Here is a 144,179-nt window from a genome sequence, read left to right on the forward strand (position 1 = left end):
ATACACTTAATAAATTAGCAAGGTTTATCCTGCTAGTATCACCTGTGTGCCAGTGAATTTTCTTGGATCCGTTGGAAGTGGGGTAGCTGATTCCTCCATTGCTGTGCACCAGGTATCACTGTTCGAGAAGGCTAGGGTGTGTGAGTGCAACTTGATTACTTTCCAATGGGTTGGAAGGAGAGACACGTAGAGGCTGCTGGGGTTGTCTGATGGATTTAATAATTAATTATACAAAAATATCCTGTATGGTATTAAGCTACCCATTTCTCTTAGAACAGAGGTTTGTAATACATCTGATAACACACAGCTGGTTAACTACTACCACCAATTCTATGATAATTGCACATGGTTGATTTAACCAGCAGTAATGAAATGGCTACTCTGTCATGGATAACATTGTAAAAATGAAAGGCCAATGAAAGCAGTATTCACTGGGGGTACCAGTCACTATTTTAATCACTTCCCACCAATCCCTTGCAGAATTTGGGGATTGTGCAGCATCGCAAAATGCCCAGCATACTGCATGTACCAATTTCCAGTGTTACAATAGATAGAGCACATGTGCATAGTCCTAGACAGCTGCAAAGGACAACTGGAAAGCAGTGTTGAGCTGGGGGGGTCCGGGCCCACAGGGGCTGCCAAATCAGGGACCCCTGACCCCCTCCCCTCTGCCAACATCAGGGCTGCCGACCCCCCCTCGCCCGGCGCTCGCAGCTCTCCTCTATCCACCTCCCTCCCACCCTGCCACCTGCAGATATAAAATTAAACTCCAAATTAAATATGTGCATAAGTAGATAATAAAAATTCAAATAAAGCATTACCAGCAAAAATATACTGCAAAGTCCTCAAAATTAAAATGGTTTATTAAAGGAGACATATAGGCTAAAACCCTAATTTTGTAGGCAATTATGAGTAATATATGGGGGCACACTTACTAAGCTCGAGTGAAGTATTAGAACGAAAAAAACTTCGAATTTGGAAGGTTTTTTTTGGCTACTTCGACCATCGCATTGGCTACTTCGACCTTCGACTACGACTTTGAATAGAACTATTCAAACTAAAAATCGTTCGACTATTCGGTAAATCCTTCGACTTCGATATTCGAAGTCGAAGGATTTTACTTCGATGGTCGAATATCGAGGGTTAATTAACCCTCGATATTTGACCCTTAGTAAATGTGCCCCATGGTGTTGCTTTTACATAGTGCTAAAAATTAATATTACCTTTAAAAATATCCCCTTTATTAGAGCTCCCTATAGATAGGAGCTGGATGTGCCCTAAAGGTCCCTGCCATAAGCACAGTAGGAGGGGGACAGCCAATCACAGCCCTGCAGTCACACAAGCAAAGACAATAGTCTTAAGTTCCCTATCAGGTCATGCTAGCTGCTGATTGGCTCCTGTCCTACAGTGCAGTGAGCCACCGGCTCCCCTGCACAGCCTGGGAATTCAGGAAGCAGGAAATGGAAGAGAAGGGAGGGATTATTAGGGTCTTTGCAGAAATATTCAATAAATCAGCCTGAAACACTACTTTTTCAAGCACAATTCTTCTTTATCTAAATGAGTATCATGTACGTTCTTATTTTTTTTACACAAAATGTCTCCTTTAAGGGATCATATATAAAAATTCTGTGGATATTTATCCAAAGAAACCAGTAGCTGGTGAACATGTGTCCAGGAGCTCTATGAAACATTTGCCTGATAGTTTACAGTTCCAGATCTTTGCTGAATATTCTGCTTATCAGTTCTGACTCCTGTAATGCAAAAAGATAAAATTAAGGAGACAAATTTCTTTGTATGATATGTGCATCTGGTTCATGGACAATTTTTAACTATAACTAACTTAACTTTAACTATACTTTAATGCACGAGGTTTGCTCAGCAGCACCCTATTTGGGGGGCTTATCATTGGACCAGCCCCTTGCCTTTTCTTAACTTTCCTATGTATGAGAACATGGGGGGGGGGGCAAATACCTTGGGTGCCAAAGCTCCTTGGCCCTGTAGTGAGTTTTAATATGTAACCCATGTTCTGCCTGGGAGAGACTAATTATGATATTGGGAACATAACTACAATGAGCATTACAGCTCAGAATTGATTGATTGTTATTTGGGGGTTATTGTTCTTTTAGTTGGAGCACTCAGTAGCACTCTAAATACAGGTATGGGACCTGTTATCCAGAATGCTTGGGACCTGGGGTTTCCCAGATAAGAGGTATTTCCTTAATTTGGATCACCATATTTTAAGTCTACTAAAAATATTTTAAACATTAAATAAACAAAATAGGACTGTTTTGTCTCCAATAAGGATTTGTTTTATCTTAGTTAGTATCAAGCACGAGAGGAACCGCAGGTTCAGACAGGTGTATGTGCTTGGCTGAGGAGCCAATGGGGCGAAGATAACATCTGTGGGATTATGACTGAACGCCTCTAAGTCAGAATCCCCCCTAAACGTGACTATACCACAGCGCCGCGGAGCCTCTATCGGCCTAGGGACTGGAGCGCGCACAAAAGGGGGCCACCTCTCTCCCAAAACGCACCGCATGTTCGTGGGGAACCTGGTGCTAAATCATTCGTAGACAACCTTATTCTGGGTCAGGGTTTCATGCGTAGCAGAGCAGCTACCTCGCTGCGATCTATTGAAAGTCATCCCTTGAGCCAAGCTTTTGTAATGGGAAGTCTTTAAAATGCTGCTTAATAAATATACATGTCAGAATATTCCCCTTGTAAGCAAGGAACGTCGTTGCAAAGCAAAACCTTTTTGGTTCAAAAGAAGTGTTGGTGTTGAGGTGGGTAAGAAAAGTCATGCTTTTAAGGATTTCAAGTTAGCTGGGACAGCCGAATCATTTATAACGTACAAGGAGGCCATTTATAGCTATTAGGCAAGCTAAAATTGATATGGAAAAGGATATTGCAGCAAGCAGTAAAAAAAAAATCAAAAATTAGTTTTTAAATATGTTAATAGTAAAAAAAATTAAGCAGGAAGGGGTGGGACCTTTAATATCAGAGGGGGTCGGCTGGTTGATGAAAACAAACAAAAAGCACAGATTTGAATATACATTTTTGATCTGTCTACACAAATGAAGAACCAGTTAAAGATGGTTTCCTTCTTGATGGTCCCAGTTCTGTTTAACTAGTGATGCATGGTTCACACAGGAAGAAATTCAAAAGAGACTAGAACATGTTAAGATAAACAAAGGTCCGGGACCAGATGGTATTTATCCCAGGGTACTTAGCGAGCTTAGCTCTGTGATCGCCAAGCCTCTCTACTTAATTTTTCAGGATTCTTTGAGGTCTGGCATAGTGCCAAGAGACTGGCGAATTGCTAATGTGGTGCCGCTATTCAAAAAGGGATCCCGTTCACAGCTTTAAAGCTATAGGCCAGTTAGTCTGACGTCATTGGTAGGAAAGCTTTTCGAAGGGTTAATAAAGGATAAGATACTGGACTTCATAGCAAATCATAATACTATGAGTTTGTGCCAGCATGGTTTTATGCATAATAGATCTTGCCAGACTAACTTAATTTCTTTTTATGAGTAGGTAAGCAGGGACATCGATTCAGGGATGGCAGTGGATGTGATTTACTTTTAATAAAGGATAAGATACTGGACTTCATAGCAAATCATAATACTATGAGTTTGTGCCAGCATGGTTTTATGCATAATAGATCTTGCCAGACTAACTTAATTTCTTTTTATGAGTAGGTAAGCAGGGACATCGATTCAGGGATGGCAGTGGATGTGATTTACTTAAAGGAGAAGGAAAGGCTAAAATTAAGTAAGCTTTATTAGAAAGGTCTATATAAATACACCAGTAACCCCTCAAAGTAATGCTGCTCTGAGTCCTCTGTCAAAAGAAACACAGTATTTCTTTCCTTCTATTGTGTATACTTGGGCTTCTGTATCATACTTCCTGTTTTCAGCATAAACCTCCAGGGCAGGGCTTGAGCATGCTCAGTTAGCTCCTCACCCCCTCCCTCCTCCCATCCCTGCTGTAATCTGAGCTCAGAGCTGTAAGTGAGCAGGGAGAGACTCAGGCAGGAAGTGATGCCACACCAAGTTTAAATGGCAGCTTCTATCCTAAACAAAAAGAGACAGTGTCTACAGCTGTTTACTCCAGTATGGTAAAGCATTCTGCAGAATAAATATAGCATTCTGTCTTGCACTATTGTGGCCAATCTGTTGCCAATAAACTGTCTTGGAGCTTTCCTTCTCCTTTAAACTTTGCTAAAGCATTTGATAAAGTGCCACACAAAATATTACTGGTTAAATTAAGGAATGTTAGCCTGGAACATAGTATTTGTCCCTGGATAGAGAACTGGCTAAAAGATAGACTACAAAGAGTGGTGGTAAATGGTACATTTTCTAATTGGACCAGTGTTGTTAGTGCAGTACCGCAGGGCTCTGTACTAGGTCCCTTGCTTTTCAACTTGTTTATTAATGACCTGGAGATGGGCATTGAAAGTACTGTTTCTATTTTTGCAGATGATACTAAATTGTGCAGAACTATAGGTTCCATGTAGGATGCTGCCACTTTGCAGAGTATCTGAGTTGGGAAACCGGGCAGCAAACTGGAAAATGAGGTTCAATGTTGATAAATGCAAGGTTATGCACTTTGGCAAAAATAATATAAATGCAAGTTATACACTAAATGGTAGTGTGCTGGGAGTTTCCTTAAATGAGAAGGATCTTGGGGTTTTCGTAGATAACAAGTTGTTTAATTCTGGGCAGTGTCATTCTGTGGCTACTAAAGCAAATAAAGTTCTGTCTTGCAAAAAAAGGGCATTAAGGGATGAAAACATAATTATGCCTCTTTATAGGTCCCTGGTAAGGCCTTATCTGGAATATGCAGTGCAGTTTTGGACTCCAGTCCTTAAGAGAGATATAAATGAGCTGGAAAGAGTGCAAATAGGTGCAACTAAACTGGTTAGGGGGATGGAAGACTTAAATTATGAGGGTAGACTGTCAAGGTTGGGGTTTTCTCTGGAAAAAATGAGCTTGCAAGGGGACATGATTATACTTTACAAGTACATTAGAGGACATTATAGACAAATAGCAAGGGACCTTTTTAACCACAAAGAGGATCACCGTACCAGAGGCCACCCCTTCAGACTAGAGGAAAAGAACTTTCATTTGAAGCAACGTAAGGGGTTCTTCACAGTGAGGTCAGTGAGGTTGAGGAATGCACTGCTGGGTGATGTTGTGATGGCTGATTCTGTTAATGCCTTTAAGAGTGATTGGATGATTTCTTGGACAGACATAATATCAAAGGCTATTGTGATACTAAATTCTATATTTAGTATATATATGGGTATATATAATTTATGTATGAAGGGGGGTGTGTGTGTGTATGGATGCTAGGTTTTCATTAGGAGGGGTTGAACTTAATGGACTTTGTCTTTTTTAACCTGATTTAACTATGTAACTATGTAATTAAAAGGTGCTGTTTTAGTTTTACAGAGAAAAATTAAATGACCCAGACTGAAACTGCCCACATTGTTCACCTGTTCACACTTTATACAAAATGCTAATGGGGCATCAGTACTGTGTCACTGTATGTAGTACATTTTAAGGTGGCCATACACGGGCCAATAAAAGCTGCCGACAGACGGCAGCTTATTGGCCCGTGTATGGGGGCCCCCGACGGGCTTCCCCGATCGAGATCTGGCCGAAAGTCGGCCAGATCTCGATCGGATGGGACAGAAAATCCCGTCGGATCGCGGCCGCATCTGTTCGCTGTTCGTTTACCGAATGCTAGGATCCGATCGTTGGGCCCTAGGGCCCACGATCGGATCTGCCCGATATTGCCCACCTCAAGGTGGGCATATCGGAGGGAGATCCGCTCGTTTGGCGATGTCGCCATGTATGGCCACCTTTAGAGTGGTCCTGATAGATTTCCCAGTCTCCTACTTTGTTGTGCCTTCCCTATGCTCCTTGTGTGTGCCATACTTTGTCTGCCCCATGCTACCTGTGTGTGCCATACTCTGCCAGTCCTATGCTCCTTGGGTGTGCCATACTCTGCCCATCCTATGCTCCCTGGGTGTACCATACTTTGCCTGCCCTATTCTCTTTGGGTGTGCCATACTCTGGCTGTCCTATGCTCCTTGGGTGTGCCATACTTTGCCCACCCTATGCTCCATGTGTGTGCCATACTCTGGCTGTCCTATGCTCCTTGGGTGTGCCATACTTTGCCCACCCTTTGCTCCATGTGTGTGCCATACTCTGCCCACCCTATGCTCCCTGGGTTATCATACTATGCCCGCCCTATTCTCTTTGGGTGTGCCATACTCTGCCTGCCCTATGGTCCTTGGGTGTGCCATACTCTGGCTGCACTATGGTCCTTGGGTGTGCCATACTCTGCCTGTCCTATGCCCCTGTGTGCCATACTCTGTCCACCCTATACTCCCTGGGTGTGCCATACTTTGTCTGCCCTATTCTCTTTGAGTGTGCCATACTTCATAAAGTACTTGTTAAAGAAAAAATATGACAACCTTCCCCCAGCCTCAGAAAGAGGAAAATAAGGAGAGCATTCAACATTTAGATTGAACTGTGACAAGTCCAGTGGTGATTGGACTTAGTAGGATGGAGAAATAGTAGGATGGTAAATAATATTTCCATGGCTGAGACATAATTTATAGATTATGTGAATGATATCCGTGTACATACCAAAGGAAAAAAAGACAGTAAATTTGCAAGACATGCAGGAAATAGTCATTCAAGAAATAAAAAAGCGTGACAAAGTATATATATATATATATATATAAAATATTTATTTACCAGTGGAATAATGGAAAATGGGCAATGATTCTGTTTTATATATTTATAAACGAACAAGTAAAAATTGGCTAAAATATTATGTTAAAAATTTTTGTAAAATTAAAATACTGTTTTTTAGGAACTGTGTTATCCACACAATTCTTGTTATATTGTGAATTATGAATTGTTTCTCATTCATATCAGGGGGTGGATCAGTATTACATTTGTTTACCCAGGACTTTTGTAACCCATAACAACCAATCAGCACATAGCATCTACAGTACAACCACAGCTACTATTGCAGTTTATTATTCAATACATTTCAAATTTACAGATATAACTATTGTCATTAATACAATGATTAAATGGGATGGATCTTAATCTAGGGGACCCATCCTCAGGTTTTCCCCAAGAACAGGGCAATAGCAAGTGGCCAATTACCCTATTATGGTTTTTACGCTCTCAGCAACTGCTGATTCTCTGTCCTTATAACACACTATAGTTTTTGCACTGCAGATGCAGCTTCATACAAGCGCTTTATCAGCCATATACTGGGCCTCCAGCTGGTCACATTATACTGTGATTAAGTGGGAGTATGCAGTCATGCTTCCATTTTTTTGTGTGTGAGACTGAGAAGTCAGATGTGTGTATGTGACTGTGTAGTGAGTGGAGAGAGCATGACTGACTAGGCCAAAGGAACCAGTCAAAACATGAAAGCTATTGGTTCACATACCACTTCCTCTTGCATTTTACCATTGTTTCAATATTTTTATTTTTGCTGAAAACACCTACTTTACTAAAGAGCACCTCCTTAAGCAAATATATTTACTTAAGTACTATATACTTTTCTGCGATGGAAAAAAATACAGAATGGCATGCTAATTGAATCAGTTGGATTACTCACCTTGAGGGGTTACTATTTTATTGCAGCAGATGTTATGTTTCGGGTTGGTATATAATTAATAAAGTTGATATACATAATAATATTTTCATTTCTTTGTAATCTATAAACTAGAGTAATATTTTCATTTGTATTACATTTAAACATATTTTCATTCACGGTTACAGAAAAGAATGTAGGTGCAGGGGGCCAGATTGTGGCTCGAGGAGGTTGGCCAGAGGGCACTTTGTGTCAGTGGTGGGAGGCCCGTGGGTGGTGGTAGGCAGCGAGGCAGCAGCCCCGGTGGGTCCTGGGCCCCCCAGTCCGACACTGGAGGAATATTTATACAACTTCATGGTTAGAGTACTCCCAAACATGGCACCTTCCAGGTCCAGACTGAGAATTGAAATAGGCCCTGGCATTTCAGGTACAAAGAGGCCTAATCAGCCCACACAGAGGCCCAAACAGCCCCCCACCAGCAAACTAAATAGTGACTTTCTATGGCACCTTATAGCAGCCCCTCTGGCATTTGCCAGAACCCACAGGTTGCCAGTCCGAGCCTGGCACCTTCCTATGTCTAAATTGCAGCAGTTGTAACTCGATCATTAGAGGCAAGTATATAACTCATCCCTTAAATGGGCACAAAATATTTGTGAACCAATACTTCACTTGGCTGGTGTATGCCCTGAAATGTCCGTGTGGGATGGTTTATGTTGGCCAACCCGCCAGTAATGAGGGAACAAGAATAGGGGAGCACAAGAAGTCTATCAGTGCCTATTATCCCACTGAAAAAAAAACATATCCCGGCTGGTAGGCACATTTACAGGGCCAGACACAATGCTGGAAGTTTAAGATGGATGTTACTGGAACAGGTAAGAAGCCAGTAAGAGGTGGAGATAGAACCAAAATGTGAAGCAAAGTGGATCAAAGTGGGGACTGTGCACATTCCCAAAAAGGTGCACGCTCGTGCAAATAGTAGCACACAGTCTCTCTCTTTACAGGAGGAACAGAACGGTACCAGTGAGAAGTGTGGTGACAGGGGACCAGATTGGGGTAGGTGGCAGAGAAGGTATGTGCCTGGCGCCTCCCCAGCTTTGGACAGAGAAGGTACGTGCCTGGCGCCTCCCCAGCTTTGTGCCCTAGGCAAGTGCCTCTCCTGCCTACCCCTAGTTCTGGCCCTGAGTAGAACCACTAGGGATGAATGAGGCTTGGAGCTTAAAATGTTTATTGTAAAATATGTGAACACATATTTTTTACAGATCCAACTTCAGACCAATCCCTTGAATAATGGACTTTGTAACTAATATGGACTCATTCTCTCACAAAATTATCTAACATTACTAATATAGTATGATGTAATTATGGATATATGTCATAATAGTATCCTGATGTGTTTAGGCATTTTATAAAATATCCTCTGGCCACAAGAAGGAGCTGAGGACCTGGGTCACATGGCTAATATGGGGGGGGGGCTTGTTCAGCTTTATAAAGTCACTTTATGAGATTGTCTGTAACAGGCACCCGAGGAAGGACCCACAGTGGTCCATAACATGTAGTGCTATGTTTTATTGATAAAATTACCCAAAATTGCACCGAAAGGCTCTTCATTGGACTTAGGATCAAGTACAATGACCTGAGATGGCTGCCTACACCTCACGCCAATACTACAACTTTTTTTCTTTTTTAATTTAAATTTGTATTTATTTTCTATGACAGAGAAAAGAAAAAATAAAGGGGAAGAAAGGATTACAAGGAGTAAGTGACACTTAATTTGCTGCATCTCTATCATCCATGCCACTTGAGCCAATATTACAACTTTAAAAATACATTTATTGGTTCAAGAATAACATTTTATCTGGTAGAGTGAATTGTTTGTAATGTCACAGTTTTTTTTTTCCTCCTTGAAGCATAATTTAACAAATCAAATCGAAGGGGAACTATCGCGAAAATGAAAATTTAATATAAGCTTCCTCATACTGAAGTAAGAAACTTTCTAAATACAATCAATAAAAAATTCTGCATTGTTTCTGAGATAATCAAGTTTATATTCACTATCCCTCTCTCAGCATCTGTTTCTCTTCATTGTCTTCTTGCAGCAGTTGGTGTCAGATGAATGATCCAATATATCTTATAGGGGGGCTTCCTTTCCTAGCAGATGAATTCATTCAAATAACGGATTCCAGTACAAACAAAATCTAACAAAATAACTGTCTTTTGCACAAAAACTGCATGTAGACATGACGTCTGGTCATTTTAATATGAGCTCTAATAAATCTTCTAGGCAAAAGGAGCCCTCCATTAGATATATTGGATCTAACTGTCACCCAACTCCTGAATAAAGACAGAATGAGGAGAAACAGATGCTGAGAGAGGAATATTGAAGAGAAACGCGATTATTTCAGAAACAGTACAGAATTTTTAATTGATTATATTTAGAAAATTTCTTATTTTGGTATGCTGAAGCTAATATTAAATTTTCATTTTCGCGATAGTTCCCCTTTAAAGGTCTCTAAAAGGATACTTCTGGGAAAAAACTGTGACACATTCTGAAACTATGCAACAGTCATTTATGTACCCAGTGACTTGTGCTGACTCAAAGAGTCCTAAGACTCAAAGAGACCAAAAACAAATGTAAATTCTATGTTGAAGGAGTCTTCTTCCTCTTTAGGGTAGCCACCTGGCCGGTATTTTACCGGCCTGGCCGGTGAAAACTATGATTGATCCCAATATTATTAATTGGGAAGAAAGATAAATATATAGGAAGGCCAGTATTTTTTTCTGGAAAAGGTGGCAACCCTATTCCTCTTGGATCAACTCTTACCACTTAGGGTGGTGGCACACGTAGCATTCTGGAGAGATTAGTCGCCCAGTGACAAATCTTCTCTTCTTTGGGCAACTAATCTCCCAGAAATGCCTTCCAGCATGCTAGAATGTGAATCACCGTTGGGATGGCACTTGAATAGCTTTCTTGAGGCAACCAGAAAACAAAGTGATCTCATTCACATTCTTGCCGGCGGGAAGGCATTTCGGGGAGATTAGTCGCCCGAAGAAGAGATTTGTCGCTGGGCAACAAATCTCCCTGGAACGCTATGTGTGCCACCACCATAAATCTTGAATGCAAATGTCTTTATTTGTATTTTGTTACTGTATTTACCCTTTGGCTGTGCACAAATATTACTTAGAAGTAAGAATCTATATATATATATATATATATATATATATATATATATATATATATATATATATATATATATATATATATAAACATTCACAAAGTACCTGCACTCCTTCCAGGTTGGCGAGAGTGGGTGCTTGGTCAATCAAAGTATACAAAGTTCAAAGTGGACCAGCACACCAAATCTTCAATCAAAAAAAAATGTTTATTTCAACATCACTCTAGTGTCCAACGTTTCGGCCCACATTAGGGCCTTTATCAAGGATAAGTGCAAGTGATCATGTGCGGGTTAGTGTACTGCGGGAAAACCACCAGACAATTGAAAGAGCGTATTGCGATGCACAGGTCTAGCATAAGAGCAGCTCTTGACCCGGACAGATTACAAAGAATTAAGAGTAAAAAACAGGACATCTCACAGCAGCCTGTAGCTAAACATTGGGCTGAAGCAAGACACAGCCCCTCGGCATTCATATGTATGCCAATTGACCAGATTTCCAAAAAACCAAGAGGAGGTAATTATAATGACATGCTTCTGAAGAGAGAGGCATTCTGGATACACGAGCTAGACTGCGTGACACCAAAGGGCCTAAATGAGCAACTAATCCTTAATTGTTTCCTAACTTAAAAAAATCTTTTTCCCCAGTCTGAATGGACAGTGACAAGTAGAGACACGAAACATAATAGCAAAATAAAACAAAATAAAATAATAAAATGACAAATGAAACATGAGTAGCAACAATGTTTGTAACATTGATATACATTTCTTTCTTTTAGATGGTGTGTATAGCTCTACTGTGCTGAGACAAAGTAAGCAGTCCAATAAGAGACTAAAGTATTTCTTTGCAACATATTCTTTTATTGTTTTTAGCAATCTCTTTGACACACATTGTACACATATCACATACAATAGATTTTTTTAATCACATGTGATCGCATATGATCATGCGAAATTTCTCACAAAATGGAAATCACAGAAATCACTATAAAAAAAAAATGGTGAAATTGGTACAATGCTGACACCTAGAGACCAGATCTGGAATTAAAACACATTGTTCACTTGAATGTATTAAGACACTCATTTGCATTAATTGATTGTTAATGACGTCATCCTGACGCCCACTTTTTTTGTATTTAAATACTCACATGATCACTTGCACTTATCCTTGATAAAGGCCCTAATGTGGGCCGAAACGTTGGACACTAGAGTGATGTTATAATAAACCTCTTTTTTATTGAAGATTTGGTGTGCTGGTCCACTTTGAACTTTATATATATATATATATATATATATATATATATATATATATAAATTCTTACTTCTAAGTAATATTTGTGCACAGCCAAATATATATATATATATATATATATATATATATATATATATATATATATATATATATATAATATATATATCATGAGATGCAGCAAATTCAGTTAAAATCAAAACTATGGTTATGTTGTAGAACTTTGAGTGGGTCTGTTGTTTCATTCAATAGTTAAAAAGCTGATAAAAAGTTATCATGGTGTCATACCTCCCAACTGTCCCTTTTTCGGAGGGACAGTCCCTCTTTTGACAGCTCAACCCGCAGTCCCTCATTTGTACTGGATTTGTCCCTCTTTTCTCTGCACTGAACAGCCAGAAAAAGAAACACTTAATTGTTTCTTAATTGGCTTTTAGCAGAGAGCCCAGAACAGCTAACAGGTGCAAATAAGATACTTTGTAACAATTTTGAGACACAAAAACATAGTTTAGATAAGGAGAAATATTTTCAAACTTTCATAACGTGCCAAATTTTGTAAAACAAACATGGTAATTAGGGGGTGTGGCCACCGAAAGGGTGTGGTCAAAAATTGCTGCGCTACATGCAGAAAACATTTTTTTGCCCCTCTTTTTACTTCCAAAATGTTGGGAGGTATGTGGTGTGCCCTGGGCCTATGACTGGCAGGCCACCTGGCAACACTTGGAAGATGAGGTGGGTGTTTTTCTCACCACCACAAATAGCAGCAATGCCAGAATAGTCTGTATACTATGGCCTTTAGCTAGGACAGTAGATGTTGTTCCACACAGAACACGAACTTGTCTCTTCCCCATGCCTGAAGCCTCTATAGCCAAATAAGGAAGAATATAAAAAAGGATTGTAGACAAAATGGCACCCTATGACGAGTCTGTTTGACGCTGAGACCATGATCAACTTTAATGTAACCGTGAATCCTACAACATCAATATATATTACGAAGTAATTACAGCGTAAACCACGTGATCTTCTTCAAAAGGAGGAGAAAACAGGCTCTTTGCGAGAAATCGAAACCCTTTACGCAAAACGACAGCGCATGCGCCGCGAATAGTTTCGGCGGGCCGGAGCCAAAAGAGGCGGAGCAAAGAAACTTTATTTTTATCCAAAGACGCACTTCCGCTTTACAGTATAAGGCCGTGAAGCAAAGGACGGAGCTCGGAATATCTGAAGGATGGTGACCCAGGAACCGCCCCGGTGCTGCGGCTATTTCAATGTCCGCTCGGTGGTGTTGGGAGTGGCCGTGTATTATGTGTTTGTCAGCCTGCAGGCCTTGGTTTGGCAGACGGTGGCCGTGGTTAAATGCAGCGGGGGGTGCCCGGGGCCGTGGAGTTCGCCAGGGTCTGTGGCGGTGATTTACTCCCTTGGGCTGGTACTGCTTGTCCTCAGTCTGTGCCTACTCTATGGAGTTATACGCAGACGCCCCGGCCTCCTACTCCCGTTCCTGGCCTTTCAGATTATCGACTTCCTGGGGTCGCTGCTACTATTCTGTGGCCTGTTCATGCGCTTCCCTGCCGAGCTGAGGCTGATCAGCACCAGGCCTTACCTGGCTGGCATGGAGGAGAAGGAAAAGCCATCGGTAGTGGAGGATCTGGTTCTTGTAGTGTTCCTCTCCTTACTGATGCTCCTGCTCAAGTTATACCTGATCCGCTGCGTGCTCACCTATTACCGCTTCCTCCTCACACGCTCACCCCCGGCACAACCCGAAGACGATGGTTTGGCAGTGATCGTGGTACCTGGCGCTGAGAAGAACCCTCTGCTTCTGCCCACCTATGAGGAGGCGATAAAAATGCCAGCCAAGGATAGCCCCCCACCTCCCTACAGTCAGGACCCTCCCCCAGCACAGCCACAAGGCAAGGAGACCGAATAAAGTGCTGATCTTTTATAAGGAATGGATCATTAGATCAGGGATCCACTATTCACACCTTCAGTTGAGACTGCATGCTGATTTCAGATCTCCATGGGGTTGGGGGGTGAGTTCCAGTCTGTGCTGTATATTAAGGCTTGATCTAATGCAAATGTTCTTCAGCCAGGCCCATGTCCCTCCTGGCCAGCAGTTGTTGAACGTCCAGTCTAACCAGGAAAACCCTACACTTGTCATACAAGATACCCCTCCACAGCAAGTGGACACTGAAACTACCACATCTGGGATAAAATACAGTATTTACATCTCTACACCAAACTCTGCTCCGATTTCAGACCCCCCCTCACTCATTTCATGGCATAAAGCATGTCAACCCTTTTTCCGAGTATGGCCGTCTTTGCTAGTAATGTCCCTTTTGTGGCCAGTATGTCCCTCGGTTTGAGATAATCACAGGGTGGGTTTTGGACCAGGCTTGGACTGTGCAGCCATGGCGGTTGGAAGTATTCTATTGCTATTGTGACCTTTGTTCCTATCAAATGTTTATAAACTTCAAGGCAGTCTCCAAGATACAAGTTAATGGGAACCTGAGGGTTTCTCTGAAGAAATGCCCTGTCATGGCGTGTGTGTCTGTTTTTTGTTTTTCCCATTGGGCCAGCTGTGCCATTTGCTTAGAAGTATATTCTTTGCTAGTGGCAATCTGTTATTGAACAGCTCAGTGATTGGCATTTTGTGATAAAGCAGTTACAATCATAACTACAGATATAAGGACTTTGAGTTGTTTTTTCTTTTTGCCTTGCAGGACTGGAGGATTGTAGTAGTAAACTGTAATTCTCCGCCCTGCTCATAGATCACGTGGTAATAAGGATGTGTGACCGGGATTTCCGGCTCTTGTCAGTATGCAGAAGTGCAGTTAATGTGCTAGTTTCACTTTACTCATTTTACATCTATGAACATACCAAAAAAAACTATGAAAATGAGCAGGTTAGTGTAATGAGAAATGGGCTACTGAATAGGCAAGTGGAGGGCCCTCATCATTTACCGAAGGACAACACAACATCTTCTGTAGATCATACCACAATAAAAGTGTCTGTCAGTAAAGCAAAATGAGTAAGTAGCAATAATGTCATTGGAAAATAGTGTTCTTTAAATTACCATGGGAAAGCAAATACTGACTTCACACACTGTCTTAAGAGCACAACCTTGTTAAAGGGATGCTGCCAAATCACAAGACCCTTTAAATACATCACTAGCCTTACAGTTCAGTGAGCTGCCACACATAGGTGAAGTCATTTGCTGCTGTAGTGGCTTCAAAAAGTGACCTGTGATTGGCTACTGCTTTGGCAAGCTGTTGGCCAGACCTCAGCTTCACATATTTAATCATGGCCACAACAGTGTTCAATTGCAGGACAGTGGCTATATTTAAGAGATCCAGTGGAAAAATAGGTTGACATTGTTCAGATTAGTGCTGTAGTCTGCACCATGAATCCTGTTACGAGTTCACCCAGGAAAAAGCCTGCCAGAATTCAGTATGGAATGGGAATTTCTACAAAAAGGATGAAGGCTGGCAAGAGTTTGTATTTAAACGCAAACTATAGGGCCAGGAAAATCCTGATAATCATTTGTTCCTATGTAACCGTAAAAGTGAACATTTTAGTCACCAATTCACTTTGCACTTTACAAACAATTTCACACAGCATTTTGATCACTGTAAAGATGTAGAATACTTTACATCTCGTTAGAGATTATTGCACCTTGCATAGATGACCATCATCGAAAATTGCTGCAGTATGTGGGTCTGGGCCATAGGGTTACCATTTCACCCCTTTTAAGCAAACCACTGTGAATGCACGTGCTGCAAGTTGGATGCTTGACTGCACACAAATTCTTGAGCCATCCATGTGATATGCATGCCTACTTGTGATATGTGTATTCAATAAGTTTATTTTTTAGAGGGTTGAGATGGTGCCCCAAAGAATTAAGCTGGCCACAGATGCAAAGATCCGATTGTTCGAATCCTCGAGCAATCGGACTTCCCCATCTCCCGACCTGCCACTAACCATTCTGATCAAATAAAATAGAAAAGTACAGATCAGCGAATGTTCTGCCTCTGACAGCAATCGTACGAACGTTATGTCCGACAAAAACTAGTCTCCCATTGAATATCATCCGATATTCTTTTAACCTGTCCAAACGACCGATCTCTGCCGGACGAAAAATGTCGGGACTCTCCACACAAGGTCCGAAAATCGTACGAATCGAGGATTCGTACGATTTTCGGATCTTTGCGTCCATGGCCAGCTTTACTTACTGATATCTGTGAAAAGTGTTTCATGTGCAGTAGTGGGCGGAACAAGTTGCAACAATCATAAGCCTTATGCATCTATTCTGCAACAATAATCCAGATATTTCAGCAGGGGATAATTTTATAGGTTCAAGTCAGCTGTTAAAGGAAAAATATACCTCCCCTTTTTGATGTGTTCATTCTGTTGGGTTTATGAAGAGAATACACATAAATGCTATATGAACGTCCAGAAATAAAATGTATCTTTTTTTTTTTTTTGTACACAAACATACCTGATCCCACTGATTGAAGAAAAAAAAAAATCACTTAAAGGACCAGTAACACCAAAAAATGAAAGTGTTTTAAAGTAATGAAAATATAATGTAGTGTTGCCCTGCACTGGTAAAACTGATGTGTTTGCTTCAGAAGCACTACTATAGTTCATATAAACAAGCTGCTGAGTAGCAATGGCGGAAATTGAAAAAGGCTATATGGCACAGGATAAATAATGGATAACCGATAACACCATTATGTTCTACAGAGCTTATCTGATATCTGTTGTGTAACCTGAGCCTTTTTTACTTTGAATAGCTGCCCCCGTTGCTACACAGCACCTTATTTATATAAACAATAGTAGTGTTTCTGAAGCAAACACAACAGTTTTTCTAGTGCAGGGCAACACTGCATTATATTTTTATTACTTTAAAACAATTCAATTTTTTGATGTTACTGGTCCTTTAAGACACAATGTAATGTATCCATTTCCTTGTGTTGTTCCATTGTGAAGTTATGGATTTTGGGGTTGAAGTTCCTCTGCTTTCCAAAGAAGCTGTGTAACACCCACTATAGAAAGCTGAGGGACTTCAAGACCCAAATAATATCACTTCACAATGGAACAAGATAAGGGAGGTGTTGCATTAGGGCAGTGGACAATGGGAGGATTTGTGACTGGTCAACTGAAATCGCTGGCTGAAACCAACATATCACAAAGTTGCTGGAAGTTTCCTCCAGAGGTAGCTTGGGGTGACTGTGATATGTTTGTTTTACTGCTGGTGATTTCAGTTATTTCCAATGGAAATGCATTTTCTTGAGATTTGTTGCTCACAGTCATGCATGAATAATCACTGACAACAAATCTCCCCATCGGCCGCTGCCCTTATGTGTGAGGCTTTAGGGGGAGTGGAGACTGGCTTCCTGTGAACACAGATGAATATCATGAGTGTGTGGAAAAAAATTCAATTATATCTAGTAGTTCATATCTAGTATTTCAGAACCTTTGCTACATAAGCACAACGGAATAAGCTCATGTCAAAAAGGAGTGGGGTTATTTCCTTTTTTAGTGTGGTTTTGCACTTCCACATCTGAATTTCCTTTTCTCTCTGGAGAATGCTTTGTGCTCCTGAGAATGAAAGCAGACCAAAAGCAAATGGCTTTGGGGTTATTTTCACCACCTATTGCAGCTGGTTGGGAACATCTCAACATTTATATATACATTTATTTCCTTAAAAGGCAAGTAAATTGAAGAATGACGAGGAGGGGGATAAGGTTCTGTAAGACACCCCATGGCAACTGCAGTTGCTACTTAAAAGACAAGGAAAGCCATGTATATAAATATCTAATATGTCCTTTGTAGACGCTCCTTCTGAAATGCAACATCAGTAATCTCTAATACTGCCCCATAGGGCATGATTAAGGGTGGTGCATGTTGGAAGGGAACATATGTATATTTGCTTTTCTTGTCCTACAACTAACGAACGCTTGCCAACATTAATGTAATCACTCGACATTTTTCTCTTTACTTTTCCTTTAAGGGAAGTGGTATCCTTTAAACCAGAATACAAGTGGATAATCTGGTACCAACCAGTCTTACCAGTTGAGGTTGATTTGGAATCATTTCATGTGTTGTTTAAAAACTGCAGTGACAATGAGAAATATATCTAGGGCATGGCCTGCATTTTTCTTTTACTTAGTAGACTGGAATCACATTACCTTTTCTTCTTTAGGTTGTTTTTTTAGAATGAAGCATGTTACGAGTATTGGGCTGAATAGACCACTCACAATGCAGGTCTGTTTACTAGTTTGCAGATTATCTGTGAGTCTATTTTTTAAAAGACTATATTTTGTATTAATTATAGATGGAGAAATAAACCGGGTATAACCAATGAAATGATTTCTTTTTAGTTGAAAAGCGTAAATGCACGATTGCATTATTTACTTCAGGCTTGGGCAGGTTTAGCCCTCTCATTGGGAATAATTCCTGTGCCAAGGGGAGATTTGTCATCCTTTGGAAAATGAAACACTGCATATGTTTTCCCACTGCTGATTGGAATTATTGCTGCTGGGAAGGCATTATCCGGAGACTTATTGCCTGGAGTAGCACAGATTTAACTGTGGGCGACAAATCTCCCCATGATTTAACCCCCATCTGCCACCACTCTTATAGAAAACTGATACAGTATGATCTGCAGTTTCATCAGTTGCTCACTTACTGTTATAAACAACTTCCAGGAATGCTGGGTATTGTAGCTGGAGCAGCATGTTACTTCTAGGGTACCGACCTTATTACACAGTATTGTGCTTAAAGTAAAAGTACACCTATTTTGCAGACATCCTTTAGGCAACTTTACTACAATCCTTTCATACTTTTGGGATTGTCATTCTATTCTTTCTCTCCCAAACTGAAATGTACCCAGGTTGCCTGACAGCAGCATGAGAAGGTCTTGCCCTGTTTGACATCCGTCTGATTAATTGGTTTTCATTGTCCTGTTAAATAATCCAATAGCAATAAAGATATCTATTAGGGTGGTGGCAGACGGGGAGATTAGCTGCCCACCGTTAAATCTTTTCTACTTCGGGGTACTAATCTCCCCGAATTGCCTTCCCGCCAGCAAGAATACAAATCACCGATGGGATGACAAAAGAAATGCTTCTGAAATGGCTCACGAGGAAACTTGGGAAATCCAAAGCATTTCTTGTGCCATCCCACCTGCAATTCGTATTCTTGCCGACGGGAAGGCATTTCAAGGTGATAAGTCACCCGAAGTAGAGAAGTTTAATCGCTGGGCGACTAATCTCCCCGTCTGCCACCACCCCTAAGAATAAATGTATAAAGCTAATTTTCATATGAACTGCCTTTTGAAACAGTTTTTCCTCTACTCAATCTATGGGTTTTTATGGCACTCGCATGCCTGATTGTACTGGTGCTTTCAAGTAATTGTCAGAGTTAGCAATGGAGGATATATATTTTAATAAGGGAAAAGCAGCAAACATGCCTGAAGTAGCACATTTATGCATTTTTACAACTGGGTAGGACAATTGCAAAACACAATGTGCTTAAAGGGGTAGTTAACCCTTGAATTAACGTTTACTATAATGTAGATAGTGATATTCCAAGACCATTAGAAAAGGGTCTTCGTTATTCATTTCTTTGGAATTTTTAGCAAGTTCTAAATTACCGTAGCAACCAGGCAATGGTTTGAATGAGATGCTGGAAAATGAATTTAAAAAAAGCCTGAACAGAACAATTAACACAATTGTAGGCTCACACGTCAATATTTTCTTGGCTTCTGGGGTCAGTGACCCCCATTTGATGGTCTAGAAAGAGGCAAATAGTTAAACTGTACTGATTAAAGGACATTCTATAACATAGTAAAAGTTAACTTAGAGGTACCCCCCTCCCTTAACAGATCAGGCAATTGTAATTATTTCTTTTTATATTGATTTCAGAGCAGTGCTAAATGAGTCATTCATATGTTCATTCACTGTCAAACCAAAGCTTATTGTACCATATTTCAAACTTCTGTCTCTGTATTCTGAAGAAAGTGCAACATTAAAGAATCTCACAACCATCCGTGATCAATCTCTTGTTTGTTTTATTTCAAAACTTTAGCACCACCCTAATTGATGGTTTCTGCAGATCTCTGATCACCAAGTTACTCAAAATATTTTTTTATGTTCGAACAGGTATTGTAAAATGCTTGGGACTTTCTGTTTTCCCCATATAAGGGTAGGTCTTGCCGTAATGTTTAGAATGCAGAACATTTATAGGGAAACTAACTATACGGAGCATTATAGTTCTCTATACAAGTATCACAGAAAACAGATCATATTTAAAACATTCATACAAAGCCTTTTCAAGAAAGGCTAATAATATGAGTATAACTCCACATTGAATGAAGTTATTGAATTCCAATATGAGTATAACTCCACATTGAATGAAGTTATTGAATTCCAAACTATGAAGTTATCTGCTGGCTTCCAATCAAAATATACAGTATATATCTCTCCTATATTAGAAATACCCAATAGGATTGTTTTTTTTTCAGCAGTATGGATTTATGGCAGCTTAGTTACCATCAAGCATAAGGTTATTGACTTACTGTTAGAGAAAAATCAAATCAGTTTAAAGTAAAGAAATCTCTTTAATTCTCTGTAAAAAAAAAAGTATCCATTTGACCATATCCAAGTTTGAAGTAACCGCAGTTTTAAGGTGCCATTTTTTTTGCAAACCCCTGTCATCTGTTTTTTTTTTTTTTTAAAGTTTTATTTATTTCCAGAGCAAGTTCAACATACAGTGTACTGTAGTAACATACATCAATAAAAGCATTAGTGTTGGAACCCATTGCACTGAAAATGCGTTTTCATTGTTATTTTTCTTACAAAACCCTGGGAAAACAGTTACAGATGGGAAAGAGAGATACCCGGGAGGCAGGAAAGAAGAAGAGAGAAAGGAAGAGGAAAAGAAAGGCCCTAAAAAAACACAAAGGAAAGCAGAGAAGAAAAGGGGAGGAGTCATACCATTACTTTGCTATACAAACGATATACATTAATTCAGGTATACCCCTAAGCAGCTGAGGCAATCAGCAATAGCAAATAGTACAAGTGTTCCATATTAAGATGACTCCATGAGCCAGTCAAGCAAGGGTTGAGAAACATCTTGTTGCCTATTAGAATAAGATTCGTTTTGCAGGGTCCAGAGAGTCCAGACTGCATTGAATTTTGCAGGACATCCCCTGGCAAAATAAACTTGTTCCAGAATCGGCAAGGCCTGTTCCACCAAAGTAATCCAGAAGGCAAGAGAGGGTGGGAATTCCTCCTTCCATTTAATAGCAATAGCTTTCTTGGCATAGAAGAGCAAGAAGGTGAGCAATATAGTTTCTATACGAGAGGTAGTGGTATCCGATAGATAATTTAACAAGAGAATAGCAGGGTGAATCTCTATTGGGAGAGCCATTAGGTGAGAAATGTAGGTGGCAATCTCTGACCAGAATCCTTGGATGGACGGACAACTCCAGGCCAGATGGAAAAAGTCCGCATTGTAGCCTTTGCACCGGTTGCATTGATCAGGAAAGGTAGGGTTAATCCTGTGAAGGACATGTGGTGAGTAGTAGGCTCTGTGAATATACTTAAATTGTATAAGCCTGTCCCTGGCTCGGATTAAAGGTTGGATAGAGTCAGATAAAATAACCTCCCATTGCTCCTGCGTCAAGTCAGGAATGTTTGTAGTCCACTTTTGATACAGTTCCATCCTAGGAGGGTTGCCTCTGGGCCTAAGGCAGTTGTATATGGTAGAAAGAGGTTTATGCAGATTTTCCTTACGTATGACTTTTTCAAGCGGAGAGAGTTCAATAGTGAGGTCAAATGACTGAAATTGCTGAGCCAGAGCATGCCTCACTTGAAAGTATCTAAATAACATACTATTGGGGATCTCGAAATTGTCCTTAAGCTGTTGAAAGGATAATAACTGGTTATCAGCATACAAATCACCAATACATTTTATACCAAAGTGTGCCCAAATCTGGGGGTCAGGGATAGAGGTCAAATGTTGTAGGTTAGGGTTAAACCAAAGAGGAGTATACGGGGAAAAAACTTGAGTGGACCTCCCAAGTCTATGGGAACCTTTCTGCCAGGCTTTCACAGTATTATGGATCATTGGAGTAGGGTAAGACAGACCTGGAGGCCTACGATATATCAAGTGTCTGAGTCCTTCCAATGATCCAATCAAGTGCGCTTCTAGCAACGTAATAGGGTCTTCCGGCGTTGGATCAAGCCAACGAACCACTGATGTTAGTTGTGAAGCTAAGAAATACCCAAACATGTCAGGTGCAGCCAAGCCGCCCTCGTCCAGTGGGGAGGTCAAGACCTTATACGCTACCCTAGTAGGGCCTGGGGACCAATAGAGTCTAGTCAGGTGGCTTCGCAATTGTTTGAAGAACCGCATGGGAATCCAAATTGGAGACTGACGGAAAAGGTAGAGAAATTTAGGCAGAAACTTCATTTTGAAAAGATTTATTCGTCCTATTAAGGATAGTGGAAGTCGGAGCCATTTATCAATAGTGGTGATGAGATGGGACATTAAGGGGTCTAAATTGAGCTCTACAAATTTAGCTAATTGTGGGTGGATGTGAATGCCTAAATACTTGACTGCTTCTACACGGACCAAAGGGAGTGAGGGATCCATGTCAAGGAGCGCCCGAGGGTCCAATGCCATTATGGATGATTTCGTCCAATTAATTTTCAAACCGGAAAACTCGGTATGAAGGTTGATTAACTCCAGAGCCTTATGAAGTGAAGGGCCTGTATCATTGAGGTAAAGGAGCGTGTCATCCGCAAATAATGAAATTTTTTCCTGAAGTTTCCCTATCTCAAACCCCCGAATCTCCGCTGTTGCCCTAATCAAACATGCCAGGGGTTCCATGGCCAGCGCAAAAAGGCTTGGCGACAAGGGACAACCTTGGCGGGTACCTCTAGCTAGAATAAAGGGAGGCGAAAGTTCAAGGTTCGATAGGATGCTGGCGTTGGGCTGGGTATATAGGGCTTTAATCCAGGTTATAAAGATCTTACGGAACCCAAAGGTTTGCAAGGTTTGCCACAGATATTCCCATTCCACCGAGTCAAATGCCTTCTCGTTGTCCAAGAAGGCAATGGCTCTGGTACCCAGGTTCGTATGTGGGATTATAAGGTTGGTATACAGTCTACGGAGATTTAATTCTGCCGCTTTGTGAGGGATGAATCCCACTTGGTCAGGGGCTACTATAGAGGAGATCACAAAGTTTAGTCGCCGCGCCAGCACTTTGGCTAAAATTTTAGCATCTGAATTAATTAGGGAGATAGGCCTATAGGAAGAGTGCAGCTGGGGGTTCTTACCCGGTTTTAGGAGGAGTACTATTGTGGCATCACGAAACGAGAGAGGGAGAGACTCGGAATGGGAAGCCAAATTGAAAAGTTCCGTAAGAACTGGGGCTAGTTGTTTAGTATACGTACGATACCAGAGGTTCGGTATGCCATCAGGCCCAGGGGTTTTGCCGTGCGGTAAAGCCGCAATAGCGTCAACAACCTCCTGTTCCTGTATAGGGGTATCAAGTAGGGCTCTATGTTCTAATGAGAGTGTAGGTAAATCTAGGTTTTGTAAATAAGATGCTATTTCAGAGGACGTTTTCTGAAGTTTAGAGGAGTATAAATGCTGATAGTACTCTGCTAAACTATGGTTAATATCTAAGGGGTTGGTGATAACCTCGTTATCAGTTCGCAGGAGGGTATGGATGGCTGGCTTGCTACAATCTTCTCTTGCCAATAAGGCAAGCAGCTTGCCATTCTTATCCCCCTGTTCGTATAGAGTAAACTTCGAAAACAGGTGACTTTTCCTTGCACACTTCCATTGAACTTGAGCATATTGCCTCTGCGCTAGGACATGGAGTAGTTTAGTCTGTTCATTAGGGTCTCGGACATACCTCGCCTCAGCCTCCTTCAACGCGCCCTCAGCCTCCATCATACTGTTGTTGGCAGCTTTACGTACATGTGCAATCTTAGAGATATACTCGCCCCTAATGTATGCCTTCAAAGCGTCCCAAACCTGCGGTAATGCAGCTGTACCAATATTAACCTGAAGGAATTGAGTTATAGATTGTTCTACGGTAGTCTTAATGTCTGTATGGGAAATCCAGTAAGGATTTAACCTCCAGGTTTTTCTAGTAAGGGTCGAATGCAGTTGCCACGTGATTTGCAGTGGGGCATGATCCGAAATCCCTCTAGGAAGGAATTCTATTTTGGAAATTTTCGCAGACATATCGGGCGAGGCAAAGGCGAGGTCAATCCTTGACATGGCTCCCCTAGAATAACATGAAAACATACGTTCCCCTGGGTGACGAGCCCTCCAAATATCAACCAACCCAGCCACCTGGGCCCAGGCCTTTAGGCCCCCAGTGCCGGCCCTAGGGGCTGAGGCAGTGGTTAAACGGTCTAAAGCGGTATCCATGACTGCATTAAAGTCACCAACTACAAGCAACGGATCTGAGGGAAGGGAAGCAATAAGCGATATCAACTCGTACAGTAAGCAGTCATTAAATGGAGGAGGAAGGTAAACACATACAATAATATAGGGAAAACCTGCAAGCGATGCATGCAAAAGTGTAAATCTGCCTTCTGGATCATTACGGACATTTAACAGCTGAAAGGGTAAAGATCTATTTATTAACACAGAGGTGCCCCTAGAGTAGTTAGAATAGGCAGCACAGTAAGTATGGGCTAACCAAATTTTCTTGAGAGAGTTCGAGTTGGCAGACTTACTTATATGGGTTTCTTGGAGACATATGATGTGCGGGTTGTATTTTCTTAAAAATTTAAAAACCAGGGTTTTCTTTAGGGGAGAGTTCAACCCTCGTACATTCCAAGAGATAGCCGTGATTTCAGCCGCCATTTTTGGGTCTACCCAAAGCAATTGAGCTCCCCCCTGTAGGGCCAGGCAAGTAAGAGAAAGAAGGAGAAAGAGAAGTGAAGGGGAAGTAGAAGTAAGTGAAAGAAAGAGAAAGAGAGGTAAAAGAGAGGTAGGAGAGACAAATCCCAACACAACCCACCCTACATCCCCTAAATTCGGGGAGGTATGGATCCCTTAACAATAATACCAGGAGGGCGTACATGAGCCCGTATGGCGATATTAACAGAGGTACAACAGTAAACATAAACTTACAACCTAGTCAGTTGTACACCGACAAATTCCAAAATAATAGCAGTAGAGGGGACTCTGCATGGTGAGCTCCGTTAGCCCCAAACAGGGAAGTATATTCCAATAGTCCAATAATAAGGCCAGAATACCCGGCTCTCGAACCTTGTTGGTTAAATACAGCAGGCAACCAAAAGAAAGCAACTGATTCAGACGGCATTCAGGAGTATTTTAAAGCTAGTAACCAATGCCCAAACAAGTGGCAGGCCTATTTCCTGGAATCCAGCCACTGAGAGGCCTCAGTAGGCGATACAAAAAAGTGAGTCTTCCCATCCACCGCCACCCGCAATTTCGCGGGATACATCATGGCATATTGGAGGCCTGCTTCACGAAGATGTCGCTTGACTGCAGTGAATTGTTGCCGTTGTCTCCGAACCTCATTGGAGAAGTCAGGGTAGAGTGACACGATGGCATTTTCAAATTTTAGTTCCCCTTTGCGCCTGGCAGCCAGCAAGGCCGCGTCTCTATCTCTGAAGTTTAAGAACCTGGCTATCAGAGGACGTGGAGGAGCTCCCGGTGGCGGCGGTCTAGCAGGGATCCGATGAGCCCTTTCAATGACATAGGCCAGGGAGAAGACATCAGGGCCGCATACCTCCTTCAGCCAGCCCTCGAGGAATTTAGCGGCTTCAGGCCCCTCTGCTCTTTCAGGCATACCTATTATCCGGATGTTGTTCCTCCGGAGGCGATTCTCCAAATCATCCGATTTGGCCTCCGCCGCCTCGACCCTGCGTTGCAGTAGGCCCAATTGTTCAGGCAAGGGATGGCAGGTATCCTCTAGGTCACCCAACCGTCTCTCAGCCTCGGTGGTACGGTCCCTGACCTTCTGTAGGTCTTGGCGTAAAATAGCGAAATCCACCCGCAGCTCCTCAACCTTAGCCAGAGTTGCTGCGTGGCATGTTTGGATAGTAGATTGAAGTACATTGACTACCCCCGCCAATGTGAGGTTAGCTGCGTCAGCAGGTTCGTCAGGGCCTGGCAAGTGCGCAATTGACGGGGCAGTGGCAGGTATGGATGGTGCAGAGTCGCTTAGGCTGTTGGCCGTACTCACTGTTGGAGAGTCAGCGGAATCTGCAGGAAGCGGCAGTTTGGCGCGCTGGGCTTTAGGAGACGAAGGCCTACGCGGGTCCGCCATTGTAGAGGTTCGCTCCGAAGTGCGTAGGTGCGCTCTGATGTCGGAGGTTTCTGCCAGCCCTTGCTTCTTTTTACCCATAGATGCTAGGTAGAAGCAGTTAGGGTCGAGAGCAATGTTCTAGAGATTGGATTAAGCAGGATTATTACCGGATATCACAGGGGATCTAACGGAGCTAGCTCAGACACGTCTGCTCACATCGCCAGTCAGACACGCCCCCCCCCCCTGTCATCTGTTAATGCATATGGTTTACCTCAAACATAATGACGATAATGTGTAACCTGGCAGTCTTCCATGGTGTAAAATGCTGAAGGACATCTTAAAAATGCTTTTAGCTTGGGGACTGTGAAAAATGAGCGGTCACTATGATGAAAACAAATCGAAACCACTAACATTTTTATCATACAGTTTTGATATTTCAAAAAACGAAACAAACATGTTTTTCTAAAACAGCACTGTCATTGTGAATCACCAGCAACTTTTACTTGATCCAAAATGCTGATTGAAGCATGAGTCAGCGATGTAAAAAGCCCAACTGCATGGATGGTTGAGTTACAGTATTCACAGCGAGATAAAAAGTTAAAGGGGATCCAAAGCAAAAGCGTTTTTTACCCTTAAATTAACTTTTAGTATGATGTAGAGAGTGATATTCTGAGATAATTTGCAGTTGGTTTTCATGTTTTATTATTTGTGAGGTTTTTCTTTTTATTCAGCTGCCCTCTAGTTTTCAATTCCTGTGATCTGGTTGCTAGGGACAAATTACCACAGCAACCATGCATCAATTTGAATGATGGACTTGAATATGAATAGGAGAGGAACTAAATACAAAGATGGGTAATAACAATAAATACTGTACGTAGCCTTACAGAACATTTGTTTTTAGATAGGGTCAGTGACCCCCATTTGAAAGTTGGAAAGTCAGAGTCAAGAAGACAAATAATTCAAAAACTGTAAAAATGAAGGCTAATTGAACAGTTGCTTAGAATTAGCAATTCTCAAAGTTAACTTAAACGTGAACCACCCCTTTACGCTTGCCATACATGCCCACATTTGACCAATTTTAACCTGGGCTTGTTAAATGCACCATGTTGGCAAGTACATTGGCAGAGAACGACGTGAAGAGGAGCTGCAAGTATTCTTCATGTAGTTCCAACAATTTGGGCCAATGGAAGGTTGCCATACAGGAGAATCGCATCTATAGGTTTGGCCTGTGGGATGAAAGGTTGGATAACGTAGAGCCACTGAATATATATAATGCACAAGAGCCATGAGAATCCTATAAATTATATCCTAAACTGTGCTTAGTGATGTCATCAGTTATAATCTCGACTCAGTCATGTAAATTGTGTCACAGGACGCACTAAAATGTATTTATTATAATATAGCCTGTATTATTATAAAGATATTAGCAGTCACCTCAGAGTTCCATGACCTGTAGGGCCTTTGGCCTTGTGACTTATAATATCCTTATATAATACAATGGGGGGGGACATACTTCACTTTATTATATTCCAGATTACAAAACCTCAACTACAAAATGGGTGCATGCTTACAGTGACGCCAATTCTTTCACAGCTTTCTTAGTTTGCAGAGCAGTTTTGTGGAGCTCTGACTTGACCTTGCAAAGGAAGCGTCTTTGATTTTTAGGAAACAAGTCTGTTCCTGATACTGCCTGTACCAGCATTTGAGACTGATAACTGCTCAGCAGCACTGGCACAGGCATTTCTCTGCCGGGCCTAGAAACCTCCATGATCAACTAATCAGAGAGAAAATGTTATTCGTGCAACTCACTGTAGTAAATTTGCCTTAAAACAACCATTATTATTGCGTAAAGTTTTATTTTATTGCTGGAAAAATTGCTGTGTTTATGTTTGCACAAAGAAAGCAGTTTCCTGGTATTATAAGCAACTTTTTGGAAAGCAACAAATGCACTTGTGTGTATGGCAAGGGTTCTAGATAGAATAATCACAATCACAGCTACTAGAAGCAATTCTATCTGAAAAGCTCTTCGATGGCATGAAGGCCTGTGTACACTGCACAAAATGGACCATTGTTCAATAGCCCAGTACCAAAGCTGAAATTCTATATTTTCCTTCTTACCTGCCATGTAGATTTTATATAATAAGTTTTTTACTGAAAAAAAAAATTCTTGCAAGAGGTTCTGAAAAATTGTGATGTTCAACGCTAAAATCAACGGTCATTTGCATGCATGCCTTTAATTTCATGCTACCGTGTGACCCAATCATCAGCTACAGCACTCAGAGAGGAGGAGCCAGTAGCTACGATACCCTAGTCTTATATTCTGCTTAACAACATGAAGAAATGTATGCATTGGTAAACAGCTAGTAAGGCATCGGGCTTGTATAAATTAACCTACTACAGCCCTGTTTTATTATAATATCACTTCTTTGTAGTGCTCTTAATTGCATATCGCTGTTTTCCTGCTCAACGTATGGCTGATTATTGCAGGTAGGGCCCCATCAGGGGGTACTGCTTTACAGGGCCTGAAAGGGGCCCTGACTGTGCTGCACTTTTCAAAATAGCCGGGCCCCTCTTGACAGATCTGAAGCCACGCCGCCTCTCCTGAAGTCCCAAAGGGCAGAAATGTGGAAGTGCCAAACAGCCAAAGTCCCGAAAACAGCCAAAGTTGATGTCCTGACGCGCGAAAAGACCCAAAGTCACTAAAGAAGGCGAAGTTAAAGTCCTGAAGCCAAGAGTTCAATTCTACTGAACACCAATGAGAGGAGCCAGAACATGGATGCCAGCAACTCTGCTGGAAGAATCTGCGCCGAGGGGTAAGTATTTCCCAAGGGGGGGGGGTAGTTAGCCTGGGGGGGGTGGATGGAGGTCTACCTGGGGTGGGGTACGGGTTTTTTCCCCCCACAGGTTGAATTCTCCTTTAAGTGTCATATGTGGCCCATTCAATCCTAATTTGCAGCCCGTGCAAATTCTCTCACCCTTAAAGGGGTTGTTCATCTTTGAGTTAAACTTTTAGTATGATGTAGAGCAGTGCTGTCCAACTTCTGTGTTGTCGAGGGCCGAAATTTGGAAGCCAGTCTTGACCCGCCACTGATAGGCAGAGCAGGGCACGCACACACAGGCAGAGTAGGGGACACAGGCAGAGCAGGAGATAGTTTCCACTGATCAGGACCCCTCTAAGATGTACTACATACAGTGACTGCTGGCGCCCCATTAGCATTTTGTATAAAGTGTGAACAATGTGGGCAGTTTCAGTCTGGGTCTCAGGTGTGAACAGTACAGGCTTTTAGGGGTGTGAACAATAGAGGTGTCATAAGTGTGAACAATACAGGGGAATCACAGGTGTGAACAATGCAGGGGATAAAGCTGGCCATAAACACACAGATCCGATCGTACGAATCGAGGATTCGTACGATTTTCGGATCGTGTGTGGCGTGTGCCGACATCTTTCCCCCGGCGGAGATCGGTCGTTTGGTCAGGTTTGATTTTGACCCGACCGATCCCGCTGGAGCTCATGGCACATCGTAATCTGATCGTTCGGCCATACGGCCGAACAATCAGATTACCCCGATATAGCCATGCCTGTTCATGGCATATCGAGGAAAGATCCGCTCGTTTGGCAACATCGCAGTGATACGATTTAAATTTTACACATGGTAAGCAAACACAGCAGGGAAGTGGGGTGGCCACACAAGGGGGGGGGGTCGCGAGCCACAGGTTGGACAGCCCTGATGTAGAGAGTGATATTCTATGAGAAAATTTGCAATTGGTTTTCATTTTTTTTTTTATTATTTGTGGTTTTTGAGTTATTTAGCTTTTTATTCAGCAGCTCTCCAGTTTGTAATTTCAGCAATCTGGTTGCTGGGGGCAAATTCCCCTAGCAACCATGCATTGATTTGAATAATAGACTGGAATATGAATAGGAAAGGCCTGAATAGAAAGAGGAGTAATAAAAAGTAACAATAACAATACATTTGTAGCCTTACATAGCATTTGTTTTTAGATGACCCCCCCCCCATTTGAAAGCTTGAAAGAGTCAGAAGAGAAAAGGAAAATAGTGAAATAACTAAGGAATATAAATATATTATATATATTCTATAACATACTAAAAGTTAACATGAAGGTGAGCCACCCCTTTAAAAGGTACAGTTATCTTTTAACTCTTTTATATCACATATTGGTAATTTTATATTATTGAATAGCCAAATTATAACAGAGATTTTTGTCAATTTTATTTAGAATTGGGGTTAAAAATGCAGTTATTACCAACATCCTAAAATTCAATGCAGTTATAAAAATACAGATGTCTGTTATAAATGGGTTGAATTCAACCTCCCGTTATCCAGAAACCCGTTATCGTGAAAGCTCCAAATTATGGCATGACAATCTCCCAGACTATTCTATCCAAATTTTTAAAAAATTTCCTTTTTTTTCTGTAATGATAAAAAACAGTACCCAGCCAATTGGGTTTATTTAATGTTAACATGATTTTATAGTAGATTTTAAAGTATGAAGATCCAAATAAAGGAAAGATCCGTTATCTGGAAAACCTCTGGTCCCGGGCATTCTGGATAAGAAGAAAAGTCAGGAAAGCTCACCAAAGCCTAAACCAGAATCACAAAAGGCACAATCATGATACAGCACATCATATATGTGTCACTTGCATTTTAACCACAGTTTGCCTTTCCGTGACCATCTGTTGGTGAAATCTATAGTTAGACAAGAGACCACACTGTGTTTGAAAATAAATAAATGTCAAACCATATAAGAATTGACAATACCCTGTAATTTCTTTAGATCTAATAGAAAAATAGCTTATACCCCCTTGCAGTTAAGAGACAGGGTGTGCAAACATTGCAAATTCATTAAAGTTCCAATATATACAGTTATAAAGTTAGAAGTTAAATAATATGTTTGTATTTAGTCCCAGCATTATTAATCAGCAGTGCTACTTTGGTGACCCAAGGGCAGAAAAAAGGTGTAAGCTAAAAGTACCAAAGTGATCTAATGACAGTGATTTGTATTTATTGGGTGCTTGTTATGTATACATACTGTACTTGCTAGGTTCTGTTTTTAAATGCCATCTTTTCCAAGGCCAAATCAGGCCTAGAAGAGACAGATGCCTAAATTCTAATGTGAACCCCATAGTAACCTGCAGCCAGTCTGACCCTGCTGAAAAAAATAACTGTCAATTAGTTTACTTTGGTTCTGCAGCATGCACCCATCCAATGAGAACATTCCATTGAAAAAACAAAATCTCCTGAGCGGTGTCCAGAAACAGTATGTGGTTAGCAGTCTTTGGTAGGGTTAACTAAGCTTTGTAATCCAGCTCTGCATTCATCTTGTTATACATTATATAGATTGCTTCTATGGTTGTAGTGTAATTCACCAGGAACTTCCGGATCTTCTCTATGCATTCCTCTTCCTTTACAGCTTGTCCTTTGGAGAGGGCCTTAAGGAAGTCATCTTTGTATGGAGCTGCAATTAGTGCAGTCTGAAACAAAATATACAGAGGAAAAAACAGCCTTTGTATACAAATTCCAAAGTTTCTCTTCACAAAAAGTAAATACCATGTCCACTAAATGTTTATTATAAATAAATGTTTTAACTATATAGTACCTGTACAAAAATAATCAGTTTAGTGTACTAAACCAATGGAAATTTGACCAGACTGTGTCCTTTATAAATTACAAATTATTATGCAGTTCAATGGTTGTTAGACATAAGCAAGTTTGCAATATACATGTATTACAATTTTTCCACTGTTTAAGTTATGTGTATATGTATTGGTATGGAAAGCAGGGCTTGTCTGTCCCTTGCTATTCTCTGTTGATACAATGTTAGAGAAGGCAGATGATTAACACACCTGTATTTGCTGGGGAACTCACACTTTTGCAACACTTTTGTTTAATAAGTAAAAACAAATGCTGCTTTCAATATCAATGTTTTTACAAATAACTTTAAAAGCACTGATATTTGTTAATAAATATATGTTGAAAAGTTGCTTAGAATTAGGTTCTCTTATTAGGCAAATTTTTATTTTGGGGATGACTTGCCCTTTAAGTAGCCAGTGTAAAACATGTGGCAAGTTAACAGGGCCCTGGTAATCAAGGTCTTCAATTCTAAAACAAATGGCGTAATGTAATAAATGATCTTAAAAGAAATGGGTTACCAAGGTACTCTTTGCACTCAATTAGCCCATGGGCCAAACCTACAGAGAGCGTATCAGGGCCACACCCACACGATACAGCCACGATACTATGACTGATAGAATTTTTCATCAGCCCATGAACCATGTCTAACCTGCTTAATTCAGGAACCAAGTAGTATATTGGTTGGGTTTGCAGGCCACCATACACATACCAATAATTGTATGAAATATCGTTAAAGGGGACCAGTCACCCTAAAAAAATAATTCCAAATCCTATTTTATGATGTTAGTCAAGCAAAATAAATCCCACTTTCACTACATAAATTAAAATCTTTTTTTTTTTTTTTTAGTCTTGGAATTCACAATCACAGCAAGCAGACAGGGGCCATTTTGTAGACACTGTTATTAAGGCAAAGCTTTGCATCATGCCAAAATCTTGTTTATGCACCAGAATGGGGCACCGGATGCCTCTGCTAATGGCTGCACAATTAGACAGCGAGGAGGGAAAGGGGAATGTGAGGAGAGCAGTGGCATCTAGAATGTACACAATGGAAAGTAATTAGTTTCCCCGTCCCTATGCCTAAGGCATAGAGAAGGGGCAGGCAATGTACAAGTGACAGCTGACACTTACATTTGTTTAGAGCAGGTATGGATGATTTAATAAAAATTTTAATAATTACATTTAAATTTTTAATAATTTTGGTTTCAAGTTTCATTTGAAAATGACTTACAGTTTTGTGTCCTGGTGACAGGTCAACTTTAATATGTGTATGGCCAGCTTAAGTTTGCTACTTGTCTAAACCATAGTAACAAATCAGTAGGTAGACATGATTGGTTGCTATGGGTTACTAAATACACATACAAATTTTTTTTTTTATAACTTATTATTTTTAGACCAGCAAACTGCCATGTAGGTTTGTACCATCAGTTGCCATGCAGTGAAACTGGGAATCAATGCAATAAATTAAGCATTTACACTTCTATGTAAACTCATATTTAGGTCATAGGCATATAGGGCATTTTAAGAAGCTGGATCATCTTAGGGAGATTTGTGGTCATAAAAATGCTCTTCCCGGTCAAGACAATTTCAATCAAGGGAGTATTGCCAAGACTGCCAACTCCAATATTCCAGGCAAATACTTGCACAATGGTCCCAACTGTAGCAGTTTATCATGCACCTCAACAGTTACTCTGAGCCACATGGGACATAACTGTTCAGTAAATTTGCTTTTGAATCCAACCTGCATTGTAAGAATCAATTACAAACTCACTGAACAGTTACGTCCCATGTGCCCCACCCCCCTCAAGTCACTGATTGGTTACTGCCTGGTAACCAATCAGTGGAAAACAAGAGAGCTACAAAACAGGAAGTAGTGTTCTGGCTATTATGTTAGACATCCAGTCACTCCAGCCTTTATGCACTACATTTTTGGCTAACTAACTGCATTAGAAACATTTATTATTTTGTACCGCCTATCTATCTACCCAGTTTTTATATTTATACTGTACTGAAAAATATCCTTTAAGCCCTTAGACACCAGTGTGCACGCTCACCTGGAAAAACTTCTGTACAAGCCAGCCATGGTAATTTTTGAGCGCTATGTCATATGCCTTGGTTATGTTCACCTTGATAAGATTCGGGTTCTGGTCATCTCTTTCTCCGTCAGAAATACTCTGTAGCAGAACCTGAATAAACTTTAGGCCCCTGCAACAATGGAATAAAAAAATGCTTGTACCAAGGTCAAATAAATAAGTAAAAGAGAATTCGGACTATAGAATTAATTATACATATAGAGATTTATCAAATTATAAAAACTTTTAAATGGTGTGATTTTAAACCAGTGTGCTTTAGTGCTCTTACACACGGGCATTCCCCAACAAAAGCAGACTTTTCTGTGCCTCACCTTTTTAACCACATCAGTGCTAATGTTGCCCCAGCTTTTGGCCACTTTGGCCCATACAATTCCTTCTCTCCTTCCAGAATCATCTGCAGGGTCTTGAACTGGGTAGGGTTTGATTCATAGACTGAACGGATTTTCTGGCATTTAAAAAGAATACAAGTTACACACAGAGAAACAAAAAGGTTTTCTTAACAGAGTGGCAGAAGTACAACTCACAAATCTCATGCTCTCTCTTAGAAAAAATATACAACTGGCACACACTTATATTTAAGGGCAAATTGGCTCATTACTGAAAGAATGTAAGCAAAACAAATGGCTTTTAGCCTTTCACATGTAAACTAAAACTCTCACCATGTAACACAAATTTTGAGGAACTAGCTGAAGGATAGATTACAAGGAGTGGTGGTAAATTGAACATTTTCTAATTTGGCCAGTGTTTTTTATGGAATATTGCAGGGGTCTGTCCTTTGCTTTTTAACTTGTTTATGAATGACCTGGAGGTGGACATTGAAAGTACTGTTTCTATTTCTACTGATGATACTAAATTGTGCAGAACTATAAGTATCATGCAGGATGCCGCTACTTTCCAGAGTGATTTGACTAAATTGGAAAACTGGGCAGCAAACTGGTAAATGAGGTTCAATGTTGATAAATGCAAGGTCATGCACTTTGGCAAAAATAATATACACTAAATGGCAGTTTCTTTAACTGAGAAGGATCCTGGCAGTGTCATTCTGTGGCTACTAAAGCAAATAAGTACTAAAAAAGTGCATTAACTCAAGGGATGAAAACATAATGTTCCCTCTTTATAGGTCCCTGGTAAGGCCTCATCTGGAGTATGCAGTGCAGTTTTGGACTCCAGTCCTTAAGAGATATAAATGAGATGGAGAGAGTGCAGAGACTAAACTAAACTGGTTATGAGGATGAAAGATTTAAATTATGAAGGTAGACTGTCACAGTTGGGGTTGCGAGGGGACATGATTAATCTTTACAAGTACATTAGAGGGCATTATAGATAAATAGCAGTGAGGCTTTCTCTCCATAAAAAGAGTGTCTTAGATTATTTCTTGGACAAGCATAACATTATAGGCAATACTAGCATCTATAGTTAATATACATATTGGTATATATAGTTTCAGAGAGTGTATGGAGGGGTTGGGGTATGTATGTATGTATGTATGTATGTATGTATGTATGTATGTATGTATGTATATCGAGGATCATCTGGAGGAGTTGAAGTTGATGGACTTTGGGCTTTTTTTCACCCCAACTTCACTGCTTGCAAAATAAACCAATATTTTTTTTGTTTTTAAAGAAGGATTTAAGACATTATTAAATCACTACCATATCTAGTCAAATATGTTATATATTAAGGAAGGGAAAGAATTACTATTTTGTTACATTACCGTTATATTTCCTGTAATATCTGCCTTGATTGGAGAAAATATTGCAGATCCAAGGCAGTCTGAAACCAAAAAAAATAGTTATTTTAGGGCAACGAACCATTTATCTTCCGATTTCTGAGTAACACAAGTGGGAAATTATCATATATCAGATTATAGATGTTCCAATTCTTTTTAGTGGGAGTCTCTCAGACCGGACTGACCTGGCAGCTATATACAGACCTCCAATGGATTATTATAGCTTTTAGCCTTCACAAGGAAGGCTAAAGTTTTTTTGTTTTTTAATTTACCATCCCAAAGGTACAGCAGTGAAGCTCCTTCACTCAGTCTTTGTAACTTTCTGGTTGGGCAGAACGCATGGTTACACCTGTCAAATCTTACGAATATAAGTAAATCAAGCACTCCAGTTCAATGATTTAAATGAGAAGTTAAAAGCATGTCTTCCAACAGACCTGATCTAAAAAGGCAGATCTGTGCATCTGGGTTGGCAGCACCCATGTCTGATCATGTCACTTCCAGTCCCTTTGAATCAATCTTTATACAAGAGTAGCTGAACTAGAAGCCGTTCATATGTAATATACACCAGAAACAAAAAGCAACATGGCAGTTCTGCCTTTTTAGATCAAGTATGGAGGAAAAGGGCTTTCTTTGGAAGCCTGAAAGATACAGCTGGGTAGGGGGCTTCTGAAGGTGCCCTTTGCTTTAATGTGCAATTTACTTTTCCTATATTCTTCTACTTGTCCTATCTTTTATAACTCTGGACTGAAGGTTACACAAGAGATACATGTACCAGCTCATTTCCCTTTGTCTATTTAAAAACACTGCCATGTAATGATTACTAATGAGCTTGAATGCATAATGCAGGCTGCACTGGTTTCTATGCATCAATCTGTGAACAAGGGAACGAATTGCCAAATGCCAATCACGTCTGCAGCAGGTGAATGAGGGTATTAGGTTTAAAAGGTATAGGGTTGCCACAAACTAAACACTATTTATCAGAGCAGCAAGTTCCTTTATTAGTAGCCTGCTCCTTTATCGAGGACACTTGCTAAAAGAAAGCACCCAGTTGGGCTGCAAGGAATTGAATACATTCCTAAACTACAAGAGAGTCCTTGTTTTGTCTACAGTTTTTCTGCTGGATGCATACACCAGTGCCAATCCAAAAATAATAAAACAATTACATATACACCACAACCACCAAGTGTGTCATTGCTTCCTCTATACAGTTCAGTGTGAAAATAAAAACTGGGTAAATCGATAAAAATAAAATAAAAAATGTTTCTAATATAGTTAGTTAGCCAAAAATGTAATGTATAAAGGCTGGAGTGACTGGATGTGTAAAATAATAGCCAGAACACTACTTCCTGCTTTTCAGCTCTGTAATTTTGAGTTAGTCAGTGACTTGAAGGGGGACCACATGGTACATTTCTGTTCAGTGAGTTTGCAATTGATCCTCCGCATTCAGCTCAGATTCAAAAGCAACCCATGTGGCCCCCTCAAGTCTCTGATTGGTTACTGCCTGGTAACCAGGGTAACCAGTCAGTGTAAACCAAGAGAGCTGAAAAGCAGGAAGTAGTGTTCTGGCTATTATGTTACACATCCAGTCACTCCAGCCTTTATACATTACATTAGAAACATTTTTTATTTTGCACAGTCTATCTTTTTACATTGAACAATTCCTTTAAGTACAACACATATGCCTTAAAATAAATAATTATAGTGTAGTGTGACTCATTAAAATTGCTTTATTTATTTATTTTAAGGCAGGGAGTGTTGTCCTTGGAATTAAACTTAAGTATTGGTGTGTTTTGGTGGCCAAAAATAGTTTAATTATTATTTTAAAGCCTGGTTGAGTTATGCTTTGTTATTTTAATATTAACTGTTCCTTAAAAGGGCGGTTCACCTACAAGACTATTAATATGTATTAAGCAACTTTTCCAATCGTCTTCTTTATTTTCTATTGTTTTTTAATTATTTGTCTTTTTCTTTGGACTCTTTCCAGCTTTCAAATGAGGGCCACTGACCCCCATCTAAAAAATTAATGTTCTGCAAGGCTACAAATGTATTGTTGTAGGTAACTAGATGCCGGTGCACACATGGAATTTTTTAAATAAATACTCCTTTATTATATCGACGTTTTGGTCCTCTGCTGGGACCTTTCTCAACCCTATTACTTTGTATGCCATCTTATTTTCTTGTAATCGGGACTTATAGCGTGTGGCTGACTGGCTAAATAAACCACTGCTTGTCTTATTGTGTACATCATATAGATCTTCTCTATTTATATTAGGGTGTGGCAACCTTCATAATGCTATAGAACAGCACTTTTGATATAAGGGTAGGACTTCACGACACGAGAGGAGCCGACGCGTCGCAATGTGACAAAACACATGTGACGTGTCCGGATGTTCTAAAGAAAACGGAAGTGAAGGAGAAATCGCAGGTAAGAACTACATTTATCCGACTGGTGGATGAAAACGCAGCTAAATACAACTAAAAATATCACAGCCAAGGCAATCAATTAAATGGACAAATACTAATGTGGGGTTTAGCAGCAACTTGGCTGCTATGTGAATATGTAGAAAAATAATGATTTACTAGATTCAGGTTACGTTTGATTGTCCTACTGGGCAATCTAGTTGCATGGGTACTTTGGTAAATTGCCAACCTCTGATCTGTATAGCAGGCTTACCGAGTAGCTCCCATCTTCCATTACCTAACGGTTTCTGACACTTGACTACTTTTTTTTACACCTTTGGTCTAAGGACAGACACCTGAGTCTTCATTCCTTGACGTCCAACGGCAGTGGAAAAATACCAACTGTGCCCAGACTGAAAGCACTCATCCATGGCATCCACACCATGAATAAATTACCAATCCATTCCGAATTTCTGCCTTGTCTAGTCAGAATGGAGATGCCCTCTGTATGAAATTTCAGTATTTTTTTTCTGGCATCTGCAACAAAAGCTAGTTACTTGATCAGGCACCTCCAGAGCGAGGAGGAGAGGAGTATTGAATATCAGGTGTGCTCATTGTGCGATGGTAATCTGCACCTAAGAGATGAGTGATGAGTATGTAATCGCTTTGAGTCGTTAGTTGACCTTTAACATAAGTACATCTATAAAACTTATCCAGTGACAGATAGACTAAACAGCTAAACAAAACTGGGATCTCCATGTAAATGAGATTAAAAAAAAAACAAAAAAAAGAACAGAAGGAACTTTGTAATCTTGATCCTTCAGATACAAGCAAGTAAAGGTACGTCATGTAAATACTCATGTAGAGTACAAAATACAAAAGAAAAAAAAAAAGTTAAAATAAGAAAACTAGGAATATAGGATTCAGAAACTTATCTATCTCAGATATGGTAATTTCAAAGTCATACTCATCATATACACCCAAGGCGAATAATGCATTTTCAACCTGGTGCACTTCAGTCGACTAATAAGCACCCATCATTAGCTCCTATTCAGGTCTGATATGCTCTGGGTATTATTTACAGTCTGTAAGACACCCAAACCAGCGTTTCCGGATGACTCTTATTCAAGTGAATGGGAGCCACAGAAGGTGACGGTGAGTGGTTTTCAGCCATGTGAAATATGTAGGGCTGAAAAGTTCCCTCTGTGATATAAAGCTAAGTGTTATAGTTCATAAATAATTTTCTGACCCACTTTGCTGGGGGGGAGGGGAATAAAATGGTAGAAATTCTTGCAAAGAAAAAAAAAACCCAGAAAATTACTGCCTCAAAATAGCATTTTCTATGAGATTGTAACCAAGGTAATGTTGCTAAAAAATCCTCCAGCAAAACGGTGCTTATGTCAAAGCCTACAAGTAGCATAGGTATCATGCCTGCTTGGTTAGATATGGCTAGCATAAGGTTTAAAGGAATAAAACATTGTGACCTTGTGATTTGACCACTTAGGACTCCCTTTGTTTGAAATACCTTTGTACCTTTATTTAAATGCTATTCAGTCCTACTCATGGGTGGAAATTACATTTTTTTTTTTTTTTTGGAAGAACATACCAGTCCTATCTCTGTTCTAGTAATATAAAAAGAATGGCCTGGGTGGCAAGCCAACTACTGGGAATTTTGCCATTGTTAAATCATCTCTGCCCAATAAGCTAACGATCTACTTGCAGGTACTGGGCAGTTAGTAAGCATATAAGGGCAAGGGAAGGAATGCATATTGGCAGGTCTGTGAGTCAGGGCTGCTAAAGCATTTTGCTAAATTGATTTTTCTAACTCAATTCCCAATTTAGATTATGTAATTTCCAGTTTTGTGAGAACGTCACCTTCCATAATGAAGAGTAGGTGGTAAGTAAGCAGTTCGGGTTGCATATAAATCTAAGCTAAGAAAGCATAATCTGCTAAATTGTTTAGCAGGTCAAAATGATGGTTGCAGGCCTACAAGGTTAGACCAAAGCAACTCTATGTATTTTATAGTACTATTGTATTGTTCATGATACTTTCAGTTGCAGATGAGAGGGTAACAGACTATAGTTCTCTTAGTTAAAAAGGACTCAAAAAAGAGAAACATCCTAAAGCAGCTAATGAATATTTCAGTTAAGCCGATTTTTACTTTTTTGTTACAGGACTCACTAGGCTGTAAGAAAAAAAAAACCACAGCTATAGCTAATTAAAGGTCAGTGACATATGAAGTGACACATCTCTAAAAAAAAAAGCATGTTTTTGAATAATTGCACATGGTAGGCCATTACCTCACTATAAATATCTAGAACATTCCTTATTTACAGATGTAACCATCATCAAAATCAGAAATGACCAATAAACCTTATGAGTTATATAGTTAGCTATAACAACGAGCTGCAGGGCCTGCTTTTGGTACAAATAAAGTTGGCCATACATTGAAAGATCCAACAGTTTGGCAAGCTGGTCTGATAGTCTTGACAGGCAAGCATAATGTTTTAATATTTTGGGTTACAGAGAATACCCCAACATTAAAGAATGTTTTATCATCTCTCTGTAAACTAAGCCTACAGGAGGCCAAGCGGTATAGGCAAGGTAGCCAGCCAAATCAACAGCAATTTATTAAAGGGTGGACAGATTATTTTGACTCATTAAATGATAATAGAAGACAATTCATACATAAAATCTTGGGTAAAAATTCACATTACTCACCCCCCAACCAGAGTTAAATATTGTCGGCTAAAAAGATGCTCAAACACAGAGGTATCAGCCATTTCTTCTTGGTTGGATTTTTTTGTATTATTTTATAGTTTTTGCTTGTTTCTGCAAACTAATACATGCATTGTTTTAAATGTAAGCGTCTGCACAATGTTATCCTGCTAAACAGCCTGCTTGCTTATTGTAAAATGCAATCAAGACAATTTGAAAATGACATGAAAAGGATTTCCTTTTCTTCATTTCCTCTTCACCCCCAAAAAATGAAGAGCAACTGCAAATTGTCTCAGAATAACACTCTCCGTAATTTTCAAAGTTAGCTCAAAGATGAACAACCCCTTTAATCAGCACTAGATGTTGCGCAGAGAAAATGGTTCAGTTTCGTAACCGGCCTGTGATACAAAGGTGTGGTACATTAGATTGACTCATTTTAAATTGTATATTGAATATTAAGTGGCTTCATATTTTTAGAGCGATTCAGATAATTGCACAAAGTTTCTAATTATATCCCTGTATAATAACAGTTTGCAGACAATTACAAGTAGCAATATTTGGCCCATGTCTTACAAGTGCGTGTGTAGGCAGGGGTTTAGAAAATGCAAATGTTTAGGACACTCCTTCAGGGTGCATTGAAGCTGTACATGCATTAAAGAAGCATAATGCTCTATTTTTGATAAATAAGCCTCACAAAATCATAGTCAAATAAAAAAAGAAAAAAAAACCAATTCATTAAAGAGCTGTGAAATTTCCCCCTGGTGAACCGTTGAGCTCTGTTTTCACACTTTGATAAATATACATCTCTTCTGTCTCGAGTCTGCTTATTCAAATTTAATTTATCTTGCCCTGGCATCTGAACTGTGGTTCACGTGTTCACACTAAATGCATTGGTACAACATTGCTCACCTAACCGTACTACTGTCTGTCATAGTATGTCTAAGATAGCAGAAGTCAGCACTCAGCAATGGAAACTTTTGCAGTTGGGGTGCACGTCTCAGGTAGCCACTTCCACCTTAATATTCAGTATTCCCAGGTAGACAGCACCACACATCCAGTCCGGTTCCTTAAAAAGCCTTTATTAGAAAAATGCCTTTAGCAAGACAGAAATACAGCGACGTTTCAGGCCGACATCAGCCTTTCCTCAAGCTGAGGAAAGGCTGATGATACGTCGCTGTATTTCTGTCTTGCTAAAGCCATTTTTCTAATAAAGGCTTTTTAAGGAACCTGACTGGATGTGTGGTGCTGTCTACCTGGGAATACTGTCATAGTATGTCTGTCAGCGTATTTTTTATGCAAGTAGGTGGAAATGGGTATGAAATCACATGCACACCATAAAATAAGCTCATCTGTGCATAATTGAGTAGGGTTCATGTATATAAGAGTTTAAGTAAATCATATTTAACAGTACTATAGTTACATGAACAGATACAAGTCGCTTTAACTTTTTGCTATCATAGGGGGTTGTACACCAAAGTAAAGCTCAGGCTATTTTGTTGCCTAAATTAAGAGCCATGACTTTCCATGTCTACTTCTACTACTCAGACTCCGGTAATGAGTGGGGGTGTGGGGGGGAATTCGGTCAAAGAAGTTGAAACCTTATTTCTTAAAGTACATAGTGCCCCCTGCCAGCATTAAAGGGCTCACCGACTTCACAGCTTGTGTGACTCTCTCTGCACAGTGGCCCCATAATTGTGCTACACTGGCCTCAAACTGTCAACATTTCATAACACAGTTCTCCTAGCAATATCTGGCAGTGGCCCCAGACCTACATAACTATTTCACACATTGGCCCTGCCATTTTCTGAAACCCTGGTCCCAGCATTTCTAATGACACAGTGGGGTAACTACAAGGAAGAAAATCCCCATAACCAAGTAGGGTTCCACAACCATATTTATGTTCTATAACACACTAAAAGTTAACTTTAAGGTGAACCACCCCTTTGAGTTTTCTGTGCTAAGCAATACCCATGTAACAATCCTAGTATCTATTAGAAGAGGCAGGGCCACTAACACCTTAAACTTAACATTTTTTATATACACCTTTAAACGGTGAAATCTGTTTGCCCAGCACCGGCAAACAAAATGTTTTTGGGGTTTTGTAGCAGAAAAGTCCTACTTAACATAAGGAAAAAAATGTGTTCTGTAAAAGTTTAAAGAGCAATGAATTGTATTTGATCCTCGCTTATCTCCATTTAATGTACTTGCATGGATTTCCTTTCACACTCCAAACACAAAGGTCTCGAAATAAAACTAATCACAGTGAAGGACTGTCACATGGGCCTTAGGTTAGTGCCACACAATGCTTGGACTGCAGAGAAACCCAGACGGAGAATCCCCTCCTCTCCTGTTCCTAGCGGAAGCATTGCCTCCATTCGGGTGCGGCAAAAACATCGGACTTGGGTGCGAAACGCAAAATCTTTTATGTGCCGAAATCTGTCGTATCTGTCTGCACCCGAGCAGAGGCAATTATTACATTGCTGGTACATTTGTAATAGCAGCCCTAGCAGGTGATTTACTCATAGTGAGTTGTGACTCATAGCACGCTGTGTCACAAATATAGTTTGGTATTTCAGTCATAAAGCATGGAAGAACAGGTCTTTTTCAGAGAAATAAAATGTAGCTATAGTTACCTAAGCGCCAGAAAATACACTCCCTGTGCAAGCACAAAATGGACTAGAATTATGTAAATTGAAATACCTTGATTGGAAACCAAGTCTGGATTTAAAGATAATCGTAGATTGTAAAGGATTGTTTATACCCAAATACGTAAAATTGGCTTATTCATCAGTAAATATCGACCCAATACACATTTTCCCTTAAACCGAAATTTGGTGATGTTCTGCAAGTCCCTCACTGATCACCCGACAGAAGAAATGCAGGGAAAAGAAACCATGTCCTTGGTTAGTGTGTGAAATTGGGTTTTATAATAAACATTTGCAACAGGTATAGTTACCAATTGCAACTAGTTACAGCAGCCAGCACTTAGTGGTTACCAGCTATGAGCTACTGAAATGGAAACTTTAAGTCTTTTTTTATTACATTATGGGGCTTGTTTCAGTATGGATTTATTTAGTAGTACATACTATAAGAGAAATACATGTTTCACGAAAAGACTATTAATATGAAATAATTTACATAGCAACGGTGTTTTTGCAATATATGTTGCTAGGGACCTGCAATGTTTAGAGGTGAAATAATTTCCGCATTACTTGCCATTTTCAGGAATAAAAAGACTTTTTAGTTTTGTAATCATGATATTGTTCCTCAACATCAAAAACAACTTGCGTGCAGTCAGGTAATGAAATGTGACATCATGCATAGAGCTGAATCAATGCTCAGTCCAAAGTCAAGTTCAGCAGGTACAGTTTCAAAGGGTCAGTGGCTTATCTGTGTAACTGAATATTTTGAAGAAAGCTAATCACCCTTAAAATGACGGCTTTACTTATTTGTACCTTGTGCAATATTGATGCTGCTGCTGAATCCAAGAACCTGCTCTGCAACCCTTACACCAAACACAGAATAAGTTGTCAGGATTTAAAAGATGATGAAATGATATTGAAAACAACAGCATCTTATACTTGATACCTAACTAAGATATAACAAATCCTTATTGGTGGCAAAACAGTTATATTGTGTTTAAAGTTTAAATGATCTTTTAGTAGACTTAAGGTATGGATATCAAAATTATGGAATGATTTCTTATCTGGAAACTCAAAGGACCCGAGCATTCTGGATAACAGGTCCCACACCTGTACTTATACAGGTATAGGATCTAGGAATGCATGGAACTTGCCAAAGAAGAGGTCTTCCTATAATTTGGATTACCATACCTTAAGTCTGCTAAAAATTATTTAAACTCAAATAAACCCAATAGGATTGTGTTGCCACCAATATGGAATTATATGTAGTTACCATCAAGTACAAGGTACGGTTTCATTATTACAGATAAAGGAAATATTTTTTAAAAAATTAGAGAAGAACTAAGACAGCCATACATGGGACAATATAAGCTGCTACTAAGTCTGCATCTTATTTGGCAGTGTATTGGGCCCTCCACAGGCTTCCCCCGATCAAGATCTATCCTAAAATCGGCCATATTTACATTTCTGTCAGATCTAGGACCACACTGGTTTGTAGATGCAGTCCTCGGTCCAACTGCCCATGTTATCCTCATTGTGATCCGATCGTTGCGCTCTAGGGCCCATGATTGGATAAGCCCAATATCGCCCACCTCATGGTGGGCATATCGGGGAGAGATCTGCTTGTTTGGCGACCTCGCCAAATGGATCTCTGCATGTATAACTACCTTTATTTTCTTAAAATGGACTCTATAGGGGATGGCTTTTTCTTAACTCTGAGCTTTGTGGATAAGTGTTTTTTGGATAAAGTTTCCCATACCTAAATATCATGCTATGGGCCATTATCATAAACAATGAAAAGTGGAAGAAGTTCATATAAAATGTATTGGGGCCTGGGAGGGGGGTTATTTTCCATAATCTGAAACAGTGCCTTAAAAGAGAACTAAAGCATAATTAAAGATGTAGTCTAGAAATGTTGTACATTATATTTTAGGTTTCTGTACCAGCCCAAGGCAACCACAGCCCTGTGAAGATCTGTGCCTCTGAAGATGCCCGAGTAGCTCCCCATCTTCTTTTCTGCTCATTTACTGCACATGCTCTGTGCTACAGTCACTTACTGAGTTTAGAGACCCACTCACAATATACAGTACACATGGAATGAAAATGTCACAATATAAAGCCGATTAGCAATTAATACAGATAATTACTACATGGCAGAAACCAGTGTAACTAGCAACAGAATTTAAGCCTTGTAGCATCAGCTTATATTACAGGCCAACCTCCTTTTACTGCTTGATCATTTGCGACAACTCCGAAGCTTAGCTTTTCAACAGCTGCTCTGAGCCCACTGAGCATGTGAGTGTCGCAGACTTTCCAAGATGGTGACCCCCCCCCTGTGACAAGTTTTAAGTCCTGGATCATTGCTGCTATTGAGAAGCTAAAACTTTAGGTTGGTGCAATAAGTTATGCATATAAAATATGCAATTTTTATCCATATTCATTTTTGGGGTTTAGTTCTCCTTTAAGGGTCAAGGAAAGGTAGAATATCTGGAGGTAGGGTTTCAATTTTTTAGCCACCCCCAGCAATTCTAGTTGCTTACTTCAGACCCTGGAACATTGTTCCTTTTCTTCCAAAAATATATCAGCCAGTGGTGCTTTTCTTCTCAGTACCACACAGCCACACTCTTCAAGTGCCCCAGCATCCTCTGAGTCATCCTGGATGAGCACATGTGCAGTACAGAAAGCCTTTGCAGATTTCTGTACTGTAATGGGCAAGTGAAGACAGTGCCTGCCCAATAGGGATATGTGGGTCGGCTTGAACCCACTGACTGGCGGGCCAGCCAATAACTTTTCTAGATGGTCCCCTTTTGGAGTGTTAGCATGCACCCAATACTCTTCTGCCCAGCGTCCAGGAAACTGGAGAATCAGGGAATTTCAAAACAGGGTTCGGCCTTCAAGGTTTTTGATACCATTCTTGTTCTGTTACCCAATCTGCTACTTGACAACCTGGTTTAAACAAAAGTGATTACCGGTTCATTTCAGCTAGTCACAATTAAAACAGAAAAACTGTAATTGTTCAAAATATAATTAAAATTTTTGGGGTTTCCATACTGCCACAGTATGAGCCAATCATTGGTCCTAGACCTGTCCACTTTGTTCCAGCACCGAAGTGGGCAAATGAGGCAAAAAAAATCTCTTTTTTGCAACCTAGCCAAACAAGCAAATCTCAATGTGTAAGGCCAGCTTTACAGTGACGGTCTTTATTTTGTTAGACACATGCTGAATAGGAAGGAAGTTTACAGACCAACTGCTTTCTAATGCCCCCCCCAAAGGGGATTATGGAGACCTACATTTGGGTCCCAATCCAGTCCTTACATACTTGCCAAACTTGGACTGTTCTTGACCTACACCATCTTGCCGTTAATACACAACATGCCCTCTTCACTGAGGGGGTGAAAAAGATTAATCATAGCTCTACACAAACCTTAAAAAAAATACGAGAGTTGACACTTTCTGTACCACATGGAATATAAACTCTGAAGCTTCAAACCTTTATCCAAACGACCTGAAAACTTAATATATACTTGTTTGGTTTCACGATTTGAAAAACAGATCACCTTTCAACAAAACACTATTTATACACACAGCATTTTTGCCATTTGTTTATCAGGATTGGCGAGGGAGTACATGGGTTAGATTGCAGAGCAAAAGCACATACTACACAGATCCTATTCACGGCAAGAGAACAACAAGTCAGTGTCCCAGTGATGCTAATGAAATGCACACTGAATCTTAAAGCAGCAAATACAAGAGACAGGATCATCATGGTTAATCTGTGGAATGCATGAGCAAAGATAAATAAGACAACTGTAGCATGTTTTAATTCCTGCAAACTAAAAGCAAAATCAAAATAATGGCTGCCTGCTATGGATTGTTTCCTACTGACATGAATAGGAAAAACCAGGAGTTCCCCTGCACACAGGTTAATTACTTTTCTTGAGTAAGAAAACACCTTGTGCAAGGTGACATCAGTGATATTTAATCATGTAAACGGGAAGCAAATCAAATGGGGTAGTAACAATAGCAGTTCATTATGTCATTTCCCTTAACTTTAACCCTTTCTGATTTATTAGTTCTTTGATCTTGCCATTTCATATGAGATCAGTAAACACGTGGCACAACATAGTAGGAACAGAACTTTGGGTAGGCAGCAGAAGCACGTTTCTAGGGTTTGGGGCGCGCAATTACAAGTGAGCAGACTAGCAATCGTTGAGGGAAGGAGTGAGGCACTCAGCAAGTTTTGCCCTTTGTCTTTAGGTTTTCACAGTACTTTTTGACCTCTTATCACATAGGAAATCTAGTATGATTTCAATTTTTCTTATTTTCCCCCAATATATAGATAAATTTATCACTGGATTTTCCAGCTACAAGTGTTACATATATGAGTGAGCTTTGTACATATAGGAGAAGTTTGCTGTGAGTGGATTTTGTTTTTTGATAATCAAGGATTGCTCATGCCCCACACTTCTTGCAAAAAATAAATAAATAAATAAGTGATGGCAGTACCCCTTAATGTATTTACAGAGCTAATGTAGTAATTTAGCATTTCTAACAAAACGGCTTAATTTGCCATTTAAAATAAAATGAAACCCTTACTGTACAGCATGTGCATATTTAACAGCTATGGGGTTTTAAAGGGTGATTCAGCTTTAAGTTCACTTTTGGTACGTTATAAAATGGCCAATTCTAAGCAACTTTTCAATTGGTCTTCATTATTTTTTATAGTTTATTTTAATTATTTGCTTTTTTTCTTCTTCTGGCTCTTTCCAGCTTTCAAATCTCTGTAAGCATTAATTGTTATTGCTACTTTTTATTACTCATCTTTCTATTCAGGCCCTCTCCTATTAATATTCCAGTCTTTTTTCAAATCAATGCAGATCACGGAAATTGAAAACCAGAGAGCTTCTGAATAAAAAGCTAAATAACTAAAGCTAAAAAAAATAAAATAAAAAAAAACACAAAATAATTAAAACCAATTGGAAATCTATTTCAGACTATCACTTTCTACATCATAATAAAAGTTAACTCAAAGGTGACTAACCCCTTTAAATTTCTGAACATACAGTACTAAAAAGCTAATGTAGCATTACGCAACAATAGGATATTTAAAGGTTATGCAGTTTCTGTTCCTGTTTGTGATCATTTTATGTACAGCTTCTCCTAAACATGATCTTAAATAACGAGAGAAAAAAAAAGGAAAATACACAATATAGTTGTTGTAAGGCACCACTCATAGTATAAAATGCTAACTTTATTTTTCCTGGGACAGCTTCTGTTCATAAAAAAAATATTGCACTGACCTAATTTGTGCCATGCTGCAACAGTGCAATCAGAGCACCAGTGATGCCTTTGTGTCTTCTAAAAAGATCTATTTGTGAACAGAGCATTTCTTGACTTTATGGTTTTTATATACTTATACATTATAATCATATTCTCATTTAAAAACCTCTTCCCCAATATAAAGAATGGCAGCTTGACCAGCCTTTTTCAAACTGACATATTACGCAACCCTCTTCAACTCTGTCACTCCCTTATACTTTTTTTTTTTTTTTTTTTTTTTTTTTATTACGGTAATGTGCCTTTTGCATACTAGAAGCCAAAAATATGAATCTCCCATTGCCAGAAATGGTCTATAAAATCCCGGGGCAAATAATTGATGAGGAAGAGGATAACTTGCTTTGGACCTATCATAAATAGGCAGCACAAACGGATATACAAAGGCTACTACAAAAAAAATTTGAGACAGCAGGTAATATTTAATATAGTTTTGTGAAACAGTAATTTGCACCCCACATCTCTTCTTTAACATATGTTGGCATATCAATATTTGTTCTTCATTCAAACAGCAGATAAAGTGAGATTACCAAACATGGAAAAACAGATATTGCCCCCTTTGCCAGTCTAGCAGAAATGTATCCCACTCCTCTATTAAAGGAATTGTTCAGTGTAAAAATAAAAACTGTGTAAATAGACAGGCTGTGCAAAATAAAAAATGTTTCTAATATAGTTAGTTAGCCAAAAATGTAATGTATAAAGGCTGTTGTGATTTGATGTATATTATTATGTCAGTCAGAACACTACTTCCTGATTTTCAGCTCTCTTGGTTTACACGGACTGGTTACCCTGGTTACCAGGCAGTGACCAATCAGAGACTTGAGGGGGGCCACATGGGTCATATCTGTTGCTTTTGAATCTGAGCTGAATGCTGAGGATCAATTACAAACTCACTGAACAGAAATGTACCATGTGGCCCCCCTTCAAGTCGCTGACTAGCTCAGAGTTATAGAGCTGAAAAGCAGGAAGTTGGATTCTGGCTGTTTTATTAGACATCTGTTCACTCCAGCCTTTATACATTACATTTTTGCCTAACTAACTATATTAGAAACATTTTTTATTTTGCACAGCCTATGTATTTATCCAGTTTTTCTTTTCACACTGAACTATTCCTTTAAAGAAGTCTAAATCTTTGCCCAGGTGTTTATGAGCAAATAGTAGTCTTGTCTTGTAGTGATGTGCGGGTCAAGTTTTTCCCAACCCGCATCCGCCTGATCCTACACCTGAATGCACAAAGCACAAATGCACTGCAGGTCAGCCGTACATGGGTCTAAAATAGCTCAATATAGTCCATACAAGGAGATCTAATAGGAGACCACCTGTTGGAAGATTGACTGGCATATACATTTATCAGCCTTGTATGTTAATGTATATTGTACATGTATGTACACATAATACATAGTTTATATATTCTGTATTTATATATACATACACAGACAAACCTTAACTCGGGTAACTGATAACAACCTGGAAAAATGAGCTGTGAACCAGAACAAAAGAAGATGGGTCACCAATTGTGTTTAACTTGAGAGGCACAGATTGTTACTGCTAAAGGATTGTGGTGACCTAGGGCTGGTACAGAAATCCATAAGATATAGCATTTCTACACATTCTTTGTTGAGCTATAATCTATAGGTGAAACTAAATAATTTTACAGTTAATCATATTCAAGATCTCTTTTTTATAAAAAAGTGGTATTCATGTGGTGGTGGTGGAAGACACAACTGCTTACTTTTTACCTTGGTCTTCTGATAAAAATAAAAAGCAGCCCAGGGTTCTTTTCAACTGACTGTAACGCTGTCATTTTTAGTTAAGTGGTACAGATCCTTGGTTTCTGCCCAAGACCACTCCCATACAGAGTGTAAAGGTATGGGATCAATTATCAGGAAACCCGTTATCCAGAAAGCACCAAATTACGAGAAGGCCATCTCCCACAGACTCCTTTTCATCCAAATTTTTAAAAATGATTTACTATTTCTCTGTAATAATAAAAAAAGAGTACTTGATCCAAAGTACAGTGCTCAATCCTAACTAAGATATAATTAATCCTTATTGGAAGCAAAAATGATTTGGGTTTATTTAATGTTTAAATGATATTCTAGTAGACTTAAGGTATGAAGGTCCAAACTATGGAAAGATCTGTTATCCGGAAAACCCCAAGTTCTGAGTATTCAGGATAACAGGTCCCACACCTTTATAAGTTTTGATTACACTATACTGCACATTCATTGATTTCCAGTGTTACACTGCCTTGCATGTAAACCATCCTGGACAATTAAAGGGCTCTCTAAGTGGCAGTGAGGTGATCAGTGGGCTGACACTTGGTTTTTATAATTTATTTATTTTTTAACAGAAAAGGAAAACCTCCCAGGGGTTAAAAAGTAATCGACTGTATTCACTATGGGTACCGAACATTAGCAGGCTACCCAATAAATACCAATTTGCTTGTCCTTTAAACTTTTTCAGTAAGGACTACTAGCTGTATGGAAGGAAATGCTTTTTTACCAACACCCACAAATAGGACAAACTTTGCTGCAGAGATTCCTATGCTGTAACCCCCAGCAGCCCTCCGGCAGGACTCCCAGCAGCCCTCCGGCAGGACTCCCAGCAGCCCTCCGGCAGGACTCCCAGCAGCCCTCCGGCAGGACTCCCAGCAGCCCTCCGGCAGGACTCCCAGCAGCCCTCCGGCAGGACTCCCAGCAGCCCTCCGGCAGGACTCCCAGCAGCCCTCCGGCAGGACTCCCAGCAGCCACCGACAACGTGGGTGACTGTAAGCTGCTGCTAGAAAGCGGCAAGTTGTAGGTTCTTCGCTTGATCTACTCACCAAAGAAAGCGGGCAGATGGGAAACAGAATCCAGGAAGCTGCAGGTGTCTATTTGTTTATCAGCAGGAAGTGCCTTGAACTGATGCAGAAGAAGCACAGCCATGATGCGGTCCGGTTAGCGGTACCTGACTCACCGGTAAGCTTTGTCTAGCAGCCACACAAACACACCTACTATCCGGACTACAACTAAGGCGGATCTGTGAGTGTCCCCACTCTTCTGCCACACTATCTTACAGCTGACTGCAGGGGGCGGGACTCCCACATGCGCATCAACCAATCATAAAAAGTCTACCTACCAGCTGTAAAACAATACCGATTATAAACGTCACTCTTCGGGCAAATAATATCGAACGTGGTCGCTGGTGTCACCAATCAGAAGAAGCAAAGCCAAGAGCTCAGCCAATCAGCCGTTAACACTAGAACGCTAGCTGGGCGTGTGTTCCGCCTGTTATTGAATAATGCACGCTGTTAGACGGCAGACAAGTTAAAGGCGTTTAAATATTTAGAGTAACTTTTTCCTGTCTGACACGCGCTGTGTACACGATCAGATGGCAGCGTCTCAGGCTTCTCTGCATGTTTTGACTTGAATTTCAAAGTGAAGTTGAAACTAGCGCCAAAATATAATTTTACAGCTCACATGATATGATGCACCTTTAGAAAACCGAGAAAGAGAAGAGTTTTCAGTGGCAGAGGCCCAGTCACGTTACTTGCTAGTGCATGGCTAAGGAGGAGTCGTTATAATGTTGCCTAGGATGCCAGCAAGGAGCTGCAGGCCCGGATTTGTGGAAAGGCCACCAAGGCCCTGGCCTAGGGCCGCAGGATTTTAGGGGGCAGCTTGCTGCCCAACCAAACTCACATTGGGTCAGAAACACTGGGGATGCTCAGAAGATACAATAGTTTATTTAAATTTCCCATGCACCAATTAGGGTTGCAACCTTTTCTGGGAAAAAATATCGGCTATCCTATATTTATCTTTTTTCCCTATTAATAACATTGGGATCAATCATCATTTTTACCGGCCAGGTTGGCAAAATACCGGCCAGGTGGCAACCCTAGCACCAATCCCCATTGCTCGAGTCCCAATTAAAATTTGCACAAATAAAAGGAAGGGGCAGGGCCAAATTTACATAGAGGGCACCCCGATCTCTCCCTTTTGTTTGCTCAAATTTTCATCATTGGTACCGGAGCGATGGGGATTGGCACACAGGAGATTTAGAAAACTATTGTATCTCCTGCTCATCCCCAGTGTTTCTGAACCAATGTGGGTGTGGCTGGGCAGCATGCTGCCCCTAAAATTCTGCTGCCCTAGGCCCAGGCCTTGGTGGCCTATCCACAAATCCAGGCCTGGGAAGGAGGGGGGGGGACAATGGCAGCGGGCTTAGGGGGCGTCTGCTTTGTAAATTTGGCCCTGAGGAGTTGACTGGGTGCCAGTGCATAGATTTCCGATCTCAGCACTTTCCTGCATTCGGTATGCTATAGGCAGGGTTGCCAGGTCTAATTTTCAAAACAAGCCAAAGTCAGCTAAAAAAAAAAAAAACCGGTTCAAAACTAGCCAAGAGGCACTTCAAAAGTAGCCCAAACATAGCCCAATATGTGCAGTGAAAAAGTCTAAAAATAAAATACATATACAATTTCAATAAATATTGGTAAAACAGGTCAACCTCTAGACATTTTGGTGGCCAATAGATTTTTGCCCCAAAATTGTCTAAAATTGAGGAAAGTCAACGGAAAATGCGAGAATGGGAGACTGGGGTACAGAGCCCAAAATCTGGTACCTCCCGACTTCTACACAAGTCAGTCCCATTGCATGCTGGGTATTGTCGTCTTACATTAACCTTGGCAGTTGGCAAATTGTTAAACTACATTACCCAACATTCATTGGGAGACACAGGCTTGGCACATTAGGGCAAAAAAAACTTTGGCTGGTTTCCAAAGTACAAACCAGCCAAAGGCCCAAAACTTTCAAAACCTGCTGGCTAGAATCTAAATCGCTGGTGGAATGGCACTTGGAGCTCTTTGTTTTCCGAAGTCGCCCAAAGTTGCCTCACAATGAAACTTCGGGCAACTTAGGAAAGCCGAAACGATCTGACTGCCAACCCGCCAGCGATTTACATTCTACCTGACGGGAAGGCTGTTCAAGGAGATTAGTCGCCCAAAGTAGAAGTGATTTGTTACTGGGCGACTAATCTCCCGAAATGGCAGCGTGTGCCCTGGTCCTTAACTGTTTTAAATTGATACATTTAGTTGACACATTTCTTGTTTTTGTTCCTGCTGAGCATAATCCCTGGGTTTCATTAACAATAGTTGCTAATACGCAGAGTTGCTTCTGAGAATGTATCAACTAAATGTTGCAAAACTGTAACAGTTTAGAATCTAAATTACTGAGATGCCAGACTGCAACAGTAGAGACAGGGACATTCAACTTTAAACTTACCGTAGATTTTGGAAAAACGGTAGAAAATCAAAAGTGGAAAAAAAATTGAAAAAAGTCTGGAGAACAATTTGAAAACAACTCAACTGAAAAAGTGTTTAGAAGGTGAAAACCCCTTAAACAATCCAGGACTGCAGGCTGAGCTGTCAAAATTGACTGAAAAATGGGACAATTGGGAGGTATGGGTTCCTTCCTACAGCTGTGGTATTACCCAGCACCACTCTAAACTTTTGGTTGGTGAATCCATACTGGCATCGACAAACCAGTAAGTAAAAGCTTACAGGCCCATGGGCAAAATTTGTGTCCAGACTTTTCATAGGACCCTCTTCTATCAGCCATCCAGGGTTTCAGTGAATTCTGGCCACGGCAATGCTGGTTTACTGGCAGGCTCCACCATGGGAGTGGGCCCCAGTGCACTTGCACACCCTGCTCTCCTTAGAGTTATGGCATTGCATTAACTGCGGCACAACCAAGAGACATTACCCATACTGTGATGTTCCTCTTTCATTTACTATAGCTTGATATGGTATTTAGTGGCCACAAGTACATACAGTATTACCTGACAGTGGCACACACATGTTGAAGAAGCCTACAGGGGTGCATAGGTGCCTTTCAAACCAATATGACTGTTGTACATGGGGCATTTTGCCCCCAGCGAAAATGGAGGCTAGAAATAGTGTAGATGACAGAGGCATGTCCCTCAGCTGCATTGGAGCCAAAATATTTGTCAAATGCACTGTCAATGTCAATGGCCGTTTTTTTGTGTGACAATTAAACCATGCAACATTTTTTAAACTATCCCTTAGGGCTCTTACTCACGAGCGGTTGTAGCTGCGCTCCCCTGTGTTCCGTTTTTCTGCATTCAGACGCAGGGGAGGGCAGGAATAGACGCATTACATTTTTTCCAATGGGGCTGTACTCACACAGGCGCTTGTAGGCGCTGAATGCAGGAAAAATGCAGCATGTTGCGTCTCAACCTGCATTGAGGGGAGCACAGCTACAACCGCTCGTGAGTAAGAGCCCTTAGAGTCTATGGGTGTTTTTTTCTTGGAAAATGCTAATCCCTAGTGAGGAGACGTGAGATGTGAGATATTTATCTGAGGGTCTTTCTAACCAGAAGAGCATCATACCAGCCCTTTTTCTTTCTCCTGACAACTTTCTTGACTACGTCATGGTGGGAAACTGACAAGCAGGTGACACAGTTGGAACAAAATTCAATCATATTAACAGTGCATGTATCGCAATTTTACATTTACTTATTTTAAAGGTTTTCTTTAAATAAATCTGTGTTGAGCAATGACTGTTACCTCTTATACAGGAGAAAGGAAGGTATAATCACTGCAGAGTGCTAACACCCTTGTGCTAGTGCTCATGTTTGCTTAAAGGGGTGGTTTTCTTTCTTATAACTTGTAGTATGTTATAGAATGGCAACTTTTCAATCGGTCTTCATTAGTTTTTTAATTATGTGCCTTTTTCTTCTGACTCTTTCCAGCTTTCAAATGGGGGTCACTGACCCCAATCTAAAAACAAATTCTCTGTGAGGCTACACATTTATAGTTATTGACATTTTAATTACTGATCTTTCTATTAAATCCCTCTTTTGTTCATATTCCAGGCTCTTATTCAAATCAATGTATGGTTGCTAGGGCAATTTGAAACCCTAGCAACCATATTGTTAAAAATGCAGACTGGAGAGCTGCTGAATAAAAAGCTAAATAATTCAAAAACCATAAATAATAAAAACCAATTCAAATATCAGTCTTTACATTATAAAAAAATTAACTCCAAGGTAAACAACCCCTTTAAACCTACACCAGTCCAAGGTACTTCTGTAGGAACATTACATTGTGATCTTCTTTTGCTTCTTCAATCTTTTCTGCAGCCCCAGGCCAGCTGCACATGTGCAATAGAGTGAAAAGTATCAGTTTGTCGTTACTAGCATAGTATCCAGGTCAGTTAATGTTTCAGCAAACAGGAGCACTGCAGTTGCAGGTGAATAATCACTGGGGAGTGCGCACCCCTCCCCAGTAATGATATATTACCATCTCCTTTAAAAGTACTTGATAACCTTTGGGGGCACATTTTCTAACGGTCAAAGTGAATTTTCGAATTTCAAAAACTTTGAAGTTCTAAGTAATTTTTGTATACTTCGACCATCGAATAGGCCAAATTCGACTTCGATTCGAAGTGAAAAACTTCGACTTCGAAAATCGTAGTACTGTCTCTTTAAAAAAAAGTTTGACTTCGACACTTTGCCACCTTAAACCTGCCGAATTGCTGTTTAGCCTATGGAGGACCTCCTATAACCTATCTTGAGTGTTTGGGCAAGTTTTGAGAAATTGAAGGATTTTTGGTAAAATGGTACGATCGTAAGATTTTAAAAATCCTTTGACTTCGAATGTCGAATTACCCTATTCGATGGTCGAATTTCAAAGGTTTTTGCACTTTGAAATTCGACCCTTGATAAATCTGCCCCTTGGTGTAACTGGTTGTATTTAACAAATTTGAGAATGGTCTGATTTTAAAGGGGAGTTTTGTTTTAATGTGAAAAAGCAGGTTTATAAAAAAAATAGGAAAATTGTTGCATATACTCCAGTCCACTCAGGAAAAATTATAGGTGCTGTTTGGCAGCACCCTCTGGGGGCAGAGGTTCTCCTTTAAACATAATTTTTAAAAAATATACATTTTTATTAAGAATAATTAGAAAATTGCACATTTCACCTATTTCACCCAACTATATTATTCACTCCCACATGAAAGGGGTAATGAGTGTATAATTTTTGTTTAATATCAGTACATGATAGCCGATATGTATGTAACACTTACCTAGCAATTAATTTAAAAAGATGGGTTTTAAGAAACAACTTTTTTTTTGTGTTTGGAGCACACTTCAGCTAAAGAAACAATTCATAGGGCACCCTGGGCCTTCTTGCAGAAATGGTCTTTGTGCCATTTATAAGCTATATAATTATTACAACGACTTTTAAAACATTTTTTAACATCATTGTTTGCATAAATGTCATCAAAATTAGTGATGACCTCCATCTTTAGCATCTCTGCTTGCCTGTCAAGGCCCCCAATGCAGACATGCTCAAAGCTACAGAACCCTATGCTGCAGGCATTTTTTGCCTTACAAGTGATGACAACTTCTTGACATAAGAACATGCACCCACCATGGGAGAGGGTATCTCACCACTCTCCTATTAAATACCCAGATATAAGGTAAAAACTATGGAACACTGTTTCTTAAATTAAGGGGAATGCAAGAAACAATGTGTGGAATATCCCTATGTCCTATATAATGCTTGTAATTTACTTTGCTACTTTATGCAGTTGGTCATTGCATCTAAAGGGAAAAAAATACCCTTTTATTAAGTATTTATAGATATGTTTTTCTTTCACAGACATAGAAGATTCCCCAGACTGAGATGATGCCATGATAATCTGTCTCTGACTCATTTCCCAATTGGAGTCCCTCTGCTTTTGAGAGAATCTGTGCACTGCCCACCATAGACAGCAGAGGAATTTATAATCAAGTCCCAAAATCATAGCATAAAACATAAAATAAGATGAGATAGGAGTGAACAACTCTGCAAAAGTTTCGGGTGAGGTGGAAAAAAAGGTGGTAAGAATAAATGGTAGCAAATGACAGAGCACAAATCTTTTGAAAAGAAGCAAAATTATCACTGGCTCTCTATCAGGGGCATAAGAGGAAGCAAACCCTGGTGCTGCCGGTGGCCCAGGGCATACCTCCTAACTGTCTCGATTTTCGTGGCACAGTCCAGTTGTTGACAGCTCAGCCCGCAGTCCCGAGTTCTTATTGAAATGTCCCGAGTTTCTCTTTGATCTCCTGCACTGATGCCAGAAAAAGTTACAATGTTTCTAAAACCTAATGTGTAGTAATGTGTGGGCCAGCCTGAAGCCCTCGGGCGGGTTTTGGCCGATACTCACGCAAAATATTCTGCTGTGGGCCAAGCTCTTCCTTCTGCTATTGCCGACGTCCCCCCACATGTGACCTAACAGTGCCCCAACTTCTACGTCAAGTTGTGATGCTTCCTGCCCCCTCTGTGATGTCAAAGGTGGGTGCGGGTGTATCTAAGAAAGCATGGAACTGCAGGCTGGGTGTAGGTCTCGATGAGTCGGTTTTAGGGCCTGGTGCGGGTCAGGAATTTCACGACCCACACATCACTACTGCTTGTCTAAAATAATTACAATTGTATCTTTGCTAATCTTAAAGAAGAGAGAGGAAAGGCATCCTGCACTTTGGGGTGCCAAATGTTAGGCACCTCAAGTGATTGTATTGACTTACCTGAAATCAATGCCGGTGCTCCTATCAGTAGAAAACTGCACCAGCCTGGGGTTATACCAGTGAGCATCACAGAGCGCTCCTCTTGTGTCTTCTTCTTTCTTTGCGTGGCTGCGCAGTAGAATGAAAAGCTGAACTTTAACTAAAAAGATGACTATTTCCTTCAACTGCACATACATCTGCCCTGGGAAATTTAAGCAAGAAGAAACCGGAAGAAGATCACTCCGTGGTGCTCACTAGTATAACCCCGGGCCGGTGCAGTTTTCTGCTGATAGGAGCACCAGCCCGGGGTTTGAGGTAAGTAAATACAATCACTTGGGGGAGCCTAACATTTGGCACCCCATGTGCAGGATGCATTTCCTTCTCCTTTAAATAGTAACAAATGTATCTAAGTGCAGGGGCTGAGTATTTTAGGCTCTCTGCCAAAAAGCCTATTATTTTTATCTTTTTCTGGCATCAGTGCAAAAGAGATACTCAAGACATTTCTGTAACATTTCAGGACTGCGGTCTGAGCTGTCAAAATCAGGACTTTCCTGCAAAAGATGGGTTAGTTGAGAGGTCCCTAAAACTCTGATAAATGTGTTCAAACTTTCCGTAATCTGCCAAATTTTGTAAAACCGGACAAAATTGAATATGAATGTTTGGAATAGTAATAATAATGTGGCGAAACCAGTAAGTACACAGCATTCGTTGCTGCTGCTTTAGTGTAAATACGATTCTGAACAGCAAACACTCTATTTGATCTCTCCGCCAAAATAGTCCCAAAACACAAGCAGCAGCCGCATCAGAGAATTGTTCCGCCCCCGCCACAGTTACCGCGCTGCTATGGTAGCCATGGCATCAGACGGAAACCGGAAAAGGAAGTGCTGTATGTTGAGAAGCTGTTGCAGTTATAGCTCGCTATTGGAACTCAGGAATGGTGAGTGGGAAGGGGGTCGGAGTATGCGATGTCATTTTGGGGCGCCCGTTTATTATGAATTGTTCTGTTTCTATGTTTTTGCGGGAGGTGGGCCTGAGGTGTAAGGATACTGACGGTCTGATGCAAAACGGTCAAGGGGGAGGTCTCTAGTAGACGTGGTAGTCAAGACAAATTATATATATTTAGTACGCTCATACTTACTCCAAATAAAACTTCCCCATGTGTTAAGGAAATGTTTCCGTGAATAACTTCATGGTTAAAAGATGACATAAATATCAATACAAAAGCCTAGGCACAAAGCGAGATTTGCCCTTTAGACCAGGCACAACACATCATCAATGACAAGGTGTCCTCTATTTATCAAACTTTTCCCCCAAAATATTTCCCCTGTTCTGTTTTGGCAAAGGCATTTAGCCCTGCAGGATGGATCATGTTGATCCCCAATAATGGATGTACAATGATTCCATACAGAATCCAACATAGTATAACTGTCTCTTGCTTTATTTATTTGTGTCAACAGCCCACCAACAGTAGGACCACAATTATGTTGACATTTTGTATAGTGCCAATCTTTTATTTGGAATGTTCCAAGTAAGGGTACCAACAGCTTTCATGTTGAATTTCTGCCTTGAAACCTGTTAGACCAAACGCTGGGACAATGGTGTCTACGGCAGCTGATCAACGCCATAGCGTGAATTAGACGATTTCTTTGTTTCGTGTACAAATTGTAGCCAAATATTGCCTATGGCTGCCATTTTGCATTTAAAACATAGAATCACTTATAGATGTATGCTAATTGGCTTAAAGGTTAAGGAGAAGGAAACCCCCTGGGTGCAAAAACCCTCCCCGCTCCCCTGTGTTGCTTCCCCTCCCTCCTCCCCCTGGCCTACCTGTCCCGCTGGGCAAATGCCCCTAACCTGATACTTACCCTTTTGCGCAGGTCCAGTCTACGGAGTTCACCGACGCCATCTTCTTCCACGCGATCTTCTTCCTGCTTTGACCGGCGCATGCGCAGTATGAGCATTTCGCCGGTTTGGATCTACTGCGTATGCACCAAAAGTCACAAAGTGAAATCGGAAAACTTCATGACTTTTGGCGCATGCGCAGTCGATCCGAACCGGCGAAATGCTCCTACTGCGCATGCGCCAAAACGCCGGTCAAAGCAGGAAGAAGATTGCGTGGAAGAAGATGGCGCCTGTGAACTCCGTGGACTGGACCTGCGCAGAGGGGTAAGTAACAAGTTAGGGGCATTTGACCAGCGGGACAGGTAGGCCAGGGGGAAGGAGGGAGGGGGAGCAACACAGGGGAGGGTTTTTGTGCCCAGGGGGTTTCCTTCTCCTTTAAGGGGAAGTGCACCATGGTCTTATTACTCAGTCACATGTTTACTTGAGGGACTTGATTTTAAATGCACTACAAATTTAAAATGCTAATAGTGTAGAAAGGAAATTATTCACAGGTGTATGTTTGTTGGCTGAGGCTTAAAAGCTCCCAGCTTTCCCTCTAGAGCTCCTGAGCTAAGGGTAAGTGCACAATGGTCTTACTACTCAGTCACACTGGTTGCTGGGGCCTGGGGGACTTGATTTTAAATGCACTACAAACTTATAATGCTCACAAACAGTGTAGGACTCGCGTACAATGAGGGACCTTGAGCTTACATATTTTGGCCAAAGTGTGGTACTAACGCCTAATTTTTTGTAATTATTTTTTAAAGGCAAAACGAGCGCTGGCAAATTTTCTCTTTGGGCAGGTGTGTGTGTGTGTGTCACTAAATAAATATGGATTTGGCAACCCTAGCTAGAGTTAGGATTCTACTAGGTTTAACCAGAGTCAGATCCGAAGCATAGCTGATTCAAAGTAACAAGGGCAGACTGAACCTGAACTTTAGTTAGGCCTTATTACAACTCATGAACTTCTGGGGGAAAAGCGCCAATGCATTATTATTATTATTATCATTTATATAGAGCCATGAGTTTACACGTACAGACAAATTTTTCACCAGAATAGATGCAGCATTACAATTGCGTGTTCTAAGGAGACAATAGTTAGAGCGATCTTACAATTTTAGAAATGAAGGTTCACATACCTTATTGTTTTCTCTTAAAAACAGTAAGCATAACTGCATAGTTTATTTAAATTACGAAACGTAATACCCATATGCAACCTAGCTGCTACAATGCTTTCTAAAAAGTCTTCTAGTAATAAGAGACTTGGACTACTGCATTTTAGAGTCTTGCCAGATTAAAAGCATTTTAATGCATTCTTCTTTTTTTTTCTTAGATGGCTTTACCTACACTCCCATCTAATTGGCACAGCCGTAGCAGGGTTCTTGAGCAGCAGATAGTGCGGCAGAGAGAGCAAGAAGCCAGATTACGTCATCAGTGGGATCAAACCAACCAATATTTTAAACAGTCCAATGTCTGCAGCAGCAAACAAGCACAGTGGAGTTCTCGTCAGTCTTATCAAAAAAGGTAATACAAAATTAAAATACTAAAATAAATCCAGATGTGGTTAAAATGGTGGTTCATTTGTTTGTAATGTGATTACAAAGGGTATCTAGGAGTTCACTACCAGTTTTCTGCATGAATTTGCCTAGTTGCAGTATATGCAGTAGTTCAGGATAGTATGAACTTAAACTTTTAAATAATATTCATTTTCAGTGAATGCTTTGTCATATATTTGCAGTATGAATGCATTTCACCAGGAGAAACAGAAGGAGGAGAAGAAAAAAACTTTAGAGTATCGTCGAGAACAGCTACGGAAACTGTTACAAGAGGAGCGAGATTTGCTAGAAGAAGAGCTGAAGGAGCTTCGTTGTAATAAAGAGCACAATGTTTCCGATATGAGGCAAAGGACAGAGGAGCTTAAGTCTGCAAGAGAAGAGCGACAGAAACAGGTTAATAGCTACCCCGGTTCTTTTATATTATATAGTGAATGAAGTACCTCCTATTGTGAAATATATGGATATTATAAGTCACGAAGGCCGAGTGCTTTTATACAGGTCATGGAACTCCGAGGTGACTTCTAATATCCTCATATTTTTCAACAAGGGGTACTTTATTTATTATAATACACTCGTTTTAGTGAGTCATGTGACAAAAATTACATCACTACTCACCGTTTATAACTGATGACATCACTTCTCACCGTTTATAAGGATATCATTTACAAGATATTCATGGCTTTTGTGTATTATAACATAATACAGAAAGATTTTATTCTCTGAATATTCACTGAAAATATCAAGCCTCTGCGGAGTAAGGCACACAGTAGAAGTGGCACTTAACCTGTCATGTGTAATGTCTGTCCAATTCCTGGGTATTATAAGTTATTAGCCCTCTTGCAAGAGAGCCACACTGGGCATTGAACAAAATGCAAGTCATTAAGGACTAACAGTCAGGTGCTTTATACATGTGAGTCAGTACTGTTTGTCATTGAATAATTTAAGTATTCATTTGTTACGTGATGGTAAGAAGAGTGGACTATTTAAAACTATAGTAGAATGCATGCTAAGTAAGGGACTGATCATTTAATTTCCTTTATTTAAAGCTTGCAGAGGAATTGTTATATGAGCAGTGGAAAAAGAACAATGTGAAGCTGCGAGAAGTAAGTAAAAACAAAGAAAGAATAGGTAACAGTTTCAAACATGATGAGCTGTCGGCACACATAATCTTATGACCCCAGTATGTGACATTTTGCATTCCTTCATCTGTTTTGAATCACTGGCTTTCTAAGGCTGCTGGAATTGTATAATATTATTCAGGCCTATATGAATTTTATATAAATGTTGTAACCTGCTTTTAGTAACTTATTTCTAATAACTATTACTTATTTGTGGTCACCCTTTTTAAATACCGTTTTTATTATAAATTGGCATTTCTTGCACGCAGTGTTAAACAAATAGAAGCTAAACTGTGAAAAGATAGACTTCCCCTTTATATTGTTACAACCTGGGATACATCTTATTGCAGAATAAATAGATACTGTAGAACTCCCTTAGAAGTTATATATGCTTTCACAATTATTGTAATAATATTTACATAGGTTGAATCCAGTCTGTTTAAAAAGCATGTGGTTGATGCTTGGGGAGAGCAGATCACAGCCAGAAACCAGGTAAGATAACCATATGACCTATTCCTCGGTTGAAGACACAGAGTGTATTATTTGTAATAAAAGCAATGCAGCTACAATGCCAGGAATCAGATTAATTCCAATTATATAATCACTACACATATGGCACATGTAAGTCCCTGTTTCCCAAAATTTGTGTTATAATCAGTTTTTTTTCCTGTCAGTATTACTGTAGCACTTATAACAACTAGTGTAACCAATGTAGTCACACCTCATACATATGATCTGTGGTAGTTTAGGTTGTATGATTCTTGCTGGGACAGAGTTTTGCATACAAGCAAGCTATCATTTTAAATATGATTTATCTTTATTTCCCTTAAATAAGTTTCAAAGAAGAACACCGTGAACAGAGCATGCATATTTATTTCTTAATGATTCTGTAAGCTGTAATGGGCAGCAACATATTTGCTCCAATGTAGCTTTAAATGCATTTCTGTTTATAAACAGTAGGGGTGCTGTTATTGTGTATAGACAATATAATGCATTATGACTTAACCGTATCCATTGTTAGTATTTGTCCAGATTCAGATACTCAATGCAGAATTATTCTGCACACAGTATGCTATTTCTCATGATAAACACCACTAGGTATATATAGACTTTAATCGTAAATTAAGAAATACCATTGTAAAAGTTACTAAATATTACAGATGTTCTCTGTATCAGTTTTTTAAAAAAAAAAAAAAAAACAGTTTTTATACTTCTGCACAAAAATCAGTTACATTTTCCTCATGTATAACTGCGTGCCTTATAAACTTTCCAGGAAAAAGAAGAGGAAGACATGGAGAAAAAGAGATTAGAAAATGAATATGAACTTGCCAGAAGGGAAGCTATAGAGAGGATGAAAAGGGATAAAGAAAAACGACAACAGCAGGAGGAGGAGCTTGCCCGAGTTTTGAAATGGCAAATGGAAGAGCTGAAGCTGAAGGATTTAGAGGTGAGGGGATTATGCATGGCATATAGCACTTTAAGTTTCAGTTTCTTTCTGTGATGCAGCTTTGGATTTTCCACATTCCATAGGGTAATGCCTCACAGCCATCCCTATTATTATTCTCCTTCAGAGCCAGGTCAAGTAGTAGTAATGCCCAAGGCAAAACAACTTGGTCCTCCTACTCATCCTTTTTTGTCACTGCTGCCTCAGTTGCTGCAGACATCACTTCCCACACCCACCACCTTGGAAATGTGTCCCTCCAGCTCCTGCTCCTTAAACACATGCCTATTGCACCTACCCCTACTTCAAGCCCTGTTCTCTTTAAGACCAAAGTCACACAAGACCTGACTACTACAGTGTTCTCAGGTAAAATTGCTCCTGTCAAGTGACTCATCCCCATCCAATTTCCTTATTATTCAAAAAAAGATCAAAAATCTGCTTATGGTTGATGTTAGCGATGTCCTTTATGTAGTCAACTGTCCAGAAGAACCTCATTTGCGAGGACTGCTATTTGTAATTAGTAAGTAAGACAATACTTGAGATCCCAATACAAGAGGTTATCTTGGAGCTTTATAAAGATATGGCTTGGCTCAAATGTATATGCTTTACTAATTTTAAGTATTCCTATTACATGATTTGCGAAACACTGACAAAACACTAAAGGGGAACTATCTTGAAAATGAGAATGTTATATAAGTGTCCACATACTGAAGTAAGAAACTTTCTAAATACAATCAATTAAAATGATGCATTGTTTCTGAAATAATCAAGTTTATATTCACTATTCCTCTCTCAGCATCTGTTTCTCTTCATTCTGTCTTCATGCAGTTGGGTATCAGATATTCATTGACAGTTACATTTAATATATCTTATAGGGGAGGGGGTTCCTTTGCTAGCAGATGGATCATTCATCTGACACCCAACTCCTGAATGAAGACAGAATGAGGTGAAACAGATGCAGAGAGAGGAATAGTGAAGATAAACTTGATTATTTCAGAAATGGTATAGAAGTTTTAATTGATTCTATCTAGAAAGTTTCTTATGCTGAAGCTAATTATAAATTTTTCTTTTCGCAACAGTTTCCCTTTAAGGCATTATAAATCACCCCAACGACAATTTTCATAGATTTTTGATTTCTCTATTGTGACAGCATCAGAACCTAGTACAGATGGTTAGTGGTAAATAAGCAGTACCATGCCTATGTAATGTCAGGACATGGAACAAATTGTGCCTAGAAAAGTGGCTTGTTAATGATTTTGTGTTCTCCTACAGGCAAAAAAGCTCAAAAAAGAACAAGAGGATTTATTGAGGCAGCAGTGGGAAATTGAAGAACTTGAGGAGGAAAGGAGGAAAATGGAGCAGTGCAGAAAAAAAACAGAATTAAGGTAAGGATAATTCTCACCTTTTGTTCCAAAGCTTTATACATATATGCATGTTAACATCTCTGAACACAACAACGTGACAATTAAGAAAATACTCGAGGAACACTGGGTGGTGTGCACATATTTCATATACTAACAGAAGTCCAATAATGGCAGGAGATTTAATTTAAACAGAGCATTTGTAAGTAGCCGGAACACTTTTTGCCAAAAAGCTCCTGTAACCACTGACATCTGTAGGAAAGATCAGCATGCACTTGTCAGGTGATGTTGTATCAAAAAGCAGCAGTCTGTGTGTCCAGATAATTGCTAGACATACAATTGTAATACCTATACCCATAAGATTCAGTAGGGGCCATTAAAGGAGATTTGATACCACATGTTTAGACTACTTAAAAACACTGTGTCCTGTGTACCACAGCCATAACACTGCAATTTAATAAAGTGCCAAGTGCAACAAACTTTGCTGTGTTCATTTCATAAAAAAGTGTTTAGAAAAGTTCCAAAATCCCTTCAGGTAAGTTAGACCAAGGGCGATAGGTCAGCCATCCAGTGGTAACTTAACAAACTCCAAAAATAAACATACTTTGATCAAGTTTATGTGTGAGTCCATGATCTCATCAACGTCACACAATATTTGTCATAAAAGGGTAAAAGCATATAATAATGCAGATTTATGTTTATTTAAAAACAATGTGCCCATCCACAACTGATTATACTCAAAGTATATTGGAAAATGTAACCTTATATTTCAGTAGTTTTGCATAGTACAGCAGGAAGTTTTAGATATCTGTCTTCTTTTTTCCTAGTCACTTCCTGAGCCGACAGTATAATGCTCAGATGAAAAGGCGAGCTCAGCAGGTGCAAGAAGAGTTGGTAAGAGATGGGCATGTTCTTAGTTTTTGTAATGGAAATTGGTAATCTATTGTACTGGGAGACAAACTGCTTATTCTGTTCAATTGTTTATAAATGTGAAATTAAGCAGTGCAAATAATATAATGATCTGGGTAGAGGAGAAGGAAAGGCTAAAATTAAGCTTTATCAGAAAGGTCTATATAAATACACCAGTAAGCCCTCAAATGAATGTTGCTCTGAGTCCTCTGTAAAAAAAACACAGAATTTCTTTCCTTCTATTGTGTTTACATGGGCTTCTGTATCAGACTTCCTGTTTTCATCTTAAACCTCCAGGGCTAGGGCTTGAGTATGCTCAGTTTGTCCTCTCTCCCCTCCCTTTTCTCCCTCCTCCTCCCCCCCCTGCTGTAATCTGAGCTCAGAGCTGAGTGAGCAGGGACAGACTCAGGCAGGAAGTGATGTCATATCAAGCTAATATGGCAGCTACTATCCTAAACAAACAGAGAGTGCTTCTAGAACTGTTTACTTGGGTATGGTAAAGCATTCTGCGGCATAAATCTAGTGTTATAGCTTGCACAATTGTGGCTAATCTATTGGCAATAAACTGCTTTGGCAGCTTTCCTTCTACTTTAAAGTAATATATTGGAATCAATTTTAGGACCCCAGTGCTGCAGTTGTAACAACTACCGAACAATGACGCGTGTGGAGTATTAAACTGACTTCCTACTGACTGTCCTTAATTGGCTTCCCATTTTCATATTAGCCTAGTGGAGGGTCGAAGGATCTTATTATGCAGTGCTCATTATGTGTCCTCACACTGGAAGGAAGAGAGACAACAAATATATCCTTCCACTGTGATGCTGCAGATTCAGCCAACAAACCATCAGTACGAAATACTTGTTAATTGCCACTTTAAATAGTTCACAAGTTATTTCTGTACATGTTATTAGAGACATAGAATGGGTTGATATGATTAAATGTATAGGGTTACCCACTGTCAAAACCCTGCTAAGAACCAATATGAGTTCTTATGGGTGCTCGAGTCTTGCTGAGGAACTGTAGGATAATATGTGGATGCATAGTCAGCTAAAATATCTTTTCGGCTGTTACTCCACAGGAGATGGACAAGAAGATCCTATCTGCTCTTATAAGCAAAGAGGATGAAGATCAGCACCTGCAATCAGCCAGAAGGGAACAAGCCATTGCAGATGTTGCTTGGATGAAACATGTCATTGAGGAACAGCTTCATCTTGAGAGACAGCGGGAAGCAGAACTTGACACACTTTTCAGGTGATTCTACTTGTTGTATAGTATAATGACTATAAATATACAGTCAGTATACTATTCACCACTAGGAAGTTATTGACTGTTATTTTTGTGAACCATTTAGCTAATTATATTATTGTTTTCATGCTCTTATCTGGACCTGTTCTGTGGTTCACTTTTAGCTTATTATTCAAAATGTACTTTTTGTTCTGGGCAGTACAGCATCACAAAAAATAGTCACTTAAAGGACAAGGAAAGGCAAAAAAATAAAATCCCATTTTTATTTTCTTTAATGAAAAAGAAATCTATTTCCAATATACTTTAATTAAAAAAATGTGTATCGTTTTTATAAGAAACCTGACTATGCAGTGAAATTCCCCCTTCATTTACTGCCGTGGATAGGAATTGTCAGACGGTCCCTAACTGCTGAGCAGGGAAACAATCATACTTATGAACAGCAGGGGGAGCCCCCACCTTACTTCCCAGCCATGCAGAACTCAAGCAGCTTTGTTTGTTTCCCTGTAGAGCAGTCGGCGACTGTGTAGAGATTTGTATTGGATTTTAGTTATGCTATGCCGGGTTATTCATGAGTGAGTGGGATTATGCGTGAGTCAGTGGGAGTGAACGGGATTATGCATGAGTGAGTGGGATCAAACATCCTTACTGTTAACCTTTTAACAACCAGAGTGGCAGTTATCTAAAGATTTCAAAGAGGCCGTTCACTGATTAAATTTTTATGGGGGGGTTTACATGTCCTGTAAACAATACAAAAACTATAAAATCCACATTACATTACATGACATGACAACACAGGACCCAGTGCAGTCTGTATATTCTGATTATTATTCAGTCTTGCTGTATTGGCTTTTGGCAGATATTATTTGACTTGTGCTGTTTTGATAATTTATGACGATCCCTAAGCAGCCCAGACCACACTGAGCATGTGCAGGGTCAGGGTCAGGCAAAGATGACAAGATGACAGCCTCCTGTAACCAACTTTGAAATCATAAATCATTTGTTTGATTAGGCTTGTGGTGCAGTACGTACATGTTTATGTTTAGTATACAAAATACAGCATTTCTAGCCTTATTCTATTTTAGACGTTACTTCTCCTTTAACTTGACTTTCAAAGTCTGGTCATGATTGTGATCTTGGCGTGAGGCCATTGTTTTGGAACATCCCAGTGTAGTCTTCTAACTTGCTGTTGAAAATTAATTGAATTGGTTTTCCATTGGAAAACAACTAATGCAAGCCATTGTCTACTATTGAGTAGGGTTGTTCATGTATACAATTTTTACCTACAATACCTGGAATTAAATGGCTTATTTGCATTTTGGTAAAATTATACTAATGTTTATAAGATTTGTGGTATATTAGACTATTAGTGTTTCTTTTTTTTTTATCCATCATGAATTTTGCAGTTCTTATATAAATTCTGCAATGTGATGCATTTTAGTAGTGGTGCCCTATGTCTACTGTCCTCGGCTTTTGTAACCTTTGTCTCCCTTTTTAGGGAAGAAGCTAAACAAGTATGGGCAAAAAGAGAAACCGAATGGGAGAGAGAGAGGAATGCACGGAATCGGTTAATGAAAGAGGTAATTGACAGGGACAGATGACATGTTGTGTTTATTGATGGTATGGTGCCATCCCGGTGGCTTCACAGGCTTCTTTATGTAAACCACATGTCTAAATGAAAATGTTATTGCTGATAAATGCTTATCTATACATTGGCTACAGCTGTGTGCGGGTCGTAAATTAAATTCCACATATCTGATTGGATTTCTCAGATTGTAAAGATTGAGTGTCTGCATGACCAACTTTGCTACTTGCTGTGATCATTTCCTCTGCCAAATACTCTTTCAGAACACTCCTTTACAGTTGGTCTGATTGATAGTTGAATTGTTGGACATTTGTATTCAAATCAAACAATCTTAACATACCACAACTTTGATCTGACCATTAAAGTCATATTTTCTAGGACGTGTGCACCACCGAATTCCTGTAAACTGACCGCATTATAAATTTAGATTTAACAAGTCAGATGCATTCGGGGATTATTCATCAAACCAGTAGGAAACATTTCAGAAGCAGTGGTCTGTAAGCACTCTATTGTGATTTCCTGTGGCATGTTAAACCCCCCTAATGTTTGACAAACCCACAAGACTTCAAGTATTATTGCATCTGTGGCAATATATTGCAAAAAGCTCCCAATTATGGGAAGGCTATTTCCCATGCACGCCATTCTAAGCAAATAATTCTAGTTATGTAATGATAAAATGGTACATTTTACTTAATCCTAAAACTACATAAATCCATGTTGGTGGAAAAACAATACTACAGGTTTATTTAATGTTATGCATATATTCTTAGAAGACTTTATATATGGTAAATTACAGAAAAAAAACAGGTCCCAAGCATTCAGGATTATAGATCTTTGGAAAGGGAAGCTTACCTTTAGGGTCGGGGCACACGGGCAGATTCGTGGAGATTAGTCGCCAGGCGACAAATCTCCTCTTCTTCGGGGTGACTAATCTCCCCGATCTGCTTTCCGCCTGCCTTCCGCCAGCTAAAATGAAAATCGCCTGGGGGCATGGAACTCTGAGCGCTTAGTTTTCCGAAGTCGGCCGTAATTGCCTCACAAGAAAACTTCGGGCGACTTCGGAAAACAAAGCGCTGTATCGCCAGAACTTTTTATAAATGTATAGGCCATGGATATGAAGATGTTCTCATTTGGTTAGGTCACTAAACAAGCAGAACTTTGCCAGATTTAGCCACCCAGATGGTGATCCAATTGGGCAAATCTGACAGTGTGGCCCCCATTTCCTGTGATAAATGTATTCTTTGTATACTGTTTGATATCAAGATATATGAATGATAGATATCCACCTCACCACTGATAATTAGCCATGCGTCTTTCCAGGTGTTGGCAGGAAGACAGATGCAGATCCAGGAGCGCATAGAAAGGAACCAGCTTGCTCAGGCTGAATCTGTAATGAATCGTGAGCGGCTCCTCAGACAGCTAGAAGAAGCCAGGCAATTTACAAGCCGAGAGAAGAAGCAAGAGGAGGAACAGAAAACAGCCCGCAGGACAGAACTAGAAGCACAGGTACAGTTAAAATTTGTCTTCTTCCCAAATTTGTTTGTGAATCATATCAGTGATGTTCCCTACACAGAAATGCCCAGGACAGACTTGCAATTGGCCCATAGTGTACCTTACCTTTCTGACACTGTCTTAGCAGCAACTTCCTTTTGAAGACCCTAAAAAGTTAGTAGCAGCTAGATTCCATAGTCGATGCCTTGTTGGGCCCTTTTATGCCATATAAATTTGTGCCAATGGCCACTAGTTATCAGTGGAGAAGGATTCCTGAAACTCAGAATCTCTTTATTCTCAATTATATCCAGTTTATTTTATCCTATTGTAGCCACTTGAATGCATGCGTCAATTTATATGACAATACTCCCGTAGTAGCAAAGTCAGCTTAAAGACAAGAAGATAGAGGGTTTTTCGCAAGTCCATTTGAATTAATTTGCATGTAGTATCTGCCTGTGCAGTCTTGCTGAAAGAAACTGTTTAGAAAGCCAACTTAGCTTGGATTTTGGTGCTGACTGCATGTGAAATGATAGGAAGATTTTGTACTTACCGTTAAATCCTTTTTTCTCATCCTACATTGGGGGACATAGGCACCATGGGGATGAATATCCTGCAGCTGGAGAACGGAGACTAAACTGTTAAGTGACTCCTCCTGCTCTGGGCTTCTCCCCCACCCCTTCAGAATCTACAAACAACTTCTGAAGAAAAAACCTCCAAAATGGAGTGTTAACCTTTGCATCTGCCTTATGCAGAAGTTTTCAACTATATACAGAAACCAGGGAGGGAAGGCCTGTGTCCCCCAATCTAGGATGAGAGAAAAGGATTTAACGGTAAGTACAAAATCTTCCTTTCTCTCACCTAGATTGGGGGACACAGGTACCATGGGGATGTCCCAAAGCAACCCATGAGGGCGGGACCTGCACCTTTATAGGTGTTCAGTTTAAAACTGTCTGTAACACCTTCCTCCCGAAGCTGGCTTCGGCTGACGCTTGTACATGGAGCTTGTAGAAACGTGTGAAGGTATGAAGAGAGGACCAGGTAGCCGCACGGCACACCTGTTCAATCGAAGCGTGGTGTCGAACTGCCCAGGAAGTACTAATTGAGGGTGTTGAATGAGCTCTGACTTTGAAGGGAGGTGCTCTACCCTTCACTGCAGAAGCTCTAATGATGGTAGAGCGTATCCATTTTGCAATTGTCGTCTTTGAGGCTTTGGTTCAGGCTCTTGAACCGTCTGGAATAACAAACAGTGAATCTACCTTCCTCATCTTCTTCGTATCTTCTAGGTAAGCTTCAATTGTACAGACTACATCGAGAGTGTTAATTTTTTTCTCCATTGTACTGCTAGGCTTCAGACAAAGCGAAGGCACCACTATGTCTTGGTTAAGGTGGAATTCAGATACTACCTTTGGTAAGAATTCCGGTGTTGATCTCAGGACCACCTTATCACAGTCGAGGATGGTGAATGGTGGCTTGCATGACAGGGCTGCTAATTTAGAGACTCTGCGAGCTGAAGTAATTGCTATAAGGAAAACTGCCTTTTCTGTGAGAGTTGGTAGCGGAAAGGACTCTATAGGTTCATAAGGATAATCTTGCAGTACCAAATTTAGGTCCCAAGGTGGAACCGGGTCTCTCTAAGGCAGGGGTCAGCAACCTTTACTATCAAAAGAGCCATTTTGCCCCTCTCCCACTAAAGAAAAATACTCTGGAGCCGCAAAACATAAACATAACACAGCTTATAGCAGGGCCACTTTGAAATAAATTAAACACTGAATAGCCCTATTAATTGCTAGTGTTCTCATCTGTTTAATGTGACTTCTGTTTCTGAAGCTCCATGCTGATCGTCTCTCTCTTGTCTTGAGTGTGTGACCGCGGTAAGGACTATGATGAATCATCTTGCTGTGGCTCAGTCTTGCCACTCCTGGGACGTCTATACAGCCCTCGCACCTGCTGGTCGGCTTTTTGAGTGTGCTTACTGCGGTCGCACACTCAAGAAGCCACCAGCAGGTGCGAGGGCGGTAAATACGACCTGACAGGCAAAGCCGCAAGACTGAGCCGCAGCAAGCAGGATGAAGAGCCGCATGAGGCTCTAGAGCCGCAGGTTCCCTACCCCTGCTCTAAGGTGTAACCAGTCTGGTGGCACCTTGTAGGAATGTCTTCAAGTTGTTACGTAAAGCCAGTCTTTATTGGTAGAGTATGGAAAGCGCAGACACCTGCACCCTCAGAGAACTTAGGGCTAGCCCCTTGGTTACCCTGTGGTAAACCTTAGCTGATACCGGTTTACATGCTCTTAACACTGTAAGAATGGCATCTGTTGGCACTCCAGATTTTCGTAGGATTAGGGCCTCTAGCCACGCCGTTAAATCCCAGCGATGTGAATTCGGGTGGACAATTGGTCCTTGTGTTAACAGATCTGCTCTCTGTGGGAGATGCAAGGGCGGTTCTGTCGCCATGTCCACCAGATCTGCAAACCATGCTCTTCTGGGCCAGTATGGGGCGACTAGAATTGTCTGGGTTCCTTCTCTCCTTCTCTTCTTTATTACTCGTGGAAGTAGAGCTAGTGGAGGGAAGATGTAGGCTAGAGTGAATTTCCACTGTAGCACCAGTGCATCTACTGCAATTGCTTGTGGGTCGACGCTTCTTTCCACAAATTTTGTAACCTTGTGGTTGTACCGTGACGCCATTAGGTCCACCTCTGGAAGAGCCCATTTTGCTACTAACATTTGGAAGACTTCTGGATGAAGGCTCCATTCGCCCTGGTCTAAGGATTCCCTGCTTAGATAATCCACCTTCCAATTGTCTACTCCTGGGATGTATACTGCGGATATCGCCGGTACGTTGGCTTCGGCCCATGTTAGAATTCTTTTTGCCTCGGCTAGTGCCGCCTGACTTCGCGTGCCTCCCTGATGGTTTATGTATGCCACTGCAGTCACGTTGTCTGACTGAATGCATACCACTTGGCCTTGGAGCAGTGTTGGCTAATGTTCCAGGGAGTAACAAATTGTTCTGAGTTCCAATAGGTTGATCTGGAGCCGAGTTTCTGTCTGGTTCCAACGACCTTGGACTGTCTGTTGACCGAACACTCCTCCCCATCCTTTGAGACTTGCGTCCGTTGTCACTACCGTCCAGGAGTGATTGGGAAACAGTATTTCTGACCTTGCTCGGTCTGGACATAGCCACCAGTTGAGATCGGTCTTCACTTGTACTGGTATTCGTATAGGTCTGTCTAAGTTCTTTTGATCCTTCCTCTGGTGCCTTAGAATGAGGCACTGGAGTGGTCTTGTGTGGAGTTGGGCATAAGGTATCGTCGGAAATGTTGATACCATCTCTGCTTGTTGTGGTAATGAGAGCGGTTGTTCGTGTTAGCTCTATCCGCCTGTGATCTGGTCCTTTGCCCCTGGCGAAATGGACGAAAAAAAGGGTCGTCGTTTTAGGGAAGGTCACTTGGGCTTGGTCTGAGGAAGTAAGGTGCTTTTTCCTCTTGTTGCTTGTGAAATGATCTTGTCTAATTCAGCTCCGAAGAGCTGTTTTCCTAGAAAGGGCAGGCTTACTAGGAATCTCTTGGAAGTTAAGTCCGCTGACCATGTCTTTAGCCATAAAAAAAACTACATGCCGCGATAGATTGTGCTGAAGCTTTGGTGACTATGGGTCTGAAGGCTGTACCTGTTGCCGTAAAGGTTGCCTTGCAAAAACCTTCCAGCCTCTTGTCAATAGGGTCTTTGAATGCTGCAGTGTCAGCTACTGGAATTGTAGTAGTTTTAGACAACCTGGACTCTGGTGGATCGACTGCGGGAGGAGTCGACCAGAGGTCTATGCAGTCCTGAGGAAAGGGATATGCCTGGGAGAAACACCTAGATACCTGCACCATATGATCAGGGTTCTTCCATTGAGACTTAATAATGTCCTCCAGCTGTTCATAAGCTGGGAAAATGGTGGAAGATTTCTTTTGTCTCTTAAATATGTTCTTTCCTGGCTCAGAAGTAGAAACAGTGTTATCAAAATTGAGTGTTTTTAGCACTGCTTGTATGAGCCCCTCCACCTCTTTTTGAGTCCTTGGTGACTCAGGATTATCCTGTTCTTGGTCAGTGTCTTCCTCAGTTAGGACTTGTCCCTCCGTGTCTGAGGGAAAATCCTGGTCCTCTGAGGGTCCCGGGCTTGGACTAGCGGGACACTTGGGGGCAGAAATCCCGAGGTGGATTTGGGTGTGCTGCGTGCAGAAACTGAGGAGTTAGTCAGAACTGCCTCATCTGCCTTGTCAGCCATGTATAGCTCTTATTGTGTGTGTATGTATGTGTGTATGTGTATATATATATATATATATATATGTATATATGTATGTATATATATATATATATATATATATATATATGTATATGTATATATATATATATATATGTATATATATATATATATATATATATATATATGTATATATATATATATATATATATGTATATATATATATATATGTATGTATATATATATGTATGTATATGTATGTATATATATATGTATGTATATATGTATATATGTATGTATGTATATATGTATGTATGTATATATGTATGTATGTATATATGTATGTATGTATATATGTATATATGTATATATGTATGTATGTATATATGTATATATGTATATATGTATATATATATATATATATATGTATGTATATATATATATATATATATATATATATATATATATATATATATATATATATATATATATATAAAATATCAAAACAGGGGGGTTGTGGGAGCACTCTAAAGGCTTTAAAGTATATATATATAAGTATAATAAATGCTATTGCATATGTACCCAAAACAGGGGTTATTTTGTTACAAAGTTATGATCATAAAATTGATAAGCCACCATACCACGTCAAGGTAAACCCCGAATGGCGGTTCCTAACTTGTTTTATATTTTATGTGCATTTTAGCATTACCTGTAATCAATGTCCGTTGAACGCTGTTTTTTCACTGAGGGCTAAATGAGGGCTAATTTAATGGACATTGATTACAGGTAATGCTAAAATGCACATAAAATATAAAACAAGTTAGGGACCGCCATTTGTAACAAAATAACCCCTGTTTTGGGTACATATGCAATAGCATTTATTATACTTATATATATACTTTAAAGCCTTTAGAGTGCTCCCACAACCCCCCTGTTTTGATATTGTATATTTAGCCAGGAGCTGTGGCATAGCTTCAGTGGTTGTAGCACCCCATACCCCCCCTTTAAACTAGTGGTGATCCTATGCTTTTAAAATTGGGCGTTTGTTTTGGGAATATCTCTCCTTTAAAAGCCTGATTGCTGGCTGGGGAGGATTTAGCCCTTAGTGAAAAAACAGCGTTCAATGGACATTGATTACAGGTAATGCTAAAATGCACATAAAATATAAAACAAGTTAGGGACCGCCATTCGGGGTTTACCTTGACGTGGTATGGTGGCTTATCAATTTTATGATCATAACTTTGTAACAAAATAACCCCTGTTTTGGGTACATATGCAATAGCATTTATTATACTTATATATATACTTTAAAGCCTTTAGAGTGCTCCCACAACCCCCCTGTTTTGATATTGTATATATATATATATTCCATAGTTCAGCACTCCAAATGAATGACCCAGGTGCTACCATCCGATGCTGCATACAAAATCCAAAAAAGTGAGGTGCACACTGGGAACTTTTGTTTAGTTTAAAGGGTTCATTTTATTAAATACAGGTTAAAAATAGGTCAACGTTTCGGTCTGTTCCTGTTCTATCTATCTATCTGGCTGGTCTCAAGGAGAGAGTTAAGAGACAGGGGATGTATAGTGCCCTACTACCAGGTGTGCGCAGATAGCCTGCAAGAGAAAAGGACAGGGGTAAACTAAGTTCCCACTTTTGTCCCACACATATCGTTCGTGTGTAAGGCAAAGAACGTACTGCCGCGTCTGTGCCGAGTCTGTGCCTGTAATAGGATGTTTCGTCAAGAGCAACGCCGCCACTGAGACAGCTTCAGCCAGGGACTGAGGAACCGCAGGAGACTTTGCGCCACTGAACCCGGAAGTAATGGCGACGGGAGGTGTTGGAACGCAACCGGCATTTTCCCCAGGACAGATGCGAAGAGGGCTACACCAGGAGCAGAAACTCCTCTGACTCGCCGCATCTTCCAGGACAGGCAGGGACACCAGTCTGCGCCTGTGAACCAGCCTGTACTTAGGTAAGGTCGGCAGGCAGGGGCACTATACAGGTAGGAATGCCACAATCTCCATAGGAGTCGCCGCATTCCCAATAGCTACAAGGCAGCGCAGACCCAGAGAAGGGAAGGGGGTGGGGAGGGGTTAGTATAATACTTACATCCAGCCGTCACTGCTGCCTATAGACCTTCTCCCTGCATAAACATAAATACACCATATGTAACAATTACCCGGCTGGTGCAGATCTTCATAGAGCCACAGAGAGAGTTGGGAGCAAGCCTGCAGACCTCCGAAGAGCGGGAAGGCTAAGGCAGCAGATATACTTTAGCATTTAGACGACTGGGGGATACTGGAATTTGTAATCCTCTGACCCCAGTGTGGCATGACCATTAACCGTAGTTAAAGCCAATTGCTCCAGCCACAGAGTGTATTTTCCAGAAAGTATAATATCCCAAAACGCTCCGCCCGCTTGGTTCAGGAAAAAGGGTGCAACTTTCCTCGATCAGGTCACCGGTATCCTGATATCTGTAACTTGATTTGTAAAGAAATGAGGAGAGCACTCTGCAAGCAAATAATGCTGTATTTTCCGTGCCTCCTGAGGACACTAAAAAGAAACTGGCTGGAACAGGAAGAGGCAGGGGATGAAGCCCAGAGCAGGAGGAGGAGTCACTTTTAACAGTCTAGTGTCTGTTCTCCAGCTGCAGGATATTCATCCCCATGGTGCCTGTGTCCACCAATCTAGGTGAGAGAAACTTCTATTTCATTCCCCTACTTATACACAGTATGTATGTGTGTGTGTGTGTGTATATATATATATATATATATATATATATATATATATATATATATATATATATATATATATATATATATACCACACACACATACAGTATAGTGCTGTACTGCTCTAGTTATGACCTGGTATTCGGAAGACAGTTCTCTGTTCTTCACCAGAATAATGATACATGAATTTTGCCTCTCCTGAATCCTTCCATAAATGTGCTTGTTGTGCAAGTCATTATAAAAACTGTCAAACACAAAAAATATCCCAAAAAAACTCTATAATAAAGTTAAATAGTTAGCTTTTATTTAGCATAGAAATAAAAAAGTAGGCATACAGACCAACTAGTATTCTGGCGGAATAGTAGTATATACTAGTATATAGGCGGAATACTAGTTGGTCTGCATGCCTACTTTTTTATTTCTATGCTAAATAAAAGCTAACTATTTAAAGGGATACTGCCATGGCAAAAATAATTTTTTTTTCAACATGAATCAGTTAATAGTGCTGCTCCAGCAGAATTCTGCACTGAAATCCATTTCTCAAAAGAGCAAACAGATTTTTTTATATTCAATTTTGAAATCTGACATGGGGCTAGACATTTTGTCAATTTCCCAGCTGCCCCAAGTCATGTGACTTGTGCTCTGATAAACTTCAATCACTCTTTACTGCTGTGTTGCAAGTTGGAGTGATATCACTCCCTCCCCCCCCAGCAGCTAAACAACAAAACAATGGGAAGGTAACCAGATAGCAGCTCCCTAACACAAGATAACAGCTGCCTGGTAGATCTAAGAACAGCACTCAATAGTAAAAACCCATGTCCCACTGAGACACATTCAGTTACATTGAGAAGAAAAAACAACAGCCTGCCAGAAAGCATTTCTCTCCTAAAGTGCAGGCATAAGTCACATGACCAGGGGCAGCTGGGAAATTGACAAAATGTCTAGCCCCATGTCAGATTTCAAAATTGAATATACAAAAATCTGTTTGCTCTTTTGAGAAATGGATTTCAGTGCAGAATTCTGCTGGAGTAGCACTATTAACTGAAAAAAAACAAAACATGTTTTCCGATGACAGGATCTCTTTAACTTTATTATAGAGTTTTTTTGGAATATTTTTTGTGTTTGATATATGTGAACTGGGGGCTATATACCAACAACTATGGCCCTTTAGACAGGCCTCTAGACTGCAGCAGACAGGTGCTTTATATTTTTTGGAATAATAAAAACTGTGCCACGTGGGCTATAAAATGATTCCTTTGTTGACATGAAAATGCCACTTCCTAGATTGCTGAGCAGCTCTTAAAGGGAAAGGAAGCCATTGTACAGCAGGAGGAGGAGGAGAAAGAGTTTAAACTTGCAGAGGATTTGGAGAATGACTTACTGCAACAGGAGGCAGAGATTATGACCCAGCGAGGATACCAGAAGAAGGTACACTGACCTTGTAAATATATCTTACTGCACAATTAAATCTCTCCACTGTCAATATTTCTGTTACATTTGTACTGCATAGAAGTGTTCCAGCAGGATCCCAACTCTAAAGTTGCCCATATACAGGTCGATAGAAGCTGCTGACTTATTCTGCTGACTGATATCTGTCTGTCAAGCTGGTTTGTAAAATCCCACAGAGAACCATATTGCTGTCCTATTGGCCTGCACTGTGAACTGAGTTTTTGGCCTGTGTTTCACTCAGTGTGTCAAAAAATGCACCACCCTGGGGTACTTTTCCTTTCTGTGCTGCGCTGCCATATTGTTCTGATGTCACAGCACAGAGTGAGGGCATAAGCATACCTTCCAACATTTTGGAAATAAAAAGAGGGACAAAAAAGTTGGCACGCGTAGTGCGGCAAATTATTTTGACCACGCCCATTTTTGTGGCCTAATTACCATGTTCCTTTTACAAAATTTGGCAGGTTATGAAAGTTTGAACATATTTTTTTTTTTCAGTTATTACAGTTTTGCTAATGAAGGTGAATTACCCTTTAAACTGTGAGTCTAACATTTCCCAATGGACCTGTTATCTTATATTGTTACAACTACTTATTTGCTTAGCTTGAATTTGTTACAAAAGTATCTTATCTGCTGCTGTGGCTGTTCTGGGCTCTCTGCCAAAAGCCAGTTAAGTTAGAAACATTGTTTATTTTTCTGGTTGTTCAGTGCAGAGAAAAACTGGACTTTTCAGTACAAATGATGGACAGCGGGTTGAGCTGTCAAAAGAGGGACTATCGCTCTAAAAACGGGACAGTTGGGAGGTATGGCATAAGCTGTACACAAACTCTTTGCTTATGTTGTAGTGCACATGCACAGGGGAGGAGACGCTGCATGGGATCATGTATGGGTGCCAAACTGGAAATGCACATGTAGGTGTACAGGGATGTAGACAAGACTGGTAATGGCAGGGATACAGCTGAGTGCTTGCAAATCACCTTCTGATTAGAGAACTCCATACTGAATTCATCTTTTTGTTCTCTCAGCTTGCCTGGAATTCAGTAAATAAGATACAATTTGAGTTACAAAAGTGCTGAGATGAGCACACACAGCTAATGTACATTCCGGGAATTTTACTTTAATAAAAGGAACTAACCCTTCTCCCCCCAGTGCTGTTTTCTGTGTAAATTACTGGTCACCCAGGTGCATGGAAACAGATGTGATGCTACAAATCACGGTGCAGCCAATCCCTCTGCAGCTTTCCATTTGCAAATTGGTGTGGCGGGGTTTGTGATTGGTGAGGGCCAGTGCTACCAATTAAAGCTTGAGGAGGTAGTTCAGGTTTCAGTCTACTTTTAGAGAAGTTGTCAACACCCCTTGCCGTTCCTTCTAACTTTCAGTTCCCATACAGTGACGACAATTGGAAAAGTACAGTTTTACTCTGAAAATGATTCACATTCCAGTGCATGGTTAACCCTTTCATTACTGAAGCCATGCCATTAGACTGCATGAAATTGCTCATCCTTATTTAGTGCTGCAGGAGTGAAGCTTTGTATCCGGTCTAAGACACTCTGACCTCTAACTAGGAACAGGATATCCTGGCAGTGATAGAACCATAAAGTTAAGCATTCGCTGCCACCCTACACTCTTGGAATGTTCTGCCTAAATTTCACAGGAGCAAAGTTGGTAGCTCCTCTCTTTAAGTGCCCGGTCTTTTATTGGCATGAATGTAAACCCACTAACACTAGCATTACAGAGCTGGACGTTCTACAAGATGTCAGGGGCACTCACAAGCTGGTTAGGAAAAGAGAAACTAAATCTAGAGATCAGATAACGACTCATGGGAGAAAGAGGAACTGAATAGGTGACGGTGAGTAAATGGTTTCACATTATCAGCAAAAAAAGTGCTGGTTTTTCTGTCACTTCCCATTTAAGTAATAATGCAGCCGCATGCTTAGTGGCAACGCTGCAAAACGTTTCTGCTTAACCATTTACGTCCCGGAGTTCCTGAAGGCACAAGGCAGAAATGGTTTGTAACAAATACATTTTATGAGATGTTGGGCATCATGAAATGGTAATTTAAATCTAATTGTATGGTGCCATGGAAGCTAATGGTTGATGTAAAATAATACTAAGGAAAGTATTAGTAGTACAGTGGGTAATATGCTGCAACATGGCATGGAGCCAAAAGGCTGATGATATCTGTCTAAAACTGCTACAAAAATGTAGGTCTCCTTGAACAGTACACTCAAGGCGACTCTTCTTCTGGGCGACAATCTCGCTGAACTGCTATAATGAAAAATCGCCAGCGGGATGGCACTCGCAGAGCTTTCTTTTCCGGTCGCCCGAAGTTTCCTTGTGAGGCGACTTCAGAAAACGATACGCTGTGAGTGCCATCCCCCTGGCGATTTTTCATTATAGCAGTTCAGCGAGATTGTTGCCCAGAAGAATGCAGATTTGTCGCTGGGGGGACTAAACCCCCTGAGTCTGCTCCTTTGCCCTTACCCTTATGGCAGAATTATAAATAGCATTCAGATATAATGTTATGATGGATAATAAAAAATAAATAAATAAAAAAAAGTTATTTTCTGATGTCCGTATCTCTTTAACACATTAAACCCTTGTCCAATGGGTTGCTATAATTCTAAATCCAAATAAGTGCAGACCTAGTAATAAATAATAAAAAATGTTTATTGTACCAAATGGGCACTTACTCATAGGTTTGGACGCACATTCAGTGTCAGTAGAAAAGTGAGTTTTAAAAAGTGCTACTAATAGATCACTTATTGGACCAGTGTCATTGTGACTTTCTATTCACACACTGGATTTCCATTGAGAGGGAAAGTCATGTGCCCAGTTTGCCATTCACTTATCGTGTTCCTTTTTTTTGCAGACTTACAGTCGCCCCAGAACTGCTTGGTCTTGAGAAGGACAATGAAAGTGCCGGCTGTTGCCCTCACATAAACTACAATCCCTACGCTGAGGCTGCCAGCTGTCTCCATTTTCATTTATTTATTACTATGGAAATATGCTTGTGTGTCGTAGAGAGAGAGAGAGGATACAGACTATTCATTCCCACCGGGGAGCCTTGTATACATGAACTTATTCTTAGTTTAAACACAACATGTTTCAGACCAACCTGCTCCTTTCTAGCAGATCCAGATAAACCATTATTAGCTTAAACAGAAGTCTATGTCAATCTGAAGATACTGTCTGTTTACTCTACTTATACAGTGTGTGCAATGGGACTCACACTTCAGCCCCGATGTTCTGCTTCTTCAATAAAATATTATTCACATTTGTACCATTTTTTTCTCGTTTTTTTTTGTTTGGGGATGTATGTTATTGTTTAAAAAATCTATAATAGGGTATTTAGACATTGTTAGAAACCCAGCCACCAGCCATCATGTGCTACAGTGTCAGTAGCTCTCCTGTAGGGGTGTCTGTGTAGATATTACAGAAACGTAGAGATTTTTTAGAAACGTATTTATCAAATGTTGAGTTTTCAACTTTCACCACTGATAAATAAGGGTCTAAAAATCCCATATGAATGAATAGAAGGTGGGTGAGTTTTTATTTATTAAGCTCTACACTTTTGATACATTTGCCCTGTTTAAATGATTTTTAGCAGTGCAGTGATCCAAATTACGGAAAGATCTCTTATCTGGAAAACACCAGGTCCCAAGTATTCTGGATAACAGGTCCCATACCTGTATGCAGTTTCTGTGGCTTCTTTAAAGGCTCATTCATTGGGGGATGCCGCTATGTTACACACCCCAGTCACTTCAGTTGCTCACTGTATGCTGCCTGTGCCATGTGCTGACAATTACTGGTTATTTCCCAGGGATCCCTTGGGTATGTGTATGTATGTATGTATGTATGTATGTATATATGTATGTATGTATGTATACACCAATAGTTTCCAAACCAGCATTCCCTTTAGTGAAAAAATGTAATTTTTTATTGTTACATAGTATCTATTTCCGACGTTTCCGTCCCGATTGGGACCTTTTTCAAGGATGATACACCGTGTTACAACCAAAATCTTAAATACCCTTGTGCCTCACAACAAGCCAATCTGTGCTCAGGTTTCCAATAATTGGTTAATTGATTCAAAAATATATATGTGTATGTATATATTTATATGTTCATATGGGCAGCACCCCGCCTTTGAAACTTACCTCGGGTGCATGGTAAATGCTTTAGATAATGAGAAATGACCAGCAACACGGAGATATCTTGTGAAATACCCAAAGGTGTATAAGTTACATGAAAAGCCGACGTGACGTTTCGGTCCACACGGACCTTTCTCCAGGCACGGGTCCCTTTGTGGACCAAAACGTCACGTTGGCTTTTTTATATATATTTGTGTGTGTGTTTTTTTTACTGCAAGACCCTTGGTGCTGTTTTTTTTGTTTTCAATATATAGATATGTATAAATCATCATCATCATCTATTCCTTTGACTCCCAGTGGAGTATAGGGCATCCGTGAAGACTCTCCACTCAGATCTATTTGTTGCTATTCTCTTAATCTCATTCCATGTTTTTCCCATTTTTATTGTTTCTTCTTCCACTTATCTTCTCCATGTTTTTCGAGGCCGCCCCCTTCTTCTTGATCCCTGTGGATTCCATTCTAGGGCTCTTCTTTCTATAGATTCCTCTCCCTTCCTATGTGTGTGACCTATCCAACCCCTTCCTTTCCTTTGCATCCTATGCAGCAGCACAGCATGAGATTCATTCTCCCCTTTAAAAGATAGGACAGTTAGACACCCCCCCCCCCCCAAAACAATTAAGCATTCCATAAAAGTCCCTCCTTTACCCCACCTCCGCTTTTGTTTTTTTCTGTCCTGCAGGACAGATAGGATGGTTAGATGGCAGAGAAAATTCTAAATACCTCCAGGTGCAGAGAAGATAAAATGGATAAGAGGAGCCTCTGTAACGACCCAAAGGAGCATTAGAAATGAGGAACGAGTATTCTTTGGTAAGAAATTCTCCTCTGTTCGCCGGCTGGGAGATTCCGGCACTGACTGGGTAGGCTCATAGGCTGTCACGTGACATGACGGAAGTGAGTTCTGTGCATGCGCAACAGTTTTTTCGGCGCAGGATGATGTAGAGGCGCATAGGACGCCGTTTTTTCGCACCAAAATCAATTCAAATAGCCTATATAAGGCATTTCTTTTAAAGGATCATGGCTCACTGTTCTGTATGGATGAACTGCACCAGAGGGGGAATTTTTTTCTGCCTGAAGAGTTCTGGGAGACTTGTTAAGGTATTTCCTGGATACTTTTGCTACATTTTTTGCAGACGATTATGAAAGAGGACACTGCGTAGAATGCTTAGAGAAGGAATCCCAGAAAGGAGACCAGCTCTCAGTGTCTACTATAAGCCTAATTAAGGATCTTATTAAGGAATCACTGCAGGAGGTGGGACACCAAAGCGGTGTTACTAAAAAAAGGTTTTTCCCAGCAGGACTCTGATATGGGACCGAAGGGTGACCTATTAGTCCTGGATGAGGTTGGATCATCATCCTCGGAGGAGGAACTTGATCTGGCACTTTTTCAAACTGAGAAGGTACCCAAACTAGTGAGATCAGAAATGGAAGCGTCAGAAGGTGAAGCTCAGGCAAAAGAATCTGACGGTGATCCTAAGGGGTGTATTAAAACTAAGGCTTTTCCTTTACACCCACTGATGAAGGAATTAATGAAAATGGAGTGGAGTAATCCGGAAAAAGCTCCGGTCTTGAACAAAAGATTTAAACTCATATCCAGAAATCGGAAATAGAAGAGTGGGAAGCACCACCGAAGGTGGATGTGGCAGTCGCTAGGTTCTCCAAACGGACAGTGATACCGGTGGTCGGTGGAGGATGGGTCTAAACCGTAAAGCCAAAATATCTCTGAGGAATATATTCGGCAGCTGCAGTGCAGTATAAGCCGACTGTGGCATCCACTTCAGTTTCCAGAGCTCTTAGAACCTGGATCCTACAATTAGAAGAGGATGTGGAAGGGAAGGTTCCAAAACAGAAAACATTTTGAAATCCCTTCAAAACATCAAACTAGCATCCGATTTTCTATGTGATGCATCTATCCAGAATCTTAGATTGGCGGCAAGAATCATGGGGCTGTCTACGACAGCACGTAGAGCCATCTGGCTAAAACCTTGGGAGGCGGATGTTACCTCTGTAGCCTTACAGTTTGGATGAGGTCAGTGCCCCCCCCCCCTCCATTTGAAAGCTAGAAAGTCAGAAGAAAAAAACTATATAAAATCTAAAATGAAGACCAACTGAAAAGTTGCTTAGAAAAGTTGACTTAAAGTTGAACCACCAGCAGGCAGCCTACTTTGGTTCTTTTGTGGCTGGTTTTGGCATGATCAGGCGCAACACAATTCTTCCCTGAAAGGAGCAAAGCACAAATCTTCCCTTAATTCTTTAGAGGATTATACATGTATCCAAGTTTCTATATATTGACATTAGAAGGCTCATTTACAAATATAAGTGCTAAATGGATGGATGCAAAATGGAATGTAAGTTGATGATTTTGAGAATGGTACATGGCACTTACCCATGGGGGCACCAGGGGCAGGTAGAAATGAATGAATTAAATGCAAGCACATGCATTGATATCTGGATTTACCCATAATTCCAGGGTTGCAACAAACGCTGCAACTAACCTGCACCAATGCCATCATTAACACTGCACACACTGGAACAGAGGAAGAAACCTGCAGCTTGCTTGAGCTTTACTAAACACAACACAAACTAATTTGCATCTGTAGTGGTGAAATAGACTTTTCCCATGCTTACAATTACCCTGGAACTGTGTGTGTGAAACAGTGCATCATGGGTAAGAAAACATGGCTACTAGCATGTGAATTTTGCACTATATGCAATGTACTGTGTTCTCTCAGTTCATCCATCACTTGTGTATCATAGTGTAAATACTACACACAGCTGTAAGTGAATGAAGGAAATGGGCACATTTAGTGAATGTTCAGGGCAGCCATATTCTCTGTTCCCTTTTCTCTCCCTTTACTCATAACCTAAGTAGCTTAAAGGAAAATTCAACCCTTTACGAAATAAACCCGTACCCCCCCCCCATCCCACGTAGACCCCTCCTCCCCCCCAGGTTAACTGCCCCCGGGGAAATGCCCCATACTTTATACATACCTCCCAACATTTTGGACTTAAAAAGAGGGACAAAAGAGTTGTGAGGCGAAAAAAAATGTGGCCACACCCCTAATTACCATGTTCATTTGACAAAATTTGGCAGGTTATGAAAGTTTGAACAGAATTCTGTGTTTTGTCAGTTATTACAGTTTTGCTAATGAAGGTGAATTGCCCTTTAAGCTGTAAAACTAACTTTTCACAAGGGACCGGTTATCTTATATTGTTACAATTACTTATTTGCTTATCTCAAAATTGTAACAAAAGTGTCTTATCGGCTGCTGTGGCTGTTCTGGGCTCTTTTTCTGGCTGTTCAGTGCAGAGAAAACTGGACTTTCCAGTACAAACAAGGGACTGCAGGTTGAGCTGTCAAATGAGGGACTGTCCCTCTTAAAATGGGACAGTTGGGAGGTATGCTTTATACTTACCCAGTGGCGCAGATTCTGGCATCGGAGTTCCACTTATCCATCTTCCGGGTCTTCGGTAAGCTGAGTGGGAGATCGGCATGTCGGCGCATGCACAGTTAAAGCAATTTGCCGGTTCTCGATAACTGCGCATGTGAAAATTGCAAGAAGACGAAGAACGGGAAGATGGCAGTTGAAACTTGGATCCCAGAAACTGCGCCGAGGGGTAAGTATATAGTATGGGGCATTTCCCCTGGGGGACAGTTAGGCTGGGGGGAATAGGGAGGGGGTCTACGTGGGGTGGGAGTACGGGTTTATTTCTTAAATGATTGAATTCTCATTTAAAGGGAAAATGTACCCCCCCTTTTGACATGAGCTCGTTTAGTTGGCTTATGTAGAAAAAAGTAAAACTCCATCTCAGCTTCTAGATATAAGTATAAATGTATTTCTCTTTTTACACAGACATACCCGATTTCACAGTCCCTCATGAATACAGAGCTGCTGAATGCAGGTAACACTCTATTCATTGCGCTCAATTCTAGAGCACTAAAACCTGCAACTGGGACGCCAAGGTGCAAGGAAATGTTGGTATAAGCAGTCTAAATGGATAAAGAAGGTAGCTATACTAGTGAGGTAGTAGAAACAGCAGTAAAATAAATATTTTTATTAACCCTTTGTAAGCAGGTGGGCCATACACACACACAGGCAAGAGAATGTGACGGCCCGATTGGCAATAAAATCCTGATTTTGACCTTAACGTGACAGTCACCTTCAGTAATGATGAGAGGGATAGAAAAATAGTTCCAAATGAAGGGATACAAATGCAGCTCTGACAATGACACACTATAATAAGTGCATTATACAGCCGTGGGACTCTTACACTGTATTACAACAACATTATACAAGATAAAGAAGGAGAAAGTATTTACTAAATACTTATTGGGCATAATACTTTCCAATTGCCAGCATTTTGCTGCTCGATAGAAAAACAAGTTTACAATAAGGCAGCGGTATACATTAATTTGTCACCATTAGAACCGGCATGCAAAAAAAAATAATACTGATTTTTTTTTGTTTTTTTGTTTTTTAAGTTGAACCCGTCACTTTACATTTAATAAAAAAGAAAAATAGAAGTACAAATTAAAAAAAATATTGTTTTTTTTCCTCTTTCTTCGGGTTTAACCCCTCGCGTTAGTAAAATAAAGAGTCTCTGGACACTCAGTTGGTGTTTTCTTTGGTCGTTATGGTGACCAATTGCTTTGCAGCCTTGGCAATGTCATAAGCGCACTGGATGACTTGTTGCGTCACCAGCTGGATATCGGCCGTCTGACTGGAGTCCATAGGGAGGGTCTTCTTGCATTCTGACTGCAGCCGATAAGCACTGGATGTCAGCAGGCGAAGTGAGGTCCTCACCATGTCAGACTTGGGCTTCTGAGGGAAGATTTATCCCATTAGCAATAAAGGAAAGGCCAACACTATGTGCAGTTCTGGCACAGTACTAGTGATAAATGTAATTACTGCACAAAAGCAACAAAGAAATCCTAAACTCTGCCCTGGACACCTAATATGCAGGATTGTGGAGTCCGACTCGGAATAAGTTTAAATACAAGCACTGAAAATAATCAAATCAGATTTAAGAGCTTCTGTGAAGGAGGATCTGGCAGAAGCAATTATGTTTATAAGAACAATAATTTTGGATTGTATTTAACAGGTATTCTACAGCTATAGACAAGGTTCAATTCATATAGAAGATGTTTTAGGTTTTCCAATATGTAGCTTAACTTTGATTTTGGTTAAGAATTGCCAAAGGATATGGTTTATATTTTTGAGCTTTGGCAGTGATAAAATGCCTCGTGTGTTGTGTACTTCTTTCAATCAACATGTAAATTACATTAGGAACAGTAACAGCATAAAGTTAAAGTGTTCTAAACAAATGAACATAAAATATACTGTTAATATGCACAGGTAAAAGCTGTGTGTTTACCTCAGAAAAAGACTACTATAGTTTATATAAAAAAAAGCTGCTGTGTAGCTATGGAGGCAGCCATTCAAGCTGGAAAAAAGGCACAGGTTACATAGCACATAACAGATAAGCCCTGTCCAATACAATGGTGTTTTATTTATGTGTAGTGTAGTGTAACCTGTGTCTTTTTTCCAGCTTGAATGGCTGCCCCATGGTAGAGCAACTATAGCTCTCGCACACCCTTAGTAAATTGAAATAACGACACCTGGTGCACGAAGGTAGAGGATCGGCCGCCTCGCAAACAATCTAGCAGAAAGAATCCCAAGGCACACAGGATAATTGCAAGCAAGCTGCCTTGTGTATTTATTGCGAAGTGCAACATTTCGGGGTCACGGAAACGTCGCACTTCGCAATATACACGCAAGGCAGATTGCTTGAAGTTATCCTGTGTGCCTTGGGATTCTTTCTGCTAGCCTGCTCCATGGTAGAGTCCTGCAGCGGGTCGGTTACCCTGCGTGTTGCGGGTAGAAGTTCCGGGTGCGGGTATAGACGCGGGTCAGCGGTTGAGCGGGTTTGTGGGTCGAGGGTAGGGTTGCCACCTTTTTTGGAAACAAATACCGGCCTTCCTATATATTTATCTTTTTTCCCTATTAATAACATTGGGATCCACCATCCTTTTTACCGGCACTAGTCGAGGGTCTTCTCAATAGCGGTTTACAATGGCAGTACTTCCTGATTCTTGATGGTCAGAGAGTTGCGGGTCTGGTTGCGGATAAGGTACGTGGGTACGTAAGAATGTGGGTTGGGGGTCCGGGTTGCAGGTTGCGGGTATGGGTTCCAAAAAATGGACCCGCGCAGGACTCTACCCCATGGCTACACAGCAGCTTGTTTATATAAAGTATGGTCATTTTTTGCAGCAAACATGCTAGTTTTACCAGTGCAGAGCAACAGTACATGATATTTTAATTACTTTGATACACTTTCAGTTTTTGGTGTTACTGTTCCTGAGGAGTCGGAGTTGAAGGATTTATGTACCAACTCCGCATCTCTGCTAATATGAATGTAAATTTAGCAACACACAGCGGATGGTGCAGCTTGAAGTCATGGTGGGTGGCACTAGGAGCAACTACCAGTCAAAGCAGCTGAATATTGATCAGTAGCTCCACAAAGTAAGAGGAACTAGCTACTGTGTGCCACAAACATGGCTGGAGAGGCAGAAGCAGCAGCGCATATTGTGCTGGATGTGCATGTATGGAAACATCTTAGGCTGACACTCACACATATGTCACTCTATCTTGGCAACTGATTTGTTATGCACTTGCTTGCCCATTGTGCTGTCATCCTTCACATATTGAAATATTGAAGGCAAATCAGTTTGCACCAGTAGCGTGTAGAGTGCCCGTTCCACTGCTTCTGTCCCAAATGAAGCGTATGTTATCAAACAAAATCCGGATGTATGTGGAAAACAGGCTCAGAAACAGGCTCAAGATAAAGAGCCACACTAGCTCGAAACATGTCTTAAAATAAACCTTGCAACACATCTGCGGTTTCTGAGCCTGTTTTCCACATACATTCGGATTTTGTTTGATTGAAATATTGAAGAGGGCTGCACTGTACATATAGCTTGTATGCAGATCAGTCTCAATATGCAACACTCACACCTCTGGTGCTGGCTAAGTCTTACCTTTGGGAAAAGGGCAGCCATTTCTGTCACAGCAACATGTATTCTTTCTGAGCATGGTATGTAGCTGTGGGAAGAGAACATGAAATAATCAAGCAAAGGGCAAATACGCAATGATTACTCTTCTAACCCTGATATCTGCCTAGAAACTATGTAGATTCCGGCTGGGACTCCCCCTCCGTATAAACAACCCCATGCTATGGCAGGGGAAGGGCAGTGCTGTGTATGAAAGCATCTTGTACATGTCTACACAAAGTCTACTGGGCCAGGCAGAACTCACAGCTGCAATAAAGAGGGTGAGTGAGAATTAAGGAAGCACTGGGCTCATACAGATAGATATATGCAGTCACCTAGACTCTTCCCATCTATAGTAAATGGTAATACAAACCAGTGCCCCTCTAGCACTATCCTGCGGCTCATTGGTATGAGGTGCTTTGGGGTTCCGGTGGAATACTGTCTGCCCAAAATGCTTTTGGAAACGAGAAACCTTCAGCATGTAATCAAAATGAGGTACCATTTCTGAAACAATCAATAGCATTTAACCAACCCCCTTCTCAGCAATGTTTCTCTCTACAAGCGGGAGTCTAAGTTGGCTTTTTGTTTGACAGCTCTAATGCATTATTGGGTGCAAATGACCCTAGCAACCATGCAGTGGGTTCAACGAGAGACTGGAAGATGAATAGGAGAGGCCTAGGCCTGACTAGAAAGATAAAATTGGAGCCTCACAGAGAAATTGTTTTTTTGGTTTGTTTGCCAGGGTCACCCCCCAAATTGAAAGCTGGAAAGAGGCAGAAGAGAAAGGCAAATAATTCAAAAACTATATATATATAAAAAAAAAAGTAAAATGAAAAACAACTGAACAGTTACTAATAGGACAGCATGCTAAAAGTTATAGGATATATAAACCCTGGCAACTTAAAGCGGAGGTTCACCTTAATTATGTTATAGAATGGCCAATTCAAAGCAACGTTTCAATTGGTCTTTTTTTTATAGTTTTTCATTTGTCAGCTTTCAAGCTTTCAAATGGGGGTCACTGATCCCATTTAAAAACAAATGCTCTGTAAGGCTACAAAATGTATTGCTATTGCTACTTTTTATTAGTTCTCTTTCCATTCAGTTCCTCTCCTATTCATATTCCAGTCTCTTATTCAAATCAGTGCATGGTTGCTAGGGGAATGTGGATAATAAGACTGCGGAAATTGCAAACTGGAGAGCTGTTGAATGAAAAGCTAAATCACAAAATATCAAAAATGACCTGCTACAATCAGGGAAAACACATTTGAGCATGTCATTTAATTTAAAGCAAAATCAAAGCACAATAGGTCACACTTTTTCACTGCAACAGTCACAGCAAATATAGGAAATACATATACTGAATACTGGGGTTATAAAGCACTGCACACACCTAATGTTAGGCACACAGACATATCCAATTAAATGCGAAGATGAAGGAGGTAGGGAGCTTCTGGTGCTCAAGCTGATGCAGAACTACAACTCCCAGATATCCCCCTTGTCAAAGGTGCTGTGAGAGTGCACCAGAGACTCCCTGTAAAGCTGGCATAATAGCACTGCAAAATCCCACAGAACAAAATAAAGGATGTACAACGTTCATGAGATAATAACCATTTGTGTTTGGAGACACAAGGGCCATTTGGGGAGAGTTACTTGTATGTAATACATTCAGTTCTCTTTTCCTGTTCTACAACAATAATACACAAATCAAGGTCCATACAGAATGGGTTTGTAGAGGTGGGAGTGGAGGAACTTGACTGGCCTGTAGACACCTTATTCAACCCAACTGAATATCCGTGGGATGAATGGAAACACCAACTGCAAGCCAGACCTGATCCCCAATATCAGTGCTCAACCTCACTAATGCTCCTGTGGCTGAATGGAAGCAAATCCCACCAACAATACTCCAACATGTAGTGGATCCTTCCCAGAACAGTAGAGAGACTCTTATAGCAGCAAAGGAAGGACCAACGTCATGTGAATAACCTTAGTCTGGAAAGAAAGAAATATTGGCCAGACCCAGGTGTCTGGATACTTTTGGCCATACACCTTATGTCATTTGTGAGTACCTGTCTTAATGGAATTCTTTCAGCATGTCCAGCTGTAAGTATGGAATGTATTCACTGTTAAAACACTGACAAAGTTCCAATTGTGATGTGAAAGCCAAATGTGGAAACTAATTTAGTTTAAATGTAAACTCACTCCCTTTAAAGTGACACTAATGGACATGTAACCCCCCCCCCCCCCCCCCCCACACACACACACACACACACACACACACACACACACACACACACACACAAATCTTGAAATACCTGCCACTCTGGTTGTGAAAATGTTAACATTAAGGCTGCAGCATCCCCTTAATCACTTAGAATTCCTTCTCCACCTCTAACCTACTCTGCCCCTCCCTCAGGAATTGACTTTGGCTGCTGATTTATGAGCATGCTCAATTCTTCTCAGTTTAGATTACTAAACACACCCTCCAGTCTAACAGCCAATGAAGAGACAGCATTGTTGGTTCCCATAGAAACTCTAGCTGTCTGATCTTATTTTTTTCTCCTGAGCTCAGTTTAACCATTACACTGCTCAACCCCAGCAGAACTTTTTATCAAAGTATGTTGTGCCTGTGTAACCTGTATTCTGCATTGCATGAATTTTACAGCATACATGTCCTCTTTGCACATGTCAATGTTACTGACGAAGAGTCAGAGGGGAAATGGCCGCCGGGTGAAAGCTGCTATTTGTTTTATGAAAATGTGATGGCGCTGGCAAATTGACGGGGTATATGTAATACAAATGATGCGGCTTGGGTGGGGAAGATATGCCCAACTTATAAACATGGTAGGAAAATGTATGCTTTACATGTCCTTTAAGTACTAACAAAAAGATACCTATTCACACTATGTCTGACATCCAGTCCAACAGACATCCAGCTAGCACAGCAACGCATGCCTAGCTAAGACATTAATGATATATTGCATACTCTGAGCTCCTGCTTTTAGGAGATGTGCAGAAACTTCTTTTGAGAGAAGGTAGCAGTTCTACTTAGGGTTGCCACCTGGCCGGTATTTCTCCAGCCTAGCTGGTAAAAAAAACAGCCAAGGCCGGGGCTGGTATTACAAATTTACCGTCAATGCATTAGCCGGTAAATTTGTAATCCCTATGGTTCCACCACCGCTCCCCTAATCCAAGGGCTGCAGTCCCTTTCTGGCAAAACTCAGTGACTCCATCCCTGAAACTTCATAACCCTGCCCCCGAAACAGCACAACGCGCTCCTCTCTGGGCTGCCCCCACTCTCTACGTCACCGGCCGGTAAGGCCAGAACTAAAAGGTGGCAACCCTAGTTCTAATACTAAATGGGACTTTCTTATGGAAAGAAATCAGCATCGCTTTCTCAGGATTAAAGGCTGCTGGTCTGAGCGCTAGTGGAACATGCAGTGGACGTCACAAATAAGTCAATACTATGTATATTGCTCACTACCCAAAGACTATAAAAATGCAGGTGGAGGGAAGAAGCTTCTTCATTCCAACTCTGCACGGGTTTAGGTTAAGCCACACAGTGCTGAAATCCTCAGGCTGATTTCAGTCCCACCTCCAGCAGTACGGATTTTGCCAAAGAAATACAGGAATTTGCATCATTCCGAATTCCACCGCGTGTCAGAACAGACAGAATGGTTCCGGATTTGAAAGAAGGAGGAGGCTACTGCTGGAGGTAGGGGCTGAAACCTGCCTGCGGCCAAGATGGTGGCATTGTTGACATCAGCAGTATATGAGATAATGCACCTTTCCTAAAACCTACGAAGAATATTATAATAGGCATCCCATGACATAGAACAACTCTACAATTCAGTGTGTAATGAATGCATTCCCTCTCTCTAATCTTAGCTAGTAATAGGTCAATAGATCACAGAATGGGTTAATGGCATTGGTAGATGCTGGTTATGTAACACACTTTGTTCATGCATTTTTGTTGGACTCAATATGACCAGAGGTAGAAGGAAATGCTGTAAGGCTGCTTGTTTTACAATAAACTCTTTTGCCCCAATTAAATTGCAGACACTGCTTTGTCACATATCCCAGCAGTGCAGACATTCAGCTAGGTTTCTGCCACAATGCAGCATCCCAACAGCTTTGTTGTTGCATGGTTTATAATAAGGTTACTTCCACCACTGGCCATGACAGCTATTAGCAAGGAGAGACAGAAATAAGGCAAAGAAAGAGAGGTCACTGTGCCTGGGAAACAGGGACAGAGGCCAGAGTACCAGGAGGTAGAGTCAGGCTGCTGGAGGGTCAGTGGCTGCAGGGGAGCTTTCTCTGACCAAGGAACCAGAGTGCTAAAACAGCCAAGGCTATGCCTCAGCCTGCGCACACTTTCCCGTTCAAAGGGCCTGAGACAGGATAAGCCATGGACATGACAAAGAGAAACAAAAAAGTAAATGTAAGGAAAAGAAATTAGCAAAACAAAGAAATAAAGGATTTGCATTCATAGGCAATACGTTTATAGGTAAATCCTGATACAGGTATCACAAATACACTGGGCCCTGAAAAAAGATAAAGTTGCCAGACCAGTTTGACCCACTAAAATCTTGCATAGAAAGGCTCTATGCCTGCAACTCATATCATTGCTTTATTTCTTGAAGCCTCTCAGGCAGCGAGGGGGTTAACTATACAACACCAAATATAACAGATTACTGGCTCTGGGTAATATAAATCTAACACTCACCTAATGAAACCCATGCACACAGAGCAGAGGATGTCATCATTGTGTGCCTTGTACACTCCCACCAATGACTCCTCAAAAAATGTAGCCAATTCAATTCAATTAAATCCTATAATACTTCTCATGCCTAATCTTGTCCCGTAACCCATTATGATACTCTGAGTAACTGCTGTGAATTCTTTTTTAAAGAGTTGCTGCCATGACTATTGAAAAAAAGTTGCTCAGACTGAAGCAGTGATCATATGTTTGGAACACAAAAATATTGTTCTTAAATAAAACACACCAAAGATAAGCTGGGAAATAGAAGCCACATGCACTTGGTTTATTACGATTTTAACCCATTTATCAAAAGTCACATGAAGATTTATTTGTTGCTTCCCCTTCAGATAAAACCTAGAAGCACATTGATAGGCTCAGGGCCCATCTTCATTACCTGTCATGTTTGTTCTCTTGAGCGGCTCTCAGGAGTTCTTGGATGTTTTTAGTAATCTGTTCAGTTTTCCTGATCACGTCCTCAGTGCTAGGTAGAATGGCACTAACATCTACATCAGGGTCTGCTATTTCAGGGATAGAACCCTCTGCTAGCCATGGAATACTTTTCTGTCTTCCTTTTCTGCTTGCACTGAGTAAAACAAAGAGGATAAAATGGCAATTTTAAGGGAAACAATTAGTATTGGCTTTCAATAAATAAATGTTAAAGGGGAACAATCATGAAAATGTAATATAAGCTACCTCATACTGAAGTAAGAAACTTTCCAAATACAATCAAAAATGTCTGCTTTGTTTCTGAAATAATCAAGTTTATCTTCACTATTCCTCTCTCCCCATCTATTTCTCCTCATTCTGTCTTTATTTAGGAGTTTGGTGTCAGGTGAATGATCCAATATATCTTATAGGGAGGCTCCTTTTGCCTAGAAGATGTATTAGACCTCTCTCTATTAAAATCACCAGAGATCATGTCTCTTTACATGCAGAATTTGTGCAAAAGGCAGTTATTTTGTTTGTACTGGAATCAGTTATTTGAGTGAACTCTATTACATCTGTTAGGAAAGGAAGCCCCCATATAAGATATATTGGATCCTTCATCTGACACCCAACTGCTGCAAGAAGACAGAATGAAGAGAAACAGATGCTGAGAGAGGAATAGTTAAAGTTTAAAAGATAAACGTGATTATTTTCAGAAATACAGAATGTTTAATTGATTGTATTTAGAAAGCTTCTTCAGTATGAGGAAGCTTACAGTATAAGAAATTTTAATTTTCACGATCGTTCCCCTTTAAATGACCAGAAACATCAAAGAATTACCCGGTTGTTGTTTACATTTTAATGGGTAGTTGACCTTAAAGGGATTCTGTCATGATTTTGATGGTGTAGTTTTTATTACTAAATCACATTGTGTACATTGAAGGTACAGTAAGTCATTCTACCATTTAGAATTTTATTCTTGAACCAATTAATGTATTTTTGTAGTTGTAATATTGGTGTGCAGGCAGCCATCTCAGGTCCTTTTACCGGACGATGTGCTTTCAGAAAGAGCCGGCACTTCACAATGGAACTGCTTTCAGATAAGCCATTTTTTCTTCTACTCAATGTAACTGGAAGAGTCATGACTTGGGCTGATTTGTTTGTTTTACTGATCCTTTAAAATACCAGAATAACTGTAATTGCTTTTTGTTGCTGATAAAGGTAAAAGTAGAACATTTTTAGACATACCTTGTATCATCATGTTCAGAGTCATGGACGGGGTTATCATAATCACTCTCTGGCATGCTGTTCTGCTTTTCTACTTTTGATCCCTAACGAGGAAAAGAATTTTTGTTGCATAAATGTTCATAGTTTTTGTAACCTTATTTGGGGAAAGAAAACATTTGTTGCAGTGCAAAGTAAAACAAAAACAAAAAAATATCTGGCTCACCAAAGCATAATACAGTGCACTCTCCCAACTAAACCTTGGCTTTGAATATTTTATTGGCATGTTTTAAAATACCCCGTCCTTTTTAGATTCAGAAAGTGTAGTAGTTGCTAAAGGTAAGTTGCCTCGGCTCCTCTGCTTAATATTGGTCAGAGGGAGTGTGGCACTTGCTTACTGCTTGGTCTGCTTTTAAGCACCATAGAACATTCTGAAACAGCAGAAAATGAATTTGTAACAGTCTTACACACTGCCACAAAAAAACGAGTTTGGTTCCTAGAGGTACTCTATTCCATCTCAGTGTGATAGAACAAGTCAGCTGCTGCATGGAACAGAATGCAAATGCATGTCAGCTCCACCCAGATTATACTTCACACTAATTTCTTCATTCAGTACCTTTGTTTAGATTTACACCTTTGGGGAGTATTTATTAACATTGGAGACAAACATCACCAGTGATGTTGCCCATAGCAACCAATCAGCAATTAGATCTGATCAGTCCCCTACAAGTTAGAAAACAAACGCAAATATCTGATTGGTTGCTATGAGCAACATCACTGGTGATGTTTGTCTCCAATGTTAATAATTACACCCATAGTCTTAATGATACCAGAATAAATACAGAATAAACCTATGCTCACCTTTCAACCATATCTCTTGAACTTCTTCAGCCTGTGGAACTGAAGTGCAATTTAACCCTCTCACACATGTTGTATAACCAGCAGCAAGTATCATCTCTGGCTTAAAAGCTGGTTATCCAATAAAGAGAAGTGACTTTGGTTACAGTGATCATCGTGCTGGTAGCATTACATGGATGTGAAGTGCAAATGGGTAGAGGTAGATGGTGTTATGATGGGCATTGCTGCTTCATGCAGAGATAATAGGGCTGTTAGCAGAAAGGGCAAAAAGAAAAGAGCTAGGATGCCCTTGTGGAGAGAGCCAGGGCCTCCACAGGGTGAATCTAAATTGGAAGCTACTTAACCCTTCGTGTGCTTTCATCTCTTGACCAGGAAAGCGTGGAGGGGAAGGAAGGCAGGGATGAAGAGGAGGTCACAAAAGCACTCCTCCCGATCTGAGGGGGGAAAAAAGAAAAACACTCGAGATACCCCAAAATAAAGAAATAACAACCACTCAAAATGAAGATGGACTGGGTAACTGTAACCAAATGAAGAAACACGTCAATGTTGTTTTTAGCTCGCGTTGACTAAATTTGAAGTTGTTGCTCACTTTAACACTAGATAAGATTTGCCAGATCAGCGAGGCTTCAGTACTCCAGCTCCTGAACCAAGGGAAACCATCAGTCTCTCATCTTACCAACGGTATTTTCTTACTTACCAGTGTTCACATATTGTACATAAGAAACCCACATAACAGAAGCAAAAAAAGTGTCCTTACTCCACTTTTCTTGCAGTTACCCATTTCAAATTAACAAGTTGCGTTGATCATCAGCCATAGCTTTCTTATCTCAGTTGCTATGTGCTGTAAGGGGGTTGTTCACATTCCAACACTTTTTCCAGTTCAATTGGTTTCAGATAGTTTACCAGAAATATAAACTTTTTTTTATTTCTAATTACTTGTAATGTATTTGCTATTTTTGACTGTTTCTCTAATATTGAAGTTTAAAGGAATATTTCAGTGTGAAAATAAAAACTGTGTAAATAGATAGGCTGTGCAAAATAAAATAGTTATTTTATTAGTTATATAGCTAATATAGTTAGCTATATACATTTAGTTATCCAAAAATGTAATGTATAAAGGCTGAAGTGAACAGATCTCTAATACAACAGCCAGAATCCAACTTCCTGCTTTTCAGCTCTATAACTCTGAGTTAGTCAGCGACTTGAAGGGGGGCCACATGGTACATTTCTGTTCAGTGAGTTTGTAATTGATCCTCAGCATTCAGCTCAGATTCAAAAGCAACAGATATGACCCATTTGTCCCCCCTCAAGTCTCTGATTATACATTACATTTTTGGCTAACTAACTATATTAGAAACATTTTTTATTTTGCCCAGCCTATCTATTTACCCAGTTTTTATTTTTACACTGAACAATTCCTTTAAAGTTTCATCTTCTTTCCGAAGCAGCTCTGTGAGGGGGGGGGTCACCGACTTTGTAAACTGATCTAAATTGATACATTTCTTATCTTTTGCCCTGCTGAGCAGAATCCCTGAGTTTCATTAGGGTCAGGGCACGCAGGCAGATTCAGGGAGATTAATTGCCCCGCAACTAATCTCCCTCAATCTGCCGGTGTGCTCTGACACTTAAGGGCAGAGACACATGGTCAGATTCGGGGATTTGTCAGGGCCGGCGACAAATCTCCTCATCTTCAGGGTGACGAATTTCCGTCCCGTCGGCTAGAATGTAAATAGCCGGCTAGATGGCACTCTGATTGCTTCATTTTCCGAGGCATCTGTTAGAATTGATACAATAGTTCCTACTACTCCACAGATACTGACAAACTAAATGCAGCAAAACAGTTCAGAATCTGTACCTGGAAAACTGAGCTGCCAATAAAAAGAAAAGTAAAAAGAAATAAAAATTCAACGGAATTTACTTCTGGTGAACAACCTGAAAACAACTGAACTAAAAAATGTTTTTGGAAGGTGAATAACTCATTTAATATTTAAAGGAATATGGCACACAAGGGGCTATTTGCTTTCTATGATTGTTTCTAGAGATTGTGTGCAATGTGAATGGGGAACAATGCATTTCCTGTAGACTTAATGCTGGCCACAATTTCAAACACTTTTATTGCATAAGACCCTGTGTGACAATATAAAGACTTCAGTTTGTACAGCAGGTGTCAAAGGGTTTGCAAGTATCATGAATAAACTTCATTCAACATGCACAAGCTTCAATGCAAAAGGACCTTATTTTCTACACTGCATTATTATTCTTCTGAAATATGTGTCCACATATAGTTAACCATAGAATGTAAAAGTTGAGATGGTTGTAACATTGAGACATTGAGATGGGAGTGGTAGAACTTTGACGGGTCTCTACACAATACTGTTTTTAATTCAAGTGAACACCTTTGAATGAATTGGAACCCCAAATCAAGCCAAGCCTGACCACCCAGTATTAGTGCCCAAGCTTGTGTGCAGGAATCAAAGCAAATCCCATCAGCATGTTTTAACATATAGATGAAAGCCTTCCCAGAATAGTCAAGGGTAATGGCTGGTGTAGCAGCAAAGAGAGGGCCAGGGCACCAATCATGACTAAAATCATTTACTAAGTAAATACTCTATGTGAAAGTTCAAGAAATCTGATTTTAAAACAGTTAGAATTGTTTGTATAATGTAAATCATCTCACTATACCTCCTGCAAGATCTCCCCTATCTCCCCTGCAGTTCTAGCTGAGGCAGGCATCCTGGATTTCACTGGCTCCTCCTACCTATATCTTCACAGCCAACAACAGCTTTGAAATCTTGCACATGCTCAGCTGAATTCCTTATCAACCCTTCTAAGCTATTTTCAAATCAGCCAAACCTCTGTATTAGCTGCTGTTCAGTAGTGCTGCCACCTGCTGGAAGTTACTGTGTGCCCTTCATTTGCATAATGACATCACCAGCAGGGGACAAGATAGGGAAATCTCCTGATACTTTTAGTGGAGGAGTTTACTAAAGCTAGGCATTCTGGGTAGAATACTCAAGGCAGTGCAACAATCTGAGCATGCTCCTGAAATGTGCATGTTATGGTCATTGTTATAGTCACAGTATGGACTCCCTCAGTGAAAAAACCCATTTAACAAAGTAATGGATTTTCAGTTTAAAAAAAAAAAAAAAAATGTAAATGTAGTTTGATTAAATGTGTTTAGGTTGTACTGGTCAGATACGTGTTTGCTTTTGGCTGTGATAGGTGCCCTTTAATTAGAGATGCTTGAAAGGCAAATGTTCACACAGATTGTTTTAGTGACAGATAACAGTATTCAAAATATACTAGTACCGTATATACTCGAGTATAAGCCGAGTTTTTCAGCACCCAAAATCTGCTGAAAAAGTCTACCTCGGCTTATACTCGAGTCAGTATAAAAGTTACCTAGCTAGGTACATGGGCGTCCACAGAGGAGGCAGTGCCGCTTCCCCCTTTCCCGGCCGGATCTTCCACTAGCTGCCCCGTCCTCCCAGTGCGCCACTACCTGGTCCTGGACTGTCAGATATTTCGCGTGTGCGCACTAGCGGTGCGCTGCACACTGAAGCGCATGCAGGGGAAACAGAATGCCAGAGCCCTCCCTTTCCGACTAGCTAGTTCCGGTCTTCTGCCTCCATGGCTCGGTTGCTCCCCGTCCTCCTCACACTGCTTCTTTGCGGCTACGTGCGGCCCATCTCTTTTTCGCTGCTGCCCAACAGCCGCAGCAGCCAAGTGCGGCTAAAGGTAAGACAGTAGAGGAAACAGATGGGGCGGGGACGTAATTTGTTTGTCCACAGAACGAGCCGCGAGCCTGTATAGGAAGGAGGCTGCTGATGTAAGTAGCGATGTGAGTGACAGCATGGAAGGTTGCCCACATGGTGTGGCTACTCGTTGAATGGCGTGAGCCTCTGCCAAAGGAGAGACAATGCCCATTATTGCCCTGTGTGTGGTACCCGGGGAAATGGAAGATTTCTTTTTGAGGAACATTGCAAGGGGGTGGATAAATGTCATTGCTGCGTGTGGATGCTGTGACATCGCATTGAACACATTGTTTGTTGTTATAATGTATAAAGGCACAGAGTGTTCTCAGAACTGCACTGTTTTTGGATCTGGTTAAAATAAAAACGTCCGACCTAGTTATTTGTCGCTTCATCTGCACAGTTTTATATAGCAAGTATATAGTATAGGTATGCAATGGAACAGGTTGATCTGTCATTTTTCACCCTCGGCTTATACTCGAGTCAATAAGTTTTCCCAGTTTTTGTAGGTAAAATTAGGTACCTCAGCTTATACACGAGTATATACGGTACTTTATTTTAACATTATTTTCCGGTTTCAGTATACACTACAAATTACCTTTTTTATTCTGTAAAATTAGATTTTTAAGCTGTATGAGCAAACTAAATAACCATTAATATGAGTATATATCAAGAAGTTGCTGGTAGCTGCATTCTTCTTCATGCTTTTAGGAGCATGAAGATGAATGCTTCACTCTTAGACCTGTTGATTTTCCATCAAGATAACTGCTGCAATAAAGTTGGTCTTCAACCACCAAAGGGGGAGGGCACACCAAAACATTTACTTTTAATATAAACAAGCCTACACAACTATATATTGTCTGAGTTTTATTAAGGAAAAACCATATCATGAAAGTTAACATTTTCTGAAAGTTTAATGGAAAGATACACTAAATAAATACATATGTATAACGTTCCTCAGCAATAGACACACTCCAGGACTTCATGATGCAATGAAAATAAAGAAAAATGTATCGTCAATGTTTCAGTTCCGTTTTGGACCTTTCTCAAGACCTCTCTAATGTTTTGAGAAAAGTCCAAAAGGGGCCTGAAACTTTGACAATTGTTTCTTTATTTTCACCACATCATGAAGTCCTGGAGTGCATCTATTGCAGACAAACTTTACTTATGATAAACAAGATGGTATCCAGGCATATGCTGATTATACATTGGAGTGCATGGGAGAGAGTTCCTTTTATCTTACATCTATTTTCTTTCGGTGAAGAATTAAACTTGCAATGTATATACTTTTTGTATCTAAAACTATATATTTTCTTCTTTGTTGCTCTGCCCATTATCTACCATAAAAGTCAAACCCAGATGAAGTAAACTGGGACATCATGGGATCTGATCGAACATGAAGAACATCACCATATAGAATTTAGGTTACTTTTGGGCAGCTACATTCACCATCTGAGATTAGATTGAACAATACCAGAAAGACCGTTTGACATACAAGAATATTGTAAAGGATGACTACAGGAAATTATTTAAAGGGACACTATCTCCTATAATTTTCTGGATGAAATGTGTGAATAACACACCTCTCTCTCTCTCTGTACTGGCTAAGTGGTTTTGCCTGCTAATAAACAATTACTAAATGATCATGCCCCCAACAATGTGCTACGGCCATGTATGGGTTATAACACATTAGGGTATATTGGAGGTAATAAGAAAGGATATGGCTTGACCCGTGAGCTCCACTGCGCTGAATCTGCAAAGAGAGGTAAGTAAAGAGCTAGGGGCATTTACCGAAGGCTGGGGGGCCTCTATGTAGGGTAGGGGTTTTTATAATTAAGGGTTTGGTTCTCCTTTAAGGAGCAATACTATCCCCAGATTAGACTGCTGTTATGGGACTGGCCTTTGTTATTTAACTTGTATTAAATCAAGCAGAAAGCCCAAAGTGGCTCTTGGATAAGGATAAAATGTTCACCTAATTTTATACAACAGACTTAGAACCTATTCACTGGACCTCTCCCCCCCCCCTTATCTGCATATCATATTTTACAATTATGTGTGCCAATATGTTATGATAAGAATCTTTTAGATTGTAAACTCTTAGGCAGGGCCCTCTTTACTTTATCATGAATTAGATATTGGTAATTTTTGTATGTAAAATGTGTATGTTTTATGTATACACATGTATGTTTACTGTACAGTGCTGTAAAGTATGTTGGCTCTTTATGGATGTGCATATAATAATAATCTTTACAGATGAAAAATTTGACACATGAAATATGAAGGACCAATGAATATTAAAATGTCATACCAAGAAGTCCATGGAGTTGTTGGGTAATCTTGAAATCAATCAAAAATGACTGAAAAACTCCACTTGTACTGCAATGATTCAAACCATATGAAGATATTGAGCAGGATGTGGAGCAAGTATGATCCCTCTAGCAGTTGTAGAACTTAATGCCCAGAATTTATCCTTTAGGATGCCTATAAGTTCCATTAATTTCTTGTTGAAAAATTATAGCATTGTATAAGGATGCCAGGATCTTTTCTCTCCAATCATATTGAAGCCATAATTGAAAACTTTCCGGTCAATATATTGCTTATCAAGCTAACGTTACACATATAAAAAGAAGCACGAAAGACATTTAAAAGACTGAAAAGCAGATAATAATAGAGAAGCAAAGCATGCAGAGAGACGGGAGCACTGCACTTACATGTTGTGGAAATGGCTGCAGTCTGTTAACATTCTCTTCTGGATAAGTGATTTCTCCTATTGGGAGATAGGGTTTTTGAACGGATCCAGTCTCATACATTGACATGGGCCTGCTACCCCGCGCTGAAGGACGCCTCTTTAATGAAGATGGGTTGGAGAGGTCTGTGTATTCTGATCCGGGTTGGACCTGATATAGATTTGTTGTAGCCTGCCTCCTGAGGTTGGTGTTCTCACACTGAAGTGTTTGCAGCTGAAAAACATTTTGAGCATTCGACTTGGCAACTTTGTTTACAGGTTCAATAGTTGGGGAATGGGTGGAGGAATGAGTATATTCAATCTAATCTGCTTGGTGTCCACTACCTTCATTTAATCAGTATCTTAGGGTATGCAAACAATCTTGTCTTATATGGCTTAAAGGGACTCTAACGCAAAAATGAAAATTTAATATGAGCTTCATCTTGCGGAAATAAGACATTTTCTATATATAATCAATTAAACATTTTGCACCATTTATAAAATAATCGAGTTTCTCTTCTCTCCCCCACTGAGCAACCTGTCTCTTTTAATTCTTTCTCCATGCAGTAGGTGGTCAGTTTTTGATTGACAGTTAGGTCTAATACATCCTTTGGGGGGGTTGCAGCCTTAACCCAGGTGCTCACTCTTTAAAAATAACCGACTCTGATGGAAATCTTGTTTCTCTGTGTGAAGGGTGTTTGCCAGAGTCTGTTATTTTGTTACCTTTTCTTTGTGCTGGAGTTGGTTATTTGAGTTAATTTGCTAAGAAAGAAAGACCCCCTAAAAGACGTATTAGACCTACCTGTCAATCAAAATCTGACCCAGACCTCAGTTAGAAGAGAACATGAAGAGTGGCAGGTTGTGGAGAATGAGATACTGAAGAGTAACTTGATTATTTCTTAAACGGTACAGAATTTTTAATTGGTGCATTTAGAAGGCGTCTTATTTCAGGGAGATGCAGCGTATATTTAATTTTCATATTCGTGTCTATGCCTTTGAACAAAACTCACTATACATGTACACTTTGCTACTGAAGAACATCAGCGATCCTTTAATGAATGCATAAATACCAGAGTATTTGAAAGCAAAATGCATTTTGATACAGTAAAATCATTTATAGAAATATGGGCATGCAAAATTAAAAAAAAATAAAAAGTTGTGCTTCAATTATTTAGAAATTGTTGGAAAAAAAAAAAGAAAAAAGTCAAAAGCCTCAGTTGCCCCAAACACATAAGCCTTATTCTCAGACAATTACAAACTCACTCCAGCTCAAACCATAAACGTGTTTCAAAGGCTGTGAAATGCCAATGACTACTCCAGATCCTTCACAAACATTTTTGTCCTTTTGGTTTTCCACTAAGAAAGCAGCAACAAGACAAATTGCCAACAAAACATTACAGGCGCTCTGTGAAGCAACAACAAGAAAAGAAGAAAGAGCAAAAGTAGCCCTCAAAAGAATGAGGCAACCAAATGTGTATTTTAAAAAATAGTTTATTAATAAGAAACATTGCTAAAATAAAAGATATGCATTTACATAAATGAATTTTTAAAAATAAATGAACAAATGGCCATATCTGCTAAGACGTGCTAACCCATACCAGCTTGAAGAATGGAGGATAGCCTGAACAATAAAACAAATGGACTATCATGGTAAAAGTAATACTTTTAGGAGCCAGGTACTAGCTCTGTATGTATACACGCCCAGCTACATTTGGGCATCACGGTAAAAGCCTGTGAGCAGCATGAGTGCAACAAAAAGCAGTGATTATGGGACCTTGAATTACATTCGATATGAAATCCCATTTTAATATTTTAAATATAAGTTTAATTTTTACACAAAAAAATACTACGAGGTTTCCACAAAATGGAAAACTATGCTTCTTGCAATAGTAGGTTTGATCCGTGCTGTGAGTGTGAACACAGCAAAAAAGGCGTGGGTACTAGTTGTCATGGCTACAAAATAGACAATAGTGATTATTGGCTTTGGTAAGACTACATGCGTTTTAGCAGAGGCAAAGCAATTCTCAGTATTATCTATGGCACGGTATTTTGCTCCGAAGTGTAGTGTCTTAGCAAAGTCAATTATTACTATTGTCTATTTTGTAGCCATGACAAGTAGCTGCTACTAGTAGCTCTGTGCGTCTTCACAGTAACTGAAATTCTAATAGGACACACTATTGCATTGTTTGTCTTTTCTCACCAAGGCACAGTTATTTTCTTGCAGGATTGGGCAGTTCTTTTGGTGGCAGATAAAACATACCATATAAGTGAAAAAAAAAAGACTGGATGCTTGAAATAAACAATTTACACTGGTACAAGACTGCATTGTTAAAAAACATTAGGTGGCCATGCACAGGCAAATTAGACCAGGCAGACAACTTACTGGTCCATGCATGGGTCCCCCGATGGCCTGCCATACCAATATCTGGAAGATTAGGAAATCCTGCACAGTGAGGACTGTATCCTTCTCTTCCCATTGGTTTTTCTAGGCTCCCATTATGATCCTGATGGTTGGCCTGTGTGCCAAACGATTGGATCATCCCAATTTGGCCACCACCATGTGGTGCCTTGACAAATGAGCGACCTTTATCCAAGCAGCACAGTCACTGCAGTGTGCATAGCTGCAGAAGTCCAGGGAAAGTGGGTGAAGGCAGCACTCTGCTCACACACACCAATTAGTCTGGCTACTAATTTTTATGAAATCGTGCTCAGCAAAGCTCCTCATGAAATTGCAAGGTATAAAGAGAAAAGTAGCAGCCAAATTACTGCATGCATTAACCAAGAAAAAAAAATAATGTCTTATGTGGTGCCTTAAACAGAAGTGTGAATTTGCAACTTCTAACCTTTGCTGCTATTTTTGGATAATTACATATTGTTGGGAGTTTCTGTGGATCACTGACTATATTGAGTGTGTTGAGTATACAACAGTAGGGAAACAGGGAAAGATATTTCATTACATTTGACCGAACTGCCACCTATGAGTGTGTAACATCAGGTTGAGAAACAAATGCTAAAAGTAGGATAAAATAGATATTCTATATTTTCTGACATCAGCATTGCTCTGGCTTGCAACAGAGGCAAGAACAGCCATATCTAAAGTAACAGGTTTACCACAGCAGCAGTCACAACATATGTAAATAATTCCTATCAAGAGATGGTGCATTTCTAACTGTAACATATACCTGCAAACGTTAACACATTATATACAATATACTGTTGTATTTAGTATTTATAACTCCATCAATGTAAATCTTATCTCTGAGATAACAGAGTCTAGTTGGATAATGTTCGGGAAATAGAGCTACCTCAAGAGCAATTATTCACCTACACTGCGGTGGCTTATCTTGCACAACTTTAACAATTAACCCCCATCAAGTACCGAATTATCCAAATTAAGAATTTTTCCCTACAGTGCATTTATTAGGCCACTTAACACTTGAGATATACGACAAGTATACACCCTGTGATGTCGGCTTGGGAACCCGTCTTGCTCCTTTCAGTAGATAGTTATGGGATGGCTTGCTGTTGTTTCTGAGTTTAAGTAAGTATAAATAGTTAGACATGTGACTTCCTCTTCATCGCATAATGTTGTGATCTCATTTTATAAAGTGAAAACATGATTTTTGTTCATTGTGCATCTGTCCATGACTTCCATTAAAAGCTTGCATGCATGTTAATTTCAGCTGTGCTGTATCTAACTGCTCACACTTTATTTGAATATTGTCCATGATGTTTTAGTTTAATAATCTGCCACCCCCTGCCTTATTGACATCATGCTCATATATTAACAGGAGACCCTCCATGGGTGAGTATTCTACTGCAGGAGTAGTGACTTCTCTTCTTTAATTAGCTTCCTCTCCCAGCAACTGTGAAAGATCAGACATGCATCAAGCTACCAATAACAAGGGTTAGTATTGAACATAACAATGCAATTTTCTTTAAATCAGACCCCACCAGTCTGATGAACACCTATCCTTCCAGCAGGAGTTACATATTCATTTAAACAGAAGGCAAGATGCCTATGGCAGGGGCTAGCGCTGTTAGGTTGGGATCAGTTAGTAATGCTCACTTTCACAAAAGGAAAAAATAAACAGTTTAAGTAATTACAGTATCAATTAACCTTTTGCCAGAGTGAGTGCAGTCTACCTGAACTACACTTATCTAATAAGCTGACCCATAGGCAAAATAAAGTTATCAATGAAAGAGAGGTTTAACGGATTAAAGAAATGCAAATACAGTTGCTTTTTACAGTTTACTATAAAATACGCATTCTGAACTGCTAGTTGTTAAAATGCATGGGGCAGAATACTTAAAACACCAATGCAGCTGAAATACTGACCAGTCATACAGCATATGTATTTGATAGGAAAGTAAATTTCAGGGAATGAACTGGCAATCATTCAGAATTAAAATAAAAAAAATACAGGCTGCAGGAGTCTACACACAGAACATATGTTCTACCCATGTTCATTATTTCTGAAGAAAGATATCACAAATTATCAACAGAAGACCACAAACAGCCCACACCACCCTGTCCTTACGGCCTGTTCTTGTGCCCCGAGCAATCTAGCAATGACCCCTCATTTGTCCATGTAGGCAAACAGTGTGCAGAACTTCACAGTAATAAATTATGGATCATAGAAACATTATTAATAGCATGGGGACCCATTTTGGGCCCGGAATCATACAATAAGAATCCCTTCTGTAGTACCAAACAAAACAGAGAGATTATATCAAACAATACACTCTTTGAGGTACAGTCATGGCAATTTTTGGGTGCTTTTTCCCCTACAGCTTCTTAGATGAGTGCATATGGAACATTTGCTACAGCTTAAAATGTCATTAATTGAATGCCCCTTGCTTGAGCTGCCCCTTGCTTGAGCTGCCTTCTTTAATAAATCACTAAAGTAAAAATCTGGACTCCATAACTGATCCTAAAAGCCTTAAAGGAGAAGGAAAGTCTATTTGAACTTGGGGGTGCCAAATGTTTGGCACCCCAAGTGATTGTATTGACTTACCTGAAACCCCAGGCCGGTACTCCTATCGACAGAAAACTGCACCGGGCCGGGGTTATACCAGTGAGCACCACGGAGAGATCTTCTTCCTGCTTCCTCTTTCTTCGCACGGTTGTGCATGCACAGTAGAATGCAAAGCCAAATTGAACTAAAAGTCGGCTATTTTGTTCTACTGCGCATGCCTGCGGAAATTTGAAGAGAAAGCTGGAAGAAGGTCTATCCGTGGTGCTCGGTAGAAAAACCCCGGGCCGATGCAGTTTTCTGCTGATAGGAGTACCGGCTTCAGGTAAGTCAATATAACCACTTGGGGGTACCTAACATTTGGCACCCCCAAGTGCAAACAGACTTTCTTTCTCCTTTAAGTGAAACATTTGAAGTAGGCAGTAGTAGGCTATAGACCACATATGAACTCAAGATAGATGAAAGTGTGCAACTACACATTAAAGCAGGGGAAATGAGGAAAACAGTTCAGATTATTTTCACTTGAGCCCACTCTTAGCTTTAGTTCTTGCAGCATTTCCATGAAAAGGGTCAACAAAAGGCACCATATTAGATTTTAGAGCACAGGCCTTTACTTCTTGTAGTTGACGACTTACAAGTTTTATTTTCTCTCTAATGGGCATCCCACAAGAACAAGAAATCATAGTGCAGGTTTAACCCATAGGAAATATATAGAATTTAATTGGGTGACTGAGATGTGCGCCAAGTTTTTCAAGGAAACACATTTTTCCCCTAACAGGCAATGAAATGGGTAAACATAGAAAACGTTGTTGCAAAAAAAAAAAAATAAAAAAAAAATAAAAAAAGTGTGAAGCAGCAAAACATTAGGAGGAGTACTCGTGGTAAGCAGAATTTTCATTCCTCCCACTTCACTACCATATAAATATAGTTCTTCCACAATGCCATGTATCAGTTATGAATCATTTCCAACGGTACAGAAAACCTATAATCAGACACTATTAAGGGTTATGTTTCTCACAACGAGCAAAACACCCAGATAAGATTTCTCACGTGAGTTTCCAGAACTATTCTTTGGTATTTAAGCTACATTGCAAGAAACATTTGATTGAATAATAACTGAACACTGGTCACCATTGCATATGGCAAATGAATTACTAAATAGTTCATAATTGTAGCATGCTTACCTTTTTCTGCATTACACGAAGCTCATCACTCAGGTTATTATTAACCTTCATTAGTTGCTGTATTTTTGATTCTGAAGCTACCAAGGCATTTTTAAGCTCCAAAAATTCTTGCACGGTGACAGATCCATCAGATAAGTCAGCTTCCAAACTCTAAGACATAAGAATGGCGGTTAATCACTACGGTCTACTAGAAAATGATATAAACATTAAATAAACCCAATAGGTTGGTTTTGCTTTCAATAAGGATTAAAGGAACAGTTCAGTGTGAAAATAAAAACTGTAAATAGATAGGCTGTGCAAAATAAAAAATGTTTCTAATATAGTTAGTTAGCCAAAAATGTAATCTACAAAGGCTGGAGTGAACAGATGTCTAATAAAACAGCCAGAATCCAACTTCCTGCTTTTCAGCTCTATAACTCTGAGCTAGTCAGTGACTATAAGGGGGGCCACATGGTACATTTCTGTTCAGTGAGTTTGTAATTGATCCTCAGCATTCAGCTCAGATTCAAAAGCAACAGATATGACCCATGTGGCCCCCCCTCAAGTCTCTGATTGGTTACTGCCTGGTAACCAGGGTAACCAGTCAGTGTAAACCAAGAGAGCTGAAAAGCAGGAAGTAGTGTTGTAGCTGTTATATTACACATCCAATCACTCCAGACTTTATACATTACATTTTTGGCTAACTAACTATATTAAAAACATTTTTTATTTTGCACAGCCTATCTATTTACCCAGTTTTTAGTTTTATACTGAACAATTCCTTTAAGTCTATCTTCATTTAGATCAAGTGCAAGGTACTGTTTTATGATGATAGAGAAAAAGGAAATCATTTTTAAAATTTTGGATTATTTGGATAAAGTGATGTCTATGGGAGATGGGCTTTTTGTAATTCAGAGCTTTCTGGGTAATGGGTTTCCAGGTAATGCATCCCATACTAGTATACACCTGGAAAGCAAACATTTTAAAGTGCAAGCTTTTTGATTAATTTTCTAGGTGAACTCATTCTGGTGTTGAAATTAGGCGAGGTATGGGGCAACAGGCCCACTCCCATCCTCCAAAGTTGGAAAAGAACACCTAGAACTCCAGTAGAAGGGGCAGTGACCTGAAGTGAACCGATTTAACTGCTTGTTGGTAAGTCAGCCACATGAGAAAAAGAGGTGATTTCTAATGATACAGCAAAAAAAAAAAAAAAATACACAAGAATATAAAAAAATAAGTAGAGGGGGGAATTATGTAGTTCATACGCGAAGACAGCCAAAAAGTGAATATTTACCTTTTCCCTATTTGTTTTATTTGGAATGGCTTCCAAATCGGTTTCTTCATCAGATGCAACACTGTCATAGTCTGGCTGGTCATTATCTTGGCTTTCATTGCTATGTTGGTTGCTAATACTTTTTAATACTAACTCCACATTTTCTAGAACAGAAGCAAAATATCAAAGTTTAAGAGAAGCAAGGAAACCTATCAATCATGAATGGTTGAGTATTAGTAAATACTCGATGAATAGGGCTTGATGTTAGATTGTGCCTATATCAAGATCAATGGTTTTTGTTATTAAACAAGAGAACAAAACTACTTTTACTTTAGAACTTTCTGTCTTACTTCTGAGTTTTGCTGACCCCCTGTTGGCAAAAGTGAAGACAGTAAAACAAATTACCTGCCCTCCCTCAATATAATAAGTTGATTCTTATCTCTAAAGCCAAATGCTGTAGCATGGCTGTAAGTACACCCTATTTATATACCAAGTAAAGTAAATATGGTCCACTTGCTGCTATGCTGTTACTTCCTCTGAAGTAAGTTCTTGCCAAAACACAAAAATCAAATACCATTTATATGTAAGGCTCACTTACAATGACTTCTCTGCTGACTTGAATGAAATCCAGTAGATTAAGCTGCAAATGTTCAAGAGCTAAAACAACTACAGATCTTAGCTTCAGCACAGCAAACAAAACCAGCAAACTTTAAAAAAACATGACTTTATAAAATCTAGACCTCTGTGACAGAAATTAATCATACATTTAAATATTAAAATGCATAATGTTGGGGGGGGGGGGACAGGTTCAAATTGCTGTACCTTTGGAGCCAATCACTGATCCTCCCTGTTGTCTTCGCTTGGCATCACTTAAAATATCTATCACCAAAGTAGCAAATTCATGAGCATTAAAACGGGCTAATTTCTGTCTTCCCTGAAGAAATAGAAACATAATTAAAAAACAGAATTGCATGTAATTTTTAGGTACGTAGAAAATATGCAGAATATGAAGAACCAACTTTAATAAGAGATATGTTATTTAAATTCTAGACTGAGAAAGGAAATATACAGTGCCAACACTTTTCTCATTTCAATAAAATCTTTTATTTTCTGTATTTTAATTTAAGAAATTAAATTTTTTATAATATACAGGTATTGGACCTGTTATCCGGAATGCTCGGTATCTGGGGTTTTCTGGATAATGGATCTTTCCATAATTTGGATCTTCATATCTTAAGTCTACTAGAAAACTATGTAAATATTAAATAAACCCAATAGGCTGGTTATGGTTCCAATCTTAGTTTGGATCAAGTACCTGTATTTAATAAAAATATCAAATGTAACTACACCAGCAGTACATCGGACATCGTCAACTAACAAACTTTGTTTTTGCATGTTCTACTTTCCTTAACTTAGGGGTGGTGGTATAATGAAAAATGAAAGGTACTTTGACAGTTTGTCCTCTACTCGCATGCCAGTCCCCCTTCACCTCAATCTGTCAAACACATGCAGTAATGAATACCTCCAAACATTTCAAAATTTATTGTGCGTATCTGGACCCATTTGGTGTCCATATGCCCCTCCCCCCAAGTACCATGCCCATTTTACAAACCATACCCTTTTTCTATGATTGAAATGGCAGGATCAGGCACACAAAGTGCACTGGTGTAAAACAGAAACAGTCTCCGAAACCATTTCATGACATATTACAGCATTAGGGTAAGGCCACACTGGGCATGGGGAGATTAGGTCTCCTGGAGACTAATTGCCTCGTCTTTGCGGCGACCAATCTCCCCAAACGCCTTCCCTCACTCTGCCCCAGCTAAAATTAAAAAACGCTGGCGCTAATCACATGCGGTGGTTCGTTTTCTGAAGTCGCCCAAAGTTGCCTCACGATTTTTCGCCGCAAAGACGAGGCGATTAGTCGCCAGGTGACCAAATCTCCCCAAAACACCCAGCGTGGCCTTACCCTTAAGTGGCAGCCATATTCGACTGGGATTTCATGACAAACTTCATGTTGCACAATCATTTCATGCCAAATATCAGCCCTTAGCATTTAATTGTACAGTGTGGTGCCAGCTTTTCATGTCGACACACCCCACCATTAGCAGAGTTTAGCAAATGCTCCCCTAATAAACAATCCAGGTGGCTGCAGATTGTGTCAGCTTTTATATATAAAGCTCGAGGTGTGTTTTACAGTCTTGTCTTGCAAACAGTTATGCAATAAGTTACATAGTGTGTAGTAAGACAAGATGGTGTTAGGGAAATTGTTTGCTACAGTGCGAGTGTGTACAACAAGGCAAGATGCTGTCACAAGATGGGGCTGCAATGGTGGCATTATGAAAAGTGTAAGGCAAAATTAATTCAGAAATACGTTATATCAGTGTGGTCCAACTTGCAGCCTACTGCTGTAGCTAAACTGCAAATGCCAAAATCACCCAGCAGATACTGGGAGTTGTAGTTCAATGTCAGGCTCTGCAACATGTATTTTGGATAATGATGGATGTTGAGAGTTGAAGTTCAATATTAGGCTCTGCAGTACATATTTTTAATATTGACGGATGCTGGGAGTTGTAGATCAGTATCAGGCTCTGCAGCATGTATTGTGGATAATGATGGATGCTGGGAGTCGTAGCTGACTAACAGAAACAGCAGGTGGAATTATAGAGGAAACACTGACCCCCATCAGCTATTTTCCCTGGTGTCCTGCATCAATAAGGAAGGCTGTGGTTGGAGAAAAATTAGAAATAACTTTGGGTAGAGAGGTAATGGCATTGAGATGGAGACTAACATAGTCAGTCACAGTCAGAGAGAGGAGGCAGGGAAGCAGCATCAGTTGAGTGAAAGTTGTGTACCAATTTCAAGTTCTTTAATAGCCATTTTAACTTGCCTGATTTCGTGTGGAGGAATACTCTGGATTCACTGGAAGGAAAGGTACAACCGTGGTTTCTGTTACAAGGGTACTATGATTCTGAGTGGCCAGCCACACTACAAAAGTAAAGAAAACAAAATGCACTTAATAAAATTAAGGCTAAAGCTGGCCATAGACGCAAAGATCTGATCGTACGAATCGAGGATTCGTACGATTTTGGAACCGTGTGTAGAGAGTCCGGACATTTTTCGTCCGGCGGAGATCGGTCGTTTGGTCGATCGTACAGGTTAGAAAATTTCTGTCAGCTGCCGATAATATCTCTGCGTGTATTGCCGATCGTACGATTTTCAGTGGGAGACTGTCACTAGCTTTGGTTGGACATAGATATCGTACGATTGCTGTCAGGGGCAGAACATTGCTGATCTGTTCTTTAACTAATCTGACTGGTAAGACTTTGATCTGAATGGTTAGTGGCAGGTCGGGAGATGGGAAAGTCCAATCGTACGATGATTCGTACGATCGGATCTTTGCATCTATGGCCAGCTTAATACATGGAAACGCCTGGTAACATAGAATCTGAATGATGAAAATCACTGTTCAGAAGCAAACATTTCTAATAAGATTTAGAGGCACATTTATGAAAGGTCGAATTTCAAATTCATAAGAGTTTTTTTTATTTAAAAACTCCCCTAAATTCTCATAAATTCGGAATTCGACCAATTGAAAAAAAAAAAATAGATTCAAGTTTTTTCTCAGACAAAAACTCGAAAGTCAGGAAGTCTGCAAACAACTCCAACTTGATCCCTGGACCTCTCCCATTGACTTAAACAGTAAATCGGCAGGTTTTAGGTGGCAAATAGTCGAATTTGATCTCCTAAAGAGCCAGAGTATGATAAATCTAAATTAGAATTTTTTGAAGAACTCTAATCAAATTTGACAGTTTTGACCACACAAAAAAAAAAAAATCGAAATTTTGAATTTTAATTCTCAATTCGACCCTCGATAAATCTGCCCCTTATTATTAACATTTATTTCAGTTTAATGACAATGTTTAAATCACTGCAAATAATATTAAATGTTAGGATAGTACAAGACAAACGCATTCTGTGAGAATTCTTTTGTTAACCATAGTGTGACTGTTAATTGACATTTTACATTAAACTTACCTATAGGTCATGTTGATAGTTTTTTGCTGATAAGTTAGCTTTTGTAAGAAATTGTTGTTTAAGGTTCCTAAACCTGTTACAGTTTCTAATGCTAACAGACTACTGCTGCTGAAATATGGCAGCTTGTTCATAGAGCTACATGGGAAAGCAAGCAGGTAATGTAAAAGCATTTGCAACCACTTTGATGGCAAAATTATAAAAAGCATGCAAAGACAATGTTAAGATAGATGTAAAAAAAATCTATTTAGTTTGGTTAGAGCAAACTTGGGTCACTAGTAATTGTCTAAGATGTAAAACAAGGTTTTATTTCGGGTGTCAGTATCTCTTAAATAAGGGCAAAAAGAAAATACCTGCATCAGTTTCCCGCCTGTCAACTTCATCATAAACATCCATAGCGAGTTCTTCAAATAAGTGATTACTTAACTGGCAATAAAACGATACATATTTTTATAATAAAGCCACTGTGCAATATTGCCATTTAACAAGACAAATTGTACGATAAGTGCAATACAAAACATTATGGACTGGTTAACATAGGCAAAATTCCAAAACAGTGAATTCCCGGGTTGACAACATACAATGGGTGTGTAATTAAAAAAAAAAAAATAAAAAAAAAAATAGAACCCAGATTCACTTGTGGGGCTGTTAAAGGAGAAGGAATACCATTTTTTTTTTTACTTTCTGTTTATTAAAGTTAACACACAAGTTCGACAGAATGCAATTTTTTGTCCTGTTTACACAAACATCAATAAAATTTTACTGAGAAACATTCTTGCCTATCGCATTATTTCACATATAAAAACCCATTTATGTGTTAACAACTTTATAACATTTCCTTACAAAGGGGGAAAAGGAGAGGGGGGGAAAAGGTGGGGTTGAGTGAGACCATCTGGTGGTTGAGGTATTATATTTGTCTTAGCAACAGTCCTTCTCTATAAAGCCAAATATTCGATACATCCTCAAATGAGTTCCTTTACATGCATGGCAACCCCAGAACTAGAAAACAAGTTCTAATTTAACTCATGTACAACATAATAATAATTTATTATTTTCAATGTGTCATTCTGTGTTGAAATCGAACAGCAAAATAAAAATTTATAACACAAAATGGACTACCACTTGTCAATTATAGTGACTAATAATAAAATAAACCAAAAATTTGTATAAAAACAGTACATAAACAGTTCAACCACTAGTCTCCAAATGTTTTTTTTTTTACAAAGACTTATTACATGAACATTTATAATGAATACTTTAAAAACGAGAGGATGGGTTAATTTTAAGAGCCAGCCAAAAGGATAATAAGTTGAAAACCAGGATTAAAAGTGTTGTGATAAATGTGCTAATATGACCCTGCAAGGACCCCATGTGATCTTATAACATGGATATTAATAATTTTACAGTGAACAGGTGTCAATGGCTCATACACATGGGTATTAAATACTCACAGACTGAAGCTTCTTCTTAGCTGCTTTGGCCAGTTCTGATACATCGAGACTGCTGCAGAGGATAAAGAGATTTAGAAATACCACAACACATATGTATGTCCTCTCCTTTTAAGCCAAGGGCATATATGGCGTGTTTAAAAAAAATATTAATACTGGCGCAAATACGCCAGTAAAAATTACAATACACTTTTTCATGCCAGGCAGTTGTCTTATAATACAATTTCCAGAAACTCATGCTTCCCAGAATCTTTGTGTGACTTCTATTTTATGCATCAATGTAGAAGTAATAATCAGAATTGCCACCAACACATACCCAGCAGACAATCACTGACATACAAAGCAAAATATTAATGTTTGTTTTTCACATTTACATGGGCTCGCTCTCTAGGAGATATTTGGGACATTCTTACCACTGTCCCCCTCTACTTTTTTTTTTTTTTTTTTAAATTAACCATTAGTTTTTAAGTGTCAGCAGACACAGAAGGGGTTGTTCACCTTTCATTTAACTTTTAATATGATGTAAAGAGTGATATTCTGAGACTATTTGCAGTTGTTTTTTGTTATTTGTGTTTTTTGAGTTATTTAGCTTTTTATTCAGCACCGCTCTAGTTTGCAATCGGGTTTCTAAGGTCCAAATTACACTAGCAACCATGAATTGATTTAAATTAGAATATCGAATATTAATAGGGGAGGGTCTGAATAGAAATATGAGTAGTAAAAAGTAGAAATAACAATACATTTGTAGCCTTACAGAGCATTTGTTTTTAGATGTGGTCAGTGACCCCCTTTTGAAAGCTGGAAAGAGTCAGAAGAAGGCATACAACTCAAACACTTTAAAAAAAAAAAAAATAATGAAGGCCAATTGAAATGTTGACTTAGACTTGGTCATTATATAACATATTAAAAGTCTACCTAAAGGTGAACCACCCCTTTAAGGAAGCCCTGCCAAATGCTGGAACTCAAAAAGTTTGCAAACCACTGATCTGTTATCTGGTGGTAAAACAGACTCTAATATAATGGAGCTTTTTACATGCAGCACTTCTTTTGCTGGTTAAGGGCAGAAGAAGAAATACAACCACTTCAGCATATTTATATGGCAAAATTAAGAATTTTAAAGAGGACCTGTCACCAGACATAAAAGGCTGTATGATAAAAATCTGTTTAAAATTAAACATGAAACTTTTTTGTAAAAACATCTCGTTATAAATGCATTTAAATATTCCCAACCTCTATGCCTCAGGCACATCAATCACATTCACTTTCCATTTTTGCTTTCCTAGATATCACTGCAGACCTCACATTCCCCCTCTTTATTCACTGTGATTGTGTAGCATGTGCATGAGGTCCCCCATTCTGATGCATACACAACATTATTGGAATGATGTGAAGCTTGCCTTAATAACAGTGTCCACAATATGGTGTCTGCCGGTTTGCTGTGATTGTGAATTCCAAGACTGAAGGAAACAAGATTTAAATACATTTATAGTGTTTATTACAAATCATTACTAACATGATCTGGACAGTGACAGGTCCCCTTTAAAATATACTTTTCATTTAGCATCCTAGAAAAAATAAATTGAAACAATATAGCAGAAACCCAATCATTAACAGACCTCTGCTACAATATTCTTATAACTAAAATTGAATAAAAAGGGGTTTACTTACAGCCGTCTTATTTCCATTTGTACAGCAAAAGAATAAAGGACAAATTGATATTATGGATGATGCATTTCACATGCAAAAAGATAACCATTCAGTATTTCCATGACAGTACCCCTCATAACAAAGAGGCTATTTAGATGGAAGTGCAGCTGTCCTGCAGCTGTCTATCTCCAATGTCACTTTAAAACAAGAGCCCTAAAACAGCTATAAGTCTTTGCTTTCAGGGGCAATTTAAAATGCTTTGAAGTGAAAGCTCATTGCACAAATGTGTGTTTTTTTCTCCACTCGGGTCCTCTAAGAAACGTTCTGAGCAAAATAATAGCTGGTTAGGATTTTGCATAAGAGCAAAGCACAACATGTAAAGTTTTCATGTCTACCCATCCTTTGCAGCTTCTCACATGCAGGTAAGCCCACATTTTATGCCCTGGATTAAAAAGAAAGATTTTTTTTTCATTGTTCCACTCCATCCAATCAATTAACCTGTCCTCTACTCTCAGGCCCGCATGATGGAAACATCACAAAAATCACCTATTTTTTGTCTCCTCAGTAATTCCTCAAGTAAAAATAACATTTATGGGGGCGTGCTCTGCATGACTTGCTGAGCAGATGTGAGCTCTTGAGCTCGGTTGCAAGTATCCTGATTCATACATACTATCACGAACGGATGAAAAACTTGAGCAGTATGCCCGCACTGCACAACAAGATGGCAGATCCTCTCCATCTCATGAGGATAAAGGCACAGCACCTACACCATCACTGCAGGACCAAGCGTTGCAACTGCTACTCCCCACTATTACGGAATGCAGATCGAATCTATCCTCCAAAATAGAAGGTCAAAGCAGACCTTTCGCTCTTACGTGCAGATCTGCAAACATTGTGCGGAGGACAACCGTAGCAGAGGGACGGATTTCCAAACTGTAGGATATATGCAATTCGTTACTGGCCCAAATACAGTCACTGCAAAGTAAGGCGTTAGCAGCTAAAATGGATGACTACAAAAATATACAGCGGAGGAAACCACTCAGGGTAGTCGGCTTACCAGACCCGAACAGTTCGGTTTTTCTAAGGCCTGTTCAGGTCTCAAATTTCTGTTTGGTTTTCAGCTTTATGAAACCTGAACAATAATCTGGCCAATAAATAAAAACATTTAAATACTAAGATACTCAACTTAACATGGCTTAGTTATTATCAAGTGCAGTTAATTTCTTATTACAGAAAAAAAAGCAAATCATAGTTACATAGTTAGGCTGGGTTGAAAAAAGAATCAAATCAATCAATCAAAAATAAGCAATTGTTTTTCTAAATTAGCATTTCTGTATTTCAGAGATTTCTTGATAACCAAATTCTGTATAATGGATCCCAAACATTCAGAAAACTGAACAGAAATCGAGCCATTTGCATCTAAGTGATGCACTAACCCCACCCCGGCATTATAACACCACTGACATCATTGTGCCTTCCTCTGATGTCATCATGCCCACGTCAACATCACTGCCCCTCCCCCAATGCTATCTGCCCCACCCCCAGGTCAGGTTTAGTCTCTGGCAAAGGTGGCAACCCTAGAGAAGACCCTACCAAGGTCGCTGAGCGCTGGCTTTAAGATATGCTTCCTGAAGCCTCTCTATTAATGCATTTCGTCGTAGAAAACACACAAATTAATACTCAGAGCGGCACAACTATACCCAGAGCTGATGCATCAAAACTGCAAGGTATATATTTTCCCTGATGACTCAGCAGAACTTCAGATGCAATGGGCAGCATTTGTGGGGATCAAACGGAGACAACACAAAACATACTCCATGATCTTCCTAGCCAAATCCAAGGTCGAAAGATACATGGGTAACTTTGAGTGTTAAGACTTTGACTTACTCAGGGTTGAACCTGAGGTAATTAAAGAGAAAGTACCTTATGCACCCATAGCCACAGACCTCTACATACTGGGATATGTTACTAGATCTGTGAGGCCTGGGCTATCTCACCACAAATGGCAGCATAACCAGCAAGTGATCACATCAAATAGTCCCAAGCACAAGGGATAAGCAGCAGGTATCTACAGCTGCAATGGGTTGTATAGAAGTATTGTTCAGTATTGCTATGTTGTATGGTTATTTGGCAAAAAACCCTCTGAGGCTCTGATTTAGCAACAGCATCACAGTACCCGCACAACACTATATATGTTAATATAGGTATAACAGCTGTACCTCTCACAGTAAAAGGACCCACCAATAACCACAGGACCAGTGAGCTGGCTCACATATAGACAAAGTTGCCAACCTATGACTAATCTTAATTCTGACAACACTCTAACCCCCTTATATACCACCACTGGTAGATGCCTTTCTAAACCACTTGACCTAACCCTAGTCATAGATCTTTTTTGTGTTAAGGGAACAGAGACCTGTCTAGTTCTACAACAGGTAGGAAAGTTTAGAGGGAATGTAAACTTTCCTACCTGTCGTAGATATTTGTAAAATATTTATATTAAGAGGCTGCATACCAATATCTTAGCCACCCACAAAGACCTGGGCACCAGGGTCGTTGTCCGACTAGATGTCCAAAACCTTCTACTCTGTCGAATGGCCTTATCTCTGGGAGGCCTTACAACGGTTCAACTTAAGTGAGAACGTCATTAGTGGATACAACTCCTATACCGATCTACAGCAGAATCAACAACACCCTCTCACACAGCTTCCACCTGGAAAGGGGCACTAGGCAGGGCTGCCCCTTGTCACCCCTGTCACCACTCCTCTTCACACTGGCAATAGAACCACTTGCCATTCTAATCCGTAACGCTGCCGGTATCAAAGTTCTGTTTTGGGTATGTACAAAAATAAATATCTGTGTATGCGGATAATGTACTATTTTATCTAAATGACCCAGGCCCTTCACTGCAAAGGGTACTTCTCTAGTCAAAGTTTTCAGAATATACTCAGGGCTCACAATTGAAGAAAAAAAAAAAATTATATATATATATATATATATATATATATATATATATATATATATATATATATATATATATATATATATTGACCTGGATTTTAGGCCTAAGAAAACACTCTGCCTAACAATCTAGGGCAGGATTATCCTCTTAAGATGATCTTTCTCCCCAGGTACCTGTATAAAATGCACAACTCTCCTGTACACATACCCAAAATTAAGTTTATGCAAATTGAGCAGATTCAAGCGTCATTTATGAGGGAAGAAATCCCCCATATTTGCGAGGACCAAACTGAAGGCCCCAATTGAAGAAGGTGGATTGGGGCTGCCAGATTTATATTTCTACTCCCTAGAATCCCAGCTGTACTAAATTGCCTGGTGGTTCTCACCAGACCCAAATAACCCTAATTTTCGGCACAGTGGAAACACTAAAATACATAGTTTACCGAAAATCTCACACCAAAATCCCTTACTCACCACAGACCTACTATTATGGGGTAACTCCCATCTGCCCCACTTTTGCTGGCTTCTTACATACATGAGATGGTACAGGGTTGGAATTAAAACTCTAGGGGACGTGACTCGAGGGGACTGGTTTATTACTGTTGAACAAATACAAAGAGCTAAACCCTCTGTGCAACTCAACCAGGTGGTTTACATGCAACTCAGACATGCATTTGTCGCAATTCTGAGCACACCAAATAAACTTTGACCAACCAGCCTTTGCATTGCCTCCATCTCACATCCAGCTGCCCTAAATGCCATGAACAGGGTAGGGTGCAAACAACCTCCCCATGCTGTGGGTGTGCCCTAAAGTTAATAAATACTGGGACAAAGCAATGTCCTATTTACAGGACAAATCTACCTTCCCGAAAATAACGAACAAAGCAATTTGCCTTTCAGATGTAATGGATAACCGTGTACCGCAAAATGCCAAAAGGGACTTTTGGAGATGCCCGTTGTTCTATGCAAGGAATGCTCTGCTTATGAAATGGCTAGATGCACTGCCCCCCTCTACTAAATACTGACTAGATAATGACAACCAGCCACTGATACAACTAAAAAAAAAAAAAAACATTTATTATATTAAAATATTATATAACCTCATTCTGCAACAGACACTTTTCATACTCAAACTTTATTTATAAGCACTTCAATAGCAATTTTACCTGTCAGCCATGTGGGGTATAATGAAGTGCTGCCCATTCTTATGATCTGAAAGAAAAAAAAAAAAACCACTACATTTAATACTTATGCACTGACCAACCTGCCTGCCCAAACCTTTTTCTGAACATCAACTCCCATCATCCGTCAACTATATCATATGTCATTTACTATATCACCAAAGGTAGAAAGCCTCCATCTGGAAATTGCTACCCTACATACTTTATAAACTTCCACTCTCATTTTGCTTAAGTTACACTGTCATACATGCACAGTAGAGCCATGCAACTAGGAAGTTCCACTCACCTGGTTTCCTCCCACATAAATAAAATGCTAATCGGTCAGTGAGCTCATGCTGTATTTCTACAAGACGATCAGCTAACTCATGGTGTCCACCTTGCCTAAAAAAATAAATAAATACTAAGTAGTCAAGACTCCAAAGTTCTGCCACAGATTTTATGCAGGATATACATGGTACCTAGAACATATGTTTCTCACTATTACTTTATATAGTGAATAAAGTACCAACTCTTGTAAAATATAAGGATATTATAAGTTACCAAGGAGTTTCATGACCATATAAAAACACAAGGCCAAAGGCCAAGTGTTTTTATACAGGTCATGGAACTCCAAGGTAACTTCTAATATCCTCATATTTTGCAACTGGGGGCACTTTATTAATTATAATACACAAATTTCAATGAGTCATGTGACAGAAATTACATCAGAACTCACTGTTTATAACCGATGACATCAGAACTCACCGTTTATAAGGATATAATTTACAGGATATTCATGGCTTTTGTGTATTATACTAATATAAATATCACTTGTGATGTGCACCTGTATTCCATTTAATTCAAAACAGTTGGCTACTGCAATAGCAGAAAGGTCTAAGGAAAGGGATTTATGTACTGGCATAAAAAAAAAGTCACTGGGGCTCATTTATCAACACTGGGCAAATTTGCCCATGGGCAGTTACCTATAGCAACCAATCAGTGATTAGCTTTTAACAGCCGCTGCAAGTAGGACAATGAATGCAGCAATTTGATTGGTTGCCATGAGTTACTGCCTATGGGAAAATTTGCCCAGTGTTGATAAATGACCCCCACTGATTGTATATATGTTTTTAGCCATGCCTGTATAAGACCTTGACGGCTTAAACAGTATAGATCTGAGAAAAAGGATTGTGAATATATAAATGGAATAGAGAAAGATTACTGTGAAAATTGCATCCATAATTGCTACCAACCTTGCATAGTCAATAGGAGTTTTGCCCGCAGAATCTGGTGTGCCAGGATCTGCGCCATATACTGCCAGTAGCTCAGCCTGAAGGATCTGTCCTGCTTTGGCTGCAACATGAAGAGGCGTGCTACCTTTTTCCTATGACAAATTCAAAGAACAAACCTGGATATAATAACAAATTAAATACGCAATACAAATCAATTAACCATGATACCCAAAATAAAATTGAACGAAACAAAGCTTTTATGAAGCACCACTAATTATTTCAAGAATACCAGTCAAAACAAAAATCAGTGAGTAGTGAGTAGAACCAAAAGAATATGTTGGTCTGGTGTATTGACCATGGATTTACAAATTGCAGAATATAGGCTCTGACAGTACCATAGATTCCATGTTTGCCCATGGGAAAATATAATCATGGTCTGCACTGAAAGGGTTACATAGGGCTGTGCATCCCTTATGTTCAACACATTCCATGAAAAGCGGCTTGTGATGAAAATTCTTTTAAAATATGTCTAGTTCTTCTGTGGAACTATGGGAGGAGGAAAGGGCAGTTAATGAAATTACAAGTCAGTTGATATGCCACTGCATAGAACAAACTCCTCTTTACCTGCTAGCCCGAGACATAAACTGCAGCTGGGTGAAGAGAGAGGCTTGTTTTAAGAGCTCATTATCTCTATTTAAACAATTGATACTTATTGCACAGGGCAGTAGACAGGGTAAAATCAAAGCAACAATCCGAAGTGCTTTTTGTGAATGAATACAACAGGCAGTATACATCATTTTCAACACAATTTATATCTATCCTGCTGAGGAAAAAGCAATGTCAGTGCTATAGCCACCATCTTCAAGCAATAAATCAAATTTAAAAAAAAGATAAACAACAGTTTATCATTCACTGTTATGGAATAAACATAGAAAGCAACAACCCAAGGCTATGACAGGGACAACTAAAATGTGAAGATGTTATCTGTTCTACAGATTCTTATAACTAAACAGGTGAAACATCAGGTTTTAAACATTGTTTACACATTCCTTAATGGGAGCATAAACCGCATTTATCTTGCTCTTAAGTTTTGCTTGTTTCTAAAGAACCAAACTCAGCTTCAAGGGCAATACTATGCAGTCCCCTAGTGTTGCCAAACAACCTGTTGGAGTATGATAATACAATCCCGACAGCTGCGTACTGGACCTTTGCCCAACACTTTTTCTCTGGCAGCAGAGTTCTATGGAGTGAAAGGTGATTCCATTTATGGTTATGGGAAACACACACACACACACTTCGATGAAATATGCTGTCAACATCCTCTGCTCATAATTTGAGTTATTCAAGCAAGCCCTAATACAGCATGAGTAGCATACATATATATCTGTAAATTAAAAGGATACCTAAGGTCACAGAGTAGTCCCAAACACAGAAGAGGGCAAAATCATAATGTAAAATATATGCTTACAAATGTTTTTTATCCATGTTTTCAGTTATATATTACAATCATGGGAATGTGCCGCATAACTCAAAAGTGTCACACAAGCATGGGTGAAACCTTCGATCCACTACCTTCCACCATAACTTTAGTATGGACCGACAGACATTGCATCTACCTATCAGTGCAAACACAAGATGGATTTACATGTGAAAATGCATCATTTTATGTTATCACTCCAAAATCTGCCCTGAGTTTTCGCAGACCGGAGTATGTCATGCCAGTCAGTGCATACTAAAGTCTTTGTGGAAGGCAGTGTCTTAAAATCTGGGTTTATACACATCACTTATACACATCAAAGAAACTTACACAAAAATGCTTTAAAGGAGAAGGAAACAAAAAAAATAAAACCTACTTCATTATGTGTGACATCAGGCCCCCTCCTGAAACGCTGCATTAAAAACTGTAATTTTATAACTGCTGTCCAATTTCTATGGTACGGAGGGCCGAAATTTTTCTGACATACATGGTGGAGGGCCGATAATAGAAGACAGGGTTGGCCACTCCCTGTTTTTAAACCACACCCATGTCACCACAAAACCACGTCCACATTAAAAATCAAATGGTTGATACCATTTTTTGTAAAAAAAAGTTGTAATATTAAAGGAGAAGGAAAGCTACGGAGGCATTTTATTGCCAATAGATTAGCTGCAATAGTGCAAGCTAGAATGCTATATTTATTCTGTAGAATGTTTTACCATACCTGAGTAAAAAGCTCTAGAAAGTCTCTGTTTGTATATAGGAGATAGGAGCTGCAGTTTTAACATGGTGTGACGTCACTTCCTGCCTGAGTCTCTCCCTGCTCTGGGCTCAGATTACAGCAGAGAAGGAAGGGGGAGGGGAAGAGGAGCAAACTGAGCATGCTCTTGCCCAGGGCAAAGAGGTTTAAGATGAAGGCAGGAAGTCTGATACAGAAGCCCATGTGTACACAATAGAAGGAAAGAAATGCAATGTTTCTTTTGACAGGGGACTCAGAGCAGCATAACTTTGAGGGTTTACTGGTATATTTAGATGGACCTTTCTGATAAGGCTTACTTAGTTTTAACCTTTCCTTCTCCTTTAAAACATACCTTTAAATCCATTTGCCTCATCCTCCCCTGTGGATAACACAGCCCCCCCCCAGCACATGATTAAACATTTTTGGGACCCCTAACAATAATTTTCAAATGCTAACAAACCCCCAGAAAAAATACCAGGCTTATGTTCCACAGGAAGAGCAGGGCACATACAGGCAGAGTATGGCACACACAGGGAGAATAGGGCAGGCAGAGTATGGCATATACAGGGAGCATGTAGCTTGCAGAATATGGCACATACAGGGAGCATAGGGAAGGCAGAACACAGTAGGAGACAGCGAAACCTATCAGGACCACTCTAAAATGTACGACAAATAGTATAGCAGTTTGTATGAGTGTGAACAGGTACACAACGTGGCCAGTTTCAGTCTGGGATTTAGGTGTGAACAATAGAGGTATTACAAGTGGGAACAATGCAGGGGGGGTTACAGGTGTGAAAAACAGGGGATTACAGTCTGAATTTGAGATGTAAACAATGTAGGGGCCAGTTAATCTCTGTAGTGATACCTTTTAAATCTTACACATGGTAAGCAGACACAGCAGGCAGACTTTCATATGGGGTGCCGCACAAGGGGGGCCGCGGGCCGCATGCCCCCAGTTGGGCAGCCCTGGGCTAACTGAATAAGTAACAATATGCGCATATACATGCAGTAGACAATACCACACCATCAACAGGAACACCAGGTTAAAGGTTCATTTACCTGCCAATCGGACATGATGTGGTGTACCTAATAATGTGTTTGAAATGCCCCACTACAGGACTCTATGTGGGAGAAACAGGACAAACACTGCACCAATAGTTTAACATCAAGCATGGCAACACAGATGCCCCAGTGGCAGCACACTTCTGCAGCAATACCCACAGCATCAAAGATCTTCAGGTCACAGTTTTAAAGGGTAATTTCAAGACACAACAGGAGCAGAATGAGTGGGAATTCATACTCATGAGAAAGTTTAACAACCTAGAATGTGGCCTGAACAGAGATAGGAGTTTTATGTGTAGATATTACTTTAACTAAAAAAATAGGACACCAAGAATAAACACAGCTAAGAACAATCTACAACTCAAAAGACACTTTCCTTACATTGACTTCACCTTACAACAAGGTGCTGACTGTACTAGTGTTTGCTTCTTGTGTGCTCTGAAAGCTTGCAATTGTTGCTTATTCGGTTAGCCAATAAAAGGTATCACCAAACTTTAAATCTTCTGTCTTGTTGTTGCAATGGCAAGAGTCCTCCAGATGTTTGTGGATCTACTCATTCTAATTTTAGTTAACAGTGTGAAGGTGCCAAGCACTCAGATCCAGATATGGAAAACTATTCAGATGAGAATGAGCATGTATTAACACAATTCAAGTACAGTGACTCTGGCCTAGAGTGTAAATTCAATGAACTATTTGCTAGTAGGTACGTTAGAAGTATCTCTTCTATCTAATATTCTATATCCATATACCTTTCAAAACTGGCAAGTCATAAGGTATAGCATTTCACTGCAGTATTTTCAGTCTCCTTAGGTGTGTCTCCTTTTACAGAACAAATTACTGGCAATGTTACTTACCGGATTAAAAAAATTTGCTTGTGCCCCCAAGGACAGTAATCTAAGACAAGTCTCCAGGTTCCCAGTTCTCACACTTGAGTGAAGTTGCTGCATGTAACAAAACACAGGGCAGTGAGGAGGTCATCTCAAGCAGTATAGTGCAAAATTAATAACCTACACTGTCAAGGACAGAACAAAAATAAATAAAACACACTTTTTTCCCCTTAACATGCAAGTATAGATCTATTACACTAAATGCTTAGGACCTGGGTTTTTCCAGATAAGGGGACTCTGTAAAATGGAGCACCATGCCTTAAAATACATGAACGTGAATTTGGCTGAATAATAAAACAATTCGGATTGTTCAGTCATAAACACAGATCTTAGTCAATATCAAGTATAAGATATTACAGAGGAAAAACAAATGAAGACCTAGCATTGTGGAATGATGTCATAGCTTACAATATCCAATTAGATCCCATACTTACTTTATATGGTTAGTTATATGATGTTAAAATTTAAAGGAATTGTTCATTATAAAAATAAAAACTGGGTAAATATGTAAGTTATGTCCCACTCGGCCCCCCTTAACGAGCTGAAAAGCAGGAAGTTGGGGGTCTGTTCTATTATGTTAGACATCTGCTCACTCCAGCCTTCAATTACAATCAATTACATTTTAGGCTAACTAACTATATTGAAAATGTTTTTTATTTTGCACAGCCTATCTATTTACCCAGTTTTTATTTTTACACTGAACTGTTCCTTTAAAACAATAAATACTTGCACAGTTTTCTACTGAGCTTATCTATTATTATACCATGTTTTATTAGACCACAAGTTTGAACACACTTAGGGCAGTGGCTGAAGGGGAGATTTGTCGCCTGCAATTATTTATGTGCGGCTACGGGCGACAAATCTCCTGAAAATGCGTCTCCATTGGAAATAACTGAAATCACTGGTGGTAAAACCAACATATCGTGAAGTCTCCAGAAGTTTCCTCCAGAGGCAATTTAGGCTCACAGTCTAGCATAAATAATCGTGGGTGACAAATCTCCCCGTCTGCCACTACCCTTACACCCGTGGTTTTCCCAGCTTTGCAAATTAACTACTGATCCATACTGCCAAAAAGCTATTTCTAGTAAAAGAGCTAATCCATTACATCAGCATAGTGTCCAGAGTGCTATCTGTGCAGTGGGTGTGTATTTTAGGGTTATTTGCAACTTAACACTATAATTGCAAAGACAACAGCTGGGTGTTCTGCTTCTATGCATAGGCAAGTTGAATGACCTTTGACCTTGAGGTCTAAAATCTCTCTTAAAAAAATAAAACACACCAATTTTGTGTCAGCGGCCCATTTTACTGTTAAGTTTAACTGTTAGGTATGTATCTATATATCTAAAATCTTCAATATCTACACTGCCCACTATATATCTTGTTAATTCCAGCTGTAAACTCTGTGCAGCATCGAATTTCTAAGATACTTCTGTATCATGAAGGATTCAGAAGAGCATTGAGTATATATGAATTATATGAATCGTACAACTGCCACAAAATGCAGCAGAGGGTAACTTCTGGGGGTTTAAATGTAAAGCAGCACATATGGCTGAAGAGAGTCTGGCAGTGTATTAAATGAGCACAGTAAGAATAAGAGAAGACTAGAATATAATGTAGCTGGTGTGTGCAACACTAATGCATGCCATATAGCATATTTATACATGACAGTGTATGCCATAGTGTGTATGGTGTGTAATTATATATTTTAGCAGTGAATTGGGTTAAATAATATCAGAGGCACATATGTAAATAATAAAAAATACAATATACAACATACTTTAAAATATATGTCTCAAAGACTAGTGTGTTTTATGGTCCCAAACATGTGGTACACTGTATTAAACAGATTACACAGGTTCTGATGAAATAAAGATTTTCTTTTTTTGTAGAACTATATACAAATTTACCTTTGCTGCAACAAGATGCAGGCTGTGAAAATGTTGACAGCCCTCTCAATTTATTTAGAATTAGGCATTTGCAATAAAGCAGGGCTCATTAGCCTTAACCCATTAAAGTGTTAACAGGATGCAAAATAAGAAAGTGACTTTATGCTGTAAGGTCAAATAAGACAATTAAATCTCACTATGTGGTCTAAAGTTTTGTAAGTACAATACTACATTTGCAAGAAAATACATCTCAAAAAAATCCACACGATAAAAACAAAGCCATCATTTTCAAAAAAAACAAAAAAAAACATCTCTGCATTATATTCTGCTGAGCATTGAGAATGAATACAAAGTTTATTACAGAGAACATGCCTTCACAGATGAATGACCAAAAGTACAGTATTGAAAGTCATAAAGCAGTTTCAACATCTTTGTACAATTAGGAGACATGTTTACCTTACTGAGGTCTTTGGCTGTAACACTATCGTCATCACGGCAGGGTAAGCGGTGAACAAATGCCAGCATTTGATACTTCGCTCTAATAAATTCTGCTTTGTTAGGACTGAAATGAAACCAGAAAAAAAAAATCAAATTTCTATTAGAAAATACACACATTATATTATTCCTGTGCAACAATAGGATACTGTTCATACTTGGCAAGAAGTGCCGGATCTTTATGAAAGAAAGAAAAAAACTAACAAGAGTTGGATTTCATTCCCAAAGCTACTGGACACATCATCATCATCATCTGCTAGAGTTCTTCAAAGAGAAGGAAAGGCACTCTTTACTTATGTGTGCCAAAAGTTAGGCACCCCCAAGAGATTATATATACTTACCTCACACCCGGGCCGGTAATCCTATCAGCATAAAACTGCACCGGCCCTGGGTTATTCCAGTGAGCACCACAGAGTGATCGTTTGGCACCCCTAATTAAATATGCCTTTCCTTCTCCTTTTAAGACCTGACCTCTGCAACCCGACCCGCACCCCATTATAGAGCCTACCCAGACCTGCTGCACAACCCCTCACCCACAAGGGTTTACTTGCCATCTGACCCATGGATCCCCCCCCCCAAGACCAAAAGAGACGTGGACCAGAATTGATGTCACTTTGGAGGTGGATCAACCAGGTAAAGGAGTGAAGGGCTAGACCCGCAGCTAAACTGGATAGCAGGTCAGGGTACCACTGGACTGACTGCCTGGTTGGTGAATCGGGAACCTGAAACCCAACCACTTTGCAGGTAAAGTATTCTGTAGGTACCTGACCAGCTGCATTTCTCTGTCATCTACAACAGTTACAGGAGGTTTGAGCCATATTTTTTGCATTCCTGTAAACCTGAGTAAAGCAGCTGTGGATGTTTATGATACAATTACATATACTAATAGTGATACCACAGTACAAATCCAGTAGTATTTTGTTAGCAGAAGTCAATTAATTTTTTTTTTATAGCATTTTTCGGTTTAACAATAGTGGAGAAAGGAAAGAGAAAGGGAGGAGAGAGAGAGGTTGAATAGAGTAGGAGCAGAGAGAGTTATAGGTAATATTCTGGTGTAAGTAAGGCGTCATCTTATGGTACATTTCCCGTAACATTAGCGGTGTTATCCTTAAGGGCCACCCATGAGCCCCAGATGGCATCGAACTTCTGCAGACTGCCTCATGTCAGTTCCTTTTTTTTTTGCATCAATAATTTATTTATTTATTTATTTTCAAAACAAAAAAACAAAAAAAAGAACAAGATCGTGCACTGCATGTATTCCATACATTACAATCTGCAAACAGTTACATAGTTTAAACAAGATGCCAATGTCGTATACACAATTATATGCCTCCACTTGTACAGTATTGCAAGGAATACATTGTAACAATTTTATTGATATCACATTATGTACCACTGGAAATTAAACATAATTAAAACAAAAAGAAATAAAACAAAACAAACAACTTCTGTAAATGTCTCCTGTCATGTCTCATTGTAACCCGCGTTCTAGTATCGTTGTACCAAAAAATAAATGTATAAACCTAAAGAACACAATCATTTTACAAGGATACAAGGTGTTGTGGGAAGCCCCCCTGATATCGATACTCTAACCAAGGCTGCCTGCCATACCTTTAAAAAGTTGGTGTTGATCGTTGTCAATTTTTCATTACAAAATATCCAATCTAACTTAACCTTTACCAAATTATAATTAACATATGGGGACTTCCAGGATTTTGCTATAACTTGACAAGCAGCTGAAAAAATATGATTTATCAGTTTCTTCTGGGTCTTAGAAACCGAATCAGGAACAGCGCCCAATAGGGCCACAAATGGATCCCTCCTTAAATTAATATGTAAAATTGAAAAAATTAAATGAAAGATTCGAATCCAGAAACTTACTACTTTGGGACAGGACCACCAAACATGAACCATCGTCCCTTTGGCTGAAAGCAATTATCTTTCACCCCTGGATAAATTTTGGCTAACCTGGCTGGAGTGAGATACCACCTAAACAACACCTTGTATCCTGATTCTAAAACCACCGTGTTTATTGAGCAACTCTTCAAGTTTTGCCAAATGCTTAACCAATCCTTTTCAGATAGGTTTTTTCCCAAATCTGTTTCCCACGTTTTTATATAAGCTAGATCAATCAAATTATCAGGCGTGTTAAGTAGTCGATACAGAATTGAAATTGCGCCCCTAGGGGAAGCCCCATTTCTACAACACCTTTCAAAAAAGGAGGGTATCTTCTCTTGTTAAGTCGTTGAGGTCCAACACTTTTAAACAAAATGTGTGAGTTGGAGAGCTCGATAATATTCAGTTTGAGGTAAAGAAAAGTTTTCGATCAAAGTGTCCAACGAGTAAGCTCCTCTAGAGGTTAACAAAGAGGAAACCGAAGTAAACCCCCTATTGGCCCACCATTTAAACTGCAAGTGAGAAATCCCTGGGGGGAATATGGGGTTACCCAAAATCGTAGCATCAGGAGTGTAATCCGAACGTAGATGATATTTGGACGCTATCCCATCCCATATTTTAAGAGAAATACCAAAACATTCACTACATCGTTTGGATCTCATCCCCCTAGGGATCCAAAGATAGGAAGATGTTACATATGGAAACGTGTAAAAATATTCTAAGTCAACCCACATCGGGGGCAATTCCGTATTATGCAGTACTGGTATTTGTGACAATTGTGCGGCCCTATAATAATTCCAACAATTAGGAAAACCTAAACCTCCTTGCAGTGTAGAACGGTACAGCACAGTCTTATTAACCCTTGGGACACCTTTATTCCAGACAAACTGGAACATTTTAGTTTCCAGTTTCATTAGATCCGCAGAATTGGAACAGGCAATACTCTAAAATAATATAAAAGCTTCGGGAGAATATTCATTTTTATGGCCCATATACGGCCTATCCACAAAATATATTTTCCGCAATCTTCCAACAATTTGCTCAGTTTACGGTACAGCGGAGGGTAATTGACCTGATATAAAGATTCATAATTTTTCGTTAAATTAATTCCCAATATTGGAAGAGAATTTTCCTTCCATTGAAACTGAAAGTTAAGTTACTTCCTTTTAAAGGGGATGCACACAGAAAAATAACCAAAATGTAGTTCTGCTCTGAGTTCAGGGTGGCAGGAAAGCAGGTTGTTTTGTGTTTATTTTTTCTAACCTTGGCGAGCATTAACCCCACATGCTGCTTTCCTGCTGTCCTGAAGCCAAGCAGCGCTGACCTTTTGACGTAGCCGTGTAAAGATCTGTACACTTACTCAGAGTGAGTGTGGTGTGTGGGGGGGGCAGCGCTTAAAGGAGAAGGAAAGCTAGCAAAGCAGTTTATTGCCAATAGATTAGCCACAATAGTGCAAGCTATAACACTATTTATTTGGTGGAATGCTTTACGATACCGGAGTAAACAGCTCTAGAAGCTCTCTCAGTTTGTTTAGGATAGCAGCTGCCATATTTTCTTGGTTTGACATCACTTCCTGCCTGAGTTTCCCTGCTCACTCATAGCTCTGGGCTCAGATTACAGCAGGGAGGGGGAGAGGAGCAAACTGAGCATGCTCAAGGCCGTGCCCTGGAGGTTTAAGATGAAAACAGGAAGTCTGATACAGAAGCCCGTGTGTACACTAAAGAAGGAAAGAAATGTGGTGTTTCTTTTGACAGAGGACTCAGATCAGCATTATTTTGAGGGTTTACTGGTGTAATTATATAGACCTTTCTAATAAAACTTACTTAATTTTAGCGTTTCCTTCTCCTTTAGTGGAAGTACATTGGCAATATTTGTTTTTATTATTATTTTTTTTTTTTAACAGAGAACCTGAAAATGGCCACATCCTCTTTACTGTACTTGGAAGTCAGTATAAACTGCTTCTCATTGCATATTATATAACTGTGATGCCAGGGCCCACTACCTCTCACTGTATATAATGTGTCTAAGATACCAGACCTCATCGCATCTCCCTATATATATATAATTTGGGTGTCAGTAGCCAGTGTCTCTCACTATATATAGATACATGGGGTGCCAGCAGGAACTGCCTCTTACTGAATATAATATGGATGAAGTGAAATAGTGTTCTCAGTGTTTTTCATGTGTTTGGGGGTAAATACCCACTGCCTCTTACTGTACTTGTGTTCAGGGTCTGTATCCAGTCACTTACAGTGTTTAATGAGATTGGGGTGCCAGTAGCCACTGCCTCTAACTGTATAAAATGTTGATAGGGTGGCAATAACCAATTCTCTCATTGATTAAATGAACTCCGTGTTCCATACCTCACTGCAGCTAACTGTATAGAATGTGCTCAAGTGTCAGCACCCACTGTTTAAAATGTGCTTAATTGTCAGTATCCACTGCCGCCAGGGTTGTAAAAAGGAAGAAGTAGGGATAACATAATAGAGGGCAAGCAAAAAAATATATCTTTTTTTTTTTTTTTAATGATTCTTGTTTTAATAAAAGATAATGGTGTATTAAAAAAAAAACAACAGGGTAATGTGGTATAATAACAAAGTTGTGTTAAGTGCAACCCACATCCTATGTCTCAACCCCTTCTCCTTTGAGATTATAAACTCGTTTGGGCAAGGCCCTCTCTATTTTTTGAATCAGTTATTGGTTGTTTTTATGTACAGTAAATCTGTATGTTTAATGTATACACCCATTTATTGTACAGCACAATAGAATATGTTGGCGTTTTTTGAAGATAATCAGTAATAAATATGACTATCATTCATTACTTCTCGTCCAACTTCGCCAGAAGTGAATGGATCCGATTTCTACAGTATCAACCAGTGAAAATACAGTCAAAGCAAGCTCTTATCTTATGGGTGTTGCCTATAGCTTATTTTAAACCAGCTTTTTATGATGTAGAAAGAGGAACTACTGCTGATGTGACTTGTGTTACCCACAACCTAAAACGGTAGCACTGCCTTTTAATTTCCCTCCTTTTTGCCTCTCAAAGTCTTGTTTGAACTACAGTTCTAGATCCTAAAAGTAGCAATATGCTGTGCTGCAATTTTTGTAAGCATGCATTTAAAAGGGGTTGTTCACCTTAGAATTAACTTTTAGTATGAAAGGGGTTGTTCACCTTTAGGGTCAGGGCATACAGGCAGATTCTGGGAGATTAGTCGCCCGATGACAAATCTCCTTTTCTTCAGGGCGACTAATCTCCCCAAATGGCCTTCCCCCCCCTTCCTGACGGCTAGAATGTAAATCCCTGGCAGTATGGCACTTGGAGCGAATCGTTTTCCGAAGTCGCCTGACAAGTAAACTTCGGAAAATGAATCGCTCCGGCGGGAAGGCAGGGGTGGCAGTTCGGGGAGATTAGTCGCCCCGAAGAAGAGGTGAGTTGTCGCCAGGCGACTAATTTTCCTGAATCTGCCTGTGTGCCCTGACCCTTAAATGAACTTTTAGTATGATGTAGACATCGGAGACAATTTGCAATTGGTTTTCATTTTTTATTTGTGGTTTTTGAGTTATTTAGCTTTTTATTCAGTAGCTCTCCAGTTTGTAATTTCAGCAATCTGGTTGCTAGGTTATAAATTATCCTAGCAACCATGCATTGCTTTGAATAAAAGACTGGAATGTGAATAGGAGATGCCTGAAAAGAAAGAGTAATAAACAGTAGCAATAACAATACATTTGTAGCCTTACAGAACATTTGTTTTTTAGATGGGGTCAGTGACCCCGATTGGAAAGAGTCTGAAGAGGAAGGCAAATCATTCAAAAACTAGAAAAAGAAAAAATCAAGACCAATTGAAAAGTTGCTTAAAATAAGCCAGCCATTCTATAACATACCGGTACTAAAACTTAACTTAAAGGTGAACCACCCCCTTAAATACAACTTTCTTAACCATAGTAAACGTTAAAATTAAGGTGAATGATTCTATTATATGTTAGATACTGATATACCGATATACTTTGTAGTAAGAAGTAGGTTACTTACTGTACTTTATCCTGGGGATTGGCTTTACGTTTTCCACTCATTATGGATGCAGGGTCCAGCAAAGAATGTTCCCATATGGAGTTAGCCCCATTGCTATATAATGTTTGTACCGTCTGAAAAACAATTAAAAAATTAATTCCCCGTAAAGAATAATTTCTCACTACAAAAAATAAAATCATCGTAAAAACAATAGAAAAAACGTTACACCAAATTTCTGAAAAAAATATATGATTTAAATTAGGGACGCACCGAATCCACTATTTTGGATTCGGCTGAACCCCCGAATCCTGAAAGATTCGGCTGAATACCGAACCAAATTCGAACCCTAATTTGCATATGCAAATTAGGGGTGGGAAGGGAAAACATTTTTACTTCCTTGTTTTCTGACAAAGTCACGTGATTTCCCTCCCCACATCTAATTTGCATATGCAAATTAGGGGTCAGATTTGGTTCGGCCGGGCAGAAGGATTCAGCTGTAAAAGGCCGAATCCCGAACCGAATCCTGGATTCGGTGCATCCCTACTTTAAATACAGGTAACTGGACAGAGAATTAGAGACAGTTAAAAAAAAGCAAGAATAAGGGCCTTATTTATCAAAATCTGAATTTTTCTGATTTTATTTAAAAAAGTGCAACCAAACTAGAATCCACGATTTGACCTTATTTATTATTAAAAAAAAAAAAAAAAGCACAATCTACCAATAATCATAATAAATAATAATAATAAATCTAGCAAAAATCCAAATCGTACAAGTTTTTCACATTTTTTCCCCCAAAAAGTCTAAAAAAAATTTCAAATTTTTGCCCATAAAAGTTGGATTTTTGGGCTAATTCCAGCGCAGACCACAGAAACTTCCAAATAGGATAGGGCCTCTCCCATTGACTTATATACAACCTTGGCAGGTCTGAGTTGCCGATTTTAACTTTTTGCAGCATTGGGCTATAATAAATCCCGAAAAATGTGAGTTTTTTCCCCCCCCCCACTAAAAACTCGAATTATACAGTTGTTTTGCATTCTGACTTTAATAAATAACCCCCTAAAAGTTTCAGTGCATCTTGAACAGGTTCAGCAACCATTAGGAACTCTATGGGAAAGGTGAGGCACTATTCTTTCATACGAGTTTCAACTGTCTTAGGCTGGCCATACAAGGACTGATTTAAGCTGTTGATTCAGTCCTTAGTGATGGGCCTGCATAGGCGCCGGTTATGAGAATAATTTGGCCTGGAATGTAGGTGGACAAATTGGGCAAAGATGTGGCTGGAATGCTGTAAGCACTTTTTAAACCCAATATTTTTGTTACTAGCCTTCTCACCAAAACTATTCATCCTTTTGTAACTTTCTGCGAGTACTAATTTTAACACACATTATTAGCTTTCTGTAATTGCTATTAATACGTTTTTCTATTACGTTCTTAGTAGAATAGTACTGTTACCCAAACATTCCTTGGATGATTGGCTTCCTGCGTGAGCTATTGAAATGTCTCCTAGAACTCTATAAATATAAAGATCCTTCTTTTATTATTGCTACCCCAACATCTTTCTGCCACTGATTTTTTTACGGTGCTGTTTGTAACTTCTATAACTCACTTATTTTATTCACTTGACAAACTTCTGTTATAGTTGTCCTATTTGCGCCATGAAAACTTACAGAATATATTTTTCCAAAAAGTCTTAGTAAAAAATAAAATCAAAGTTCAATAATAAATGTATAGTCCTAAAATTAAAAAAAAAAACAATGAATTCAACCTAAATCCCACAGCTGGCTTTTAGATTATTGTTTAAACACCCAGTAATAGCATGTTACCTGTAACAAAGTAGGAGGCCATGAGGTGTGCTTGAGATGCCTCACTTGTGAAATGTGACGACCAAGGCTTCTGTGTACACTGCAGCATTCATCACATATCAAGACACCCCTATTAATAGATGCCCAGCGAGGGTCTAGGGAAAGGGGAAAAAAACAGATATAAGGCAGGCTTTTACATATAAAATTACTAAAATGCCTCTCCATTCTCTTACAAATCAATTTGAATATGAATTTTCACCAGGAAGATTGTAATCCTACACCTTTGAGGGACATTATAACTGCTAAATTTAACAAAATAGAAACAGAACAGTTAATTTACAAATCCTGCTAAAAGAATAAAAATAAAAAAACTGAGGCATATTGTTTTGAATTAGTTTTTTATCACTCATAGAAGCTCAAAAAAAGCTATGGTATCCAGAATGGACACGGGATTTTCCAGATAATGGATCTTTTCATAATTTGGATCTACATACCTTTAGTCTGCTAGAAAATCGTGTAAACATTAAATAAGCGCAATAGGCTGGTTTTGCTTCCAATAAGGATTAATTATGTTAGTCTTGAGCAAGTACAAGGTACTGTTTTTTTATTATTATTATTATTATTATTATAATAGAGAAAAAGGAAATAATTTTTATACATTTGAATCATTTGGATAGAATGGAGCCTATGGGAGACAGCCTTTCTTTAATTCAGAGTTTTCTGGATAACTGTTTCCGGATAACAGATCCCATACCTGTACAAATGATTAGCTTTTTTATCAGACAGATGCAGGAATAGTAAAAGCATAATTTTACTTGCTATACAAAGTAATTAACACAATGCAAAAAAATTGTGTTATTATTTAATTTGTATTTTTACATTGGGTCTATAGTGTGTATCTTAAGAATGAGCCATTAGAGTGAACAGCATATGGAAGCCTATTGGTTGGCTTTGCCTTCTTATTGGCTCCAGACAATAGTATGGTTGCAGATGAACTCTACAATAATAATGAAACCCTACATCAGCGGAATTGGCTTAATTGCACAAAGCACATGTCTGAATTGTCATTACAGCATTTTGTAGGCTTCAGATTTGGTTCGTGGCAGGCTCTTGGAGTTGGTTGAATCCAAATCCTGCTAAAAAAAGGCTTGCATTCAGACAAATCCAGGAGTTGGTGTATGCCAAAATAATATTACCAGGATTCCTGGAACTTTGTCCCTCTTGTACAAGATATTCGCTTTGTCCCTCTTGTATAAGATGTTCGCTTACATCACTGATAAAAGGAAGAGCCTCATGTTATGTACTGAACAATGAAACAGGTTGAAAAACCATAGCCAGGCAGGAGTTCAAGAGCTTAGTGATAAAGAAGAACAAGAACAGCACGCACATAATAATATTCCGGAACTTTGCATTTTATTTTAAGGCACAGGCTAACTTGAGCAGTGAAATCAACATTGGGGGGTGATGAAGGGTGGGTTTATTCCCAACAAAAAGCTTATTTCACTGCACAAGTCAGTCTGTGGCTAGAAATAAAGGAAAAGTGCAGGAATATTATAGGTGAGTGCTGGATATGTTCTTTATGAACGTTACATGGTAATTCCCAGCCAAGACATCCATGGAACCAAAGCACCACAGTGTAAGGCCCGAGGGCCCCGAGGTAGTAAGGACCAAGGAGGAGGTAACAAAGTCCGAGTTCGCAGCACAGAAGGAGTAGGCAATAGAATAGTCGTAAACAGGCAGTAGAATCAGTTCAGGCAGACGAGGTTCAAATACGAGAGTTCAGGCAAGGTCGGTACACTAGATAATCAACAAGAAACACACCCAGGAATCAGCAAGCGAAAACCTATAATTGGGCACTGAGGAGACTCTGAAGCTGCTTTAAATAGGCCTGGGTTTGGCGCCAATTTTGGACGCACTGACGTCATGACGCCGACGCACTGACGCCAGCGTCCTGACGCCAACGCACATTCTGACGCCGGCGTCCGTTCCGACGCCGGCGACCAATCCGAGGGCGTAAAGACGCCGATGTCATAGTGCTGCAACCAGCAGGATCCAGGAGGCCGCCATCTTGGACGCCATCTTGGCCGCCATCTTGGGGAGGATTATCGGTTTCCATTACAGTACCCCCCTCCTTAGGGGGGGCCTCAGGACCACCTGGGCTGGAAGGGAATTGTCGATGAAATTTTTGGACCAAGAGAGGAGCATGGACATCGGAGCTTCTTACCCATGAGCACTCCTCAGGACCGAATCCCTTCCATTCAATGAGGTACTGCAAGGTGCCTCTAGAAATCCGAGAGTCCAAAATCTTCTTTACTTCGAACTCTCGATGCCCATCCACAATGACAGGAGCTGGGGAGGAAGAAGAAGAAGAAACTGCAGGTTTAAGCAAAGAAACATGGAAGGCATTGGGGATCCGCATCTCAGGAGGAAGTTGCAACCGCACAGCCACAGGATTGATGATCTCGGTGATAGGGAAGGGACCAATAAACTTGGGACCGAGTTTAGGTGAAGGAACTTTGAGGCGAATATTGCGAGTAGACAGCCAGACCTTGTCACCGGGAACATACAGAGGGGAAGAAACTCTTCTCTTGTCAGCAAACTTCTTCTGTGCAAGAGAACTCTTCTCCAAGTTGACAATAGTAGCCTGCCAGATGGCCGACATGTGGGCAGCTTGATCGTTGGCGGCAGGAACATTTGTAAGCAGTAGATCATGAGGAAAAGCCAAGGGATTAAGACCATAAACACAAAAAAAAGGAGACTTTTCAGAAGAAGAGTGCAAGGCATTATTATGTGCAAATTCGGCCCAAGGAAGGAGGTCAGCCCAATCATCCTGACACAGGGATACATGACACCGGAGGAACTGTTCAAGAGCCTGGTTAACTCTTTCTGCCGCTCCATTAGACTGGGGATGATATGAAGAAGAAAACTGAAGGGAAATATTAAGGGCTTTACAAAGGGACCTCCAAAACAAATTGGGACCCACGGTCAGAGACAATCTCAGCAGGAAAACCATGGAGACGAAAAATATGTTTAATAAATAATGAAGAAAGTTCTGGAGCTGAAGGAAGTTTCCGAAGAGGAATAAAGTGTGCCATCTTACTAAATCTGTCAATCACCACCCAGATGACAGTGTAGCCAGAGGAAGCAGGAAGATCCACGATGAAATCCATTGCCAAATGGGTCCAAGGGCGGGATGGAACAGGCAAAGGTAAAAGTATGCCTTTAGGAGGAGAATGTCCTGACTTGGATACAGCACAAGTGGAGCAGGAAGAAACAAAGTCTCTAACATCTTTTCTTAAAGAAGGCCACCAGACGAGACGAGATAAAAGTTCAGTCGTTTTTTTAATTCCAGGATGACCGGCCTGCTTCGAACTGTGAGATTGGACCAGAATGGAATGACGAAGCTCAGGAGGAACAAAGGCTACGCCTACAGGAGTTTCCACAGGAGCAGAAGATTGAATAGACAAAAGATGAGAAGCAAGGGAAGGAAACAGGGCGGCAATGATCTTTGTAGGAGGCACAATGGATTCTGGGTCTTCAGAGATGGGATTTTCAGGGATAAAACTTCTGGAAAGAGCATCCGCTTTCTTGTTTCTTGAACCAGGACGAAAAGTTAAGATGAAGTTAAAACGTGAGAAGAACAGTGCCCATCTGGCTTGTCGGGGATTGAGGCGCTTAAGGGTCTGGATATACTCTAGGTTTTTGTGGTCGGTGAAGATGGTTACAGGGACCGATGACCCTTCAAGTAAGTGTCTCCACTCTTCTAGAGCAAGTTTGACAGCCAGTAACTCACGGTTCCCAACGTCATAATTTCTTTCGGAGGAGGAAAATTTTTTGGAAAAGAAGGCACACGGATGCAATTTACCATCAGAAGAGGATCTTTGGGATAATATTGCTCCTGCTCCGATATCCGAGGCATCCACTTCGATGAAGAAAGGTTGGAGAGGTTCAGGGTGCCTAAGGATTGGGGCAGACGAAAAGGATTCTTTAAGAGTCTTGAAAGCTTTCAAGGCTAGAGGAGACCAATGCTGAGGTTTACCCCCTTTACGTATAAGAGCAAGAATTGGAGCAATCTTTGACGAAAAACCTTTAATGAATTGTCTATAATAGTTTGCAAAGCCGATGAATCTTTGAACAGCCTTGACACTGGTGGGAAGAGGCCAATCTTGAATTGCCGAAACCTTGGCTGGATCCATCTTGAAGCCTTGTTGGGAAATGATGTATCCTAGGAAAGAAATGGATGATACTTCAAAGGAACATTTCTCCAACTTGGCAAACAGATTGTTTTTTCGTAGACGGGAAAGAACTTCTTGAACCTGATGACGATGTTCTTGAGGTTTTTGGAAAAAATAAGAATATCGTCCAAATAAACGACCACATATTGCCCCAACAGATCCCGGAAGATATCATTAACAAATTCTTGAAAGACCGCAGGAGCATTGCAAAGGCCGAAGGGCATAACCAAGTACTCATAATGCCGTCACGAGTATTGAATGCGGTCTTCCATTCGTCTCCTTCTCTGATCCGGATAAGATTGTAGGCCCCACGCAGATCTAATTTGGTGAAGAGGCTTGCACCCTTGAGCTGGTCGAACAATTCAGAGATGAGAGGACGAGGGTAACGATTTTTCACCGTGATTTTGTTTAAACCCCTGTAGTCAATGCAGGGCCGCAAACCGCCGTCTTTCTTTTCCACAAAGAAGAATCCAGCCCCGGCCGGAGAGGAAGATGGACGAATGAACCCCCTTTGGAGATTCTCCTGGATGTATTCCTTCATAGCAGAGGTTTCGGAAGGAGAAAGCGGGTAGGTGCGGCCCCTAGGAGGCATGGATCCAGGAAGCAGTTCAACAGGACAATCATAGGGACGATGAGGAGGTAAGGTTTCAGCAGACTTCTTGTTGAAAACATCAGAGAAGGCTTGGTAAACTGGAGGTAAAGAAGAATTCGGGGTCACAGAAGAAACTTTGATAAGAGATTTGACAGGCAGACAGTTCTGTTGACAAAAAGAACTCCAGCGGGAGATCTGAGCTGAAGACCAATCAATGACTGGATTGTGAATACTCAGCCAGGGTAGACCAAGCACAATGGGAGTTGAAGGGCAGTCAATTAAGAGAAAAGACAGTCTTTCAAGATGCATCGTTCCCACAGTGAGAGAAAGTTCCAGGGTAGACTGTGAAATAACAGCAGAAGATAATGGACGATCATCAATGGCTAGAACTCAAAGGGGAGCAGCCAAGGGTTGAAGAGGAATGGAATGTCTTCCAGCAAAATCTTTGTCCATGAAATTCCCTGCTGCGCCAGAATCGAGGAAAGCTTGGGAAGAAATCTTTTGGGTTCCAAACCGGATCTGTACTGGAAGAAGGTAACGTAGAGTAGAAGAATGGGGAGAAGGACCAATTCCACCCAGTTAAGTCTCCCCAAACATACCTAGGTGTTGGCGTTTCCCGGCTTCACAGGGCATTCATAGGCGAAGTGGGCCTTGCCCCCACAATAAAGGCAAAGACCAGCAGCCCTTCTCCGAAGCTTCTCCTGTTCGGAAAGGCGAGCCCGTCCTATCTGCATCGGTTCTTCAGCCGGAGGAGAAGAAATTGCAGGAGCCGCAGGAGAAGAAGGAGAGGGTGGGTGAG

General features: G+C 39.9%; 4 protein-coding genes across 12 annotated transcripts in view; 2 read left to right on the forward strand and 2 right to left on the reverse strand.

The window, feature by feature from the left end:
* Window positions 1-13,238: 13,238 nt before the first annotated feature.
* On the forward strand, window positions 13,239-15,378 carry LOC494858 (uncharacterized). The gene is given in 1 exon segment (NM_001094682.1): window positions 13,239-15,378. A coding segment is annotated over 1 exon segment (696 nt). The 5' UTR covers window positions 13,239-13,270; the 3' UTR covers window positions 13,967-15,378.
* Window positions 15,379-30,772: 15,394 nt separating this feature from the next.
* Window positions 30,773-51,931, reverse strand: gltp.L (glycolipid transfer protein L homeolog). The gene is given in 5 exon segments (NM_001091149.1): window positions 30,773-31,841; window positions 34,053-34,203; window positions 34,403-34,536; window positions 35,806-35,864; window positions 51,740-51,931. Coding segments are annotated over 5 exon segments (630 nt in total). The 5' UTR covers window positions 51,843-51,931; the 3' UTR covers window positions 30,773-31,658.
* Window positions 51,932-59,365: 7,434 nt separating this feature from the next.
* Window positions 59,366-82,747, forward strand: tchp.L (trichoplein, keratin filament binding L homeolog). 2 transcript variants are annotated; one of them, NM_001089051.1, is given in 13 exon segments: window positions 59,366-59,395; window positions 61,673-61,863; window positions 62,078-62,288; window positions 62,942-62,998; window positions 63,437-63,505; window positions 64,287-64,460; window positions 65,727-65,839; window positions 66,643-66,709; window positions 67,803-67,975; window positions 69,465-69,546; window positions 70,872-71,057; window positions 79,298-79,441; window positions 82,332-82,747. In NM_001089051.1, coding segments are annotated over 12 exon segments (1,500 nt in total). In that variant the 5' UTR covers window positions 59,366-59,395; the 3' UTR covers window positions 82,365-82,747.
* A 4,904-nt stretch (window positions 82,748-87,651) lies between these two features.
* The window catches only part of git2.L (G protein-coupled receptor kinase interacting ArfGAP 2 L homeolog), a 76,941-nt gene continuing 20,413 nt past the window's right edge, over window positions 87,652-144,179 (reverse strand). Inside the window, exons 2-21 of one of the 8 annotated variants that reach the window (XM_041580286.1) lie at window positions 138,575-138,708; window positions 136,773-136,885; window positions 130,808-130,913; window positions 128,433-128,519; window positions 124,322-124,452; window positions 123,376-123,470; window positions 123,075-123,120; window positions 118,969-118,974; window positions 117,304-117,352; window positions 116,206-116,278; window positions 114,708-114,805; window positions 112,640-112,751; window positions 111,839-111,981; window positions 110,566-110,715; window positions 104,392-104,640; window positions 98,273-98,362; window positions 97,095-97,177; window positions 95,815-96,003; window positions 90,650-90,713; window positions 87,652-88,433 (exon numbers count right to left, since the gene is read on the reverse strand). In XM_041580286.1, the coding sequence (XP_041436220.1) occupies window positions 88,221-88,433; window positions 90,650-90,713; window positions 95,815-96,003; window positions 97,095-97,177; window positions 98,273-98,362; window positions 104,392-104,640; window positions 110,566-110,715; window positions 111,839-111,981; window positions 112,640-112,751; window positions 114,708-114,805; window positions 116,206-116,278; window positions 117,304-117,352; window positions 118,969-118,974; window positions 123,075-123,120; window positions 123,376-123,470; window positions 124,322-124,452; window positions 128,433-128,519; window positions 130,808-130,913; window positions 136,773-136,885; window positions 138,575-138,708 (2,231 nt within the window). In that variant the 3' untranslated portion in view covers window positions 87,652-88,220. 8 annotated transcript variants of the gene reach the window in all.

The sequence above is a fragment of the Xenopus laevis genome, chromosome 1L (genome assembly GCF_017654675.1).
Source record: "Xenopus laevis strain J_2021 chromosome 1L, Xenopus_laevis_v10.1, whole genome shotgun sequence".
In the NCBI taxonomy this organism is placed as follows: domain Eukaryota; kingdom Metazoa; phylum Chordata; class Amphibia; order Anura; family Pipidae; genus Xenopus; species Xenopus laevis.

What these genes read in the sequence shown, in the direction of transcription:
- tchp.L (XM_041573105.1), top strand. Translation starts at nt 60,054, where the DNA reads ATGGTGTCTACGGCAGCTGATCAACGCCATAGC. An exon ending in AGATCACAGCCAGAAACCAG is followed by an intron (nt 63,506 to 64,286) that starts GTAAGATAACCA and finishes TAAACTTTCCAG; the next exon opens with GAAAAAGAAGAGGAAGACAT. An exon ending in GGACAGAACTAGAAGCACAG is followed by an intron (nt 71,058 to 79,297) that starts GTACAGTTAAAA and finishes GCCACTTCCTAG; the next exon opens with ATTGCTGAGCAGCTCTTAAA.